At 42.6% G+C, this 144,179-nt stretch overlaps 2 protein-coding genes across 2 annotated transcripts; both read right to left on the reverse strand.

Moving 5' to 3' along the window:
• Positions 1-39,357: 39,357 nt before the first annotated feature.
• Copb1 (coat protein complex I subunit beta 1) lies at positions 39,358-80,812 on the reverse strand. The gene is made up of 22 exons (XM_075971951.1): positions 80,698-80,812; positions 79,999-80,148; positions 74,169-74,398; positions 72,367-72,536; positions 66,517-66,631; positions 65,178-65,270; positions 63,106-63,243; positions 60,302-60,421; positions 58,967-59,074; positions 58,740-58,886; positions 58,289-58,434; positions 56,743-56,839; positions 55,290-55,450; positions 53,788-53,908; positions 48,363-48,590; positions 48,035-48,214; positions 45,967-46,111; positions 45,046-45,165; positions 41,732-41,877; positions 41,012-41,101; positions 40,292-40,447; positions 39,358-39,738 (listed from the first exon to the last, which is right to left on the reverse strand). The coding sequence occupies exons 2-22, from the start codon at positions 80,087-80,089 to the stop codon at positions 39,679-39,681; spliced, it is 2,862 nt and encodes a 953-aa protein (XP_075828066.1). The 5' UTR covers positions 80,090-80,148; positions 80,698-80,812; the 3' UTR covers positions 39,358-39,678.
• Positions 80,813-87,131: 6,319 nt separating this feature from the next.
• Positions 87,132-99,724, reverse strand: Psma1 (proteasome 20S subunit alpha 1). Its single transcript, XM_075971952.1, has 10 exons — positions 99,586-99,724; positions 98,123-98,167; positions 97,498-97,599; positions 97,276-97,379; positions 94,832-94,920; positions 94,149-94,219; positions 93,414-93,543; positions 91,637-91,716; positions 88,924-89,034; positions 87,132-87,478 (listed from the first exon to the last, which is right to left on the reverse strand). Exons 1-10 carry the CDS (start codon positions 99,586-99,588, stop codon positions 87,422-87,424), a joined length of 792 nt encoding a protein of 263 aa, XP_075828067.1. The 5' UTR covers positions 99,589-99,724; the 3' UTR covers positions 87,132-87,421.
• Between the last annotated feature and the right edge of the window lie 44,455 nt (positions 99,725-144,179).

Consider the following 144,179-nt stretch of genomic DNA (forward strand, 5'->3'; position numbering starts at 1 on the left):
ACTCCAGCCCTTCATCACGGAGCATCATTCCAGTCCTTCATCATCACAGAGCATCACTCCAGCCCTTCATCACAGAGCATCATTCCAGTCCTTCATCACGGAGCATCATTCATGGAGCATCACTCCAGCCCTTCATCACGGAGCATCATTCATGGAGCATCACTCCAGCCCTTCATCACAGAGCATCACTCCAGCCCTTCATCACAGAGCATCACTCCAGTCCTTCATCACGGAGCATCACTCCAGCCCTTCATCACAGAGCATCACTCCAGTCCTTCATCATCACAGAGCATCACTCCAGCCCTTCATCACAGAGCATCATTCCAGTCCTTCATCACGGAGCATCATTCATGGAGCATCACTCCAGCCCTTCATCACGGAGCATCACTCCAGCCCTTCATCATCACGGAGCATCACTCCAGCCCTTCATCATCACGGAGCATCACTCCAGCCCTTCATCACAGAGCATCATTCCAGTCCTTCATCACGGAGTATCATTCACAGAGCATCATTCCAGCCCTTCATCACGGAGTATCACTCACAGAACATCACTCCAGTCCTTTCTCATTCCTAGAACGAGAAAACCTGATTTCAAGCTTTTTACTAAAAGCAGAGACGTTTTAGGCTGGGTAAGATATGAGAAGAAACAGAGTTGGTTGGGTTTTTTTTTCAGACTTCAAAAAAATTCAATGCCTACCAAAGAAGATTTACAGGTGGGTCCAAATCTAGGAAGCTGTAGAGTGGGGGGGGGGGCTTGGAAGCACCTACGGTGAACACTCCATGTGCCTCTCAGACACAGAGACACAAACACCAATAAAGTTCTCAAGAAAATGAGATGCTGCACCTTGACTCTTTCAGGATACAGGGAATATGCAGATTTTCTCGTTTTATTTGAATGCAAAGGCTTACTGTTTGGCAGGTAATTGTCTTAGAAAGGGAGAAGAGGTTTATAATTAACACCACATAGTACAGGAGCAATATTAACCTGCTCAGAAGATGGCTATCAGAGCGATGGGGAGACAGATGGGGGCACATAGACTGTGAGGACTCACGGAAAGAGTAAAGGGGGCATGAAGACAGGTGGTCCAGCAGAGCAGAGCGCACCTCGTGAGAAGACCCTCGGACCCTGGAGCAGGTCAGAACTATGTGTTTACTTAACAAACTGTTAATTGTGTCCTTACTGTGTGGGTCAGGATTCTTTTAGGTCCTTATATTAGTGACCTTTCTGTCGTGATGAAACATCATGATCAGAGGCAACTAAAAAAGTAAGAATTTATTTGGGCTTGGGGTTTCAGAGAGGAAGTCCACTGTGGCAGGGAAGGCTTGCAGTAAGCAGTTGGAGCAGGAAGCAGAGAGATTCACACACATATCTTCAGGGTAAACCTGAAGCAGAGAGTGAACTGGTAGTGGGGTGAGGCTATGCGTCTCAGCACTCCCCTCTAGTGATGTACTTCCCCCATCAAGGCGGTTTAATCACCTCCTCAAACAGCGCCAGCAATGGGGGTACAAAGTGTTCAAAGACTATGGGGCTATCTCTCGCTAGACTGCCACAGGCCCACACATGCGGCCCTGAGCAATCCCAAATCCCTGCCCTCGTGCCATTTCCATTGTCCAGGAGGAAGACGAGCCAACAGTAGGTGTCAGGTCAGGTGCTTTAGCTGAACCGAGTGCAGAGCAAGAACGCAAAGAGTACAGAGGAAAGGGTGGGCAGAGAGGTGAGAGCTCGGGTGTTAGTTCCTGGAACTGACCGCATGGCCAAGGAAGACCTCATTAGTTAGGAACTATTCAAGTCAAGGCCTTGAGAGGCTCTTGTGGCCTAGCACACACACAGAAGTATCATAGCTTCTGGTTGTCTCACCAAGGGCCAGTTAACCCTTTCTTCTCAAAAACGGAACCCTCCCACTGGCCAGGATGTAATCAATGCTTAGGTGAAAGTCGACCCCATCTCTGAGCCAAGTGGTTCTCAATAAGATCCAAGTCCACCTAAGCCAATCCTGGAAGCCCAACCTTACTTGCCAGAGACATGTTCAGGAAGCCAGGCTGATGGCAACCAAAATCTAGGAGTCATTTGGCCACTGTCTCTGGTCTAGGAATAGGCACACAACCTAAACTATCCTAAGGGGATTAAAAGCAGGGACTTAGACTTCTTTCTGGAAGGAGGAGCTTTTCTCTGAAGTGAACAAGGACGCACGTTGTCACGGTCGTTGCTTAGGACTCGATGGCACGGCCATCACCAGACAAAGCAGGAGGCCAGGCTGCAGACGGAGCCAATACAAAGAAGAGACCAGGGTGGGAAGAACTGCAGAGAAATGGAGTCAGAGCCCTGATTGTTCCATGCCCGGAGCTGCTATACTTCAAGACTCCCCATTATGTGCCACGAACAAGCTCTTCACTGTCTGTGCCGTTCCACGTAGGTCTTCTGTTCCGTGGTGTTGGGAAGGTCTGAACTAAGACAATAAAGTTCTAGCAGCTAGCAGTTCTCAAGCATGAGCTCATGCCAGACACACTTTTTACATCTGCAATTTCATTTATTGCTTTTGACGCTCTTAGGAGACAAATACAACCATTGTCCTTATTTGTAGGCAGCAAGTGGGCTTTAACTCAAGGTCTTATGGGTAGTAAACGGCAGAACCAAACCTGCTGGAGCACGCAGCCTGTGCTCTTTGCCAGAATGTTGTACTCGTTTTTACGTGTAGTGGAGGGAAAGCACAGGAGAGCATGCGAGGGAGCCAGAGGAAAAAGAGGAGATGGTAGCATTCTCGCTGTTTCTGTTTGCTTGTATTGGTTTGCAGTTTTCAGGATCCAGGGCCTTGGACATGTTAGGCAAATGAGCTTCTGTTGAGCTGCACCCATAGCTCCCTGCATTTTTTTAAATTTATTTATTTATTAAAGATTTCTGTCTCTTCCCCGCCACCACCTCCCATTTCACTCCCCCTTCCCTGCAATTTTTTTATTTGGAGATAGGGTCTCACTAAGTTGCCTGGGCGGGCCTTGAACTTGTGATCTTCCTGCCTTAGCCTCCTGAGTAGCTGGAGTTGCAGGCCTATACTACCTGGTCTAACTTGTTTTGTGGCAGCGTGTGTGAAGGTGGCTTTGAATTTGCTACTTAGACAAGGCAGCCTTGGGCTTCTGCTTCTCCTGCTTCCATCTCCCAACATAGCAAGTTCAAGACCAGCCTGAATTATGTAACAAGACTTTACTTCCAAAAAAGTTCCAGTAAGTCAGGTATAGTAGCATACTCACACAGTCCCAACAACACGCAGAAGTAAGAGGGAGGAGGATCGAGATTTCAAGGTTATTCTTGGCCACGTAGAAAGTCTGAGGCCAGCAAATCCTTATATATAGTCCAGGCTGGACTTAAAGTTAGGATCCTCCTGCTTCTGCCTCCTAAATGCTGGATCTACAGTTGAGAACCACTAAGTCAGATCTGCTTTTGTTATAATTCATATCTCCTTAAAGAATAAAAATGACAAAAAAAACAAAAAAAGAATAAAAATGATGACCAACCAAAAAAAAAAGTAAAAAAGAAAAGAAAAGAAACGAAAGAAAGAAAGAAAAAAGAAAAGTTTGAGGCCAGCCTAGGCTACGTGAAAGTCTGCCTTCTCACTACTACCAACCTCCAATCCTCTCACAAAAACAAAACAAAACAAACTGTCCCATGAGTATTCTCATTAGATGAAGCGAAGTTGAGATTTATTACGGTTAAGGACAGGAGTGCAGGAGTCTGCCATCACACCTTTCTCTCTATTAATCCTACTGCCCCTCCTGGGCGCAATGCCTATTCCTGGGGCACCTATTCCCTGCACTTGTTTCTCTGCCCAGTGGTCCTATCCTTTAAGAACTTGATTCACGGGCCACAAGCTCTGTGAAACCTTCCCACACCCCATCTCCCCAAACCTCCAACCCTGGGCACTTAAAAAATTTTGTTCAGATGCCCAAATAGCATCTTTGTTTTCATCCTTCTCTCACGAAGCTCAGGGGCCCCCAGAGGACAAAGACCACCCCTGGCCATCCCCATGATCCCAGTGCTCGGCTTAGCTAATTATCAGTGGGACACTAGAATGAGAACACGTGAGACTGAAGAAGATGCACGCATATCTGTCAATCATCACACCCCGGGGATTTCCTGCCTTGCTAACTAGTCTGAGACCCTATGGAAATGTAGGGGTAAAAGGACTAGACCCCCATCTCTCAACGGTCATGAACAAATTGAGGGTGTTCACATCTCCTAATTACACATTACAGAAACTCAGTATGAAGTGGTTTAAAGGAAACAGACATGGCTAGGATGCACCAGGCCCTGCCTGTATACTTCTCCCTGCAGAAGTAGCTGTACCCAAGATCTAAGGGCTCCCAAGTAAGGCGATTCCAAAGATTAGGTCTCTTCCTGTAACTTACCCATGGTAGCTTCATCCTCGGGAACCCTCTGTCGTTGTGAGAACTCCTGACAACAGCTCTGTGTTTACACCCAATCACAACCGAAACTTCCAGTTTCAGTCTTTCCAGCTGGGAGTAGTGGTGCACATCTGGAGTCCCAGCACCTGAGAGACTGAGGCAGGAAGACTGTAAACTCAAGGCTAGCCTGGGCTACATGGGAAGTCAGAGACCAGTCTAAACTATGTAGTAAGACCCTATTTTTTTATTTAAAAAAAAAGGATCTCAGGAATATTATCATTAAAAATATTTTTATTACGTCTATTTATTTTGTGTATGTGTATATGTGTGTATGTGTCATGGTATACACGTGAAGGTCAGAGAACAACTTGAAGCATTTGGTTTGTCTTCTACTATGTGGTCCCAGGGACTGAATATAGGTTTTCAGGCGTGGCATCAAGAGCCTTTATCCACTGAGCCATCGCACCAGCCCCACAATTCTAAAATTTTTTTTTCTTAAAAAATTCTTAATTTTCCGAGTAGGAGTATTTTGCTTTGCATGTAGGCATGTACACTATCCGTGTGCAGTACCCTTAGAGGACACGAGACAGCACAGGATCCCCTGGTACTGGAGTTACAGCCAGTTTTGAGCCCCTGTGTGTGCTGAGAATCGACCCCAGATGCTCTTGAAGAACAGTGACTGCTCTTAGGCACTGAGCCATCTCTATAACCCCCTCATTTTTTCCCAGTGAAGCAAAGTTGAGATTTATTAAGGAAAGTATAGTAGTATACACCCAAGGGTGGATACTGCCTTTTAAGACAATCTTCCTCTCAATGGTTTTGATTAAGTGACTTGATCCACTGAGCTAATCACAATGATTTCATCAAAAGACCTCAACTACAGGCCTACTTCTAGATACTCAAGTTAGAGTCAACCTCATCCAGACCTTACAGACGTAAAGGAAAGGAAAATCACTGGAGCAAACCCAAGATGTCTTTAGTGAAAGGAAGAGAGGGAAACCAATACATCATCTGTAGATGTTCTGTGTGTGAGTCATGTGCGGGGCTGGAGTGATGTTATCTCAGATGCTAACAGACAAAGCCAGGTGGGAGAAATGGACCACTTCAAGGTGAGCCATCCGGGAACATGGAAAGGCAGGGCCAAAGGCAGAGAGGTGGGGCCACTTTGGAAAAATTTCCATTTTTGGTAGAAGCTTTAGGGAAGAAAAGTCATGACTTTGGTTGGGGGTTAGGAGATAAAGACCAATAATGTCCTAGGTTGGGAGGAAGCGCATTGGGTTGACAGAGACCAAGAATAGGATTATTTTCCATGCTGATGACTGGGTAAGGCAGGCCCAGTGTGAGCACTTTCCCTGTGAGAGGTACTCTCTCTTTACTCCACTCCCAACAAGACAGAACAACATGAGCCCAGTGTTCTGCCCCGATGCCCAGGACTCGGCCTGCTTCTCCTCACCCACAACAAAGAGGAACTCTGGGCTTAGATGTCACTAGGATGACCCGTGTGGCTCAGCACAGGACCACTCTGTGGAAAGCTTTCGAGGAAGTTATGGAAACAACCATCCGAGTGGAGATGCACAGAGGCTACCGTGATGATTGATCCTGGAAACTCAGCTATGTGACTGTTCATGTCTGCAAGCCCAGCATTCACGAAGCTGAGGGAGGATTGCTATGAACATGAAGCCAGCTACAAAACCATATCAGCTATAGAACAAGACCCTATCTGAGCCTACTTTCCCCTACCATGGGCAAGGCATTCGGACACTGGTGTTAGATGGGCTGGTTTTGAGTCTCATGTTAAGGGCTTATGACATTACCCTGGATGCATTTTGTAACTGCCCTGAGCCTTTGTTTCCCCACAATAGTAATTACCAGATAGGTAACGAGGTCAGAATCAGATAGAACACGGTTTGGCACGTTGCAGGAGGTGGTGGCGCACGCCTTTAATCCCAGCACAGGGAGGCAGAGGCAGGCAGATCTCTGTGAGTTTGAGGCCACACTAGTCTACAGCTAGAGTTCCAGGACAGCCAGGGTGGTTACACAGAGAAACTCTGTCTTGAAAACCAAAACCAACCAACCAAAGAACTTAGCATGTATCTGTTTCATAGATTTGTCAATAAGCATGACTTTGCAGAGCCCAAATCCTGGCTCCAGCACAATTACTTATTAATTATTTCATTACACTTTCCTCACTGCCTGCCTCCATATTTCCAACATTCCCCCCAAATCAGGACTCGCTCATTACAGTGATGTAGTTTGCTTCCTGTGTCTCCTGTCAACCCACAAGACGACAGAATCAATGTGTCGTATTGGGCTAAGTATTTCATATTCTTGTAACTCAGTTTCTTCAGCTGTAAAATGGGGATGTTAATAGTATCTACCTTATAAAGTCATTGTGAAAATAAAAAATTAGATTTGTTTCGCAAGTTTCTGACATATCATAAAGGCTTTAAAACATTCCACTTTTATTTTTGTTGTTATGTCCGAGCAGGTAAGGGAATGGTAGGAGCACTGTAATATAAACACCCAGGGCAGCAGCAGCCTGAGGAACAGTGCGGAGGTAACGGTGGGGTCAGAAGGACAATGGCACGTGACTTGAGTGTGAGTCTTCACGCTAGCACTCAGGAGTTGAGGCGGGAAGAGCTTTAGCTCAGAACTAGACTGGACTACACAGAAAAACTTCAATCTGAAAAACAAAACCAAACAATGTGCTGGAGGGGGAGGCTGGAGGGATAGGTCAGTCATTAAGAGCACTTGTTCTTCCAGAGGACCCAAGTTCAGCTCCCAACATCCATGTCACGTGGCTCACAACCATTGTAACTCCAGCTCCAGGAGACCACTGACATTCACTCTCATGTGCACAAACTCACATACAGACACAGACAGCTACACACGATTTAAAAATAACAAAAATAAGTCCCAAGATTAAAGAAAGCAACCCTAAGAAAGAGTAGGATGAAGGAGCAGTAGTTTAGAAGCTGAGAAGTGACTGATAGGAAGCAAAAAGATACAAGGGACAGGCTTTTTAGATGAAGCCCAGCCACGGTAGGGTGTCAAGCTGCTGTCGAATGGGGATGGGTTGATGGGCTTAAAGAAATAACCAGACTGGGTCAGCTAGTATATGTCCTCACGGATTTGATATTCCCTAATTATAATAGCTACCCATATAGTCATTGTTATGTGCCCCTGTGCTAATTGATAGTTATTATAATATTTTTTTATCAAGCCTATGAGTCCGGTGATTTTATTAAGTCAGTTTTGTTAAAGAAATCAAAGTGATAAGCTGCTGTGCTCAGTCACATGGCTTTTAAGTGGCCGAGCTGGAATTTGAATCAGGGTTCTTTTTAAACCTGAGTTCTGGCACCATGGCCCACCCTCTGCCACCCTGCTTCTAGAATTCAGGTCACCAGCAGCTCCTCAGTATATCTAGATGCAACTTCTTCCCTCTCCTCCAGCCCCCTTCTCAGGTCTCTGCCCCCTGAGCCCACAAATGCCAAGCTCACAAGGCATCTGTTTTGCCAAAATTCTGTTCCGATTCGATAAACTCTAGCCAAGCCAGCTCACTCAGCATGATTCAGCCAGAGAGAATAGCAAGGCTGCATGCCCGGCATGCCGACCGGCTGAGCTCAGGCAGGATGGGCGGTGTTCAGGAACCTCAGCCTGACAGATGGCTCCACTCGGCTGTCTTCATGGGCCTGGTGCCAGGTGCAGCACTCGCTCTCTGCAGGAGGGAGTTATGGGAGCCTCGTCCTATGAGTATCGAATGCATGGGTATGTGGGTGTGTGTGCAGGCACATAGAGAGCACACAGGAGAGAAGGTACGTGTGCTCTACATGTTCACTCGCATGTTTGTGTGTGTTTATCCGTGTGCATGCCTGGTTGTGTGTATACATTCAGAGGTGTGTGTGTGTGTTCAGGTTCCAAATCTCCATTCATTCGGGTTGTATGTGCTCACAACACAAAAGAGGAGGACAGAGAAATGGGGGATGAGGGAAGGAGAGGTTGCTTTTGATTATCTCCCCCCCTGCAGGGGGAAGCTGCCGCATGCTCCTCCACTTAGCTCTGCCTTCATCAGGGAATTAACAGCCAGCAGCAGCAGCAACAGCAGCAGCAGCAGCAGCAGCTGGAAGAGTAGCAACAGCAGCAGCAGCAGCCGCCACCATCTCGTTCCCATTGTGAAATGTAGGCTGTGGCTGAATTTCAGGTTTCTAAACACAACTTCTTGATTGTGTTTTCCCATAAGGTAGAGCTATTAACTGTTATTGAACTTGAGAGCCCTCGACATACCTAGTGGACTAGAACAATAACCTCAAACCTTGTCATTTCACACGCATTATCAAGGAGCTCATAGAGTACCCCGCAAAACCCATCAATGGGCTTTAGGTTACGAAACTAAACATTTTCCAGGTGACGGTGGTACATGCCTTTAATCCCAGAACTCTGGAGGCAGAGGCAGGCAGAGCTCTGTGAATTCCAGGCCAACATGGTCTACAGAGCAAGTTCCAGGATAGCCAAAGCTACACAAAGAAACTCTGTCTCCGCCCTGCCACCCCACTAAATATAAAACTAAACATTTGTACAAACATGTAGGGAGTGCCAAGTAGAAGGAGGTTGGATTGTCTACAGGAGTTCGGGACATAGATAGATCTCAGTGAGTTTGGAAACAAATGGGTGGAGAAACTACCGGAGGGGCTCCAAGAACCGTCCCTTGAAGAAGCAAACATCCAAGCAGGTCACAGAAATGCGAGAGGCAGTTGAGAAATTGCCAAGATGAGGAAGGACATAAAAAGCAGAAGAGATGCTGTGCCTGGTCTGAAAGAGAGCCTTGGAGCAGACTGTGGATGGCCTGATGCATGCTAGGTTAAAGATTCTGGATTTGACCTAGTGGGCCACTGGAGTTCTATAAGTGAGAGAAGAGTCTGACCTAATGCGTGATTTGCAGAAATCAAAACACATCTAGCACTTGCCTAGAGAGCAAATGGGAATCTGTTGCAATGGTCCCTTTGAGAGAGGATGAGGAATGTGGGGAAACTAGGGGAAGGGTTTGGACAAAAGAGATGGAGCAGATAAACTGTCAAGAATCAGGCTGAGAAACGAAAGGGGAAAGTGTGCTAGCTTGTCAGAAAGGTAAATGCTAGTGCCGTCTGCTGAGCTGGACCCACAGGGCTGTAGTGACAGCCTTTGGGAAGAACAGGGATTGGGGGCACAAGGTGAACCGTCCAAGAAGAGACGTACACTAAGCAAGTTGCTGTGTAGATGTGGGACGCCGAAGAGAGAGATTAGGACACATAAACCTGTGAGCCATGAGAGCTGGAAGATAAGCCAAGTCGTGGTGGTGGGTGAGAGCAGTCGGGAGAGTGGAGATGTCACAGACCAGAGTGGGAAAGAAGTCAGGATTCAGGACTGAAGGAGACAGTGAGAGAGGATTCTTGGGATTAGGAAGGACTGGAATAAATCCAGAAGAGAAATGACTCCTGGAAGCTAACAATGTACAAAATTTTAAGAATGAGGAAGTGATCACTACTGTCAAAGGCTAAAGTAAGGTCAAGCAAGCAGAGGGAAGATGGAGAAGCCTAGAAGCGGAATGGGAGGGAGTAGCAGTTTTACTCTCTTGATTAGCACGGTGGTCACAGCGTCCCTGAACCACTCCAGGGAGGACGCACCAAATCTGAACAGTGAGAGAGCACACCACAGAAGATTGTAGGAGGTTATAGAAAAGAACTCCATATTGAGCCAAGATGGGGTAAGAAGCATCAAATTTAACCTTCTGCCTAAAACAATGATAAACAAGGCAAAAATCCAAAAAGTGACTATTTCAGAGCAGAGAACAGTTGCTCCAGATGCTAACTGCTGTAGTGGGGGCAGAAGTAAGATGGGTCCACATACTGTATCTGTTTGCTCCATGGAGGGTTTGCAAGCTGTGGGGCAGAGCGGGGCATCCAGGGAGGAACTGGCACCGTCTCTGAGTGGAGGAGTTAGGACTGGTTGTTCAGGGAAGCTAAGATGGCTGCTGCTCACAGGGCACAAAGGGATCTCCAGAGTTCCAAAAGTTAACTACCTCGGTGGTTCCCAACCTGAGGGTTGCCACCTCTGTGAGGTCAAGTATCCGATATTTACAGTCTGAGTCATAGCAGTAGCAAAATTACAGTTATGAAGTAGCAATAAAATAATTTTCTGGTTGGGGTCACCACAGCCTGAGGAACTGTATTAAAGGGTCACAGCATCAGGAAGGCTGAGCACCGCCACTCTACCTGAATATAATGACTACGTACACACGAGGAGATAGCTAAAGGCTAAGGAGAGAATGCTAGGGGCAAACAGGTGGAACAACTTTGGAGCTGGCACAAGCTTGGGATTAGTCCATGCTGCCAACAGCCAGAGTAGGGAAAGCTTGTATAAGCCTGGGGAGAACGCCCAGGAGGATGCTGCCTGATACCGAAGCCAACTTAGTCCTAGGATAGGCTTCACATCCCAGCTACAAAGTAACCTCAAGGGTTAACTACAAAACGGTGTCCAAGGAAGTTAACTACATCCTGGAACAAAGTTCCAAACAAGGAAATGAAAAAGTCCAGCGCCGACAAGTTAAAGTTCACAGGCTTATGAAAAGAGGTAGGGAATTATGACTCATGATAAAGAGAAATATCAATGAGGAGAAACAGACCAACACTGGCAGAATGAGAGGATTGGAGGGCAAATAATCAGATAATACAAACATACTTCATAAGGCCAAGAGAATGGAAAAAGCATGGGCACAGAGAGGGGTGAGTGGATGACTTACAAGATCCACATCAAGCTTAAGGAATAGAAAATGCAGTATTCAGATGAAAATATTAATGAACTGGAAGTCATAGAAACAGAAGCTTTCTGAAATGAAAAAAAATGTTGATGTATTAAAAGAGTTAGCTGGCATTGGATATAGTGGCTCTTACTGGTAATCCTTGCACTCAGAAGGTTGAGGCAGGAGGATCATTGCCAGTTTGAGGTCTCCTTGGGCTGCATAGTGCGTCTGAACACAGCCTAGGCTACACAGTGAGACCATCAAAGAAAAACAATAAAAAGGAAAAAAAAAGTATCTGCGAACTATTAGTTCCCAGATGTATGTCTTACTGGAAATCCCAGAGAAATAGAAAAGGGAATTACCCCAGATTTTCTCTTTCTCACAGAGATCTGTCTGCCTGTGACTCCAAGGTGCTAGGATTAAAGGCATGCACCATCACACCTGGCCCAAAATTTCCAAATTTAATAAAAACTATAAACTCATAGAGTCAAGACCTCTGGGAAGAGAGTGAGATCATCAACTTCCCTATCAGAAAAGTCTACTGCCAGCTTGGTTAAAAGCTCACACCAGAGTCCATACAGAAGACCCCAACCCCAGCTGTGGGTCCTACCCCACCACACAGGGCTTTTATATGGGGGAAAAAAAAACAAGTAAATCCACCTGCTTAAAAAATCAGAAACCATTCACCCAAGGAAGGTAAACAAACTGCTAATGAGAACTTGAGAAGATGCTTTTGTCAATAAGAAGATAAAAGCTAAGACAAATATCATCATACATGCAGAAATAAAACCACGCGTCATTAGCTGCTGAGTATACATGTGCCAACGTAAGGAGCTGTGTCTGCCCACTTCAGACTACAGTGTCTGCTCCTTCCAAGGTTAAGCCTACTGGGCACAACAACACTCATTTTGATTGCCATGTCTGTTAACCCGATCATGACACCTCAGGGTCGGGGGAGGGGGAGGCAACCCAAACGCTCTGATGTTGCATTACAAAATGAAGACAGAAACTTCCTCTTGGATTAGTTTGACCAGAGTGGGCCCAAATTTGAATTCTTTACTTGTTATCCCAGCTCTTTCCTCTGTCTGCCGTTTGTGGTTACTGGGCTGTCTGTTGTCTGCCTGTTGTGTTTTGTGCCTGTGCGCAAGTCTGACTCTACATCTGTGCCTTTGCTGTGCGTTTATTGAATGGCACAGAAAAGCTAGTATGGGATTCTCCATCAAGGGCTTTAACAGAGCTTCAGAAAGGAAGAGGTTATTTACTGGCCCAGACTGCCCAGGCTAGCACTCCAAACCTCACAAAGATTTAGCAACCTACCCCCACATGTCGCTTCCAATTTTGTGGTGGGTATCTATTTCAAGGCTGCTTTCCGTAAGTGACTACACAATCTCCACGCATTGTTCTGAGTGAGTGGCATAGAAGGCTACAAATGTAAGATTCAGTATTTGGCTTGGGATTTGAAAGCTGATTGCACAGGAAATTCAAGACAGAGTAAGGCTGGTTAGATTGTTTTTTTTTTTTTAAGGCGGGTTAAACCAGAACAGGCTTCTGTCTCTGTCTTTGTTACTTTTCTATTGCTGTGAAAGACGCCATGGCCAAGGCAATTTATTAAAAAAAAGGTGTTGAGCGTGGTGGTGCATGCCTTTAATCCCAGCACTTGGGACACAGAGACAGGCGAATATCTGAGTTCAAGGAGGCCAGCCTGGTCTACAAGAGCTAGTTCCAGCAAAGCTGGGGCTGTTACACAGAAAAACCCTGTCTCAAAAAAAAAGAAAAAAGAAAAAAAAAGAAGGAAAGAATGAATGAAAGAAAGAAAGAAAAAAAGAATGTTTACATTGAGGCTTACAGTTTCAGAGGGTTCGAGTCCATGACAGTAGAGCAAAGGCATGATGGCATGAACAGTTCAGAGCTTACATCTTGATGTGCGAGTTGGAGACAGAGATAAAGAGAAGGATGCTGAGATTGGTGTCTTCTTTAAACTTTCCAGCCCACCCAGCGATACACCTACTAAAAGGCTGCACCTCCTCAACTCTGCTGTGGTGGGTTGAAGGAAAATGGCCCCCAAAGGAAGTGGCACTATTAGGAGGTGTGGCCTCATTGGAGTAGGTGTGGTCTTGCTGGAGGAAGTGTGTCACTGTTAGGAGGGCTTTGAGGTCTCATCAATGCTCAGTGAGACAGACCACTTCCTGTTGCCTGTAAGATATAGAACTCTCAGCTACCTCTCCAGCACCATGTCTGCCTGTATGCCGCCACATCCCTCCATGATAATGGACTGAACCTCTGAAACTGTAAGCCACTCCATTAAATGTCTCTCTTTTATAAGAGTTGCCATGGTTATGGTGTCTCTTTACAATAGTAACCCTAAGACACCTCCCAAACAGTTCCGCTCACTGGGGACCAAGTATTCAAACATATAAGTCTAATCGCATTGTTTTCTTCAGTGCAGGTTAAACTTAAACAGGTTGAGCACACAGTAGGACAGCAGGGTAAGTGCATAGTCTTAAGTGATGATTAATGTATCTTCAAAGCTTGGGGAAAGTTCAGTTTCTGTGAAGGCAAAAACTATTTTCAAAAAAATGCTCCATGACAAACTCCAGCACTCAGGAAAAGGCATGGACCTCTAAAAGTCATTCTGTGTAGCAGGCTTTTTCTTTTAGGCTACCAATCAGTTCCCAAATCATGACACAGAGACTTATTACTAGTTTTGAATGCTCAGCCTAGCTTAGGCTTATTTCTGGGTAGCTCTTTTAACTAAAATTAACCGGTTTCTCTTTATCTACCTTTTGCCTCAGGGCTCATTACCTTCCTTCCTTCTGTAGATCTTACCTTCACTGCTTCTTTACGTCTGTCTGGCGACTGTCTGGCTTCTGACCCTGGGCATCTTCTTCTCATTCTCTCTTCCCTTCTTCCCTCATTCTTTTTCAGCCTAGATTTCTCCTTCTATTTATTCTCTCTCTCTCTCTCTCTCTCTCTCTCTCTCTCTCTCTCTCTCTCTCTCTCTCTCTCTCTGTCTCTCTCTCTCTTTCTCTTTCTCTCTCTCTCTCTCCCAGCCCTGCCTATCCTTTTCCTGCCTTACTATTGGCCATTCAGCTCTTTATTAGACCAATCAGGTGGCTTAGGCAGGCAAAGGAAAACAAATACAACACATCTTTACATAATTAAACAAATGTGGCATAAACAAAAGTAACATACCTTCACACAGTTAAATATCCCATAGCATAAACAAATGTAACACATCTTTGCCTAGTTAAAATAATATTCCACAATCCTGGTCTACACAGTGAATTCAAGGCAAGCAGGGGCTACAAAGTGAGGTCCTGTTTTAAACAAAGAAGTTCAACACAAACTAGGGGTGAATGTGCATCCAGTAGTCCCCACTCCTGGGAGACTGAGGCAGGAAGGCTTGAGGTTTCAGAGAATCCTACGTGATTTGACAAGATCCTACTGAAAAATAGAAAAGAGAACAACAAGGAAGAAAAGAGAGAACCTGGGGATGGATGGTGTCCCATGGTTGATCCCCCTATAGCAAGCAACTTTATCTCATTTATTTATTCATGTATTTATTTATTTTATTTTGGTTTTTTGAAACAGGTCTCTCTGTGTTGCCCTGGTTGTCCTGGAACTCGCCCTGTAGACCAGGCTGGTCTAGAACTCAGAGATCCGCCTGCCTCTGACTCCTGAGTGCTGGGATTAAAGGTGTGTGTCACCACCATACTGTTAGCAAACAATTTTAAAGTCAGGCACAACTTACCCTCTTTTTTCTTTTTTTTTTTTTGGCATTGTTGAAAATCAAACCCAAGGCTTTCTTAGTTCAGGGTAGGAAAAGCCATTACCAGTAAACTCTATCTCCAGGTCCCCTATAACTACAACTTGCAATACAACTTCCTATCTCAGTTCAGTTTTCATTGCTGTGTTTAAACACCATGACCCTAGGGCTTACATATCCAGACCATAGTACATCACGAGGGAAGCCAAGGCAGGAACTCTAAGGGCAGCAACCTGAAGACCGGAACTGAGGCCGAGGTCATGGAGTAATGCTGATTGCTTTGTTTATGCCAACCCAGGATCATTGGACCAGGAGCCACACCTATCACAGCAGGGCCCTTCCACATCAATCATTCATCAAGAAAATACACAGGCCAATCAGATGGAGACATTTTTACAATTAAGGTTCCTTCTTCTCAGATGACCCTAGCTTGTGTCAAATTGACATAAACCTGCCCAACACATGTCTTTACACTGCCCAGCCTTCCCACCCCCGTGTTACCCTTTTAACAATGTGTATGTGACACATAGTATTGGATGGTGTGAGATCACATCTTCAGCTACAGCAGGGGAGGGGACAGGTTGAGCGGATTTGCCCACAGTTTCCAGTTTTTAGCCATCCATTGTGAATGTCAAAGTTAATTTCTGGGCACTTGCTCTTGAGTGATCTAAGCACAGCCTTGATCAGTTACAGCTATGATATGACGATGCTCCAGCAAACTCCCTGAGGCCTCGGGAGCCGTGGGGATAGGATGGAGGCTGAGGGAGAGACTGTCACAGAGAAGAGCAGAGTGCACGGCGCATGGATGGACATGCAGGCTCGTAGCACGGTAGCTGACTCGGCAGCTGAACCAGAGCTTCCTGTCCCTTGCAGATGGCATAAAGATAGGAGCATGCTAAAAATGGAGAAGAGAAACCACAGTGCAGAATCTACAGAACGCTCAAGCTGCAGAGAGACAGACCGACAGGCCGAGATGAAGCTGGTGATGGGGGACTGTCCGTGGGTATTTCAACCACCTCGGCAGGAATTCCCAAGAAGACACAAAAGGTCAGAACCTTTGTTGTAGTATAATTATTGTTATAAGGCTAGCAACATCCAATTATTGAAAAATATCTTTAAAGGCTACAATGAAGCAAACCAAAGGCCCACCCTTGCCAATGAGTCCCTAGGAAACACCTCATGTGAACAACTGTCTGTGTGGGGGTCTGGATATTGAGTCGGGGTCCTTGGACATGCTAAACACAGTGTGGCTCCTCTCTCACTAGACAAACACTCCCAGCCTACACTTTCACTTGTATCTAATGTTTTAAAAATTAATACATACCTAAGATCCTTACTTTTCTTGAAATTAAAATACAGTTTTAATTTTCCTTTTCCTTTCCTCCCTCCAGTCCCTTAAACGTGCTCCCCCAATGTCTCTCAAATTCATAGTTTCTGGCCTATTTGTCTCCCATGGTTGTTACATGTGAATTTAAATATTCCTAAATATATAGACGACCTGTTCTATATATTACTTATGTATGTGATTTCAGGGCTCACCACTTAGTATTGGTTAATCAGTTGTTCCAGTTCCTTGAAAAAGACTATTTATCCCACTCTCCACGTTGTTTGCTTGCCTGCAGTTCTTTGGGGGAGAGAAAGGTAGAAAGATAGATAGATAGATAGATAGATAGATAGATAGATAGATAGATAGATAGATAGATAGATATAGATATAAATATAAATAGATAGATAGATATAAATAGACAGATAGATGATAGATGGATGATAAATAGATAGATAGATGATAGATAGATAGATAGATAGATAGATAGATAGATAGATAGATAGATAACAGACAGACAGATAGAAAGAACCTCAGAATCTCAATGTCCCCTCTTAAAGGCACAGCTCCCTGGATCTAACTTCTTCCAGCTAGGGCCCACCTCCTAAAGCAGTGGTTCTCAACCTTCCTAATACAGTTCCTCATGTTGTGCTGACCCCCAACCATAAAATTATTTTCATTGTTACTTCATAACTGTAATTTTGCCCCTGTTATGAATCATAGCGTAACTATTTTTGGAGATAGAGGTTTGCCAAAGGGGTTGTGACTCACAGGTTGAGAACCAATGTAAGAGTCCCCTATCTCCTGACAGTCACAAAGCTGGGACCATGTCTTTGGCATATGGGCCTTTGAGAAATAGTTATGATCTGAACCGTACAACCATATAAACTATGAAGCTTACAATAACCGCCCCCAATCCTGTCCTATCTCTCTTTCCTACTTCAAGTCCCCTTGCCCTCTTCCAGCCATATCTTTTGGCATCTACAGCTTTGTTTGTCTAATAATACACTGTTATTTTTGATTGGTTAATTTTAATTAATTAATTAACTTTAGACATGGTATACTGACCTTGTTCTATGATGTCCAGGATACACAGCTCCTTTATAGTTTACCTTATTATACCTATATTTGTACTATTTACAGCATATATCTATTATACTACTACAAGTACACCAGAATCATGTTTCTTTTCATAGTTTAGTGTTTTGTAAGGAATAAATGCCTTTGGGGTAGTAAGATGGGCTCAGTGGATAGAACCGCTTATTATGTGAGCCTGAGCTCAATCCATGGTGGAGAGAACAGACAGCCAAAGTTGTCCTCTGACCTTCACATGCATACCGCAGCGTGCACACACACACACACACACACACACACACACACACACACACACACATATTCTCTCTCACTTTCTCGCTCTTTTTCACACGCACACACACACTCTCTCACACACACACACACTCACATTCTCTCACACACATACACACACACTCTCTCGCATACACACACTCTCTCTCTCACACACATACACACACTCTCTCTCACACACACACACTCACATTCTCTCACACACATACACACACTCTCTCGCACACACACACACACTCACATTCTCTCACACACATACACACACACTCTCTCGCATACACACACTCTCTCTCACACACACACTCACATTCTCTCACACACATACACACACTCTCTCTCACACACACACACTCACATTCTCTCACACACATACACACACTCTCTCGCACACACACACTCTTACACACACATTCTCTCTCTCTCACATACACACAGTCGCTCTCTTACACACAGTAATAACAGATACATTGACTAAGAAGAAAAACGTTATCACTTCTTCAGTATTTTTCTAATTATTACCAAATAGCTAATCATTCTGGCACCTTCCAGCATCTTTCTCAGTTGTTTTCCTCGTGGACAGTTGCACCAGGTGACCTGTAAGTGCTGTCTCTCTAACCCGGCTCCCAGGTCCCCATTTCTGTACCAGGCTTTTTCTTTTGTACTGGCTTTCAAATCATGACACGGAGACTCAGTTATGAGTGCTTGGCCTTGCTTAGGCTCATTTCTGGCTAGCTCTTTTTAACTTAAATTAACCTGTTTTTCTTTATCTGTCTTTTGCCACAGGGCTTTTTAACCTTTATTTCTGGGTCCTATTCTATGTCTGCTAACTGGGGGCTGCCTGGCTGGCCCCCGGCATCTCCCTCTCTTTCTCTTTGTCTTCTTCTTTCTTCTCTTCTCTCTTGTTCTTTTTCAGCCTAGATTTCTCCTATTTATTCTCTCTGCCCACCAGCTCCACGTATCCTTCTTCTACCTATTTATTGGCAGTTCAGCTTTTTATTAGGCCCATCAGTTGCCTCAGGTAGGCAAGGGGAAACAAATGTAACACATCTTTTCATACTTCATAAACAAATGCAGCACGCCTTTACACAGTTTAATATTCCACAGCAGAAACAAATGGAACACATCTTTACATAGTTAAAATAATATTCCACAACACTTTCCCTTCTGTTTCCTTGTGTTTTCAAGTATGTCTTTTTACCTTTTTGTTTCCTTGTTTCTTTGTTTTCTGTGCTGAAGAATGAACCCAGAATCTCGTGTATGCAAAATATCTTAGTTAGGCTTTCTATTACTGGGAAGAAACACCATGACCCCGGCAACTCTTATAAAGGAAAACATTTAATTGGGGCTGTCTTACAGTTCAGAGGTTTAGTCCGTTTTCAACATGGTAAGAACCAAGGAGGCATGCAGACAGACAGACATGCTGCTACAGACATGCTCTCAGATGAGGAGCTGAGGGTTCTACATTTTGATCCACAGGTAGCAGAGGGAGACTGTGTCCCACACTGAGTGTAGTCTGAGCATATGAGACCTCAAAGCCATGCCTCCTAATAGTGCCACTCCCTATGGGTCAAGCATTGAAACATATGAGTCTATAGGACTATTCCTATTCAAACCACTACACAAGACAATTTCTAAACTTCTGAGCTCCAACCCCAGCCCCGTGTACAGATTATTTGTCCTTTGGATTGTGAGCCTTGGCCTTTAACGATTAAATCCTTTCTCTATCCCAGTACACACACTTTTTAAGAGACATTGCTCCATTTTTTTTTCTGACTAACTAATATTAAAAATACTGCAGTCTGGGATATGCATGGTGTCATACACCTTTAATTCCATCACTGGGAAGGCAAAGGCAGGTAGATCGGAATTTGAGGTCACCCTGGTCTTTAGAGCAAGTTCCAAGATGACCAGAGCTACACAGAGAAACCCTGTCTTGAAAAACAAACAAAAAAATATTTAAGTCATTCTCTTTTCTGACTGTGTGAGTGGTAGACTTTTCACTGCTTGGACAAATACCTGAGACAAACATTGTTTAAAAATAAAAAGGAGAGACTCATTTTGGACTCATAGTCTGAGGTTGTAGACCACATTTGGTTGGCTCCTTGTTTCTGGGCTATGGTGAAACAGTGTGGTGGTGTGGAGGAGCAAAGCTGCTTATGTCCTGGTCACTGGGAAGCAAAGAGAGAGAGAGGGAGGGAGGGAGGGAGAGAGAGAGAGAATATTAATATCTTAACAGAGATAAGCTATCTTAGTAGAGATAAGCTACAACTTGGAAGAACTTGTTCCAGCTTTATCTAGAAAGACCCCATCACCCACCCCCTCCCAACAATACCCGCTAATTGTGACTCTGCCAATGAATTAAGCCATTAGTTAGGGCAGAGCCCTCTTTTTTCATTTCTTAGTGATCAGATCTAAGAGCTATAGATCAAACCTTAAATTCATGAGCCTTTGGGACATAATTCACACTTAAACCAAACAATATTTTTTGGCACAGTTTCACTATGTAGTCCTGAACCTACTATGTAGCTCAGGCTGACCTCAGACCTGAGGCAATCCTCCTGCTTTGGCCCTAGAAGTGCTGGGTATACTATCAAGCCCCATAGAATCTTCTCTTTGTCCCTGATGCTTGGGAATTTCAGAGAGGATGCTCAGAATTTCATCATCTGCTGAGATAGGGGAGTTTTCATTTAACATGCTAGGTGTTCTCTGGGCCCTTTCAGTGTGAAAATGAAGCAAATCAAAGCCATCACCCCAGTGAAGGGAAAGTTTTCATTCATCCAATGATTTTTTTCCTTAAGTTTTCAAAATTTCCCACCATCTGAACATCAGCACCAAAGGCTATGCCTTTAATCTTCTGTTTTTCCTCTGTACCAGCTTCTGAATTTCCCCTTTGTTTTGGGGATATTTCCCTAGCTGAAGTCTCCAATCTTCTTGTCTTGTTGCGAATTTCCCAAAGTCCTCACTATGTGCTGTATGTGTTCCTGTATTTAGAAAGAGCAACTATGGGGTGGGGGAGATGCTTTAGAGGTCTTACAGCTCTTGCAGAGAACCCCGGTTTGCTTCTCAGCACTCACATGGCAGCTCACAACCATCAGTGACTCCAGTCCCAGATAATCTGATAACCTCCTCTGACCTCCTCAGGCACCAGGCATGCATATGGTGCACAGACATACATGTAAGCAAAACACTCATACACATTAGCTAACTACATATGTACATACATGCACACACACACACACACAAAGAATTTCAGCTGTCTTTTTACAGCAGACGTAATCTTTGCTTAGCTCTTTGAGCATATTAATTATACTAATGCAGACGTTTCTCTTCTCATGAATCATCTTTGTTCCCTCTGAATAACTTTAATCTGTTTATTTGGGTCTTTAACTCTTCTGAGATGGTTTCTTCTGGTGTTTGTAATCCTTTGATTTCCTGTTCTTTCTTAACAATGGACACTAAATAATACTAATAATTGAGCAGGGTATGTCTGGTAGCTCATACAGATTGTCAGAAACTTTGGGAGGATGAGGCAGGAGGATTGCTGCAAATCTGAGATTAGCCTGGGTATGGCAGTTTGAATTAGGATGTCCCCCATAGGCTCATATATTTGACTATTTGGTCCCTAGTTAGTAGAGCTGTTTTGGTAAGGATTAAGAGGTGTGGCCTTGTTGGAGGAAGTGTGTCACTGGGGGTGGGCTTTGAGGTTTAAAAAGCCCACACCAGGTCCAGTCTCCCTCTCTCTCCTTCCAACTTTCAGACAAGATGTAAGCTCCCAGCTATTGCTCTAATGCATGTCTGCCTGCCACCAAGCTACGAGCCATGGTGGATATGAACTCACCCTCTAAAGTTGTAAACAAACCCCTAATTAAATGTTTTCTTTTATAAGTTGCCTTGGTCATAGCAATAGAAAAGAAACTAAGACATGTGGCTATGTAGCCAGATGTGTGTCAGGTGTGTGTAGGAGGAGGTATGAGTATGACTTATTGATTCAGTAGCTCACGTGTTGATGTTTTGACTATGCCTTATATCAGGGCAGTTCACATGTCATGCTGGATGTTCTATTTGTTTCTATCTTCACTTAATAGGTTGTTCAGAAAATGCTTCAATAGTCTGTCTTGAAGATGTCCAGACGCCTGTACTTGGTCTCCTAGAGAGTGAGCAGCATGGGGTGACAGCCTTCTGTCTCAGCAGGCATGCCTACATTCCCATTCCATGACTATACTAGGGAGTCCTTAACCCTTCCCCGCTCCCTCCTTTCTTAAGCCTCTTGTTCCCCTTTCAAGGTTCCCTTTCTAGGTTCATGACCCACACCCCACTCCACACATATGAAGATTCAAGCCTAAGACCACATATGAGAGAAAATGTGGTATTTATCTTTCTAGGTTAGCTTAATATAATTTTCCATTTTGTCCATTTTCCTACAAATGCCATGCTTTCATCTTTCCTTATGGCTGAGTAAAGCACTACTGTTTATGTGCATATTTTCTTTATCTGTTCATCTTTTGATAGACATCTGGTTCCATTTCCTGGTTTTTATGACAAGTGAAGCAACAAACATGGTATGTAAGTACATAAACTGTGTAAGTGTCTCAATGATACAACTTAAGAGTCCTGGGACTGGAGAGATGGCTCAGAGGGGAAGAGCATTGACTGCTCTTCCAGAGGTCCTGAGTTCAATTCCCGGCAATCACATGGCGACTCACAGCCATCTGTAATGAGATATGGTGACCTCTTCTGGTGTGCAGGCAGAACACTGTATACATAATAAATAAATAAATCTTACAAAAGAATTTATAGTTGGGCGGTGGTGGCACATGCCTTTAATCCTAGCACCCAGGAGGCAGAGGCAGCCAGATCTCTGTGAGTTCGAGACCAGCCAGGTCTACAAGAGCTAATTCCAGGACAGGCTCCAAAGCTACAAAGAAACCCTGTCTCGAAAAACAAAAAACAAAAAAAAAAGAATTTATTAAGAGTTCTTTGGTGGGTGGATGCTGGAGAGATGGCTCAGTGGTTAAGAGCACTCATTGCTCTTACAGAGGACCCTGGTTTGATTCTCAGAACCTACATGGTGGTTTACAACCATCCATAACGCCAGATCCTAGGGGATCCAATGCCCTATTCTAACCATGGCACTAAGCATGTAAGTGGCGTGCATAAGAAAATCTGAGGGAGAGAGAATGTACCCGTGAATGGTACAGCTGAGTCTATTTTTAGTTTTTGAGGAACCCAGTACTGATTTCCACAGTGGCTGAACTAGTTCACACTTCTACCTGCAAAGAACGAGGATCCCCCACCCCAACCCCCAAGTTAGCCAGCATTAGTTGTGGTTTGCTTCTTTGAAAGCCATTCTAGTTGGGATGAGACAGAATCTCAGAGGTCCAGTCAGGGGCAACCATACACCCTGACATATCCATTTGCATTTTAATTGCTATGGGAGTTGAACACTTGGCCATTTGTGTCTCTTTGTTTAAGAATTATCTATTCAGCAAAATCCCAGCATAGTGAAGGGGAAGTAGGCACCAAGTTCCACCTCTAAGCAAAAAGCTGTTTGTGATGGATCCTGCTTGGAGACGGGAAATCAGCTTTCTTCAGTGGTGGAACACTGGGTATATCAACAGCACTGTAGGGCAAACCCGTGCTCAGGAAGAGTTGACCAAACAAGCAGACTCCATTTGTTGAATGTACTTTTTGTTTTGTTTTGATATTTTGTTTGTTTGTTTGACTGTTTCTTTTAATTTTTGTTCACGTGTATATGTGTGTGTGTGGTGTATTTTCTTATGAAGTTGTATAGGTAGAGAGGTGGGAGGGATCTGGGAGGTGTTGGGAGAGGGGTAAGAATATGATCAAAATATATTGTATTAAAAAAAGCCAATAATGAATCTCTGTGAGTTTGAGGCCAGCCTGATCTACAGAGCGAGTTTGAGGACAGGCAGAGCTACATAGAGAAACCCTATCTCAAAAATCAAACAAACAAAAAACAAAACAAATGAACAAACAAGAAAGCCAATAAGTAAGTAAGCAAGTAAATAAATAAAAAATAGTCTATTCAACATGTTAGCCCATTTATTGATTAGAATATTTGTTTTGGCATTTTATGTTTGTGGTTCCTTATATTGTTAATCCCACCAGTTGAGAATAAGACCATTACCATAGTTTAAAGCCAAATTCGAAGAAAGCTTTAATTATACACTGGCTAGGTGGATGGGTTCTGACCAGATCCATACCCAGGATTGCAGGAAATGGGTTGAACCCACAGTCCATATTTCCCAACAGGTCCAATCAGGGGCAGGCATACATCCTGATGTAGTTCCTATTTGCCCATGTATGATCAAGCTCATCCAGTGTAGTTGGGTCAATCAAACTTGTTTTGGGCAGTGAAAATCTGTGACTTGCTATCTTCCACAAACAATGCCACTAGAATTTTAGGAAGCATTTGTCCTTGGGTGTCGGGAGCCACACCACATTGGACTGCCAGATGTCATGAGCCACCTTTTTGTGGTGACTTCTGCCGCAGTCTTAGCCACGGTATACGTTCCAGGGTAGGAGCGTGAGGATTAGAAAAGTTAGGTAGGAGGAGCCGAGAAAAAAAGAATCACAGAGACACAAGACAGTATTGGGACGGCAACTTGGTCTCCTGCATACTGAGTTCTGAGTTCACCTATGTTTAATTTTCCACACACTTTTATACCCCAATACAAAAGTGGGGGGAAGAAGGCAAAAGACTACTTTAACATGACACCAAGGACAAGCAGAACAGTTACCTTCCCCAATACTTGAGACATCAATTCATTAATTCTTGAGAAAAGCATTCTGTTGTTTAGGCAGTGAACCCACCCTAGACCAAGTATCCTGAAGGCAGCCACTCCCTAGGTCAAACCTCCAATTTCAAAAGAAGGGACAGAAGTATGCCTGAATTCTCTGACCTTTGGTCAGGATGGAAAGGATACACTTCTCAAAGTCCGAAACACCAAGCAACCACACCCCAGGTCAGGGTGTGTGGCCACACTTGTTGAGCAAGCTCTAATCCTCTGACCTTCAGACAAGGTGGAATAGGCTCACATTTTTGGGGCATACTTGAGCAAGGGGCTTGCAGATCAGAGGCATTTTTGTTTCATGGGTCTCTTTGCCAGAGTAATTAAAACTTAAAATGTAACTTTGGCTCTCACAGTATATTCTAGATGTTAACTTGAAGTCTGAAGTAGAGTTGTCAAAGGCTCTCCTCCCTTCTCTCCTAGCTGTCCCTTCACTGTGCTCAGTTTGCCTCTGTGGTGAAGAAGCTTTTTCATTGCATGCACTGCTATTTGCTAGTTCTTGGGGTTTTCCGTGCGTTTGGAGGTCTTTCAGAAATGTCTTTCTTATGTCTAAATCTTGAAGTGTCTACCGTATCTTTTCTCCTAGAAGTTTCAGTAGTTAAGATTTTAAATTTAGGTTTTTAATTAATTTGAACTAATTTTTGTGCAGGGTGAGAGATGTGGCTCTAATTTCATTCTGTTGAACGTGAGTATTCGGGTTTCCCACCACAGTTTGCTGAAGAGCAGTAGAGGAGAAACACGCGAAGAGAAACTACTCCTCCAGCCTGTGCTGGGCACAGTGTAAGCCGTGTAAAGGTAGAAGCAAAAAATAAGGGTGGAAAGCTAGCCTGTGGCTACATGGTGAGAGCCAAGGAAGTCAATTTGATACACTTAAACTAGAAAGTCAAAGACGTTTTTAAAAATAAGTTTCAAGGGCTGGAAAATGGCTCAGTCACTAAGAACACAGGCTGCTCTTGCAGAGGACCTGAGTTCAATTCCCAGTATCCATGTTGGGAAGCTCACAACTGCTTGTCATGCCAGTTTCAAGAGTGACTGACACCTCTGGCCTCTCAGAGCACCTGGACTCATGTGTGGACATCAAACACACCACAACACACACACACGTGATTAAAACATAAAAATTAATCTTTAAATGAAACAAGGCTCAAACTGATACAAGCTGCGATTCCTCTCTGATGGAGAAACTAATCCTGTTTACCTACAAATTTCATATTCAGAAAAACAAAAAGAAAACCAAGACAGGGCAGTGTCCCATCAGCTAGAGGAGGAAGAAGCTTTCAGAGGCGGATAGTTCCCCGGGTCAACTGGTTGATGTAGAAACGGCAATTGTGGTGGCATTTTCATGAGAGATGTCAGCAGAGAGAAAAGTTTAAAAATCATGCCCGGGGTGATGTTTTCTTTAAAACGTTAAAGCGCTAGGTGACACGGGAATAAGAAGAAGCCTGAAGTTTCAGCAATGGCAGCACAAAACTTATATGTTTTTTCTTATCTCTGAGACAGGTTTCATGTATCCCAAGCTAGCCTCCAACGCACTCTGTAACCAGGGAATACCCTGAATACCTGCTCCTCCTTGCTGCCACCCGCCAAGGACTAAGATCGCAAGGCCTGAACCACCATGCTCAGAAAACAAAGCCTTACGTCTTACACCTACAAGGCAGTGGGTAGGATGGGACAAGCCTGCCGGCTCTACAGAGTCACTGATGTGCTCAGAGTGATGGGAATTCCTCTTTCTTTTATTTCACTGAGGATGAAGCCCAGAAGGCCTTGGGCATGTTAGGAGAGAGTGCCCTACCACACAGCCGTGCCCCAACCCTAGTTCCAACATCTTGAGAGTGGAATTCCCAATTTCCTCTCCAACTGATTCATAAACTCGGAAAGCAAAAGGGTCACGGGGGATGAGTTTAGTGCGGGGGAGGGGGTCCTCAGGCCAGCTAATCTGTGCTTTGGTCTCGAGTGCCATACAAGTTAGCCACGAAGTTGCTGGAAAATGCAGGAAGCAGATGGAACATTAGGTGAACACCACCATATCCATTACAGGGAAGGTAGACTATAAAGTCTGTTACAAAGGAAAGGAGAAAGATACGAGTAGCTAGGGTAAGGGATAGAAGAAAAGTTGCGTTTAATTGTTGTGACAGAAAAAAGTTGTGTTTTGAGGAGTGGCTAAGCAGATGGCATGGTATTTGGTCTTGGAAGTGGTGGAAGGGACGGTGACGGGCCTTAGAAAAGAGACGTGACCCTGTTTTATATGGGCAGGAAGGAAGCCAGGGGAATGTAGTTATCTAAATACGCATGTGTGGAGGCAGGAGATGCAGGAGACTGAGGGAGTTCGCACCTGAAGCTTGACATTTCCTATACAGTAGAAAGCCAAGAGTAGTCCTGGTGTAGGGGAGGGGACAGGAGATTTGCTATAGTAGACCTTAGTCTCTGAAGTGGAGCACAATTGCAGGACAAGAGAAGGTCCAGGTTTCCACCCTGGAAACCCATGGTTGATGTGGCTCTGTGGCTCTGGTGGTTACTGAGGCCAACAATTAAGAATAAAGAGATGGGGACTGGAGAGATGGCCCAGCAGTTAATAACACTGGCTGCTCTTCTAGAGGACCTGAGTGAGTTCTGTCCCCAGAACCCGCATGGCTCAGAACTGCCCTTAACTCCAGTCCTTGGGGCTCCAACACCCTTTTTTGGTTTGGGGGGGCATTGCCTGCCTGTGGTATGCATGTATACATACATACATACATACAGGCAAAACATTCACATACAAAAATAAAATAGTATGAGCCTCTAATACAAAGCCTATCATTCCTTCTGTTCTTGGACCAGCCATATAAACCAAAGGCCCCGGATGAGAGGGTCTGATGCACCCGGTAGGAGTGAAGCAAAAGGTAAGCTCCAATGGGGAATGAAGTTTTTTTCACTGCCTGCACCGGCACACAGGGAGAGGGCCCAGGGGAGGGATGACCTTGACAGGCAGCCAAGCAGGGAGCAGTCCTCCTCTGGAAACTAGGGTTGGTAGACATTTTTGTCAGTTTGTTTGTTTTTCAGTAGTCTCAAGGACCGAGCCAGCTGTAAGAGTGCAGGAGGGGAGAGGCCGAGGTCAAAGGTCAGGGCCCGCCACTTATTTGCTGAGCAATCTAGCCTCTGACTGCAGCTCTTTGAGCTCAGTTTTCCTACTGTGAAATAATGAACCCCGTCGGGATTATCACACGGACCACGTGGGCGCGTGGGAGGTGCGAACCGTAAGAACCCACACATACAGGTTGCTATTACTATTACTGCATCATGACTTCATGGCAGCGTTTGCAGCCAAGTGCTTGGTTCTGTGCTCTAAATTTAGAACGGGCTGGGGAAGAAGGCTGGGTAAACACTAAAACATTTACTGAGCGCTACTCTTTGTCAGTAACTGAGCTAGGCAGGGTGACGGTGAGATGAAGCAGCCAGGACTGATAACTTTGGAGTTCCGAGACCGAGAGACAGACATGGTAACACACGATTACGTCGTGCCATATGGTACAGCAGGGCGACACGGAGCCCTACGTGAGCCTGGAGAAGGGATGACTGAGTCTGAGTGAGTCGCATTTATAGGAGAAACGCCGGTTGAGCTGACCCTTCCTTCATCGTGCCAGAGCAGAGGAGACCCCACTAGACTCCAGGGCTACGGTACCCATAGTTGAGTCTGCTTTCGCATCAATCTTTGGCCAAAAGGAAGAAGCTTCTCGATCTCATGCGGGAGCATACTCCACGAGTGTGCTGAAGGCTTGGCTGCCATGGGAACACTGCATCCGTCTTCTTGCTTAAGCTCTTTGCAATTTACTGTCAACAACATGCTGCGGCCGCGTGAAAGCGCAGCCCCCGTTTCCCAGCTAGGAGGTGTCGTGCTTGCTGTGAGCTGAGGGCCACACTTCGTTTGGAAAAGGAAAGGCCAGTGGGTCAGCACATGAACAGCTCTCCCAGGAAAGCGGTGTTGTAGTTTTTAAAGGTCATTTGTCACATGCAGGCTGTGACTGCTCTGTGAGCCGTAATTCCTCCTCTCCACAGATGGAGACAGTGATCCCTAGAAGAGCTGGCTAACCAGACTAGCCACATCAGCCAGCTCTAGGGTCAGCTGAGAGAACCTGCTACCGTGAATGATGTGGAGAGCAAGCAGGCAAGACTCCTGATGGCAAGCTCAGTTTTCCATATGCATGTGGCCCATGTCTTCATAGGAACCCATACATATTTGCACCCTGTACACACACTGACATGTATGTGAACATGCATACATGCATGCTCACTACACTCACACTCACGCACACACATACACACACACACGTATGTATATATATATATATATATATATATATATATATATAAAAGAAAAAAATCTTAGCTATTCTGTAAACTAAAAGGAATAGAAATATTCTAAAGAGATATTTTTGGAATTAATTTCCTTTTCAGCATGTCTAAAAGGAATTGAAAATATTTCAGAGTTACTTAGGCCCCTCCCTTTGGCTATCAGATGATTGAAATAAAGGACCTCAAGAGCCTGAAATTTCTCCCAGGGTCTCATACTGGGAGAAGAAAACTCTGAAGCTTGGTGCCAGCTCGAGCAGGAACTCATCAGGAGATCCACACAGCATTAGCAGCTTCTCAGATGTCCTTGTGAGACAGACTGAACCCCAGACAACGCTGGTTAGTGATGGATGGGACCACACCTTGACCCTGCTTAAACTTTATCCTCATGTCGAGACCCTAGAAGATGGACTTTGGAGGTGTCACTGTGTCTCTTCGTCCCCCTTCTCAGAATGGCTACATTGACTAAACACCCCCTCTGTTCTCCACAGTGGCTCTTCCACATTGACTAAACACCCCCTCTGTTCTCCACAGTGGCTCTTCCAGTTGGCTTGTTGAGGCTGGGCAGTCAAGCCTAGCTTGTTAGGACTGCCAGAGCAAAGGGTCTGGCCACAACTCTGGGTGCCCCCCTCATTTCCACTTCACAGTGTTCCCAGTCCCTCCTGCCCTGCCCTGCCTCCTATCCATGAGCCCATTCATCTCTTGCCAGTACTCACTCATGCACTCTGGAAATACCTTAGTTGGTGGCTGTCTCAGAATACAAGCTCGTGAGGGCAAAAACTTTGTTTTTGTTCACCATTTACAAGCTGGGACAGGAAGGGGGCCTGCCCAAAACAGGGAGTGCCACAAAAGCAAACCCTGAATAGTGCAGTGAAAATGCCCTATCGCCCAACAAAGTGTTAATCAAGGAAGGGGCCCAGGGGCTACAGCCAGGGGTGGCTCAGGGGTGGAGTGCTTGCCTAGCATGCATGAAGTCCCAGGTTTGATCTGCATCGCTTAGAAGGAAACAGAGAAACTGAGGCAGAAACTCAGAGCTGAGTCCTGTGAACACAGAGCCTGGTAACTGGGACTCCACCCTTGGGGCTGGGTTGAGCCAGGAGTAGGTGCTAAAACCTTTCTTTCTTTTCCAAAAGCAGTTATCTGGTTTTAGTCCCCAACACTGGGGGAAGAACTTATCACATCTCCCCAACCCCCGCTCCCCCCAAAGCTGATGGCTCTTCCAAGGAAGGGCACACAGTGCATTCTGTCTGAATGAGCTGATTGGAAGTTCCGGCTGAGTAACTTCCCAAATAATGTGAAAATGATAAGGCTGTGGCATCTGGAAAAACTTGACACAGATTGCACACTAAACCAATTCCATGGAAAATTCTGATAGTGCAAATGGCCACGCAGCCTACGCGACGGTGGCTTGAAGTCGAGACACTGGACACTTGCTGTGCATACTAAGCACCGTCATAACCGGGCTTTTCTGGCCCCACAAGCAGACAGTTCTGGCCAAGTAGGAAAGAAGGAACTGAGGGGAGATTTGAACCAGGTGAGACAAAGTTGTTTTATCTTTGGGTTTTGGGGTTTTAGCCAACATTTCACTGTAACGCCGGAAGCCCTAGAACTCACTATGTAATTCAAAGTGGTCTTACACTAGCAGCAATCTTCCGGGCTCAGCCTCCCAGGGGCTGGGTTATAGGCATGAGCCACTTGGCTTGATGCTGAGACCAAGTCTAATTGGATAACTTTTATATGCAATGTACAAACAACCATGCATATTCTCATTCAATGACGTTTGTTTGTTTTGAACCAGGGTCATACTGTGTAGCTCAGGCTGGCTTTAAGTTCACCATGCCTTCGCTTCTGAGGGCTGTGATTTCAGGTACGCTCCCCCAAACCTGGCTACAGTCAGTATTTATTTCCATTTTCTAGGGTGTGTGTTGGGTGAGGGGCAGAGAAAGGCTGAAAAATATATTTGCTTGAGATCATAGTTAATAAATTACAGGGAAAACTCAGCTCCGGGTTTACTTGGCTGCAAAGCTCACAGGCTCTCTCCCTGACACACTTGCCTCCCCAGCATTCCTGGAAATCCTCACTGATGAAATGCATCGGTCATCTTTAAAAAAACTTTTAAAAGGTAATGATATGATCTAAACGAAAGGAAGCAGGAAGTCATAAAAACAAGCAACCATATGAAATTGCTTCTGACTCTTTAACCCATGATCAGGAACCCTCCAGGGAGTAGTACATAGGCTCCCATCTTGTAGAAGGAAGAACAGGTCTGGGATTCTTTCTTTAAAGTAGCATTGCCATAAAAACCTGCAATCTGAGCCCACTCCCCATCCCATTGCAGCCCCCTCCACACCATGTTCCGTCAAAGTCACTCAGTGTGAGTTTGTTCCTTATCTGCTTACAGTCCTTAGCTCTGCAGTCCTGGTGAGATGAAGTGAGGATGTCTCAGTCTATCTTGTCCCTTCTTCCCTTTCTCTCTCCCTCCCTTCCCTTCTCCCTTCCTCCCCTTCTCCCTTTTACCCTCCCTCCCCTTCTCCCTTCCACCCTCCCTTTCTCCCTTCCACCCTCCCTTTCTACCCTTCTCCCTTCCTCCCTCTTCCTTCCCTCCCTTCCTTCTCCTTTCCAGTCCCCCCTCCTTTCTTTTCTTATACTTTCCTCTTTTCCTTCTTTTCTCTTTCTCTCAGCGTCTTGCTATGTAGCACAGGCTTACCTCCAACTCAAGACCCTCTTGTCTCAGCCTGCGTGCTGCCATGCCTAGCTTTCAAGCCTGACACTATGGACCCGACCCTTGGCTCTCATGTTTAGCCTCATGTCTGCCACTGCCTCTTACAAAACCCTGAGTTGAGCAGAACCCACCTCTCTCTGCTACATATTTCTATGAATTTATACAAAGCGTTCTTGGCTAGAACAGCTTTGACTCCCTCTTTCCTGCTCCTTATCTGACATTCAGTGTGCTGGCTTGTTTCAAGACAACTTGACGCAAGCTCGAGTCATCCCAGAGGAGGGGACCTCAGTTGAGAAACCATTTTTCAAAAGATCTGGCTGTAGGCAAGTCTGTAAGGCATTTTCTTAATTAGTGATTGATGTGGGAGGGCTCAGCCCATGGTGGGTGGTGCTACCCCTGGGCTGGTGGTCCTGGGTTCTATATGAAAGCAGTCTGAGCAAGCTATGGGGAGCACCCCTCCATGGCCTCTACATCAGCTCCTGTTTGGGTTCCCATCCTGACTTTCTTCAGTGATAACAGCAATATGGAAGTATAAACCAAATAAACCCTTTCCTCCCCAACTTGCTTTTGGTCATGGTGTTTCCTGGCAGCAATAGTACTCCTGACTAAGACACTCAGAGAGCATATTTATGCTTTGTGGTTTAGTGCAAAAGCCATCTGCTTCTGAAACCATGCCTGGCTCCCTCTAACAGCCATCGTGTTCTCTAACACTGTGCACAGTTCCTAAGACTCGGGGAGTTAACAGTGCTATGGCTCACTGTTTTGTCCCCCGCAGTAAGCAAGTACTCACCAAACTGTACAAACTCTTCTACCGTCAAGACACAATGCTGCTCTAGATGGGCAGGTCATCAGCGAGAGCCTGGGGTCTTGATGTGCCTTGGCTATTCCTTCTACTGACAAGGGAGGAGGAGATCTTACAGGCTGCGGGTACCGCATAACCAGGGCACTCTCTTACAGGACTTTTCCAGAGTTGTTAAACTGAAGGCGGAACCCGAGACATATTTATATGTCATTCCCAGAGCTTATTTCATAATAGTACCTATGGCCATCGCTTTGTACACAGTGCTCGAGGGCTTAGACCTTGCGAGCTATATTTTATAGACACCTAGGCCAGGGGTGGGCACCCAGAAGTCAAGCTGCTATTTGTTGCCACCACAAAAATGTTGATGCATTTAATTGAATTTGATGAACAGGGAATGATTTAGTAGCAGAAACACAGTATACAATATCAAAGCAGCAGGAGTACACACAGCCACAAGGACAAACAACAAGACCACGAACCGTCTACCAGCTGACTACTCCCATGACTCTCCTGGAGTTCTTTAAAAGCTCAGCAGCAGGTATTAAAGTGCTAAAGATAATTTATGAGAGCTGGACGGTGGTGGCGCAAGTCTTTAATTCCAGCACATGGGAGGCAGAGACAGGCAAATCTCTGTGAGTTCGAGGTCAGCTTGGTCGCAGAGTGAGTTCCAGGACAGCCAGAGCTACACAGAGAAACCCTGTCTCAAAAACAAAAATTATGAGAAGAAACATAATTATATCAATTTGTGTTATCTTGGGGAAAAGACCATCGCTGTCTGCTTCCAGCTGTGAAACACATGGGTCTGCTTGTGGAATCCCAGTACCCTGGCACAGACACTCAGAAAACCATGCTCTCAGCAGAGGAAATAATCACACCTTTCCTTATGGTGAGGGGCCACTTGCGGGGGGGGGGGGGGCAGATACAGTGTGACCTCAAACAACTTTGTAGAAAGAAAACCTTTTGATGATTCACACAGTACACATACACACACACACTAGCATGCACGCATATATGTGCACACACAAACATGCATGCACACATATACACACACACACACACACAAGTTGTGTTTTAAGAAATATGTTTGCTCAGCTAGTGCGTCAGTAAATTTCCCAGACTCGCTCCTGAAGTCAGAGAGCATTTGCCTGACAGTCTGGCTGGTAAATTCCTGCAGTCAATCCCCACCCTCCTAGGAGAATGCGGGCCTTTCTCATGAGGGATGCCAGCTCTCTGGGTGGGCCCAAACAGGCTGAGGCTTCAGCTATTTTGAAGCCCAACAGATCAAGATCACAGATCTAAAAAAATCACAAGAGCTGGAATGGGGGCAGGAAGGGTTGGTGGGATAGCTAACATCTCTTTAAAAGCTGTACTAGGTATATGATCAATCTATTTCAATTTCTCCTCCCCTGGAGAGATGGGCAACGTAGCTAACATGACTATCTGAATGGCAAACACATATATTCTTACTCAATGGTATATCTTCTTACTTACTGTTATTTCACATCCATGGTGTAATCCACAGAATTAAAAATAAATTTGTATGCGTGTATATATGGGGAGGGGAGGAGTGCACATCCCATGGCACACATGTGAAGGTCAGGGACAACCTATGGAGTCACTCTCCTTCCACTTTATATGGATTCTACAAAGCTAAAACTTAGGTCACCATTCTTGAGATGTAAGTAAATGTCTATTTACCCCAGATAGGGAACAGAACAAAGCAAGGATACCACCAAAGTCCAATTTGTTGAACCAATGAGTTTATTGGGGCTACTCCCAGGAATATGGGTGAGGGGCTACTCCCAGGAGCAGAAATGACTCACAGACAACTGCATCACTGTAGCCCGCCCCAGCAGGGGTGGCAGCTCATCCAAGCTGGAAATCTGCAGAGCACTGCATAGCCTGCAGGCAACTCAACAGGTGGGAGAGTCTCTTCAGGCAGCTCAGCGGGTCTGTCTCTTTCAGGGGGCTCTTCTGAGAGTGACCCTTAGCAGGACTTATGACGTATATATGTATGTATGTATGTGGAGGGAAGGGCCTAGTAAATCTGGTTATTTTCAGGGACTTCCTGAGATTATTGAGTTGTTTAGTTCCTGAGCTTGGTCAGCTCCCCTGCAGAATTTCCAAGAAAAGAAACCGTCTTTTAAGTAAAAACAACCAAAAAGCATTCAGGAAGAATATAAAATGAGGAACTAAATTCTGGGGGAGGCACAATGAGAGTGAAGATCAGTCTCGCTCATTTTGTACGAAGGGTGAATGGGGAAGAAAAGGAATGAACACTTACAGTGACTGTTTCCTCTATGCCAAATAGCTATGGCATTATAGCACTTCATCAACTCTGGGAAGTAGACATAGCACCCTCTAGCTGAGGAATAGGGCACAGGGAGATCAGGTAGAAGCAGTGATGAGATTAACTGCCATGTGCTGTGGTTTCTATTTGGGGCCATCTCTCTTCAGGCTTGAGTAACTAAGTCTCCTAAGACTGCAGCCATAATCTCTAAATGGCGGTACGGATTTTTCCTTACAGGGTCATTATGAGGACTATAGATACCATGGGAAAAAGCACTCAGCGGTACATCTGACACAAATAAAACATTTAAAAATTTGAGTTTATTTACTTTGTGCTGGAGATCAAAGGTCCTGGCACACGAGGCAAGTGCTCTACCACTTAGCTATACTCCTAGCCACAAGCTTAGCACTTCAGATTGTTGAAGATCGCACAGCAAGTGAGTGGTAGACAAGGCTTTCTATTTAGCAAACTCTAAGGGACCACATTGTCACACCACGCTGTTACTTCTTTAGATACTGAGATGTGGAGGTGAAAGGCGGGGCTGAGTTTTGAGAGAAAAAACACTGGTGATGTACCCAGATTCTGCAGAGGGCAGTAAGGTGAGTAACACTGTTACATCACAACAAGAAGACTATTACTGCAATCCTTTTCTTGGTGGGTGGTGTTAAACCCAGGACCTTTGCACATGCTCGTCACTCTACCGCTGAGCTACACCCCTAGCCCTCAAATTCACTCTCATTAACCTTTTATTTTGTTCTTTGATGTCACCTACATATAAAGTGCTATTATTATAAGCTCCCCTCTAGATACCCTTTTATCCCTGTTACTCCTCAGTGGGTAATGACTTAAGATAATAACCGCCTCTTCTCTAGAATCTATCAGTAGCCAGTAGTTCAGCAGGGACGGGTAGGGTTCTACAAATGCCTTTTTGATTCATTACTGTTTGCTGATAGGTCCAGTCTTGGGGTGGGTTCACTGCAGGCAGCTGCAGCTGCTGTGAATATGACTTCACTGGCTTTGTCATGCCCAGGAGGCGGCATCTCACAGCCCTTCTGATTTTCAGGCTGTCTCTCTCTCCATTCTCTATGGCATTCACTTGGCCTTAGAGGTAGTGGTAGAGATCTTCTGTTTAGAGTTGGGTACTTAATCATCACTAAGAGTCTTGCACGGGTATGCATGTGTGTATGTGCGCATGCGCACATAGAAGCTAGAGGTCAATGCAAAGGTTCTAACTCTAGCCTTTTCTTTTCTTTTTTGATTCAGAATATTACTATGTAGCCCGTGATTGGCCTGAACTATATAAATAAACCAGGCTGGCCTTGAACTCAGAGATCCTCTTGCCTCTGCCTCCTAAGTGTTGGGACTAAAAGCATGTGCCACCAAGTCCCCAGATCCACCCATGTTCACTGCCCACTGTAGAGTTACAAAAGTGTGCTGCTGAGCATCTCCCTCTGACATGGGCTTTGGAGATCTGAACTCAGGTCTTGATGCCTGCACAATAAGCGCTTTACCCACTAAGCCATCTCTTTAGCCTTCAGTTGTGCTTTAAGAGAAAAGCTATATACAACTGATTAGAATCTTTACTAATGTGGAAGAAACAGGTCATCAGGAAAACTTTATCCAATACATTTCATATCTGAGTCTTTTCAAATGATGCCGTGTGTGTGTGTGTGTATGTGTGCATTCGTGCACGAATGCCACAGAACACATGTGGAGGTCAAAGGACAACCTTCCACTATGTGGGTCCCAGGGATCATCAGGCTTGGCAGTAGGCATCTTCACCTCTGAGCCATCTCACTGGCTCTTGTGAGTTTTTAAATACATTTTTATTTTCTGGCCTTTTCACATATTCTGAGTTTTTTTTCACTCATTTTAACTTCTAAATTATATTAGAAATGTCTGACAGGTAGCAAAACCCTACTGCTAACTTTGACATCCAAACTCCTTGGTTTGTCTTTTCCGACCGTCGTGTTACACAGTGATCTTAAATCCACAGTGCTCCTGCCTTCCAAGTACAGGTATGCATTGCAGTAGTTTAAAGAACAAGGTAATTTTCTATCAGTGAAGTGAGCAATTTGCTTATTGTATCTGACACCTATATTAACTTTTCTTTGTTCTTTTAGTGAATTAATAATAAAATCACCTTGTCTTTTTCCCTTAAAGGTAAGTTTAAACACAAATCTTATCTAACCCCCAAATGAAAATTGCAGAGAGCTCCCTCTAGTGTCAAGACATGAGGAAAACATAATTAACACTGCCCTGGTACTTAGAGGTCTAACACACTAGGGTCTTAAACCTGTACTTAGTGCTAGGTAGTACTTATGCTTGTTTTCTTATGAGACACTGAAATTGTAATTATACCGTATTATCTACTGGGAGCCTCTATGACCTTTAAGTGTACATTACATCCAAACTGAAAGGTGACACTGTAAATAAATCCTCCAAACAAGTGCCGCTATGCAATTTGGTTCCCAATCATTACTTGCACAGAGAGGTGCACAGAGCAGCTAATGAGGCTAACCACATTTCAGTTGTCATTAACTTCTGGCAACTCAACTGCATTCTTTCTTTTCTTCTTCTCCTTTATGAATTATAAACAATGAGCTGGAGCTGCTGGCACAGTCCTAGAACTCAGGATGCAAGGCAATCTGAGTCTAATTTCAGCAAAGTTGGCCTGGAAACTGTGAAAATGTAGGGTAAAGTAAGTTCTACTGGTGCCTTGCTCCTCTCCATTAGTAAGTGTCCCAGGATACACTATCCTTGTGACTTCACCAGCTGACTGTGACTCTGACTATGGCTGCACAGGCTATGTCAACAGGTGTCCGTCCTATGGTGAAGAGTCTCTGGTCAAATGAAGCTTAAGATATTTTGTTTTCTTAACTGAAGGATTGCTCAGAATCTATAGTAAGCTGATATGCACTATGATTCTGTAGTAAGGACTACATGCAGCATTGCCTAAATTATTAGCTGTGGATCCTGTTCCTTCAGAATATCTAATGCTGTGGAATAATCCTGTACCCTGTGGAAATTACACTGATTGGTTTAATAAAGAAGCTGACTGGCCAATAGCTGGACAGGATTAGGTTAGGTGGGAAAACCAGACTAAGGACACTGAGAAGAAGAAGGGCAGAGTCTGAGGAGTTGTTAGGAGATGCAGGGGGAGCGAGACATGCTGAAAGACAGGTAAAGCCATGAGCCATGTGCAATACATAAATAGAAATGGGTTAATTTAAGTTATAAGAGCTAGTTAGAAACAAGCCTGAGCTACATTAGTAAGTTTTCATGTGATTGAGAGTGACTGCTGGGACACAAAGAAACTCTGCCTACAATTTAATATCACTTAATGAAATCCATAATGTTCAAAAGGAGAGTGTAGGAAGAGATCTCATCATTCATTCCTCAGCTCCCATCAGGAATATCCACCCTTGGACTCCTCTCCTGATGTGGGAGTGATTTCTTATTAATAAAGAAACTGCCTAGACCCATTTGATAGGCCAACCCTTAGGTAGGCGGAGTAAACAGAACAGAATACTGGGAGAAAGAAGCTGAGTCAAGGAGTCGCCATGATTCTCCCACTCCAGGCAGACGCAGGTTAAGATCATTCCTGGTAAGCCAGCTCGTGGGCTACATAGATTAATAGAAATGGGTTAGATCGATATGTAAGAGCTAGCCAATAAAAAACTGAAACTAATGGGTCAGGCAGTGTTTAAAAGCATACAGTTTCCGTGTAATTATTTCGGGTATAAAGCTAGCCGTGCAGGCGGCCAGGTGCCGCCGCTCCTATTTCAACACTCTCCTGCAGGCCTGCTTCTCTCCAAGTTTAAAGATCTCAGCGCTCTGGGACTGCAATGTCCTGTAACTCTCTGGTTTACTGATTAAAACAGCAAGTGACTTCATCCTACAAAGTACTAATCTCTGTACATACCTAACAAATCATTCTGTTCTCACTGAAAACAGAAGATGTTATTTCCATTCTGTCAGACCTCATTTATAGATTCAAGGGCAACAAAGAATGAAGCCCAGGGGAAGGACAGAGAGTGATAGTTTAAATTAGATTTAGCAGGGCTGGAGAGATGGCTCAGAGGTTAAGAGCACTGACTGCTCTTCCAGAGGTCCTGAGTTCAATTCCCAGCAACCACATGGTGGATCACAACCATCTGTAATGAGATCTGGTGTATATGTAATAAATAAATAAATAAATAAATCTTTAAAAAAATTTAGATTTAGCAAAAAGATCAAACCATCTTAATCTTTCTTAGTATAGAACCCAAAAGACAGCCCAGCCCAGGAAACTGCATTCACAAACACAAGAGTCAAAAACAGAGGCAACTGGATGATGGAACAGCTTGTTGAACCCCCTAACATTAACCTTCCTAGTGTAGCCAGTAACTGGCTAGAGCCACTGTAATACTAACAAGTGCATATACTCAATGCTAAGTGTACATAGTTTTTAAAATCTATTTTAGATTATCTAATTTTCATTATAATTCAGGATCATCAAGAACAGTATTTTGATGTCAGCCAGAGTTTTTAATAACTCCTTTAAGCCAAAAGATGGACCTTTTCCCAAGTAATTTGTAAACTTTTAGGCTGAAGCAAAGTGTGAGAAAAGACTGGGAATTTTAGAGCTGCTGATCTCAGTAAGGCAGGACCTGTTCCATTTTGGATCACTGACTTTCTAAGTTTTCTTCATAAAGATGGATATTGTAACATCCAGAAAGTAATTTAATTTATAATGGAAATTTAGACTTAAGTTAAAAAAATCCCACTGATACAAATCTAAAATTAAGTAATTTATTTATAAAATAACAAAAATTTATGAATAGATCTGTTTATTGTATTGTGAAAATGGTCTCAGTACATATGAGAAACATATACTTTCAGGACAGCATTCAGAACTATTAAGACAAAAGACAAACTATAATTTTTAACTCATCCTTGATTTAGGGGAAAGGCTATAAATTACAAGCTGGAATGCATTCAGCATGAACTCAGAATCCTATATAACATAAAGTATGAAAAGAATACAAAAGATGCTGAAGTCCAATAAGCCCACACCTAAATTTTAACCATAAACCTCCAAGGACTTTTTTATTCATTCTTATAGACTAATCTTCTTTTGAGACAGGTTGATTTTATCTCCAAGGCTCAAAGCCATTCCCTGTAAAGAAGAAAGTAGATGTTTATATGCTTTATCTAATTTTCTGTGATGTTGGGGACTAACCCAGGGCCTATACACACTGCGAGAGCACTCCCCAAACTGAGCTATATTCCCAGACTCAACAAAGATGTAATTACTGAAACAATGCCCAAATAGTAGTTGACAACAGCTTAATAAGGCTCCATTCATTCAATGATATCACATACAACATGGAATCCAAACACTTTTAGTGGGTTGATTTTAGTGATGTTGATGCGTACTAGATTTATTTATGCTATACCTGTCAAAACTCTGAAGAATCTGTTCCACAAACATCACACAGGAATCAATGTTTTAGTACTTAGAGTGAGCCGTTTTAAATTAACATCAGCTAAGAAGATAACACACACACACACACACTATATATATATATATATATATATATATATGTATTTTTATCTCAAACAAAAAAACATGATTATGACAGAAGACATTAAACTATTGAAATAAGAAAGACACGAATTCTTCCTCCCTTTATTCAGCTCAGAGATGTTCTCAAAAAAGAGATTGTTACCTGACTCTTTGCACGAATTCTTATATGGCCAGTAACAGCGGCATCTGGTCCCTGGTGAACTGGCTTCTCAATGCTGACATTTGCAAGTGCATCCTCTCCAAATATAGAACGAGCGTACAGGTTGGCTGCCATAAAGCCACAATAGCCAGAAAGGGCCTGGGAGAAATGTGTGATAAATTCAATACGTTCCTAGAGAATTACACGCTGGCAAACACAAGGAAGCTATTGTTTAAAGTCTTCTGTGTTAGAGGGTATAGGATCGTATGAACTTACCAAGGCTAAAAACAAACATGTATGTAGAGAGAATTCCCTGTGCACATTACATTCAATACACCTGACTCTGAAGAGAACACTTATTCAAATCTGTACTTACGTATCCAGTGCTTATTTACTTATTTGCCTCTTGCACCAGGCTTTTAACTTCAATAAAGAAAGACTTCTTTTGCTACAATTGCTGCACTTAGTAACTGCTGAAGAAACTAATATATGAACTAAAACCTACTTGTTTGGCAGTAAACATGTTCGTTCTCTCTCTCTCTCTCTCTCTCTCTCTCTCTCTCTCTCTCTCTCTCTCTCTGTGTGTGTGTGTGTGTGTGTGTGTGTGTGTGTGTGTGTGTGTGTTAGTTATTAGATGTCAAGCAAACATTTTATCACTGAGCTACAGCTACCCAGCTGACAGCAGACTCTTTCAGACTTTAGAATTTTCTGGTAAAATTTTACCTTCTCTGGAGTCAGGCACTTCATGTTGGTTGACTTTAAGATATGCTGTAAATAGTCATTTAAATCAATCATATTGGTGCTAACTGTCACCTGCAGAGGAGAAAAACTCAATAAATCTTACAATGGAAGTTGTGGATAATTGTATTTCACCCTAGAACTGTCTTCCAACTATTTAGGGGGAGAGTAGGCAATAAACAAGTGACCCCCACAAAATGGCCTGCATCAGAGCAGTGCTTTCAGACACAGGTACTCACTAGACCACCAGGAAAGAGAGATCAAGGAAAATCAATGGTCTGGCCACAGACCTCACACAGCCTCACGACATTAGAGCCAATGGTAGATTATCAACCAGACACAGAAGAGGGGGAATCTTGTCTACACTGTCTCCTATTAGTTACAGTAACAACTAGCGAGGCCTGGCGATCACACCTGCAGTGTCTGTGTTTAGAAGACAGGGGCTGAGGGATAGGCACTGGAGACTTTCCTGGACTACAGAACATGATACAGTCCTAAGATTCCAAAAAGAACTGCCAATCTATTTAATTCACAACAGCGAATCACTAAAGTACTTGCATGATTTCTAGTTAAGTTAATTCACAGTACAGATAATAAACAACCGTTTGCTTTTCACTTCTGGTGCTTTTTAGTGGGAATTATTTCAAAGAACTCCTATCACTAGTCAAAAGAAAGACAGGTAAAGAAAGCCTCTCAAGGACTAACTTTATTTTCCCATTCAAATTCGGCCCACATCTGACGGAACTCAGCATCAGTGCAAGTTGCAGGCTGGATATAGTCCATGATGTCAATGTGGATGTCACTGAGGACCACACAGTTCCTGTCACTTGCTGCTCCAGACACATCATAAACTGTAATATACATACAAAAAGATCCCCAATCAAAGGGTAGATGTTGGTTAAAAATTACAAATAATTATGTACTAGCAAATATTTATATATACCAGATTCTAAGTGCTTTATAATTATTATCAACTGACCAGTCCATCAATCCTACCTTACTGTTTTCTATCTCCCAGATTAAGAAAGCAGAGTAGTCAAAAGTTGCCCAGGTTTCACAACTGATAAGCAATAAGACTTACAACTAAGGATTTAGGCTCAGGCACACTTTGCCTTTTGTTGTTAAACAGAGTTCAGTGGCGAGAGTGGGACAGGTACTGTACTAGACACACAGTAGTCCAGTATTCTTATAGTTGGGACCTAGCTAGAAAGCTATTTTTTTCTAATACTTGGATCTATGTTGCTGAAAGTTAGTAACATAAGATCATCTGTCTCGATGATGGTCTTCCATAAAAGACAGTCTGGGACCACTGTGACGGGACATGCCTATAACCCCAGCAGCTGAAGCTGGGGAAGTGGTGTCACTTTACTACCCAATGAGACCCTGTTCCAAAAAACAAAACAAAATAAACTTTAAAAAGTTATGATCTGATCTCCTGAGTAAATTGGGAGCATGGGTACCATGGGAGAGGATAGAAAGGGATGCAGGCCTTTAATCCCAGCACTTGGGAGGCAGAGGCAGGCGGATCTCTATGAGTTCGAAGCCAGACTGGTCTACAAGAGCTAGTTCCAGGACAGGCTCCAAAGCCACAGAGAAACCCTGTCTCGAAAAATCGAGAGGGGAGGGGAGAGGGGGGGGGGGAGTGTGGGGGGGGGGGGGGGGGGGGGGGGGGGGGGGGGGAGACGGGGGAGTATGTGAGGGGAGTAGAGAAAAATATATAGCTCAATAAAAAGAATTAAAAAAATGTCACCGGGCAGTGGTGGTGCACGCCTTTAATCCCAGCACTCAGGAGGGAGAAGCAGGTGGATCTCTGTGAGTTCAAGACCAGCCTGGTTTATAGAGCTTGTTGTAGGACAGCCAGGGCTACATAGAGAAACCCTGTCTCAACAACAACAACAAACAAACAAAAACCCTACAACCCCCCCCACAAAACAACCAAACCAGAAAATAACAACAACAACAACAATTTATTATCTATTAGGGTCTACTTTTCTTTGAACTTCTTTTTACTTTCTGGGAAAACTGAGGGTTACCAAGAATGTTTTCCTTTAGTTTACAGCCCATATCTAAATGCATACCCCTAAAGGCACCCTCACCATCTCCCCTTTATTTTCTTCAAGATCTACCTTCTTCTCAGCTATGATCCTTCCCTGTGTTCAGGATCCCACTCCACCATAATTATCTCTTTTAGTCTTACATCTGTACTTTTTTCCTTCTGTCAACTTTGTTACCTGCAGTCTATGAATAGACTGCAGGATTTCTTAATTTGTTTACACTTTTTGCTGGTGTGGTTGCACACGTGTGCCTGCACAGCACTCTTCATCTCCTGCTCAGTCTTCAACCACTGCTACCCAAGACAGACCACAGACATGGTCTATGACCAGTGCTAACAAACCCAGAGGCCTGACTGACTTTCAAGCTCTGTGTTTCTTCAGGTACTTTGTTGAAAACTTACTTTTCGGAGGCAGAGGCAGGCGGATCTCTGTGAGTTCGAGACCAGCCTGGTCTACAAGAGCTAGTTCCAGGACAGGCTCCAAAACCACAGAGAAACCCTGTCTCGAAACCCCCCCCCCAAAAAAAGAAAACTTACTTTTCTAGACAAACTTCTACCTTGATACCAACATCCCCACCCCTCCTATTAAATATTTATAATTCAGATCTTTTCAAATTCCAGACTCATGTATTACCTCCCGTAAGTATACTTAGATATTTGAATACTCAATTTGCTTAAGATCAACACTGTGCTCCTTTTTCCTTCATCAGCCATCTAATCGGCTATGTAAGGGCTACTTGAACCATTTCCTCTATAATCAATAACTGTCTCCTTAACATCTACTGGAGTCAGCCTCCTTTTCACTCTAGTCACTGCTCCTCAGTTTGGGCCTCTCCCCGCATTACGTTTCCTCAATAGCCCACACAGGCGATCTTTCTGCATCGTCACAGAAATAGTCACATATCTCATTGGTAATCCTCCAGCATCTTCCTGTTTCATGGATAAATGCTTAAATCTTTCACAGGGCAAGCAGGGTACAACTTTCTGTGACATTCCTAATTTATCTTTTCCTAACCACTTTCAAACCCGTTCTAACTGCCAGGTCTATCAATTTGTTCTGCCTGCACTCTGAATCATCTGTAGAATCCTTACTGAGCGTTTAAAATCCAACTCAACATGAGCTGTGAAGCCTTTCCTAACTTTTCCAATCTCTCTCTCTTTACATTTTTCAAGACAGGATTTCTCTGTGTAATAGCCCTAGCTATCCTGGAACTCGATTTGTAGACCAGGCTGGTCTCAGACTCACAGAGAACCGCCTGCCTCTGCCTCCCAAGTGCTGGGATTAAAGCTGTGCACCACCACTGCCCGGCCTCCCTCCAATCTCTTACACCAACCACTTTGCGGACTGACAAATCCCTTCATGGACTCACACACTGCTTCTCATACAGGCTTCTTCCATAGCGTTCAGTATTATGTTTGGACATAAGTGTTTATATATCTGTTTTCTCTTACTTGACCTTAAACTATCTTAAGACAGATCTGTTGTTCCTTACTATGGTAGATTATCCTTATAATAGAAATTTCTAGAAAATATATATATACTGACTGACTGTTTCTATCTATACAGGCTTATCTCAATCTCTGTAATACTCCCGTGTGCTAGGCCACAAAGGCCTACATAAACTTTTAGGATATAAGTGTCATCCCTTAATAATAAATCTTCCTTTTTACAGCTTCTCACATGATACTGAGCCCCCAAAGTATGCTGTGTGTATCAACCAACCCTAATCACATCTTGTCATTATTTCTGTCTCCTCATTTTGACTCATGGTTTCTTGAGTACCACGAGTCTATCTGGCTCATTCTGGTATATCTAGAATATAATTCAAAGGCTTGGTTACCATAGAAAGTACCTTATGAATAAACAGATTCAGGTTCTGCCCTCAAGCCATGTCAATGGCTGCATACTACCACATTCTTTACTAAAAAGTATTCAACTATTATACACTATAAAACAGAATCATACCTATATTGCCAAAAATTATTCCATTTTCTGTTGATGCTACCTTGACATTAGCTTTAATATTTGCAAAATCATGAGGAGCAAGAGTCAAAGGAGAAGGTTTTTCCACAAGTTTCAGATCCCCTAGGAGAAAAAAAAAGGTTTGGATATAGTTAAAAACACATATATTAATCATAAAACAGTATCAGAATCTTTGTAAGTTAATAGTTTCTAGAAAAATCGGAAGTGTGTGATTCAAATATTATGAGAAAAAAAATCAGGAAATACTCTAATATCCTAGGCAATCACATTAATCTTCATAACCTCTATTAAAGGGTAATAGACATAATTCTATATTTTACACAGAATAACTCTATATTCAAGAGTGGGAGGGGTACTTTGAATATATCATTTTGTTTTCATAAATGAATATGAGCTTCTCAGAAAGCTTAACTCATATACAAGATAGTCTAAGCTATATACATCATTACAAAGGAGGAACACACCCTGCTTAAGTTTAAGTTTTAACTAAGTGAACTACTTGGTAAATGTATTTTTATTTATTTGAGACAGGGGGCTGTGTAATCCAGGCTGGTTTGGAACTGGCTATGTAGCTGAGAATAACCTCTAATTCCTGAAATTCCTGCCTCCACCCAAGTGATGGGCATACAATCTCGCTGGATTAATGTGATGCTGGAGATGGAGCCTTAGGCATGCTAGGGAAGCAGTCTCCAAATTCACACAGCTACCAGATCAAACTCAGAACTGAACCAAGAACACAAGTCAGTCAGTATGACAAAGGTTCAGAAAACCGGTAATTTAAGGAGACAAAATTTTAAACCTTAAACTAAGCCTTGATTAAACAAATGCCATAAAGCACTGAAAGCTCTGACCCTTTCTCAGTAATTCATCATGAAGATCTGTCGTTAAGATACAGTTCCTCACCTAGAGTAGCTAATTCTAATGTGCAGTTCTGCAAAGTATCACTGGTTTGGTTTACAACAAGAACATCCAGGACAATATCATACTGATTGACATGAACATAAGCTTCTGCATACACAGGATCCGAGAAACCTGTCAACTGGGTGACCTGTCAAAGCAAAAATAGACATAATCAAATGAATGAAACAATTTAGCATGCTGAGTTCAATCCCCAGGATCCACACAGCAGGAGAGAACTAATCCTATTCAGCTGTACTCTAACCTCAGACGCCTGCCAGAATGGTGGCCCAGTGGATTAAGGGACTTGCTGCCAAGCTGGACAATCTGAACTCTACTCCTAGAGTATACTCCCAAACCCACAAAACAAATAAATAAATGTTAATAAACAAATTTTTAAAGAAAATTCTGTTTAAATACTGTAAACATCCTGAATAAAAAAGACATTTTATACTCAATGAAAAATTCCAGTCAAAAAGAACAAAAACACAGTGATTCCACTTGTCTGAGCAGTAGTAGTTAAAATCAGAAAGACAAAGTAGTCTGGTAGTTACCAGGAGCATCAGGAAATGGGAATGGGGAGTTACTGTTAAATGGGTATAAAATTCAGTTTCACAAGATAGAAAAGTTCTGGAGATGGTTGTATAATTTTTTTTGTTTTTTGTTTTGTTTTTCGAGACAGGGTTTCTCTGTAGCTTTGGTGCCTGTCCTGGAACTCCCTTTTGTAGACCAGGCTGGCCTTGAACTCACAGAGATCTGCCTGCCTCTGCCTCCCGAGTGCTGGGATTAAAGGCGTGCGCCACCACTGCCCGGTTGTATAATTATGTAGACATAAGGAACACTACTGAACCACATACTTAAAAGGTCTCAAACAAGGGTGCTCAGCCTTGTGTGCTGGGTTCAACCCTCACCAGTGGAAAGAAGCAAAACAAGACCAGGTTAAAACAGTAAATTTTATGTTCTGTAATTTTTATCAGATTAAAAGAGAAATCTAAACCAGGTGTGGTGGTGCACGCCTTTAATTCCAGCACTTGGAAGGCAGAGGCAGGCAGATCTCTGAGTTCGAAGCTAGCCTGGTCCAGAACAGTTAGTAGAGCTATCAAACAGAAAACCATGTCTCAAAAAGACAAAACAAAACAAAACAAAACAAAACAAAAAAGAGTGAGAGAAATCTAAAATATGTGTAAGTGTAACACTGTTGCTAATAAGTTCTAATTTTTTTTTTTTTTCAAACAAGGTCTTGCTCCAGGCTGGCCTCAAACTTGAGCTCTTGCATTCTCAGCTTCCCAAATGCCAATTCTCAGTTTTGAAAAAAAGCTTTAGCAGAGACAGACGGATCTCTGTGAGTTCGAGTTTCAGGACAATCAGAGCTGTAACACAGCTCTCAAAACCCCTGTCTTGAATTTCCCCCTCCCCCAGAAAGAGAGAGAGAGCTTTAGCAATTCCAATTATGCTACTGATTTTTATTTATGATAGTCAAATCAACTTTAGACCGTTAACTCATTTGACAGATAAGGTTAACTAGCTCATAGAGTGTCTTTTTGCTGGGTAGCTCAGACTGCCACTGACCTTGAAATCTTTCTCTAAATGCTGAGATTATAGATGTGTACCGCCAGTCCTGGTTCAAATAAAGTCACAGGGACTTGGTAAAAATGGATACTAGGACTGGAGCTCCAGTTCAGCGGACAGTGTTTGCCTGTCCTCATTAAGACCCTAGACACACAGCACACGCTTGCATGCGCGTGCATGCACATGTCCACATATATCCCGCGATTCTATATAGCTAGTTATTTAATTAAAACAACAACAACAACAAAATCACACATGCACAGAAGGACCAGCCACTTCCTGATTACTATATTCTTAAGTAGCCAATTTAAATAATTTTTCAACTGGGCATGGTAGGACAGGTCTTTAATCTCAGCACCTGGGAGAAAGCTCAGCAAGTGTCTATGAGTTTGAGGCAAGCTTGGTCTACATAGCTAGTTCAGATCGCCAAGGGTTACACAGTGAGACCCCCACCTAAAATGAACAACTAAACAACAAACAAGTCATATTACTGATACTACGTTACCTTATTAAGCTTGGATGCTAGGGGATCTGCTGCCTCTTTCCTTTGTGTATTACCCATTGCTGCCAACAAGCTCAGTTGAAACTGATCTTCCTTGCAGTTTATTTCATTCTTGGCAGTTAGTTGCATGAAGGAAATGGGGTCATCAGGTTGTACTGTTACATTCCTCTTCTCAGATTCTTTCTGTGTTGGAGAAGCAATACACACGTCTTTTTATATGGAAAGAAATTTTTCACAGGGACAGACTCATACACATACAGACTGAAAAAGCATAAAATTAAGGAAAAAAACCCAACTTATAAAGCATTTTATGGACTTATATATCCCTTACCTTTTGGGATAGCTTCTCTTCTTCAAGTTTGGCAGATAACATCTGGGAAAGAGACTGCCGGCATTCCTTATTAAAAATGTCATTCATTAAAGGTGAACATTCAGACAAGACCTTGAGGCACAGGGAAATTCGGTCTACATCATCATCAGTAATTGGCTTCTTAGGAAGAGAGGATTTTCCCAAATGAAGGATAGTTGCCATGAGCAACATAGCCTCCGCAACAAAAGACTACAAAAATAGAGAAATTGATTATTGCTATGATCCAACTGCAGTAAAGTCACTCAAACATAACTGTCAGACAATTCAAGAATTCACCGGAATTAAACCTGAAATTGCCTAGATTTTATTTCTCTTGTTATTCCCATATCCTTCTACCTGCTTTGTTCTGTCAGTTTTCTAAGGCTTCACTGACTCTTGGTTGAAAAATAGCAAGGACTTTGGAACGATTTCCTCTTTAAACACACCAAAACAGCTGAAAGAATAATGCACTCCAGCAACTGCTGACTTTTTAACCACACTTGCTTTGTGTTCATGTTCACGTGGGTGGGTGCACGCATGTGGAGGCAGAGGTCAACCTCACGTGCTGTATCTTAGGTGTCATCTTGCTTTTTGAGACAGAGGGCGTCACTCTGAGACTTGGGGCTCATTGATTAGGCTGGGCTTGCTGGCCAACAAGCCTCCACTCAGATTACAATCAGTCACTGCACCTGACTTTCTACATGGGCGCTGGGGGCAGGACTCAGGTCCTCAGGTCTGTGTGATAAGCACTTTACTAAGCTAGCTCCCTGATCCTCCATATTTGCTTTCTTATCAACTCATATACATACCTTTGGTTGGCCATATAAAAATAAGATTCTTTTTTTCATAAATATACTAGCAACTATTTACTAAGAATGATGAAAATTTCCTATAAAAACAAAGTATTGATTTTTTACTTGATACTGAACAAGGTCCAAATACTATACTCTGAATTCAAATAAATCTTCCTAAATCACTTTGAAATGTTTTTATCCTACTTTTAAGCCAGCATCAGCTTCACACATTTTATCAACTATTATGCAGTCTCTTACACTATTTGTTTCCTGTTTTATTAACTTTTAATCGAACCTTTGTGGACTGTCTACCATGCACACCAGTCGCACTCATCTGTCCATCTGCACACACCTTCTGCCCTTGCTGCCTCTCCCACAAATGAAAACAAAACAAAAATTAAAATTAAAAAATGCAAATTAAAGAAAACCAACATTTCACAATGGAAGCTGTGGTTTGTCACAGTATGTCACACAGTATACCCTTTTGCTCAAATAGCTTTACTTGCAAATGTTTGTTGCAATGAGTCTAGTTCCAGGCCTCTGGTTTCTGCTACATTATTAATACAGAATCTGTACCGGAATCTTCTTGGATATCCTGTTGTTCTGTGTCATGAAGATCTTGCAGCTTTGGGTCTGTAGGGCTGGCACCTCCATGAGCTCCAGAAATTCTTGGATAAGGTAGACTTTGGATCTGAACCTGGGTGGTAGCTGAGTCGGTCAGTCTGCCTGTTCTCCGATGCATGTACCACCAGGGTCAGCTCTCCTACTTTGTTCAGAGGAAGGGAGGAGCCAGCTCATCCAATCTCACACTTTCCTGACCAGGTCTCCCAGACTGTACAGATGAGGGGCAGGACCAGTTCTGCACTCACACTGCTGCACTCAGGGAGGGGGGGGCAGCTCACTGGCATCCATGCTATAAGGGCCAAAGAGGGGGACTTCCTCCCAGACCCTGGATTAGACACAAACCACACCCAAACACCTATTTCCAGAGAGAGATCCTTTATTAAGCAGGGAAGAGAAGATCTCTTCAGGCGCAGCACAGGGAAGCCAATGCAAGCCCCTGGGCACAGCTCCTGCTGGTCGATGATCTTTGTCATCGTCTTCCTCAACGTCGATGACGAAGCAAAGGCGCGCCCCGGGCACAGCTGTCGGTGGTCCTGGGTGTCGCGTACCCCAGGCGAGCCGTCGGTGGCACTGGGTGGCGAGGCTTCAAGCCGGGAAGCCAAGGCGCAATCCAGGCGAGCCGTCGAGGCGCCGTCGAGCCGGGAAGCCAAGGCACAACCCAGGCGAGCCGTCGGTGGCACTGGGTGGCGCGGCGCCGTCGAGGCGCCGTCGAGCCAGGAAGCCAAGGCACAACCCAGGCGAGCCGTCGAGGCGCCATCGAGCCGGGAAGCCAAGGCACACCCAGGCGAGCCGTCAGTGGCACTGGGTGGCGCGGCGCCATCGAGGCGCCGTTGAGCCAGGAAGCCAAGGCACAACCCAGGCGAGCCATCGGTGGCACTGGGTGGCGAGGCGCCGTCGAGCCGCCGTCGAGCCGCCGTCGAGCAGGGAAGCCAAGGCGCAACCCAGGCAAGCCGTCGGTGGCACTGGGTGGCGAGCCGCCGTCGAGCCGCCGTCGAGCCAGGAAGCCAAGGCGCAACCCAGGCGAGCCGTCGGTGGCACTGGGTGGCGAGGCGCCGTAGAACTGGGAAGCCAAGGGGCGCCCAAGGCGAGCCATCGGTGGCACGGGGTGGCGAGGCGCCGTAGAACTGGGAAGCCAAGGCGCGCCCAAGGCGCAGCCCTTGGTGGTCCTGGGTGTAGTCACCAAGGCAAGCCCCGGCGCAGCCCTAGGAGAGACCCCTGCACAGCCCTTGGTCGCCCTTCGCTGTAGCACAGGGAAGCCTAGGCAAGCCCCGGAGGCAGCCCCCAGTGTCGTTGCTTCCTATCTCATCTCTTTGGGCGCAGCACCTGAAACCACTACAGGGTGGCCCTTGGTGGTTGTCGGAGTCATCACTTCCTCACTACCAGCCGAGGGGTCCCTTGGGTTTCGTGTCTCACTGCTTCCTCAGTGTCTCATCTCTTTTGGCGCAGCACCAGGACCCCAAAGACACGGCACATATGCATGTGGTACATATAAAGACAAGCAGGCCATATATAAACATAAATTAAACAAACATCTGGCCTGGGGAAGCACCGGCAGAAAAGAAGGTAAAATAAGACTCCAAGTTTGTATCCTGCTTTCAGAAGAAGGAAAAGAGGTAGGAATGTTAAACCAATGTCTGAAAATACTATGACTAAAAATTTCCTAAATCTATGAGAACTGCAAACCCTAGACCCCAAAGCTTAATGAAGTATAGGGGGAACATAATGAAAACTACACTAAGCTATGAACAAATCAAATGTTAAAAATCCATGATAAGAATAATATAAAGCTGGGTGGTCATGGTGCACACCTTTAATCCCAGCACTTGGGAGGCAGAGGCAGGCAGAGATCTGAGTACGAGGCCAGCCTGGTCTACAAAGGGAGCTCAAGGCCAGCCAGGACTACTATACAGAGAAGCTCTGTTTCAAAGAACCAAATAAATAAATAAAAATAAAAAATAATTGACTTTTTGGTTTGAGACAGGGGTTCATTCACATAGCTAAGGCTGACCTCCTGCTCCCTCTCTAGGTGAAAACGATCTGGAATTCCAGATTCTCCTGTCTCCACTTCTCAGGTAACTGGGATTAAAGACAGGTGCCACCAAGCTCAGCTCAAATAACTGACTTATTTATGACAACGTATAAAGACAATGTTACAGACATACACAAACACACACACACACAATGTAGTTTAATTCAGCCTTAAGGAAGGAATCCTGATATAAAACATACGAACCATGAAGATATTAGGACAAGTGAAAGGACAGGTTTCCTGAATAATTTCTTCTAAATACTGTACCTAGAATAAGTAAATTTCTACAGATAGCTGAGTTGGTCCTGTAGGTAAAAGCACTTGCTATACAAGCTTGACAACCTGAGTATGGATCGTCAGAACTCACATGAAAAGCTGGATACAGTGGTAGAGGTCTAATCCCAGCACTCCTACCAGGAGGTACCAGGTTGAGGCAGGAGAATCCCTTTAAAGGCTGTGGACCAGCTAACCTGGGGCGTGAAATGCAATGGTAAACAACAAGAAAGGCCTACCTCACACTTAAGGTTGTTTTTTTGACCGCCACATCCATGCCACAGTACACACAGGCATATCCTAACACTATACCACAAACACACACGTAAATATTTAAAAAATATAATATAATATAATAAATGTGACTGGGGCCAGGAAGCAATGCAGAGTTACTGTTTACTGTATATAACATTTCCTTCTGGGATGATAAATAAAAGCACCAGGAGGGATGGTAGCCATGACTGCTTAACATGTGAATTTACTTAAGGCCACTTAACTACACAATTAAAAATTGTTAAAATGGTAAGGTTCAGGCCATGTATCTTTTAACCAGAATCTTTAAACTCGGGAAAAAGAACTTTGGAAGGTGCTTAAATTTTGTCTTGTTCCCAGCTCTCAATATCTGATCATTTCTCATCTTGATCCAGAAAAAAATATTGGAAAAGGGATATTTATATTTTTCCTTTTCTCCCTGAGACCAAGGAAGGCTGGCTTTAAACAGATTTCCCCACCAAAGCCCTCTCAGTGATTTACAAGTATGTGCCACCACACTGGCAAAACTTATGATACTTTTCTAAAAAAAAAAAAAAAAAAAAAAGAGGGTTATGAAGCAAAATAAGCCAAACTCAGAAAGATAAATATACTATGTTTTCTCTCAATATGGGACCAAAATTTAAAATGTATAGTGTGTGTGTGGGGGGGGGGTTAATAAAACTGGAAAGAGAATCATGATAGGGGAGGAAAGACCTTAAGGGAAGGAGAAAAAGAACAGTGAAAGTCATGTGACATGAAAGCAGAAGGGACACATTGCTTAGGAAAAGAACCAGCCAGAGGACAGACAGGGGGCATGAGGGAGGAGGGTTTGGTCGGCGGTATGTGAGGCAGTAAATTAGAATAAATATAATGACACCTATGAAATACAATAGTGAAGTCCACTACTTTGTATGCCAACTTAAGAAATTAATTTTTAAAAAGATTTGTTATTTACAACAAAATAATGATGCATCATAAAGTTTATAATGGATATGTGGGTATGAAATGTAGGACAATATTGAAAAGGGTTGGTAGTGTTTGTAAAATGGAAGCACACTATTGTAAATGAGAACATATCCAGAACTTTCAGAAGCTGTAATTAGGTACCAACTATAGATGGGGACTAGTTAAGAGATATTTTAAGACAAAATAGGCAACAACAAAGATACTACGGAGAAAAAGCCATTACTATCACCAGCCGATGAGCAACCCTCGCCTACAGAACTGACCTCATAACCCCTCATCAGACTAAACATATTATTTGGATTACTTTGTCAATTTTATAGTCATGTTATACTACTGTGTCTGTTTCACCTACTAAGCCACAGCCTCTTTTATGACATGACTTTTAGCATTAACTTTGAGTTTTTCACTGTTCAATGGAGTAGACACTCAATAGTCAATTACTGGATAAATAAAGAATAAATGAACATACGTTTTGCTTTTTCTTCTCCTGAACCAACGCTACATAGCGTAACGCAATCTTGGTCAGAGTTGTGGCAAGGGAAGCAGCAACAAAGAAATCTCCATCCAGGAGGAACCCTCTCAAGGGTGGTCTGCAAAGAATGAACAAACATGAAGCTCCAACTAATCCTAAAGCAGCTCATAGCTTTTGTATAAATGGTTCAGACACTTACTGTCTCTCTTTGGTGATAAGGACATCAGTTAAATCCCTTGTTAATTCTCAAAATGAAAAAGAAAAATAGCTAGCCAGGCAGTGGTGGCTCACACCTTTAATCCCAACACCCAGGCAGAGGCAGGTGGATCTCTATGAGTTCAAGGCCAGCCCAGTCTACAAGAACTAGATCCAGGACAGACTCCAAAGCTATAGAGAAACCCCATCTCACTAACACTTTTCTCAAATAAGTCAACATTCCAAAGAAGAGAAAGAAAAGGATGTCTAATCAGAGACAGATCTCTGGAGTTAATAAGCTACTACTTCCAAGGGCCAGCTTCTCTGCCCATTCACAGTGCTGCTTACAGGGCTCTCTAGATCTGAAGTTGTTCTTCTTGAAGATGGAGACAGCACACACTCTCTCAAAGGGTTGCTGTCAAGACTATGACACAAACTACTTAGTAGCACATAAGGAAAATTCAATAACATCGTACCCATCATTTTTCTCATCTTTTTATAAACACAGAGAGCAAAATAAAGACAAAAACCATCCAAATGCTACTTTATGGACTAGAAATGGACAATTTAGACATCTGCCACTGCTCCAGTAGCAGAGCACAGATCCAGCGTGAGCAGCCCTGGGCTCTATTTCAAGAGAGAAATGAACAATAAAGAAAAAGAAATGGAGCCGGGCGGTGGTGGCGCACGCCTTTAATCCCAGCACTCGGGAGGCAGAGGCAGGCAGATCTCTGTGAGTTCGAGGCCAGCCTGGTCTACAAGAGCTAGTTCCAGGACAGGAACCAAAAGCTACGGAGAAACCCTGTCTCAAAAAATCAAAAAAAAAAAAAAAAAAAAAAAAAAGAAAGAAAAAGAAATGGGAAAAACTTCAAAATATCTTTCTGATACTGATAAGCAAACTAAACTTAAATAGCAAAATAGCATTTCCTATGTAAGTAAAATGGTTTTTGTTTTGTTCTGTTTTGCTTTTTGAGATAGGGTTTCTCTGTGTAGTCAGGGAACTCAATCTGTAGACCAGGCTGGCCTTAAACTCAGAGATCTGCCTGCCTCTGCCTTCTAAGTGCAGGATTAGAGGTGTGCGCCACCACTGCACAGCTGTAAAGTAAGTTTTAATAGAATATTTACTTCACTGAAAACAACAGGACAAAGCACTAAAATCACAGAGACAATTCATAGGGGAAACCTTATAAACATACCTTCTTTGAAAGACCTTAAATGGCACTTAAGCATCAAGAACTATTAAGAGAAAGAAGCCTCAAGAATAACAGTACAGCAGTTAAGTGGCAGAGCATGGATGCTGTTACCTGTCTTCCTCTTTCTTGGTAGGTCTAGAGCTGCTGAGGGCACTCTGAGTTGCATAGGTGCCCATCTCTGTAACCAATTTCTGAACTGGCCCAACAGTAATTTCCTCTTCAGGCTTTAACTCACCAGCTTCTTTCTTTATTTCTGACTCTACAATTGGGATCTAAAAGCCAATTGAAAACTTGATTTAATAGTATCAGCAGTAAAGTTACATTGAAATAGTTGATCAACTTTCTATAGAAGACATTCTCCTGAGGGAATGTAGCACTCTGCTCTCCGTTTTCTTTCCTTTCCAGGATAGTGTAGCAGAACAAACTTTAGAGCTGAGGACTCTGATCTGAATTGCCACACAACCACTTCCTACTTATATGATGTTGAATAACATAATGAAATAATTTTGAGCGTCATTTCTTAATCTTAATGGGGAATCTGAATTCTTTCTGAATAACTCCTTAGTAGAGAAACGCATATGACAGTGTTTAGCAAAGTAGGTGTGCACTGGGCCTTATTCCTTATTTCTTTCCCTGAAATATGAATCTAAACAACACTTATCCTTTTAAAATGAAAAGTATAAATAACGTCACCAACCATCCTTTTAGCTGATCAAAGGGCTATGATACAGCTTTTTTTTTTAACACTTTACCTTAAATTTCTCATGTAGGTAAGAACTCTAAGAGTCTTTAAATTATAACTTATTTTACTTTAGAGATTGTAACAGGCTATTAAGAAACTTAAAGTGAAGGTCTCCGAGCTAGAGCTAATTACTAACAGTGATTAGTAAGAGAACCCACATTTCTTGACAAAGTAGTCCATTGTTCTTTGTATTCTATCATGAATTTGTTTTGGTGAAAAATGTTCCAATATCAGTACACAAACAGTTTAAAGTTAGCCTTGCTCTGAGACATTCTTTCCAAACACATCAGCAACAGTAGACTTTACCAGCTGCTGCCAGGCATGGTGATGCACATCTTTAATCCCCACACCCACAAAGCAGAGGCAGGTAGATCAGTGGATCTTTCAGCTCAAAACCAGTCTACTCTATACAGTGAGTTTCAGTCCAGCCAGGGTTACATGGTGAGACCTTGTCTCAACAACAACAAAAGGAGTAGTTGCACAGACCATTCTGTTCAAACAAGATCTCACCCAAAGGTAAATAAACAATCTGAACAGGTATTATGTTTATCATGGAGGCAGAGAGCACTTCTAGTTTTCCACGGCTCCTGAGGCTTATTTATCTGGATAATTAAAATAAAATTTTCCGTGTTCTTTAGCCCAAATACTATTCAACAAAAACACAAAAGTGAACAAACACATAAATGTCAATTGCTGGTGTTTGTTTATGCTAGGCCTCGAACCAGGAATGCACTCTACCACTAAGCTCCCCTGCCAGCCCAGCAAGGTTTTCTAAAGCACAAACCAACACACAAAGTAGAATTTACTTAAGTAAGCACGCACCTCCCCAAGGGACCTGCGGACCTCAGTCATCACACTCTGAATGTCTTCCTTTGTACTACAGTATTCTCCCAAGATCCACAATGCTCCTCGATAAATCCTAGAAAAATAATATAAGATCTGAAATATAGACCTGATGCAGAAATGGTTCTCAGTGAATTTAAGCTAATGCAAGAAAATGGGACTTTGTATTTTGATGGAGGAGAGTTTTATAAAGACTGTAACAAACAGGAAGCTTTGTTTTCCTCCAGAAATCACAAGAAAAAAAGCTATTCTCATCCACTGTATTAGACACATCCTAAAGTCAGTGAGTGAAGCAGTAAAAGTACCAAAAAATGTTTCCCACAGCCTTCATTCAGGAACAATTAAAACAAACTTAGCTTTATGAGAAATGTATTATTTGTTTTAAATTAATTACACTTTTTATCTGTAATCACTTCAAGAGAAAAGTGTCAAGCAGAATGAGAGGAACAACAAGCTAGGGTGGGTTAGCTCACTGGCATGGTGCTTACCTAAGACGTACAGGGGCTGGATTTGATCCCCAGCATAAAAAATAAAGGAAGCACTGACAACCAGTTGTGTTAGGTACACATCTGCAATAGAGGCACTCAGGAGGCTGAGGTGGAGGCCAACCTAGGCTATACAACAGTGACCTGTCACAAGAACAAAACAATTCCTCCATCCCAAAATGTTAACAAAGACAGCAATAATTTTCCATTTTAAAATGTTAAAATGAGCCGGGCGGTGGTGGCGCATCTTTAATCCCAGCACTCGGGAGGCAGAGGCAGGTGGATCTTTGTGAGTTCGAGGCCAGCCTGCTCTACAAGAGCTAGTGCCAGGACAGGCTCCAAAGCTACAGAGAAACTGTGTCTCAAAAAACCAAAAAAATAAAAAAGAAAGAAAATGTTAAACTGGATGAAATTTTGGCTATCCTTTTCTCTAAGATTTTAACTGATTTTATTCAGAAAAATAAAATCAATCTCAGAAACTAAAGCTCCAGAAGATTATAACTTTTTCTCATAAATGGGACATATCTTACTACTCTCATACATATAAACAGACATACATAATATGTGTATACGTGTGCATATGTATGTATGTATCTCAGTCACTTTCACATTATTGATCCAATATTGCACTGGTCTCATCCTATTTATCTAAGTAGACATAACACAGATCTCTTATAGTTTATCCATTAAATGCAGTAAGAAGCAAAGTTGTATTTAACAACCCTTTCTCATTAACAAAGGCTATCTGAATTTAACATACTGTCAAGATTCAGGATGTGGTTTATATCCTTTTTTTCAATAAATGTTAAGGGTGACATAAATAATAGGAATCCAAAAGAAGATTTTAAGTACACCACTTCAAAAATATGCTTCTTTGTCATTCTGGGGTTCACAATATTTTAGATGTAATCAGAATAAGAGAAACCTAGTAAAAACAGTCCTATACATTATGATGGGGATGATGATGTGCAGAAGTTATTTATTTTCTACTGAATGATTTGAGATGCTCAACTTTAGACTTAAATGTATTTTAAACTTACTTGACAGACTTAATGGCATGGAAGACTTCCAGCATCTTCTCAACAATCAGCATTCTCAGGTTGTCAAAGCGCTGAATAGCTTCACGAACAAACTCCAAGACATCAGCAGCTGCTGCTTCATTACTGTCACTGAGAAACTCCATGAGCTAACAGAAGAAACAGGACAAATAGTTACATAGGACCCAGAAAGTTAGGTAAAGTCAGAAATAACTAATGAACAAAGAATAAAAGATTCAACATCCCTGTGTACAGCAAAGATTCTGATGAAGATTAAACCAAAGAAATCTGAGCTCTCACCCTAGTTAATATGGGGATACACACAAAGATCAGAAATAGACAGTAAAATTTTTGTTATCTCAGACAGTTGCAATTTCAGAAGATGTAAAATAACTCAAAAAGAAAATAGAAACATGTAGAGAACCTCACAGGTAAGATGATAAGAACTACACACCACAGGAATAACATTTGCAGCCATGTCTGGAAAGCGGACAGAGCAGGAATGCAGAGTCCGCACGAGGAGCTGTCGGTATTTGTCAGTGTCTTCATGCTCAGAAACATTATTTGTTTTAATTACTTCCTTCTTCAAGACAATCACCAACTGGGGGGAAAGCAAAAGCAAATGAGAATTACGTATGTTTGAGCCACTTCCACGCAGTGTCACTAAGTGTTCTCTTTTACCTCTTCAACATTCCTAGAGGAGACCAGATCCAGTGCCAACTGCAGCGTTTTCTTACGCACTTCTAAGTCTGGTGTACTCAGTACTCTGAGGATGTCCATGACAAGATCCTGAAAAAGAACAAAAACTATAGAGTGACACCAGGCTTTTTCTTTATAAGAAAAATATCCTAACTGCACCATAGTGTTTTCTGCCCTTCATCAGTCCAACCCTCTGATTAAGAATGAAATTACTAGTGTTGACTGGAAGATAATGAGACATATTGTAATAACATTACATATGATGTAGTCAAGCTGACAATATATACTTTGACTCTACCAAGTTTTAGATCCAACTGGTTTCATGAAAAATACAAGAGTCAGAGGAACAAGTTAGAGAAACAACCAGTGATACCCAGGAGGAAGAACATTTTACAGGAAAAAATACAAGAGTCAGAGGAACAAGTTAGAGAAATAACCAGTGATACCCAGGAGGAAGAACATTTTACAGGAAAAAATACAAGAGTCAGAGGAACAAGTTAGAGAAATAACCAGTGATACCCAGGAGGAAGAACATTTTACAGGAAAAAATACAAGAGTCAGAGGAACAAGTTAGAGAAATAACCAGTGATACCCAGGAGGAAGAACATTTTACAGGAAAAAATACAAGAGTCAGAGGAACAAGTTAGAGAAATAACCAGTGATACCCAGGAGGAAGAACATTTTACAGGAAAAAATACAAGAGTCAGAGGAACAAGTTAGAGAAATAACCAGTGATACCCAGGAGGAAGAACATTTTACAGGAAAAAATACAAGAGTCAGAGGAACAAGTTAGAGAAATAACCAGTGATACCCAGGAGGAAGAACATTTTACAGGAAAAAATACAAGAGTCAGAGGAACAAGTTAGAGAAATAACCAGTGATACCCAGGAGGAAGAACATTTTACAGGAAAGCTGGTTTAGTTCATCTCCAACAAATCAATGTCATGTAAAAACCTAAAAGGAAATGGTGATTTAAGAGTTACATCTGGGCTGTAGAGATGGCTCAGAGGTTAAGAGCACTGGCTGCTCTCCCAAAGGTCTTAAGTTCAATTCCTAGCAACCACATGATGGCTCACAATCATCTATAATGAGATCTGGTGCCCTCTTCTGGCCTGCAGGCATAGATGCAACCAGAACATTATATGCATAATAACCAAATAAAAAAAATTAAAAGAAAAAAAAGAAAAGAAAAAAAAAGTTACACCTCAGCACCTCAGTTACCCAAAATTTACACTGCCAGGCTTCAAGTTCTAGGTTAGGTTACCTACAGTGGCAAGGCTTGAGGATAGTCTAAATATAAAGGATAACAATACTTACCTGGAGAACTCGTTCATGAGCAGGATGCTCTTTTAATTCTACCAATCGGTCCAGAACTATGAGCTTTACATTGTTATCACTCTCCTTAATAATTAAATCAATGTAACACTGAGCAGCAGCCTATAGAAAAAACAAATGCATTCTGAAAATTCAAATAGTATGAAAATAAGAGCTGCCTCTCCCCCCGCCTCCCAGGACACTAAGAATCTAAAATACAGTCAGTAATCTTTGCACTAGTATTTATGTATTTTATTTAGAGAAATATGCATGTCTTATTATTTATAATAAGCCTCAGTGTTACTCTAGACTACAAGGCATTGGAAAGATTACAAAGTGAAGGATGGAAAGGAGCTGCCATGGGTAGAAATGCTTATGGACTGTAACCAAGGAAACAGGAGAGGAGGACAGCAAATCTGAGCATGGCTATTAAATACCTTTCACATCAAGGATAAAATTTAATACATCTTTGTATCTTTACTATAGTGATAAAAAACAATAATGTAAAGATAACCTGAGTTAAGAAATACTTTAGCATATATTTAAAACTATTTAGGAAGTAGTGCTGGTGACTGAACCCAGGGCCTTGAACGTCCCAATCAAGAGCTTTAATAGCCGAGTTACATCCCTAGTGGCCTACTTTCACTTTTACATAAGATTTTTAGGGCTGGAGAGTTGGCTCAGAGGTTAAGAGCATTGCCTGCTCTTCCAAAGGTCCTGAGTTCAATTCCCAGCAACCACATAGTGGCTCACAACCATCTGTGATGAGGTCTGGTGTCCTCTTCTGGCCTTCAAGCATACACGCAGACAGAATATTGTATACATAATAAATCAATAAATATTTAAAAAAAAAGATTTTTAAAGGTACAATGGTTTGTAGAATGATCAAGTTTAAAAATCAAAAAAAAAATTAGTCAATCTAGAAAAGTTTCCAATAGTCAAAGCTGGAACAACTTGAACAAAAAAAATAACAGTGGATTATGATCTATGAAATAAATTATTCATACTGATATAAATGAAAAAAGGAAGGGAAAGTCAGCATTTCCTTACATGGGAATTCCATAGTAACTGTACAATGAGGTACTACAAAACAACCCTTATAGAGTATCTAGTAATAACTGTTGCTGAAAAAAATCTACTTATTGGTGTTAAAATTAGTGGACACCAATCTGAAGAGTGACAGGGCATCTACAGTGTCAGAGCACCTCAAATATATTTTGAATACAACGAGAAAAATCAGAACAGGGAATCAGCACTTGACCTAACTGATCATGAATAAGGTATATAGATCCTACGTACTAAGAACATGCTACACAGAAGATTAGTTTTGTGGCATTCTTCCCCAAATGCTTAATTGCAGTGATTATGAGAAAACATGAGATGAAGTCAAGGTCTGGTATCTCTTATAAACAAACTAGTATACTTTATGAAGGCATAAAAAATAAGGAAAGTCGAAGAACCCTTACAGATTAGAGGAGACTCAGACAGACAACAAAATAAACTGTGGAATCCTAGAGTGATCATGAAACAGAAAGGGGCATTAATGGAAAAACTAAAGAAAAATTTCAACAAAATCTATTTAGTTTATTTGACAATACTATTTCAATGTTAATTTAGTTTTAATAATTATATGATGATTACATAACATATGACCATTATAGGATGCTAGAAGAGGAATGTATGGGAATTCTGTCATATTTCTGTGATTTCCCTATAAGTTTAAAATTATTTCTAAATAAAAAGTATTTTAAGTATTAATGGGTAAAACAGTAAATTCAACAATTTATATTAGCTGGCTTTCTAGAGTAATAATTCTCTGAATATATTAAAGTTTTTTGATAGTCTTGATGGAATGAACAAAAGAAAAAAAAAGCCTTTTTTTTTTTTTTTTCCCCCAAGACAGGGTTTCTCTGTAGCTTTGGAGCCTGTCTTGAAACTAGCTCTTGTAGACCAGGCTGGTCTCGAACTCACAGAGATCCACCTGCCTCTGTCTCCTGAGTGTAAGCATACATGGAAGCAAGCATGCATGCAAGCATACATGGAAGGAATGTTGTATATATAATAAATAAATAAATCTTAAAAAAAAAAGTCATCATTATAGATCAGTGAAACTATTTTTTAGGTGTGTGGCTTAGCTGGAATAGGTGTGGCCTTGGAGGAAATGTATCACTGTGGGGTGAACTTTGAGGTCTCCTTTATTCAAGTTTTGCTAAGTGTGACACTCAGACCACTTCCTGTTGCCTGGAGGTCAAGATGTAGGACTCTCACCTTCTCCAGCTCCATGTCTGCCTGCATGTCATCATGTATCACGATAATGGACTAAACCTCTAAAATGTAAGGCACCTCAATTAAATGTTTTTCCTTTTTAAGAGTTGCTATGGTCATGGTGTCTCTTCACAGCAATAGAAGCCCTAACATACTGTTATTCTCCATCTCTTCCTCTCTTTTTACATATATGTGTGAAAACAGGAAGAAAAGGCTGAATTATGTAAGGAGGCAAATCACCTTACAAACTCTGAAGTCTGCTCTAACACATGTCCTCTCTGTGGCCTGAGAACAGGGCAGTTATGTTACCCAGCACAAAACTGTACTTATTTAAAGCAGAGTATGAGTGTGTTGGGGGTATTGATTCCCCCCCTCTAACTCAGATGTATGGGTCTCAAGCAGGAACTTTGTAGATGTTGTGTTAATGATGTCATAGGTCGGACATACGGGCACAAGTATATCAAGCAACTGCACAATGAACTGCAGTGTCATTAAATTATGATGGATGAGACAGGATATTGAGCATCTAATCCTCAAAGTACCTTTATTGCAGTTGGTGCACTTGACAGTGTCACCAATGTCCCAGCAGCTTCGTATTTTACAGCAGGGCTAGATGACTGCAGTAAGTTATAGATACAGCGAATGAAACGGGCCCTTTCTGATGGATTAGCATGACAGACCTGGGAAAATAAAGCATTTAGGCTTAAGTTGATTTCAAGAACATTATCCACATAAAATATAATATGAAAGCTATGATTAATCTTTCAAAGATATACAAAAATACCAGCCAACACCGTGTGAGATATAACAAACACTGATGTTTTCAGAAATAACTGTCGCAGGAGCTGACAAGATGGCTCAAAAGGTAAAGGTGTCTGTGGAGCAAGCTGGCGACGTGAGTTAGACCCCTGGAACTCATACAAAGAGAGCAGCTCCTATGCCACAAAGTTATCCTCTAACCTCCACAGGTATGCTATGACATGTGTCTACACAAAGAAATTAAAAAGTAAATTAAAGTAACTGTCATAGCTACTCATGCATCTTATCATAGCTACTCATCTCATCATAATTTACATTTCACTGCTTCACACAAAGTCTTCAGTTGGCTTATAAGAGATTTTTATATTTTAAACAAGTGAGAGAAAAGTTAGAGAAATTCACCATTCTACTAATGTAAATGACCTGAAAGACTCTTACATTTTATCTCAATTTTTGTTTTTGTTTTTTTTGTTTTTCAAGACAGGGCTTTTCTGTAGCTTTGGAGCCTGTCCTGTCCTAGAACTAGCTCTTGTAGACCAGGCTGGCCTCGAACCCACAGAGATCCGCCTGCCTCTGCCTCCAGAGTGCTGGTATTAAAGGCATGTGCCACCACCACCCGGCATTTTATCTCAATTTTTATTCTGGATGCCAAGCCAAAAAAGAAACATGCTGATAGTAGTGGTAGTGGACACCTGTAATCCCAGCCCTCAGAAAGCTAATGAAGAAGGACTGTGACTATGAGCACAACCCGGATGATATTTACCTATTACTATGACATCAACGCTTTCAAAGACACTGCACACTAGAGTGCAGTCAAGGCAGGAGTTCAAGGCTAGGCTGGGTTGCACAGTCAACCGTTACAAAACCCCAATAACAAAAAGGCTGCCTATGAAGTGCTGACCCTCTCCCTAGTTTTAACAGCACTGAGAGCAAATCCAGGGAGTGTGTGGGCCAGGCAGAGTTCTCCATGTTCTTTGGTTTAAGCCTCAGGGCTTCCTACCGTGGTCTCTGAGAACTACCTCAGGGTTTCATGAGAATCCCCCTGACCCCGCTTTTTGTCCAAGACAGGGTTTCTCTGAAGCTTTTTGGAAATCCTGGAACTTACCTTTTTATTTATTTAAATTATTTATTATGTACACAGTGTTCTGCCTGCATGTATGCCTGCAGGCCAGAAGAGGGCACCAGGGCTCATTATAGATGGTTGTGAGCCACCATGTGGCTGCTGGGAATTGAACTCAGAACCTCTGGAAGAGCAGCCAGTGTTCTTAACCTCTGAGCCATCTCTCTAGCCCCCACTTTTGTCTTTAAAGGGCAGTAGTCCCCCAAAAATTTTCACTAGGCTTCGCTTCCTATGTTCCAACACTTCTATACCGACACACAGAGACCTAATACTTTTGGGGACACACTCAAACCATATCCAAACCACAGCACCAAGTTTAATTATTTCTTGTGCTTGATTCATATTGAGAGAGGTACGTCCTTTATATTCTACTTAACCCAGAGCCACTTTGGGGTTATTAGCTGGTAATATTATAAAATATTGACAGCTGGGCAGTGGTGGCACACGCCTTTAATCCCAGCACTCAGGAGGCAGAGGCAGGCGGATCTCTGTGAGTTCGAGACCAGTCTGGTCTACAAGAGCTAGTGCCAGGACAGGCTCCAAAGCTACAGAGAAACCCTGTCTCGAAAAACTAAAAAAAAAAAGTTATCCTGAGGCACGCCACCAATCACAATAAATACATATATACAATATCAAATAAAAATGATAGCAATTGAAGAATATTCCAGAATAAGACTATTTACTTTTGTCTTAAGCTGTTAAATTTATTTACACATCATAAATTATCATTCTTACCTTATATATTAGTTCAACAATAACCAACTGTAGAATGTCTCCAAATGTCTGAACTTGATCAATACATGTACTTAAATAATCCAAAGCTCGATCCTAAAAAATAAGAATACATTTATCATAATCTTCATTTAGTGTAATGAATATAACTTTAGAAATATTACCCCAAATATAAAACTAGTGAAGAAATTGGGCAAAAACAATTACTGAAGGAAGGGGAAGTAAAAAAAGAACTAAGAAAAAAGCTGACACAAATGTACATCAGGAAATTAAAAAATTTGTCAGATGGTGGTGGCATGTGCCTTTAATCCTTCCACTTGGGAGGCAGAGGCAGGCGGATCTCAGTGAGTTCGAGGCCAGTAAGTTCCAGGACAGCCAGGGCTATACAGAGAAACCCTGTCATGAAAAACAAACAAACAAACAAAAAGCAAAAATAATTTCTGGAATAGGCCACATATGTATTCCCTGAATTTTTATTAATTTAAGTATGTATTTATATGTATGGATGTTTTGTCTGCACACCAGTAGAGGGCATTGGATCCTATGGGACTACAGTTATAGGTGGTTGTGAGCAGCCATATGGGTGCTGGGAATTGAACCCAGGACCTCTAGGCAAGCAGTTAGTGCTCTTAACCACTGAGCCATTTCTCCAGCTCCTGTACTATCTGAATTTCTTTAGCAGGTAGATCTAGGGGGAAATCCTAGTCCTACATGTCAGGATACTCACATAGTTGAAGTAAATTAGCCATTTAAGTGTGTAGTTATTTCTAAATCAGGTGTGGTGGCACATGCCTGTAATCCCAGCACCTGAGGCAGAGGCAGAAGAATTGCTGCAAATTTGGGGCCAGCCTGATCTACATAGCAAGTACTACGTAGGGAAATTCTGTCACAAAATCCCAAAATGAATATAGAGCAAAGCTATATTCCTATTACTGAGATCCAAAAGAAAAATCTCCCAACCAGACAACGTACACACAAAACTATGACCTTAAAATCTCTTCAGTAAAAATATTAATACTTCTTTTTTAAGAGATAGGGTTTCTCTGTATAGCCCTGGCTAACTTGGAATTTGCTCTGTAGACCTCAAACCACAGTACTCCAAACCAACCTACAAATTAAAAACAGGCTAAGCATAGTGGCACATGCCTTTTATCCTAGTACCTGGGAGGCAGAAGTAGGTAGATTTCTGTGAGTTTAAGGCTATCCTGGTTCTAGGACAGCCAGAGCTACATAGTAAGACCCTGCTTCAAAAAACCAATAAAGAAAAGAAAACATGCCAAGGACCTTGCAGCATTTTCAATTTTCATTTTACTATAGAAAGAAAGTATTTTAGGCACATTACCTGATCTGCATGAATTAACATCATAAATGCATTTCTTTTGCAGCTTGCATCCTTCTCATTTACCAGGAAATCATGGATCAGTTCAGGAGCATCAGGTATAAGATGTTCAAAATTTCTTTAAACAAAACAAATAACATCCAGAGTAAATAAAAACCCACTTACTATTTTAGTTACTTTACAGACATTACCAACATTAAAACTTAACTCCATAACACAATTCTTTTTAGAACTGTACATCAACTAGAAGTGGGAGAAGAAATCACAGACTAACACTTTATCTATTGAATTAACAAATTATTTCCCAGTTTAATCAGATAAAAACGGATTTAATTAATACATATTCTATTAACTGATGTCAAATGACTGTCTTTAGGACTATAGTATCAATCTTCACAGTATTGCAACTTTTCTTAAGAAATATATAGTGAATAAAACAGTCTGTTTTTAGCTGGGCAGTGGTGGTGCACACCTTTAATCCCAGCACTCAGGAGGCAGAGGCAGAGGCAGGCAGATCTCTGTGAGTTCGAGGCCAGCCTGGTCTACAAGAGCGAGTTCCAGGACAGGTTCTAAAACTACAACGAAACCCTGTCTTCAAAAAACAAAACGAAAAACAAAAACAACACAACAAACCAGTTTCAGTATTTACTAACACTTCTTTAGAAACGTAAAAGCATTTGTAGTATGCAGAGTAATAAATATTTAGGAGCAGGAGAGACAGGTCAAGTGTGGCTGCTCTCCCAGAGGACATACATAGATCCTATTCCCAGCACCTACACAGTAACTCACAACTGTCTATAACTCCATTTTCAGAGTATTTCAAACCCTCTTCTGCCATTCTTGAGCACTAGGTACATAAGTGGTACACATACATAAATGCAGGCAAAACACCTATATACATTAAACAAAACAGTAATCATTTTAAAAAGGAATATGTAATAAAGTATATATCATAACGGAATCTGTTATCATAGTTCCAAAAATTCCTAACTGCATCATACAGCCTGGTTGCTGATCAAATTTTCAATTGTCTTCTGTCTCCATTTTTATGAGCCCTGTAAATTTCTAAAATATACATAGTGCCTCTGGTAACATTTAAGAATTCAGTTACATTATCAACAAAATATCACTCTGTCAACAGAGATCATAACATTAAGATAAATGTAATTGTGTTTCAGCCAAGTAATATATTGAAGTACAAAGACGCTTATAAAAATATGCCATGGGAGAGACAGAGACCCACACTGGAGCACTGGACTGAGCTCCCAAGGTCCCAATGAGGAGCAGAAGGAGGGAGAACAAGAGCAAAGAAGTCGGGACCACGAGGGGTGCACCCACCCACTGAGACAGCGGAGCTGATGTATTGGGAGCTCACCAAGGCCAGCTGGACTGTGACTGAAAAAGCATGGGATAAAACTGAACTCTCTGAACATGGCGAACAATGAGAGCTGATGAGACGCCAAGGACAATGGCAAGGGGTTTTGATCCTACGTAATGTGCTGGCTTTGTGGGAGCCTACCCAGTTTGGATGTTCACCTTCCTAGATATGGACGGAGAGGGGAGGACCTAGGACTTACCACAGGGCAGGGAACCCTGACAGCTCTTTGGACTGGAGAGGGAGGGGGAAAGGAGTGGGAGGAGGGGGAGAAGGGTGGGAGGAGGGGGAGAAGGGTGGGAGGAGGGGGAGGGAAATGGGAGGCTGGGAGGAGGTGGAAACTTGTTTTTTTTCTCATTTTCTCAATAAAAAAAAAGATTTAAAAAAAAATATGCCATGGGTTTTAGAGATAGCTTAGATGGTAAAGTCCTTACAGACCTAAATTCCATCCCTAGAGCCTACATTTAAAAACAAACAAAGAAAAGACCAAGCTGGGCATGATGGGTGGTACATGCCTTTAATCCCAGTACTCTGTGAGGCAAAGGAAGGCAGAGCTCCGTGAGTTTGAGGCCAGCCAGGTCTACAAAGGGAGTTCCAGGATCACCAAAGCTCTTAAACAGAGAAATCCTGTCTCAAAAAATCAAAAAGAAAAGAAAAGAAAACAAAAAACTAGGCTTGATGCTGTGTACTTGAAATCCCAGAGCTGTAAAGGTGGCTGACAAGAAGATACCTGGGGACCTCTGGTCAGCCAGCATAGACTACTTGGTGAGTTCTTGGCCAATGAGAGACCTCATGTCAAAGTGAAAGGTTGATGGTGCCTGATACCTAATACCCGATACACACTACCTAATGTGGTTCTCTAGCCTGAGTATACACATATGCTTATACAAACATGCACATACACAAACATGCAAAGACACAATATATATTCTGTTAAACTGGCAGTGCTAGGAATCCAACTCAGGACCACCCTCACACATTCTAGGCAAGGGCTGTTTCTGGGCTCTATCCCCCCAGTCCCACAATCTAACTGGAATGACAACCATGACTATAACAATTTAGCACTCTAGCCTCCTCTGAATCTTACAATCTCTGTTTTAAAGTTCAAAATCTTCACCTTTATTATTTCACTCTAATGATTGCCCAAGGCCTTGTTCCTGCTAAATAAACATTCCCCCATTGAGGCATGTCCCCAGCCTTTTTCTTTTTCTATTTTCAGAGATTATTAAATTGCCTCAAGCCTGTCATCCTCCTGACTCAGGCCCCCTAGAAGCTAGACTTAAGAGGATGCACCACTCGTCCAGGGCAAATTTTCTGCTGTTCTAATAACAAGAATCGCAGCCTTTTTCACTAAAAGAATTCCTTCCTCAAAGCCTCTAGTACAAGAACCATACTGTTCAAAATGAGAATTTTAAAACAAGGTTAAGATGCAATGTAGCGAGCTGCGTGGTGTCACACCTGATGGAGATGTATAATCAACTCCTGAGATGGCTAAGGCCTGACCTATGCTATGATCACACAATGATTATCAGCTGCCTGCATATGCGTGGGCCTATGGGCAATGCCCACCTGGCAATCTGGGATTGGCAGCCCATGCCTACTCAAGGGCTGGGAGAGGTTTGCCAAGAGAGAAAGGGAGAGAGGAAAGAGAGAGGAAGGAGAGAGGGAGAGAGGAAAGAGAGAGAGAAGAGAGAAGAAGGAGAGAGGGGAAGGGAAAGAGAGAAAGTGAATAAAGTCCTGGAATAAACTGCAGTAAGAAGAGCTCCGGTGGTCACGTCATTCCTTGCAGGACGAGGCTGAACGTGACAAGTGGTGGCCTCCAAACCTCTCTCCGTGGAGCCCAGAACTTGCTGCAGTCAGGGGGTGCACCAGATAATCCTCAAGGTAAAGATTGGGGATCCGCGACAAAAAGCGGGTTTTCCCCGCTCTCGCCAGTAGAAGAAGGGAGAGTGGGGGTAAGCAGAGCCACGACCAAAGTGGATGGTTTAAAATGAAAATAAAAGGAAGAATAGGATTTTAGAATGGGCGCTTCAACATCACACCTGATTTTTCTGGCTCTTAACGAGCTGTTACGGAGCGCTTTGGAGAGGTTTTTGGCTAAATGTGACACAATTGCTCCTTGGTTTGCCGCCTCTGGCAATCTTAATGTGTCATCCTGGGATAAGCCTGGTAGAGATCTGAATTTTGCCGCTGAACAAGGTATGCTAAGGAAGGGAGGTATATTCATGTGGTTTGAATTACCTAGACCTCCAGAGTTTGTAGTGGAGTGTGAGCAGCTGTGGCTCCAAGGCCTAGGCGCTTGAGGTGGCTCCAAGGCCAAGCAGCACTGGGGTCTGTGAAGCTGCAAACAGTGGGACCTGCCTTGAGGACCAACAAGGTCAGAGCTAGGCCAGTCCCAGCGTGGGCCTCAGGGCAAAGAAGGGCAGCAGCACAGACAGGCTTGAACCTCTGTCCTAGCCCGGGGCAACCAGTGGGCCGGCCCACCCGGGGTTGGGGCCAGCTGCACCGTGCTGCCTGCCTCCACCTCTCCCCTGGGGCTATGACCTGAGTCCTGAGTCCTAGCACGGCTAGAAAATGGCAGTAAATTGCAGTAAAAACCCCTGAGAATGCAATGTCCCTGCTCAGCAGGAAGTAGCCAGAGAGATTGACAAAGCCCAAATTCCCTAAAACGTGGTGTAAGCGGGGCCCTTTCAGAGCAGAAGCAGGATCAGCTGGGCTGCTAGGGAAGCCAAAGAGGTGCGCGAGGGAGGAAGGTGTCTTCCACGCACTCAGCTGACAACAATGAATGTGCCACGGGGGTATGGCAGCTGGGGTATGTTATTTAGGGGACTGCTGAAGGAACAGTGGTAGATGACTGTTCCTGGGGTCATGGCAAAGCCACTCCTAATGACAGGAGCAGGCAGAGGAAAGCCAGGGAGGGGAAAGCAAGATTGCCTCCCCTTCCTCTCCTCTGTGCTGGCCCCTCTGCTACCAGTTCTGACTGCCCTTGCTGCTGCCGCAAGCACAGCCGCGGCTGTGGCAATTGGCTCAGCTTGGCTGTGAATGGAAGTATCTGGGGCTGTGTGTGATATGAAAAATCTAAAGAATTGTCTAGATATCTTTTAGGTAATTGATCTGGTGAATTCGAACAACTGGAAAAGTTGGGAGTGACGATGGTGACTGCAAATTCCACACGCATGGATACCAGCCTGGCAGAAGAACTATCTTCCTGGATCACTCCATGGATCATCTGAGGGAGTGGGCGGGAATAAGAGCCCTGGCAAGCTTAATGGTGCTTGCCTCCCTGGTATGCCTATGGTGCATTTGCCACATAAGGGTTTCACAGCATTGCAATGCAGTTATGATCATTCAGGCCTTCACAGCCATTGAAGCAGGACAGTCCCCTCAAGCTTGGTTATCTATATTTGAGCACAGGATGCGAGGCTTGTGCACTGCACTTGAGGTAAGCATATATCAGCCTCAAGAAGAACAAGTCTGATTGCATGTGGGTTGGTGTCTAACTCCCACCTCTGTAAAAAGGCACCGGACAGGTCTAGTGTTCTCTGAGTGGATGACACCTGGACAAACACTAGTACATGTTTCATTTTTAACAGAGATCAGACCTCTACTCTTACCTGTTGCTTTATAAAACAAAAGGGCGAGCTGTATGGTGTCACACCTGATGGAGATGTATAATCAACTCCTGAGATGGCTAAGGCCTGACCTATGCTATGATCACACAAGGATTATCAGCTGCCTGCATATGCGTGGGCCTATGGGCAATGCCCACCCGGCAATCCGGGATTGGCAGCCCATGCCTACTTAAGGGCTGGGAGAGATTTACCGAGAGAGAGAGGGAGAGAGGAAAGAGAGAGAGGAGAGAGAAGGAGAGAGGGGAAGGGAGAAAGTGAATAAAGTCCTGGAATAAACTCAGTAAGAAGAGCTCCGGTGGTCGCGTCATTCCTTGCAGGATGAGGCTGAACGTGACAATGCAATGCCTTTAGCAAGTAAATAAACGAACTAAATGAACTGCAACAATACAATTAAAAATGATGGCCATCGCCTATTTTTTTGTTTGTTTTGTTTTTTGAGACAAAAACTCTGTAGCTGTTTGGAACCTGTCCTGGAACTAGCTCTTGTAGACCAGGCCGGCCTTGAACTACAGAGATCCAGATGCCTCCGCCTCCCCAGTGCTGGGATTAAAAGTGTGCATCACCACCGCCCGGCTGGGCCCGGCTGATGGCCATGGCCTTAAACTAGAAATCATACAATACTGTTAAATGGCACAATTTTATCTGATTGTTGTTATACAGAAACTAGTGTCCATTACTGCCAACGTTTTTGATTTCTCCATGTTAACAATTTAATGATAGTAAGGGAAAAAAATACTATGTTGATTAGCAAAACATATTTACAAGTACATACATTCTGCAACCAACCACGCTGGAACCTTTAGTCTAAAACATTTAAAACAGAAATAAAGGTGTATTTTTCCTTACCTGTAGATGGTATAGATGGCCAAAACAGCGTTTCTCCTAACATAACTGTGACGATGTTCCAAACAAGCACGGATAGCGGGCATTAAAGGTTCAAGCAACTCTGCTTCCTTCAATTTGCAAAGGAAACGAAGAGTAGATCCGCGGATAAACTCATTAGGATGCTGAAGATCCTGATATAAAAATTATAGTAGGAAACACTGAGTTTCAACTTTAAAAACCTTACATTTAATTACGTGTGTGTGTGTGAGTGTGTGTGCGGTCAAAGGACAACTTGGAGGAATCGGTTTTCTCCTTTCACTATGTGGGTTCAAGGGATCAAATTCGGGCATCAGGCTTGGCAGGAAGCACTTTACCTGCTGAGCCATCTCATAGGCCTAAGTTTCAGCCGTTTATAAAAATCAAGTTTTCAATGTAAAACTTTATAATTTGAAAAAATTAATCTTAAGAAAAAGATCTAGATCATTTCCTTCTCATTCCCCTAGAGCAAAGCAATTTTCATGCATTTCACCAGTTTCCTTAGTAACACAAAAATACATAGGAAACATAGGAAAAGCCAACAATATAAATTTTTTACAGTAATTTTTACAGGTATAATATTACAATAAGACATTGTCATCTACAAAGTTCATGCTGAGACACACAGAATACTTACCGTGAAAAACAAAATTAAATAAAATTCCCCAGTCCAAAATCCACCAAAAAGTATCAGATAATGTTAGGTTTTTATGTCGGGCAGCATTCACAGATATCCCCAGTGTCATGTACCATAATAGTATATTTGTGTGTTTAATAAATAAAGGTTGCCTGAAGTCAGCAAAACAGCCATACTAGCCAGCCACACAGGCAAGAGAATAGTAGCACACATCTTTAATCCCAGGACTTGGGGAGACAGAGGCAGGTGGATCTCTGTGAATTCAAGGCCACCCTGGGCTACACAGATTGAATCTATCTAAAGGAGAAACAGAGCACTCGGAGAGGTGATGTCAGCATTGGGATCACATGACTTTAATCCCAGCACTAGGGAGGTGGAGACAGGAGCGATATGGCTGGGCAGAGAGAAGAATAGAAACGGAAGAGAAGGGAACTCAGTAGATGTGTGGAGTCTGAGGTTGGTGGGGAGCACTGCAGGATCGCCCCTTTTGTTCGTCTGAGCCTTGGGAGAGGTAAGAATTCACTAGTGGCTGGCTGCTTTGCTTTTCTGATCTTCAGGCTGAACCCCAATATCTTTCTCTGGGTTTTTATTAATGGTGCAACAGTGCACCCTAAGCCTATATATAGCCATAAATTGAACACATTTTTGAGCTTACAACTACCATAACAAATATTTACAATTTTCATCTCATCAAAGATTTAATTTTGAAAACTAAAAAAGTATCTATTAGAGCAATTTTATAATTACAAAAGAACAAAGCAAACAGTTATGGTTTGGCTTACTGTTGTAGGAGCTGCGGGCTGCGTTCTGGCTGCCCCGGCTTTGGCATGGCTACCTTGTGCCCCAAAATAATTACACGGAAACTGTATTCTTTTAAACACTGCCTGGCCCATTAGTTCCAGCCTCTTATTGGCTAGCTCTTACATATTGATCTAACCCATTTCTAATAATCTGTATAACACCACAAGGTGGCTTACCAGGAAAGATCTTAACCTGCGTCTGTCTGGAGTGGGAGAATCATGGCGACTCCCTGACTCGGCTTCTTTCTCCCAGCATTCTGTTCTATCTACTCCACCCACCTAAGGGCTGGCCTATCAAATGGGCCAAGGCAGTTTCTTTATTAACCAATGACCTTCCTCCATCAGCTTACCTTTCTATATGCGTCACACACAAGAATCATTTCATGTAAAAGTCTCCCATCTGGAGTTGTTTTAGGAACAATCTCCCAGAACACAAGAAGCAGCTTTTTGATGGTGTGGTCCTGAAGAGGCAGCACAAAACGGATGATAGTCATCAGGAGACCAGGGAGCTTCTCCCCATTCAGAATCATGATGATTACTTTCTTCAGAGCTTCAGTCTTGGACTTCACATCACCTTTCTCTGATTCCATAATTTAAAAACATAAACCAAAAAAGCACAATTACTTCAAAGTTCCTCACACAGTTCAAAAAGCTATGAAAACTTACTATCAGCTGTGGTAATAAGGTCACAAATCCAAATGATGTGCTTGTGGCTCTATTTTGCCTCTGAATCTCAGATTCCTTACACATGATCTGAGGTACTGGATTAGAATCCTGGCCCCTAACCAATTGAGTTAGTTTCTGGCCTATAGCTACACCACATGTCTTTGGTTTTCAAACAGATGTGGCAGCGCCATTCCCCCAATACCAAAAAACAAGCCAAGCAAATCCTGTTAAGTACTTCTAAACCCAAAGTAACTTAATTTTATGTGCATTTTCTCAGCTATAACTATTTTTTAAAAAGATAGCATGAACAGAGTGACTTTAAATATTTTAGATATTGTAATAATTTAGAAAATGGTCCTCAGGGCTGGAGAGATGGCTCAGTGGTTAAGAGCATTGCCTGCTCTTCCAAAGGTCCTGAGTTCAATTCCCGGCAACCACATGGTGGCTCACAACCATCTGTAAAGAGGTCTGGTGCCCTCCTCCGGCCTGCAGGCATACACACAGACAGAATATTGTATACATAATAAATAAATAAAATAAATATTAAAAAAAAAAGAAAAGAAAATGGTCCTCAATACTCATATAACATTAAAGACTTCCTTTTCTTGTTCATCTGAACAACTGGAAAAAAATTAAAACACTGAGCCAGTAGCCACTGATTAGAATTAAGGATATAGCAAAAAAAAAAAGCCAGCTGGTGATGACGCACGCCTTTAATCCCAACACTCGGGAGGCAGAGGCAGGTGGATCTCTGTGAGTTTGAGGCCAGCCTGGTCTATAAGAGTGAGTTCCAGGACAGGCTCTAAAGCTACAGAGAAACCCTGTCTTAAAAAAAACAAGGGAAAACAAAAAAGGATATGTTACTTTTAAGTTTAATGTTAGTAAAAGTAAAAACTACTCAATATCAAGTATTTTATGGAGGCTTTAATCCCAGCACTTGAGAGGCAGAGCAGGTAAATCTCTAAGTTTGAGGACAGCCTGATCTACAGAGAGTTTCAAAACAGTCAGGACCACACAGAGAAACCCTGTTTTAAGAAAACAAAACCAAAAAAAATTTTTTTAAGATTTCATGAAAAAAATTATCTATAATTTCAATTACTAAGAACATTGAAAAATTAATGGTATTAAAAGTCTTCTGGAGCTGAAGAGATGGTTCAGAGGCTAAGAACACTGGCTGCTCTTTTATATGTCCTGAGTTCAATTCCCAGAGACCATGTGATGACTCACAACCATCTACAATGAGATCTGGTGCCCTCTTCTGGCCTGCAGGCATACATGCAGACAGAACACTGTATACATAATACAAACAAACAAACAAACAAAAAAACTTCTGGGTCCAAAATTCAAAAGCAGACAGAAGTACAGAATAAGTACACTGCTACCATAATTGTGTCTATCCTAAAATAAGAGCTGGACAGATGTCTTAGCAGTTAGGAGCACTGGCACAGAGGAGCTGGATTTAAGACTAACACCCTATTCTGACCTCTGAAGACAAAACATTAAAAATACCCATAACATAAATGAATCAAATATTTGAAAAAAGAGAGGACAAAGAGAAGATTTAATCCTATGGCTATGCTACCATAAGGAAAATAATGACAACTGGGTCTAATAATAAGAATGGCTATTGGCAGAGTTCTTGGGACTGGAGAGATGCTGGATAGCTTAGAGCACTTGTTGCTCTTGCAGAGGACCTGTGCTTGAGGGATTCCTAGCAGCCTCCCTCCTCATGGCTCACAAGCATCTCTAACTCCAGTTCCGAGGACCTACACCTTTTTCTGACCAATCTGGGCACCAGACATACATACGGTGCCTATACATAAATGCTGGCAAAACTTTCATACATGTAAATAAATGAATCTTTAAAAATACTTTTAAAGGCAGTTCTTTCTGTCAAAGAGACAGACTGTACCTGACTACTTGTTAGGGTTACAAGAGCTCAAGCTTCAGAGGAATCATACTAAATAAATCAGTTGCTTGTCACTGATTCTGATGGCACTTTTCTGTAACCCAGCAAACTAGTGTGAGGCAGGATGATCAAGAGACCAAAGCCAATCTCATCTACATATTGCATAGAAGGCCAGTCTCAAAAACAAACAAAAAGCCCCAAAATACCATCCTAAAGGCTATATATTACTACCCCATAGCTATATCTTCCTATGTTGCAGAATAGAGAAAATCCTCATGTTTGAGTAATTCAAACAATGTTTTAAGTGGTACTCAGAGCCTAAAAGATCTTTTGTTTCTTTAAATTAAGCTCCCTCCCTCTTTAGGTTTTGTTTTGGTTCCGGGATTGAATCTAGAACCTTGTTCATGAGTGCGCGACCACTGGGCTTACCTCCCTTTAGGATGTTTCAGGTGTTTTGTTCCCTATTCTATTTGATAATATAAAAGACACAAAGTCTAAAAGTCATAAAATTAGGTTATTATAATCTTGATGGCTTCTTCTGTTTATAAATTATTACATTTCCAAAAGTTCAGCAGACTAGGTCTCTATTTATTTATTATGTTTGTTTAATTTTCGAGACAGGTTTCTTTGTAGCTTTTGGAGTCTGTCTTAGAACTTGCTCTGTAAACCAGGCTGGCCTCAAACTAAAAGAGATCCACCTGTCTCTGCCTCCCAAGTGCTGGGATTAAAGACAAGCACCACCACCGCCCAGCTAGATCTCAGTTTATAACTATACTTTCAAAAGCAAGTTTAACACCAAACAAAAAACTTATGTCATCTGTATTTTAAACGCCCCAACTTCAATTTCCTTTTATTCTAACAACTTAAACTGAGAAATTTATTTGTTGTTCCTTTTTCTCCCACTTCTACCTTCTTAGTGCTGGGATTACAGGTATGTGCCACCATGGGCAAGTAAAATATTAAGATTCTTTAAAAACTTCAAAGTACCTCCTAAAAGGTAATTTCCAATATTTGAAATATAATTTTCATTATATTTAAAACAATGTTGGGCCAGGTGTGATAGCACACACCTTTAATCCCTGTACTTGAGAGGCAGAAGCAGGTCAATCTCAGTTGAGTTCCAGGGCAGTCAGAGCAAATACTGACACCCTGTCTCAAAATACAAAAACCAAATAAAAAAAGTGTTATCAGTTCGATTTATACTTGCTAATAATTCTTTTTTTTTTTTTTTTTTGGTTTTTCGAGACAGGGTTTCTCTGTGGCTTTGGAGCCTGTCCTGGAACTAGCTCTTGTAGACCAGGCTGGCCTCGAACTCACAGAGATCCGTCTGCCTCTGCCTCCCAAGTGCTGGGATTAAAGGTGTGCGCCACCACCGCCCGGCACTTGCTAATAATTCAACTAAGAATTAAGTATATAAAAATCTTTTCTTTAGTGCTGTGTGGTGGTGGCGCACACCTTTAATCCCGGCACGTAGGAGGCAGAGACTAGAGGATCTTTGTGAGTTCAAGGCCAGCCTGGTCTACAAGAGCTAGTTCCAGGACAGCTAGGGCTGTTACACAGAGAAACCCTGTCTCAATAAAATAAATAAATAAACCAACCAAACAAAAGCCCTTCTTTGACAGACTCACTTTGCACACTGGGTATGAAAGCACACACATGAAAACTGGAGCAGGAGGATCTTGAGTTAGCCAGCTCTAGGCAGGCTACAGAGTAGGACCTTGTTCTCAACCCCACACTCTAAAATTACACAGCACATATTTTTTCTCTTCTTAGTAGTGGGTATTGAATTCAGGGCCTCCCGAGTGCTCGGTAAGTAAGTGCTATACTTAACAATATCCACAGTCCCTGTCACTTCACCAGGACAGGGTCCAGGGTTGCCCAGACTAGCTTTAAAAGTGGGACCTTCTGTTTCAGGCTTCTGAGCAGTTGGAACTACAAGTACACACCACTAGGAATGGCCAGCACATACTTTAAAAGGAGCCCAGCAAAGGCTTTCAAAACTCAAAACGTTTCTTTTTACAAAAAATATTTTCAAAATGAAACTATAAAGTTGTAAGAAATATTCACATTTAGTTCAGTAATGACTTCACTTATTTGTTTATACCAACTTATTATCTACTATGTGAGAAATTATATTTTTTTCTTTTTAAAAAAGAATTGCCGGGTGGTGGCAGCAGCACACGCTTTTAACCCTAGCACTCAGGAGGCAGAAGCAGGCGGGTCTTTGTGAGTTCGAGGCCAGCCAGGTCTACAGAATGAGTTCCAGGACAGGCTCCACTAGCCTTGTCTCGAAAAACCAACCAAACAAACAAAAACAAGATTTTATTTATTGAGAAATCCTGTCTCTAAAAAACAAAACAAAAAGCCAAAAGTTTTATTTATTATGTATACAGTGTTGTGCCTGCATGACAGAAGAGGACACTAGATCTCATTATAGATGGTTGTGAGCCACATGTGGTTGCTGGAAACTGAACTCAGGACCTCTGGAGAGCAGTCAGTGCTTTTAACCTCTGAGCCATCTTTACAGCCCCCAAGAAATTGTATTTTAAGAGACAAGTAATTAAATGATTTTATTTTCTTAGCTTTACTACATTAGACTGGGATATTATTGTATTTCTGTATGCCAATACTGCAAGCTTAAAGGTTAAAAAAATCCTTTTTCCTAAGACATTCTCAACAATTCTAGATGGGAGGCTGGAGAGATGGCTTAGTAGTTAAGGGCAGTATGTGCAATTAAAGAAATCGAATTCAGTTCCTAACACCCACATCAGATAGCTCACAAGCACCCGTAACTCTAGCTTCAGGGGATTAGATACACCCTCTGACCTGAGGGGACCTGGATTAATGTGCACACATGCACACACAAGCACACATAACTTACTGAAAGAAACTTCTAACAAAACTCTAGAAAAATCAAGCACTTCTAACTATAGGGGAACGTGAAATGTCGGTGGGACCTAAGGTTTACCTCTGGATTGCCATATAGTTACACAGAACATGCACATATCTGCATACACGGATACATAAGAAAGAAAATACTTCCTCAAGTGAAAAAGGGGTTGAGAGTGGAAAGTTTTAAGATGTACCAATCTACATTATCACAGAAGTTGAAAGTAAAAGCTGATTAATGGCCAGTCTTGGGAGGCAGAGGTAAGAGAAATGAACTTACATAGTTTGAGGCGGCCCTGGCCTATTATTGAGTTCTAGGCCAGCCTAGGAAAAGAGTATGACCTTAATTCAAGAAAGAAAAGAAAAAAAAAAATGGGGGTGGGGGGATGGTGGTTAACTGAGGCTGGGGAGAGTAAGAAGGAAGAATGGGTAAGGCTGACCAATGGATGAGTAACAGAACAGAAGTTCTGATATGACACCAGGAAGATTGCTAAATAGTTAACAACTATGTACTATATATTTTTTAAAATCTCGATGAAAGTTTTTGAAACGGTTTCAGCATAAAAAAATGATGAATGATAAGGAGGCAATTATATTTGACAGGATTTAAATATTATACAATATAGACATGTGTAAAAAACATTAATTTGTCCAGTCCTTAATGTTCTTAATCTATCAATTAAAACAATTTCCGATAGAATTGAGAAACTATTTACCCAGATCATTTTTTAAGCTGATTTCAGAAGGGGGTTCTGAATCCATGGGCACGTTAATTAACGTATAACACACGTTCTCAGCTGCCGTCATGGTTTCTGGTTATAACCAACCCGACACAAGACAAAAAGGACGAAGGGTGCCAGGAAAATCTACAAAAAATGAACACAGGTATCAATTAGGAAAACAAAACAAGGCAAATTTCGCAAATCAGTCCTGATCTTTATACTGCCTGAAAGTTCTTTCCGTATGGCTTCTGCGGATGTCAATCTACAGGGCTCACCCTCTCTTCCACGAACTCTAGTGAGAACCACACGGTCCTGATCTGCTCCCCGGCCCAGGGTGTGGAAAGCAGTGGAGTCGAGGTCCACACAACAGTGACAACCCGGAGCACCACGTCACAGGGTAGTGATTTCCAACACAACACAGCCTGATCACCGCCCAGGAGGGCAGCCCGCGAGCAAAGACGCTGCGGGTCCCCGGTGGGTGCGCCCCGGCAGCCCCTCCCCGACCTCCGTCCACACACGGCCAGGCCTCGGGCTGCTCAGACCCCGGTCCCACAGTCCCGGGGCCGCGGCCCAGCTCCCTGCCCCCACCGCCTGTCGCTGCGGCCTAGTCAAGAGCCCGGCGTCTCTCCGGCCGGTGGTTCGCCGACACCGCGTGACCCACGCAAAACCACGGCTCGGGGCTCAGGTCGCTACCTGGCTCCGAGGGGCGACGGCCGGGAAGGAACCGCTGGACCGTCGACTACGGCTCCAGCCAGCGGCTGCTGGGACGGCTCCACCAAGTCCTTGGCTGACGTGGAAGGAGGCGGGGAGACGAGGAAGGATGCAGCCACAGATCCTGTACGGCGGCCCAGAGAGGCCAAGCCTTCTCCGTTCTGCGGCTGCGCGCTGGAAGGACGTGCTGTCTTCTTCCTTTTTCAGGAGTCGTTTTTGTCTCAGAGAGAGCAAATATTGTAGTTTTTTTCCTTTGAGTCCCCTGTGATCACTTAACAGTTCCTAGAAACTAAAACTTGTACAAAAGAGAAACAGAAGTCCAGCGGACTCTCTTTTTGCTCTCACTTATAATAAACTGGGAAATTAACTGATTATTTGGCAGATGAGTTTAGATATTAAATTTAATAAAGCAACTAGGTTATAATATGAAGATATACTTGAGGGCTAACACTTCTGGTGATCTGAATCTGACTTTATTCCGCTGTCCTGGAGTTACGTGGATATCAGAAACTGCCTGGCCACTACTACTATCTACTCTTTTTTTTTTTTTTTTTTTTTTTTTTTTTTTTTTTGGTTTTTCGAGACAGGGTTTCTCTGTGGTTTTGGAGCCTGTCCTGGCACTAGCTCTTGTAGACCAGGCTGGTCTCGAACTCACAGAGATCCGCCTGCCTCTGCCTCCCAAGTGCTGGGATTAAAGGCGTGTGCCACCACCGCCCGGCCTACTATCTACTCTTTATTCAGGAACGACCTCTTTCTATCCTCTGAGAGCTCCCAATAGTTTAAAAGGTTTTATGCATCAAGGGAGCTAGCCTCAAAGGATTTTCCTTTGTCTCCAGAGAACGAATTGTTACAGCCACAATTAGATGTATAGATCTTGTTCATTTGTGGTCCCATAGCCCACGCCAATGTCCTAGTCATTATTAATAACAAAATTTTGAAAAAGCACCACAGGGTCTACCCAAATTACCAGAATGGTCTTCAGAAGGTGGCTTTCCGTTTCTAGGCAGTTCTAACTACAGGCGTGTGTGACATGGATACGTCCCGTGTGTACAGGTCTGATAGGACCTGTTCACCTCATTTGGGGATCCAGACTACAAACAGCATCATCTACACAGAATACAGCAATTCTGACATTTCTCTTTTCTGAAACCATTAAATTAAAAAAAAAACATCCCTCAGCACTCAAAATATCCTAGAGACACTGTATGTCTACAGCGCTGTAAGAGTGACCTCTCTGGTGGTATTTTTGATTTTAGATGGTCTCACTTTGAACGCCCAAAATGACCGTCATCTCTATCTACTGTCTCTTGCCTGGGATTACAGGCACTCGGAATCACACCTGGCCTGTGCATTAAAAAAAAAAATTCTCCCCCCACCCCATTTTTTTTCAAGACAGGGCTTCTCTGTGTAGATTTGGAGCCTGTCCTGGAAATCGATCTGTATGTAGACCAGGCTGGTCTCGAACTCACAGAGCTCCACCTACCTCTGTCTCTCAAATGCTGAGATTAAATGTGTGTGCCATCATTGCCTAGCTTAAAACATGTTTTTAACCTAGGTGATTGTGGGATAGAATTATTCCGACAAGCCTTCTGGTCGTCCCCAGTTCCTCTGTATCATGAAGTCGTCTTGCAGGAAACTGACCTGTCTCCTTACTGAGAGTCCACCGGTTTATATACTCTCATTTATGTAATTGCTTCTAGACAACAAATTCAGTTTTGTGTGATCACCAACAGTCAAGATAGAGATCAGTTTTACCAGCGATCCCTCCTGTGGTCCAGCTACTGTCACAGCCATGTACCCACTTTAACCTGACAACTATCTTTCCATTCCAGTGGGTCAATAGAATCATCCAATGGAATCTTTACGATCAGCCTTCTTCTACTCGGCATTATTCTCTGAGAATGACATGCAGTCAAGAATGGTCCTTTTGTGCACTTTTTTTCCAGTTGTTTCGAGACAGGGTTTCTCTATAGCTTTGGAGCCTGTCCTGGAACTAGATCTTGTAGACCAGGAAGGCCTTGAACTCACAGAGATCCACCTGCCTCTGCCTCCCATGCTGGGATTAAAGGCCTGTGCTACCACTGCTGGGCTCTGTGCACTCATTTTTTTTTTTTTTTGGTTTTTCGAGACAGGGTTTCTCTGTGGTTTTGGAGCCTGTCCTGGAACTAGCTCTTGTAGACCAGGTTGGTCTCGAACTCACAGAGATCCGTCTGCCTCTACCTCCCGCTTCACTAATTCTTATATAAATTATTTTGGGAACTTTTACCCCTAACACACAACCTATCATTTTGAATACTCTCCAAATCACAAATTATTTCAGTGTAAAAACTTTGTATGTCAAAATTACATAAGAACACAAGTCAAGGGCAGAAAGGACTAGAGATTTGCTCCAAACTGCCTAACGGTCAACAGTAAGAGCCATTTTTCAGCTTTTTATTTCTGACTGTGCCAGCTCTTCAGAACTGCACGTGAAGATGCTCAGATTCCAGATGACATCATCTGTGTCCGTAGGAAGACTTCCATGGCACTAGGGATCGTCCTGTTCACTTATTCAGCAGACTAAACTGAGTAACTGAGCTCAACAGACTAAACAGACAAGGACATCACAACAAACTCTGTAAGGTCCTTAGAGTGGAAAAACTTTTGTGTGAGGCACACGCATCCGAGTGGAAGGCCAGAGGATCATAAACACGCTGGTCTATCATCCTGATTTACGCTTCCAAGACAGGGTCTCCCTGAAACTGGACATAGACTGGCAGCCAGGAAGCAGCAGCAAGCCTTGTATCCTGTAGTGCTAGTTAGTGGTTGCACAGCATGTCCTTCTAACTTGGTTTTTATATTTCCAAAGTGGGAAGGATTTTTAAAATCCATCTTGAAACTAAAACCACATACATATTGGGAAAAAACAAAAACACAACTTTCAAAAAGCCAACTTATTTGCCAGAGTCCAGTTCCACTGAGTTCAGAACTCAAAGATGAAGGGTGGAGTCAGTGAGGGGAAGGAGATTGAGGCGATCTGAGGGTGAACTGGGATAGCTGCTACTTTATTCAGAGAGGCTACACCGTTTGTACTCTAATACTTGCACAGAGAGAAAGGGGCATGTGAGCTGGGCTGTGCCTTGTGGTGAGGAATTGGTCAAACTAGCTTGACTTTGACACAGGCACCAGTCATGTTAACAGAGGGCCCCAAGTTCTTGCCAGAGACAAGAATGACTCCCTTTTTAGCAAGCAGACAACTTTCTTCAAGCCCTACAGGGAATGGGAGCTTTTGTCTAAATGACTGACCTTGGGAAAAGGACTTTCTTGGGGAGACCAGACACTCCATTATAGACTATTGCAGTTTTTTTTTTTTAAATATGGCTTAGTTTATCAGAATAATTAAAGTTTAAAAAGTAAGCAAAGACGAAGCTCGACAAATATTAGTGTGAACCTGAGCAGACCTTAGGAACTTATAATTCTTTATTATCAAATATGCCTTAGTTATCAAACATGTTATTTATCTAAATTTGCAAGCATCTTGCTGTTAATTTGTGTGGAAACAGGAAGTTATCATGCTACATGGTTTCACAGTGGCAGGGATTTTTCTTTTCCAAAGAATTACTTTGTTTAAAGAGGCTACCATTGTATACATCCTTGTTATGGAATAATCTTTTTTTGTACACTGTGAAGATGTATCTTGGTCAAGATGCCTTTTGATTGCTTTAAAAAGCCAAAAGGCCAGTAGCTGGGCAGGGAGAGGTTAGGTGGGACTTGCAGACAAAGAGTGTAGAGGAAGAAGGTGGGGTCGAAAGCCAAATGCAGAGGAAGCAGATGAACATGCCCTGTTGAAAAGAGGTGCCACCACGAGGTGGAGAGTAAGATATATGGGCTAATTTAAGATGCAAGAGAAAGTAACAAACCTAAGCTATCAGCCAAGTATTTATAACTAGTAATAAAGTGTATGGTTTTTTTGGGAGTTGGCTGGTGGGTCAGAAAAACCCTGCCTACACATCCTTATCCTCCATTGAAGACCATAGAAAAGGCACAATAGTGAGAATCATTAAAAATGAGAGTAAAGGGTGCTGCAGAATTGTGATCCAAAGTCAAAATGCTGGAACCTTGTCAAGCAGCATGGTCACTGTGAGCTCCATACCACCTACTAAAGCTGTCCTTAAAATTAAGGTCAATGGGGGCTGGAGAGATGGCTCAGAGGTTAAGAGCATTGCCTACTCTTCCAAAGGTCCTGAGTTCAATTCCCAGCAACCACGTGGTGGCTCACAACCATCCATAATGGGGTTTGGTGCCCTCTTCTGGCCTGCAGGCATACACACAGACAGAATATTGTATACATAATAAATAAATGTTTAAAAAGAATTAAGGTCAATGTAAAACACTGTCACTTTTTAATCTTTAGTTGACTTTCAGCCAAGTAATAGTTTGTATTTAGGAAACAGATTTTAAAAAATAGCACGATTCTTATTTCTTAACAACAAAACCACTCAGCTAAGTGAGAAGGGGACAGGGGAAGAAATTCATGTTATTAATTTTAGCCTCTCTTAAACTCTACACCAAAAGTCCAAGAAGTTAGGAACTCTGTAGTAGTGTTTAGCATGTGCTTGGTGCAACTCTACAGTAGTTCAGTCACATGGTACTGGCGGTCTGTTCCCAAGCTTAAACAACAGGTGTCCGAGGTTGTGTCCAGTACAGAGACTGACATCATACACACGCACATAACCAGAGATGATGATAAAGCTGCTGGGTTGTGTGTGCGCATTTTGTTCCAAGAAGTTATAGAGGGATCTAAGCTACTGAGTTTTTTGTTGTTGTTGTTTATTGAGACCATTTCTCTGTGTAACAGTCCTAGCTGTCCTGGAACTCACTTTGTAGATCAGGCTGGCCTCGAACTCACAGAGATAAGCCTGCATTTACCTACCAAGTGCTAGGATTAAAGGCGTGAGCCACCAAGACCCACTACAAATTATCTTTTTTAATTTATTTATTTATTAAGGATTTCTGCCTCCTCCCCGCCACCGCCTCCCATTTCCCTCCACCGCCCACCTCTCACCTCTATCCAGGTCTAGTAAGGTGAGCATCCAAACTGCCTAGGCTCCCCCAAAGCCAGTACGTGCAGTAGGATCAAAAACCCACTGCGATTGTTCTTGAGTTCCCATTCTTCCTCATTGTCCGCTATGTTCAGCTAGTCCAAATTTATCCCATGCTTTTTCAGAACAAATTATCTTTAAGATTTATTATGTATGCAGTGTTCTGCCTGCATGTCTCTTCTGCAGGCCTGAAGAGGGCACCAGCTCTCATTACAGATGGTTGTGAGCCACCACGTGGTTGCTGGGAATTGCACTCAAGGACCTCTGGAAGAGCAAGCGTCAGTGCTCTTAAGCTGTTAGCCATCTCTCCAGCTCCCACAAATTCTCTTGACTACAATGGTTCTTCAAAGGGCTTCTCTATGACAGGACTAGGTGACTTACCTGAATCCTAAATCAGCTTCTTGGAGAACTAGGTCTATACTCTGGGTTACTATCCATACAGAAGGCTCTCTTCTCTAGAAAGGGGTGCGACATTTGGAAGTAACTCCTCCAGGCTAATTAAGTAAACATTTTTGTTCTAAAAAGGACTTCCTCTGATTTTACTCTTCATGGCTTAAGATAATGTAGCAGGGAGGTAGTGACTTACACCTTTAATCCCAGCACTTGGGGAGTCAGAGACAGGCAGATCTCTGTGAGTTCGAGCAAGTTCTAGGACAGCTAGAAACTCTGTCTCGATGAAAAAATAAAATAACAACAACAAAAAATAAAAACTGTCTTGCTAACTCCAAGCAGAAGGCTCATGAGGGAACAGAAGATAGTCTCCAGATCATACTAGATTTGAAGTAAAAAGTCTGAGATGAAAACATCTTTTCTGCTACTTCTGTCAAGTTCCTCAGAGCCCAGAGCTGTAACTATTGCAATCTGCTGGCTGGATGGAAACACAGGTTAAGTGTGGATCTATCTCCAGCTCAATACTCTGCTTCTAGTGGAAGTGGTGACGTCTTACTACGTAGACAAAGTCTCAAACACCGTTGGTAGCAGAGCATGGTCCTTAACTCCTGATCCTTCCGCCTTTACCTCAGAAGTGCTGGAATTAAAGCCTGCACCCCTATGCCTGGCTTGGCTTCTCAGTTTCAATCAGAATAATCCCTAGGAATGCATCCTGAAATCTGTATTTTGAGACCATCTGCATGGGTTTGCAATGTAGCTAGTCTACATACTAGCAAATTTGAATGTGTTGGTAAAAGGTATTTTTCTGTATCACACACAAAAAAAAAAAGAAAGAAAAAAAAAGCAAGCCAAAACAAAATAATCTGACAGATAGGACAAATGACCATTATAACAATGTCGATATGTCAATAGTTGAAACTACTTAAAAACAGAAACTTGATACATAGGAGGTGAAACAATTTTATTTCACAGTTGTCTTTAAAACTGCAAAGACACTATTTTCTTCATATAAAAACATTGGGATAGATACCTATACTTTCTAGAAAATGATTATGTAGACCCTTTCAAAGAAAATGCACCCATTATATGGTTTCTGTGAAGCTGCTCGGAGAAAACTCACATCTGGACTGATTCCTAAAACCTCCCACCCCATGCTCTGCAGATGTTGGTTGTGAGCGCAGACTACTGCACCAGCGTATGTCCCTCCGTCCTCATAGCCCTGTATGCTTTATCACTTAGTGCTCCATTGGTTCATCCGCCTTTTCTGCAGGTTCATCAGCAGCCTGTGACGGCTTTAAAGAAGAAATAAAAAGATGTAAGGTGAACATTTAATATACACTCTTAAATCACAAGCATTACAATGTAAAAAAATTAATGAGAAAAGGGGGCTAAAAGATATCAGATACTAGAATTTAGTACAGCATCCTGCTAAAATTTTTGAATAAAGCTTAAAAAAAAATCACAGTTCTTAAAACTTAAAGATCATTCACGATTAATTCTACATTTTATCATTTGTCTTAAGACTTTCTTTCTTTCAAGATTTTCTTATGTTACACTGCTATGCTTAAAACAAAGCCAGCAGCACCTTTTTAAACTTCCGTCTCTTCAACTAACAAACAGAAAAAACACCAACAAACTAGATACATGGAACTCTGGAGCATTCTTCCCAACAGTGCTAATTCTTACTAACAACTTAAATGCAGATTGTACCCTCCCAAACAGCACCAATAGTATATTTGTCAAGCTGAGGAAAACTCAGACTCAAGCTGGAAGAAACTCTACCACCACCCCCTTTTGGGAGGGAGGGTTTCAGTGTGCTGGGATATAGGCATGATCCTATAATCTGTAGGGAAAATTCCGCACCACTTTTTCTAACCCCAGCCGTGACATCTTCCTCCATTCGTACCACATGTGAGCTGTGTGTGCAGTGCAGGCCTGTATCCCTACAAGCTTGGAGGCTGTGGCAGGAAGATAAGTTTGAGGGGGAAAAACTCAAATGCATATTCTTAGGAAAAATTCATAACCCTAGATTCACCATTTTGATTTTCAGTTTTTAAGTCAGTATTTCTTAATGTTTTTTGGTTGCCACTTATGGAGAGCCAACCTAAATGCCCAAAGTTAGCTCCCAATAAGTATTCCCTTCCGGACCTTTCTCAGAAGATCTAGGCTGCCCCGTCTCTCACTTTAATTTAAAGAATTTGGTAAAGTGAGGTTGTATCTGTCAATCCTAAGGTCTAGCCTTAAGAATGACTGGTAACCTTCACTTTAGAGCTTTTGCAAGCTCTGATCCACCACTTTGTTGGAGGGGCCCTCAGAATACACCGAGCCTACTCATTCTAGTCGCCCACAGCCTTCTAGCTGATTCTCTGAGATACCAAGAAAGCAGGTAATAATAAAGTCATCTTAGATGCTCTGCCCCTTCTTTAATCAGACCGCAGCATGTGTGAGACCCCAACTGAAAGCAGCAGTAGAACCATTTAGTTATGCCTTGGTCCATAAGAGAACTCTGAGAAATGTGGTCTAACCCTGAAGATTTTGGGGTCACCTTAAATATGTTACAATAGAAAACCAAACTCTTCTCCCTTTTTGTGTTTATGAGATTACACTTCAATATTTTACTTGACTCCTCGGTTCTTTCTGGTTATTTCAATTATGGGCCTATCAACAAGAAAAGAGCAGGGAACGAACATGGTTGTGATAGGAAGAGCAAAGCCTCATGTTACAATTAGTAACATACCTGTGCTTTTCTCTGTGGTCTTTCTTCAAGACCATCCAGGAAAGGAGACACATCATCATCATCGTAGATTGTAAACTCCAAGTCTTTACCAACAATTCCAATGGAAACATTCTGAGGGTGGAAAGGGACAATTAGTGTATGATAAAAGCTGGGCAATAAAGTAGAAAAATTAAAACAGAATTTAGATTCAAAATTTGAAAAACTGTATGTAGGAGTGAAAAGAGGCAGGGAACCTTCCTTTGTTCAATTACAGACTCAATATTCACTTTCGGTTATCACGAGTAGCCTCCAAGCTCCATGGTCTCTAGAAACAAAGACTTCACCACAGCAGTGGCTCTCAACCTTCCTAAGATTGCGATACTTTAATAAAGTTCCTTAGGTTGTGGTGACCCCCCAACTACAAGATTATTTTGTTGCTACTTTGCAACTAATTTTGCTATTGTGATGAGTCAGAACGTAAATATTTGATATGCAACCAGTGTGAAAGGGTTGTTTGACTCTCCTCAAGGGGGCGGTCATAGCCTACAGGCCACGACCACAGAACTAGATATTAAATAGTAATTATCCAATAACCAACCAATAGCTGTACAATGCTACACATTTAACTGTAGTAAACCCAAGTATACCTCCCCTGCTCTTTTATGTGAATCACACAACTTAGGACCTACACCATCCCACCTCCCCTCTTCCTCCCCCAGTGCTGAGGACTGGCGTCAGGAGCACGTGCTTTATCGCTGAACCACACCTCTAACCCAAATCTCTCATTCTCAGACATTTCCTTAACACTCTATTCTCCTTCAGCTGGAAACCTGGCTTTCTATTTCACTGAGAACACAGAAGCAACTGGAAGACAGACAGGTATCTAGGTTTTTTTTCTTCTCATTACCATGAAAAACACTCCAGTTTTTTTTTGTGACAGCCATCTTTTCATTTCTGTGCTGATAAAAGACATGGATCTGGCCATTTTCCTCACATCTTTCCTATATAACTATTTTATTTTACACCGAATTATTATAACCATACAGTAAATGTGACATAATTTCTTCCATCCTAAAAATATTATCATTATTTAGTTTTTGGTTTTTTTGAGGCAGGGTTTCTCTGTGTAGCTTTGGAGCCTATGCCAAATCACTCTGTAGACCAGGCAGGCCTTGAACTCACAGAGATCCTGGGATAAGTGGCGTGCGTGTGCCACCACTGCCTGGCTGCCATCCTAAAAATCTTAAAACAATGAAAAATATTTACCTCCTCTTCTCCCAGTCAGTACTCCATATTTCTGGGATATTAGTGGAAAAACCCCTATCTCCTCCAAAGAGACATTTCAGTTCCTCTTCTCTAGATTCCATTCCTCTCAGGGCTTTTCTTTCCCAAACAACTAAAACTGCTGGTCAAAACCTTGGGGTACCACTCTGAACACAATGGGCAATTTTCAATTTGCATCTTTCTTGGTTCCTTAGCAGTTCTTCATTTGTCTTCAAGGATGCCTCATTTTCCAGGATTTTGTCTATCTCTGGTTGTCTGTATGAGTTTCTTGCTGATACCTATTAATCTCTCAGTCTCTTAAAAGTCAGCGTGTTTGGCCTAGTCCTCAAAGTCATTATCTAATTGATGTCTTTAGACTCCCAACATTTTAAACTCTAATCTGGACCACTCTACAGAAGTCGGGTGGGCACTGAAAATTGCTTCTTTATCAAATACTGGACAGACAGGCATTCAGAATTTAGATAAACTAACTTACCTCTCTCTGTGACTTCCACCCCTAAACCTGTTCCTTTCACTCTCATATCCACCTCTCCTCTGGTTTATCAGGTCAAACACCTCGAAAGCATCCTATTTCAAACCTAAATGCTAATTCCCCAACACCTTGACACTCTTCCATCACCGTTCCTGAACACACACAATGAGGCCTCCACTTCAGCTCTGACTTTCTGCCTTCTCATTTTCATCCTGTTCACTGACTCCACTCTATGAATACTGGGGAAATTTGGCCTGAAGACTTTTTTGCCACATGTGTTTGCTGGAATAATCTTACTCCAGACACCAGTATGACTCACTTACTTTCTTTAGTTCTTTTCTACAAATTTCACTTTGTTCATGAGGCCATCCTTGATCACTGTTTTAAATTACATTTATTACACTAATGACCAACATTCGATTGCTCATTCTTTCTAGTGTGTTATTATTCTGTCAGCATTTGTCATTATCTATGTATATAGTTTACCTTCCCATCAGACTCTAATGTCAATACCTAGAGAATGCCTGTGTATGGGAAGCGCTCAATATATTTGATAACAACATTAACAATACAGAAAGGGTATGGTGGTGCTGGCTTGTCATCCTAGCATCTCTACGGTGAAAGAGAGCAGGAGGATCAGGAGTTCAAGATCTTCCCTCAGCTACACAGCAGGCTTGAGGCTAGCCTAGGTTATAGGATACTTGGTTTAAAACAAACAAAAGTAACAACAAACTAATGACAAAGATATGACTATCTTCTGAAAATAAAACTGAACATTCATACTTACTGATTTTATTGCTGCATGAACTCTCACCCCAATTTAAAACATGACATTTCAAAACCAGATCCTTTTGTGAATAAAAAGGAAATACAAGCCAAGGCAGCCCAATTAAAATAACTTAGGTACATGCTATTTTATTAGTTGCCATTGAGAATTAAACTGCACTGTTAATACCTACAATAAGAACCATGAGTTACCTTTGTGGTCAGGTCCTGCTCTGCAGGGAGTGTTTCTCTTAAGGCACGCAGACCATGTTTAACCAGCTCATCCAAATTGCCTGTATGCAATACATTAAAAATAATCTAATTTCACTATCAAAAAATGCTTCTTTTAATTATCAAGTCTATAGTCTGAAATTGTGGCTTGAGCGACATACTGCACAGAATAAAATAGCCGCAAATGTAATGTTAGCCATATAACCTAATCTAATATCAACCAATATCGATGATTTGATATCTTTTATTAATAAATATGACACTCTTTCACTAGGTTAAATAAAAGTCCTGGCTCACAAATGCCATTCTAGTTTTGTAAAATGTGTTTTATAGAATGCTGTTTTTTTTTTTTTTGGACACAGGGTTGGAGAATATGAGATCAATATAAAATCATCAATTTCTTACAATGGGCAACCTGCAAATGATATTTCTTAAAACATCATGAAAAGAATAAAATGTGAATGAACTAAAGACATAAACTGAAAATTACAAGATACCACTGAAAGACTTAAGTAGATATAACAAAATCCCACGTCTAAGCATAAAAGACTTGTATAGATGTTGCCTAACTTACTATCCACAGTAAACACAAATGTTAAGTAAAATGTTCATTCAACACAAGAATCTTGCCTACCAAATGTTATAGCTTAGCAATATGTGATTGTGTGGCTGGCTGAGACCATGCTGCCTGCCTCCCTGCATCATGATAGAGGATCCTACCAAATGTGGATAACCCAAAACTCTAATTCAGGAGTTCATTTCCTACTGAGTGCATGTTGGTTTTGTACATCATAAATTCACAATACCCTGAGCTGAGGCATCATAAATCAGCGTCATCTGTACTACAGTAGCCGAGTAATACTCAAATGCTCTGCGGATTTGGATAGAAACACACACAGCTGCTGTGACATTCACAAGGGTGGGAGCACGAGGAAGCCTGTAGATACCCAGCTTGTCTTTTCCTTCTGTGACCATCCAAGTCTTAGTCAAGGTATGACTACATGCGAAGTGCTTAGCCCTTGAAATTTCCCAAGAAGCAGGTGATCTTGCGAATGTCCAGTTGAATTGTAATTCCTATATTCACTAAGCCTCAAGTATTTCCTTCAAAGAATACTATACTGCCACAGGAACTCTTATAAGACAACCAAGAGAAATCTTTAAAGTCTGGATATTAACTCTTCTTCTAATGCAAAGCAAACACCTGAAAACCAGCTCATCGTCTTACACCCCTCACCCTCTCTTCCACAGCTATATTGCCTTTACTTCTTTATGGGCCACTTAAAGCACAAATTCTATGTGGCCTAAAGTAGAAACAGAAGTACAGACCAGAGGCTGTAAACAGAACTTGCCAACAGCAACTAGTATAATGGTTTCCAGCTCTGACCAAATGCATCAAGAATTCTCAAGGTTGGACACACACACTGTTTCTTAGTGTTTTCAAGACAGGGTTTTTCGGTGTAGCCCTGGCTGTCCTGGAAGTCACTTTGTAAATCAGGCTGGCCTCACACTCAGAGATTCACCTGCCTCTGCTTCCTGAGTGCTATGAATAAAGGCGTGCACACCTGGCTTGACACATTTATGTTTTGGTAAAGTTCTCTTAGTAGCTCAGAAGTACAAGTTAGTATGTGTTACATCAACAACAGATACTTTATGAACTTAGGATTATTAAAAACTAAAGTCTAATAGTTTTTCTCATTTATGATCGATTTACTAACTATATAAAGGCAAAACAAAATAAAGTGAGCCAAACTACACTTACACTCCATAAATTCAGACATATGTCTCTCCAGGTAAGTACGAGCTGATTGAGAACGGGCTCCAATAGACATGGCTCTGCAGTCAAAATAGTTGGCGGATGGACAAGTTTGGAAAATGTGAGGGCCCATATCCTATGAACAAAAAAACATGCTATGTAATTCTTGCCTTCGGCTGACCTAATAAGTGCAAAGTTTCTAGGCTTTAAACGTTGTTAGGATTTAACTGTGGTAACTGATGGTTAATCACTGTTAATCTGACTAGATTTAAATCACCTAGGAGACGCACCTCTAAGTGTGTCTATGAGGGCATTTCTACAAAGTTTTTTGTTGTTTTCTCAAGACGAGGTTTTTCTATGTAGTCCTGGCTGTCCTGGAACTCACTCTGTAGATCAGATGAACCTCAAACTCAAGAGATTTGACAGCCTCTGCCTCCCAAGGGCCAAGATTAAGGGTGTGCACCACCACGCCCAGCACCAGACAGGTTTCAATGAAAAAGAAAACTCACTCTGACAGTGACTAGTACCATCTCATGGGCTTTGTCCTGGACCTAAGTACAGGAGAAATAAGCTGAACACCAGCACTCATTTCTTCCAGCATTCTAAGTGGAATGCAGCCCGATAGTCTACCTCAAGTTCCTACCATGATGAACTTTGTCTCTCCTTAGGTTATTTATGTCAGTTATTTTCTCACAGAAACAGGAAAGTAACTAATACAAGAACAACACTCTATGAACTTACATCATAACCAGCAATAAGCAGTCCGACACCATATGGTCTCCGGCCATATCGCTGTGTTGGGATCTGGGTCTCTGAAACTAGTTAAGGAGCCTGTTTCAACAAGGAACAAATTAAAGACTTCCAGTTTCTTTTTTTAGTTTTTCTTTTCTTCAAAACAGGGTCTCATTATATAACCCTGACTGTTCTGGAATTCTCTCTATAGATCAGGCTGGGCTCAAACTCACAGAGATCTCCTTGTCTCTGCCTCCCAAGTATGTGCGCCACCACTGCCCAGGCTCTTTCTAGCCTCTTAATTGTTCCATAATCTTCTAGAAGTAATAGAAAGGCATTCCTTTGGCCTAATACCATACAAAGTTTGAATTCCACCAAAGTCAAGCATGAATACTAACAGAATGATCTCTTCCTATATGGGGATTTGTTTTGGATATGAAGGTCCAGAACTCTGGGGGATAACTAGAACCATTCAGAAACTTTCCTCTCTAAGACTGACGATTGAACAGTTTCCTTAAATTGGGCTTTTGTGTCTGGGAAACATCAACTGTTTATCACGGCTAGTAAAAAAGTGATCCGAAACCTTTACAATCTGATTTACAGTTTATACTACCACATTCCAAATAATTAAGACAAACTTTGTACCCAAACCCTTTACAGTTTACATTTATAAATGCCAACATAAAGGATACTGCTTCCAATTAGAGACACAAGGCGAGACACAGGAAGTGGTCTGTCAAATACAAATCTGGAATCCAAACACTCCTGGCGCATAAAATTACTAAAAAGGAAAACAAAAATTAATTAGTTCATATTTCAAAAAATAAATACAATCTAAACATTAAAAGCAGTTTGATTCCATTTTGCTTGACTGCAAACATTTTCATGGAGTATATCCATAAAAATCAGAAGGATAAGATATGGCCAAAATGGTTCCTCTCCCTCTCTCTCTGTGTTTGTGTGTGCATGTTCAACTCTGGAGCCAAATGAAGATTTAAAAAAAAAAATAACCAAGTTAGGCAAGGCATTTGGAATCAAGCTTTTAGAAAACGAAGGCAAGAATTCTGAAACTAGTTTCATAATACAAAATGCTTAATACGTTAAGAACTAAATAAACGACTGCACTGTTCCTCCGTACAAAATCTTGGACTCCAGAGTTCCTACAACTACAGAGGCTGAGCTAAGAAAGCACCCTCTTTCTCCTTGTTCTTTCCACTGTCAACAACCCTATGCCTTAACTTTAGGCTTCAAATCAGAAAAAAGAGGAAAAACTTTGCAGACAGTTAAGTGCCACTCTAGAGACACAAGCCATCCCACGGCTGAATCTCACTGGTAATTCTGACAAGATCCAAGCTAGGTAAATATCAAGAAAAAAGCTCGTGACTATAAAAGAGGAGCTGTGCTCCTTTCTCTCCACACTGGTTTCCTAGTATATGCAGGTCACAGCTGATGACCAAATTTTCTCTGGGGTGTTTTTTGTATGTGGAAGTCAAACCCAGGCCTCAAAGGAGATAGGCAAGTCTCCTGATCTCCTGGTATTAGTATTCAGGCATCTGTACTGGCCTGCCCTTGGGGTCCTAATCAGATACTTCCTCAGCTGCAGCCATCACTAGCACCTCCTCTGCACATTCACTTGTGCTCCCTTTTAAAAGAGTCCCACCCACCTTCCATCTATCTTTCTTTCTCTTTCTGTCTCTGGCTCTCTTCTTTACTGCTGCCTCTGTCCCTGGAGGCTGGTCTTCCCCCCTCTTTTTCCATTCTCCTACCCCCAATAAAAAACCCCTTCACGTGAGCTCTCTCGCATGGGGTCTTTCTCATTCTGCTTTTTAAAAAATTGCAACACCTGGCCCTCATTAAACGCCGACCATATGTAAATATTAAGCTGTTTAGTATTTTAAAGTCAATTTCCTAAGGCTTGCTAAAATTAAACTACTTAACATGGCAAGGACTAATTACATGTGGGCCTAAGGACTTGGAAAGCAGCTAACTAAAATGTATTTTAAACAAAAGACAACACCAACCCACTCACATCTTAGTACTAAGGCTCTCACACTAACTGAATGATGGCCTGGTGGTACTTTAGATCTGAGTTAGCAGCACCTTGAGCACACGCCAGACTTCGTATTCTGAGAGCAGAAGCACGAGCAGCACCACTCTACTTCTGACCTAGAGACTGGCTAAATAACCTGAAAATTAACCCATGGCAATCTGGCCCTTCCTCTAACATTCTCTCTTAATCAAACCATGACGAACTGAAGAGATTGCTTTGGCCGCTTTCACTCCCAGTCCTCTCCCGCAGTGTTAAGTGTTTTACACGTTTGGGAAAGATTATGTAAGCAACTAGCCCAATGTCAGATACTAAGTTATGAGGTGAGAATTCAATTAGTATGACCTCAAAGTCCTACCACTTCATTTATGTGCTATTTCTAAACAAGAAATATCCATCTCCTCGGGTTAGTCAAAGAAATTTGCCTATTACTCTCTATTTTGCACCTTCTGTTATAAATAAAATAGGTTTATGTTCCCTGAAGACAAGATCTATAATTGAGTCACCTTTCTATACCCATATTATATACTACTGAGCTTTGTGAAAACAAATGTATAATAACTACTGACATAGCGAAGAAAACTAGAACGGTCAGGTCATCCTGGAACAGAGGAGTGCCCAGCTCTTAGGCATACAGGGCCTGAAACAGTACACATGCCAATAACTATCTCATTCAGGGACTTTTCAAAAGCATTAGGATGTTTAAGAACGCTATAAGAATAAGGAAACAGGAACACTTAGTAACGCACTCAAATATTATAAATTATAATATATTAGGGGCTGTAGAGATAGCTTAGTTTCTCTTTCAGAGGACGCAGATTCGATTCCAGTATCCACATGGCAGCTCACAACCTTCTGTAACTCTAATACCAGGGAAATCTAATGTACTCTTCTGGCTTCTGAGGGAACTGGGCACACACCAGTACATGCAAACATACACGCAGACAAAGCACCCATAAAGGTAAAATAAGTAATTAAAATTATAATATTTTGGGAAACAACTTCCTAAACTATGTTAGTAGGGTATTTTCTAGAAAAACGAACCATTATGAATCAAAGGGATACTTAATTTTTCATTGCCATACATACCATAACAGTCGAGCATCAGCAGTCAGACCAGCAATCGAGATACCAATATGGTTATCAACATGGAGAATTTTCTTCTGGTGAGCTGCAAGTTCTGACTGTGCCCTCTAAATAGAGACAGAGTACGACAGATATTTTAGTTTACAGCTTCATTATTTACCAGTGAGGCTTACATTAATGGTTCTGTCTCCCGAAGAAGAAAGACGGGATTATCATTTCACTCACCTTCAACGCAACCAACACTGCATGTGTTTTTGACTTTAGACCAACTGTGGCAGAACCCTGTTTAACAGCTTCCATTGCATATTCAATCTGATGAATCCTGCCCTAAAGACAAAAAGAAAAGCACATCTTAATGCCATCTTAGAAGATGCTTTTACAAATTCAAAGTTAAAAGTTTCCAGATCTCAGATGAGCATAATTAAATTTCATTTTTAAAACCAATTAATCATTTTTCTTTTCTTTTCTTTCTTTTTTTTTTTTTGAGACAGGGTTTCTCCGCGTAATGTCCCTGGTTGTCCTGGAACTTCCTCTATAGACCAGGCTGGCCTTGAGCTCAGATCTGCCTGTCTCCGCCTCCAGAGTGACACGATTAAAGGTGTGTGTCCCATCACCCGGCTAACTAATTTTAATTCTAACTTTACGTTCACAGCCTATAATTTCACAAGTTTTGTTTCTCTGTCTTTTAAAGGCAAGGTGCTCAAACTGGCCTTCATCTCCATGATCTTCAGCATCCTGACCAATAAGGATTAAGATAAGCAGCACCAAGCCCAGTTTACACTCTCACAAGCTTCTGAACCTATTCCAGCCGGGAAAGGCCACTTCATAGATGTGGCACAAAACATTTTACCTGAGGGCTCCAAACGGTGACATCATTGTCATACTGGTTGCGAAACTGAAAGTGGAAGAAAGATTACTATGAGAACATTATAACCCTCAAATTTTAACATTCAGATGTGTCCTTGCATGTGTTTCTGTTCAACTGTTAAAGCCTTTTTGCTAGGGCAACTTTCGTGAGACAGCACTCAGTTTGTAGGTCAATTCTACCTTAACCATGAGATGCTGGGATGAGAGGACCGGGGTCTTCCTAACTTTCTATTCTGCTCCTGTCCACAGCACTCCCCCTGGGCAGTCAAGTGCTAAAGTACATACACACTTATTTTCTTTCTCTTTGCTTAAACCATTCTCTTATACTGGGCTCTAATAATTTGCCAAAGACGTTTAATTGACTCAAACGTCTAAGTTTCATTTTTTTCCTCCAAACTCTCAGTATATCTACCTGTTTTTGAGACAAGTTCTCATGCACCCCAGTTTGGCTTTCATTTGCCGTGTACCTGGGAGGATGACCTTGGGGCCCTCCCTTAACCCAGCAAGCGCCCAACTCTGTACTTTTTTTATTTGTAGAGGGTCTCTACACTCTGGCTGTCCTAGAATTCATTACACAGGCCAGAGGCCAGCCTCAAACTCACAGATATCTGCCCGCGTCTGCCTCCTTGAGTGCTGAGATTAAATGCGTGCGCCAACACACCGGGCTTTCTATACATCTCTTTTATCTTTACAGTATGATTAAAGTTATGTCTGGTTTAACTTTGTGCTCTCTCTTTGCACCTTGTCACCGAATGAATTAAGATATACACAAAACCTCAGTAAAGAGGTGGGCACAAACAGTTACAGGGGCAGAACCCCGAGAGTTATAATGTCATTACTAAAGCCAGTGTCTGGGCACTTGGGAGAATACTGGTAAGAGTGAGAAAGAAACGAGTTCTTATGGCAGATTCGACTGAAGCAGTCCAGGCCTCTTACGTTGTAAGCCTTAATTCCATCACTTCCTCTCTCATCTATAACTAGGTGACCAAACTGTCTGAATGGAGTCGTTTCCCATAACACTCAAAGGAGTCGGATAAAGCCAAATGGACCCACGAGGAAGATGGGCATGTTCTAAGGACCTGATTCAGGTCCGCGCTAGTGTTACTTAGAGGCTAAGGGCACCCCCTATCCTCTCGTTCCAATGCAGTCATGAGGGACCACAGGAATCAGCCACTGAAGTAAACTGAGGGGCGAGGGTGTCTAGCTGGCCGAGGAAGAAGCGCCTGGACCCCGTGTGAAGTGGAGAAGCCGCGAGAAAGGTCGCCCCGGCTACCGAGCTCTCCTCGCCGGCCAGGCCGCAGATGCTGAATCACTGCCGGAGCCCGTCCGTGAGCCAAGCTCCCTCTCCCACCGCCCCGCGCCTCGCCGCATGGAACAGAGGCCGATCCCCGACCCTGTGGGCGGACCTCAGCCCCAAACCCTCTGAGGACCCGGGGCTCAACACACCATAGCTCCGGCGCAGCGACAATCACACTCAGCAGCCGACCCAGGAGCACGGACCCAACTCTGGTTCGGTGATCGTCAGAGACGCCTGCGAAGTTTTGACGGCAGCGGCGCAGGAAGTAGAGTCTATCCCAGAGCCACGGATCGGCGTTTAACGCTTCCCCGCCCTCTAGCTCTGGGTGGGCGGGGCCTTGGTGGGCGGGGTCTGGGAGGGCGGAGGAACTGGGATTGGCGGGAAACCCTGGGGCGGGACTGCCTGTGCGCGGAAGGAGCCGGGGCGTGGCCACACGGCGTGCACTGACTTTCCTTGCTCGTTTCCCGGTAGACTGCAGATTCCCGCCAACTCTCCAACTGCCAGGCTGTACACCACAACCCAGCTCGGGATGACGCAGCCGTTCTGCTTATCATCTGGGGAGCTGCCTGGCTGAAAGAGGCTGCAGAACCGTAGTGTGTGTGTGTGTGTGTGTGTGTGTGTGTGTGTGCACTGTATGTGTTTGTGTTCATATGTCTGGCCTTGAAAGAGGCTGCAGAACCGTAGGGTGTGTGTGTGTGTGTGTGTGTGTGTGTGTGTGTGTGCTGTTGTGTTAGTGTTCATATTTCTGGCCTCGAAAGAGGCTGCCGAACCTGTGTATGTGTGTGCGGTATGTGTTTGTGTTCATATTTCTGGCCTCGATGGCGAGCCCATCCTTCAGGGTTCCCTGGTCGTTTCGCTCATTTTATGATCATTACTCTCTAGTATCGGACTTTGAACGTCATCAGGGTTCTGTTCTGCTATTTGATGATTCGCTGTCCACAACTACATGCCATGCCTGGTAGATTGGCCACTAGGGGGAAGGTGCGAGTTTTCTTAGGAATTTTTAAAGAGCGTCTTTTGATTTGTCCTCAAATGAAATGGAGACAGCTCTGTGTTCGCTGCCTACCTGACATCTACAGACTGCTAATTCTGTTGAAGAAGGATAAGTACGGAGATTCGGTTGAGGGTCCTTAAAATATGAACTTTGAAAGCAGAGCAAGACATCACTTAAATGTTAACGTTCAGAGCAATTAGTATCACATTCTAAATATTTTCATGAATATATGTATAATATATATTTGCTTTTACGTTTATCTATTTATTTTATGTGTGTGTTTATGTCCCTGTGTACATTTATGTGAAAGTCAGAAGATAACTTGAAAGAGTTGGTTCTCTCCTTGCACCATGTGGATTCTGGGGAGCTGAACTAAGGGTTGGCAACTTGGCAGCAAGTGCCCTGAACCATTGTGCTGGTTCCTGTTTCCTGGGTTTTGTTTTGTTTGTTTTCCTTTTTTGTCTTTTCTTTCTCTCTTTCTCAGTTTTTACCCTCCACCCAATGCTCTCAACAGTTTATGAGATTTGTTTGTTCTCTAAATTGATCAACACTGGCTCTTGTTATTTTGTAATTATTTATTTTATGTGCATTGCCTGTATGTATGTCTGTGTGAGGGTGTTAGATCCCCTGCAACTGTTACAGATAACTGAGCTGCCATGTGGTGCTGGGAATTGAACCTGGGTCCTCTGCAAGAGCAGCCAGTACTCTTAACCACTGAGCTGTCTCTCCAGCCCAGGCTCTTGTTATTTTTAAGAAGTATTTCTAACTTTAAATTGATAGATAAAGTTGTTTTATTGCCCCGAAGTAGCACAGTGCCTAGCACATACTAAGTGCTTAATTTGTATTGCTGAATGAATAATAAATTTTGAATAAATGGGCAAGTTAAATACTCATTTAAGAATAACTGTGGAACTGGGAGAGATGGGTTCAGCATTTACCTTGTAGAGGGCTTGGATTCAGTTCCCAGCACGCATTTGGTTCAGCTTACAATCATCTGTAAGTCTAGTTTCAGGAAATCTGACTTCCTCCTCTGGCTTCTATGACACTTGCACCTGTATGGTGTTCTTACATATATGCAGGTAGAATACACATACACATAAAAATAATTTTTTAAAAAAGTATCCAGATTAGCTCATCTACCCTTAAGGGAGATTTTTAAAAATATTTTAAAAATCTTCACAATGGGGCTGGAGAGATGGCTCTGTGGTTAAGAGCATTGCCTGCTCTTCCAAAGGTCCTGAGTTCAATTCCCAGCAACCACATGGTGGCTCACAACCATCTGTAAAGAGGTCTGGCGCCCTCTTCTGGCCTTCAGGCATACAGACAGAATATTGTATACATAATAAATAAATATTTTTTAAAAACTGCCTCTGTTTAAAAAAAATCTTCACAATGCTTGTCTATAATTGTGTGCTTCACACAAATAAACAATTTTTAAATAAATAAGATCATATTAAACTGGCTCATACTAATACCCTTAAAAAGTTTTAGTCAACTTATTATGCCTGTAAGAAACGACTGTATTATTCTTAGTAGTTGGAGGTCTAGTATATGGGAATATAATAACTCCTTATTGGTGCTCTACTAGTTTTTTCTCATGTTTTGCTGTTATGAAAGTAGTACAGTGACTGTTCTTCTACATGAATACCTTTTGTGTACTTGATGAGTTTATAAAGCTCGTGAGGCCAAGGGAAGAAGACACATTTACAGCTATAATAAATGTATGTTAATTATAAGGTTTGTCATCAATTTCTGCTCTGTGATGCCCGACAGGCCACTTTGTATATACCTTTCCCAGCACTGGATATTGTTATTCCTTTTCTGTTGTCAAGTTGCTGAGCAGACAAAGCTAATGGCCTCTATGTTAATTCTAACTGTTCTTAATAAAAACCCAGGGTCAGATATTGGGTGAAAGCTAAGAGATCAGAGAAGCAGAGTGGCCAGCCACTAAAAGACATTTTACCTCTATTGAATCCTCAGACTGAAGGGGTGATTGATCCTGTCCTCAGACGGTGTCTCCAGACTGCCCCGAGCTCCTGTCTTCTCCTGCCTTATATTCCTCTCTTCATCCAGCCATATCACTCCTGTCTCCACCTCCCTAGTGCTGAGATTAAAGGCGGGGGATCCCAGGTGCTTGGGTTAAAAGTGTGAGCCACTTCCCCGTGGCTGTTTCTCTTTGAGACTAGATTAATCTAGTGTAGCCCAGGGTGGCCTCAAACTCACAGAGATCCACCCGCCTCTACTCCAGAGTGCTGGGATTAAAGGTGTGTGCTACCACTGCCTGACTTTTATGGCTAGCTAGTGATTTAGCTCTGCACTCTGATCTTCAGGTAAGCTTTATCTGTTAGATCACAAAATATCACTACACCACTAATATGAGTTTGTCTTTTATTTGCTAATGAAAATCTTTTCATATGTGTCTTTCTTTAATGATTTGCCTCTCATTTTGTTTGCATTGTTTTCTCATTAGCTTGTAGTCATGGTAATGTCATTGTGTTCCTACTAAAGAAAGATCTTTCTGGACACAACCAAAAGAAAAACCTTCTGACACTAGCTCACATAAAAGCTGGTGTGTGTTTGTGTGTGTGTGTGTGTGTGTGTCTGTTTGTTATAAATGTGTAATAGAAAACCATATAACCATTCAAAGATAGGGATTTATTTATTTTTATTTTATTTTATTTGTAGCCCTGGCTGTCCTGGAACTCCCTCTGTAGACCAGACCAGCCTTTACCCGCTGAGCGCTAGGATTAAAGGCAAGCACCACCACTGTCCAGCAAGAGTAACTTTTAAATAAGAGCAAAGTTGAATTTTCTTCCCTGCGGACTTGCTAATTTCCATAATCATATGTTAGCAGTTGTAACTCTCCGCTGGAGAACTGAGACGGAGCTGGTGCTACATACAAGTGAGTTTGTACCTTCGGGGAAAACAAACCCAGTGTGGACTTGACTCTTCCGTGCTTTCAAATAAAATATGTTATGAATCTCGTGACATTTTTGGTCTATCAGGTTTTTAAAAAAAGCCAACAAATCAGCTAAAGTCAACTAGTCAGTTACCTGCAATCAGTAATAACACATTCCGTATGATCAGACAAATATTAAGGGAGAAGTTTCTTGTTTTTCCTGGCTCGAGCCCGCAGTAGCAAATGGGGAATTGGTGACTGTGCCCTGCCTGCATTTCCCCTTCACACTCTGTCCTTGCCAACTAGGCTATCTTCTAAGGTGAAACAGGGAGGGAGAAGAAAGTCTTAAGTCAGCTGCTTAGTTCTGTGATTGAGAGCTGGTGGATGGTAACAGTTAACCTGGTCACTTCCTGAGTCCTGTGGAAACCCCTTTTGCTCCAGTGAGAACATATTGGTAATCTTTCACACTTGGCTAAATGTACTGTCTGGCTGGCTTTTGTTTGCTTGTTTGTTTTGGTTTTGGTTTTTAGAGACAGGGTTTCTCCATGTAGCCCTGGCTGTCCTGGAACTCACTCTGTAGACCAGGCTGGCCTTGAACTCAGAGATCTGCAGTGCCTCTGCCTCCTGAGTTTTGTGATTCAATGCATGCACCACCACCGCCCGGTGTCAGCTCATTGTTAATCACTAGCATCCTCAGGTACATGGCTAGCTTCTTTGTGTGGATTTTTTGATCCTCCGATGCGATCCTTTTCAGTAGCCTAGTATGATCCAAAGGAACACTCACAGAGGAGTTCTTTGCCTCAGACCTCAGTAACTGTGGACTTTGACCAAACCCCAAACTCGTTTTTCAGTGCATCAGCAAAATTCCCACTAGCTCGCTGGCTCCGTGAAGGCAGAGAGGCGTTGTTCATTCTGCTCACTGATTTATTTTAAACATGCTAGCATAGTGTCAGTGCATGATACAGTTATGTGAGCACTGACTGAATAAACCCCTCAGTGTGAGCCGGGCACTGGTCCACTGTGGCCTCTGACTCTATGGTTCTATTAGCGAAACTGCACTAAATCCTTGAAGTTTCTTTCCCTAGGAACAGCCGAGGAGAAAGCTGTTACTCACAATGCACCCCAAATTGCTCTAAAAATCTGTTAAATTCAATTTTTCCCCCTAAGTTAGTGAATAGATAGTCAGGAGTTGCAAAAGTCAGCCCCTCCCCCTCTTTTACTGCGGATTTCTACTTTTGGTGGTTTTCCATTTTATGGTGGAATAGTTGGCATTTTACTTACTTGGAGCCTCCGCCAAAATCGAGACAGAGTCCCATTTTACCACTCACATAATACTTAACTTCACTTACTTGTTTACATATTGTCTCTCTCTATTAAGCCTTGAGCCCCTGGGAGACAGGAACTCTGCCGTGTTGCCCACTGCACACTGAATGTGTCACACAAACTCAGCGCTCAGTGACCTGTAGTTAGGAGAGACAGCAGTAACCGGCAGGATGGTGCAGCGTGAATAATAAACACCCAGGGGCAGATACTGGGGTTCAAGCCGAAGATCTGAAAAGCAAAGCAGCCAAACCACGAAAGAGATCTTACTATTACCTCTACCAAGGTTCAGACAAACAAAGGGGCGATCCTGCCTATACGAATTCTCAGACTGAGACTGAAACCTGTCTCCCATTTTATATTCCTCGCTAGCATTGGGATTAAAGGCATGCATCACCACCGCCCAGTCTCTATGGCTAATTAGTGTGGCTGCTGGGATTAGAGGTGTGTGCCACCACAGCCTGGCCTGTATGGCTGACTTGTATGGCTGCTTTGGCAAGCTTTATTAAAACACAAATAATATACCACTATAAGGTGGTTTAGCAGGTGAAGGAGCAACTTGAGTTAGGTCCTTAGGACAACATGGTAGACAGAGAGGACTGGGTCCTGCAGTGTCCTAGGACAACATGGTAGACAGAGAGGACTGGGTCCTGCAGTGTCCTAGGACAACATGGTAGACAGAGAGGACTGGGTCCTGCAGTGTCCTAGGACAACATGGTAGATGATAGAGAGGACTGGGTCCTGCAGTGTCCTAGGACAACATGGTAGATGATAGAGAGACTGGGTCCTGCAGTGTCTTTAACTTCCACATGCATGTGTACATATGCATACACAACAGAAGATACAGAAAGACAGGCTTAGTGATTTCCCCAGACAGTACTATGGCCCACTTTTGCGTCCCACAGCCCTAACAATAAACAGGAGGATTTGGCTGATGATGTCTCTTGATCATTCGCCAGGAACTGCAAGTTGATCAACAAAAACATTGGAGGACAACCAACTCAGCAGAACACTGTTTCTTTAAAGCCAGCTAAGAGTAATTTCTAGGCCTGAAGAGATAGCTCAGAGGTTAAAGCACTTGCAGCTTTTGCAGAGGACCTGGGTTCAGCTCCTAGTACGCCAACAGCCTGCAACCCCAGTTTGAACAAATCTGGTGCCCTCTTCTGGCCTCCACAGGCACCTTAACCAATGACTATAATCCTCTAACATATACAATGTTATTTTCAATTCTCACCAGGGGGCAGGAGGTTTATGATTCTCTTATGTGAAATAAATTCTTTTAAAGTAGAGTTTATGTTATACTTCTAGAAATGTATTTCACATTTAAAGTTTGTGATGTCAGGAATCCGGGTGCAGGTATGAAATAAATGGTGGGCATATGCGTGGAGGTCTAGACTTTTCTTGTTGCTGAAACAGAATCCCTGACAAATGCTACTTAAGGTAGGAAGGGTTCATTTTGGCTCACAGTTTGAGACTGCGGTCCATTATGGCCAGGAAGGCATGATGGCGGATAGTCACAGGGCATCCATCACCAGGAAGCAAAAAGAAAAAGAAAAAGAAAAAGAAAGACGGATATTTGTGCTCACCTTGCCTTCAGTGCAGTCAGGACCTCAGCCCATGGGTTGGGGCTGTGCACTTTAAAAGTAGGTGTTTCACTGTAGTTAACCTGATCTAGGTAATCCCTCACAGGCTGGACCAGGGCTGTATCTCCTAAAGGATTTGTTTTTAAGAAAAGAGTTCTAAGGATTGTATGCTGAGCACTCAAAAATTATGGTAGATTATGGAAGGTATAAGGTTTTTTTTTGTTGTTTGTTTTGTTGTTGAAACTTGTTAAATGAAGATCATCTGTAGAGATTGAAGTTCAGTGGTAGAATGTGTGCCTCAGCGTGAGAAAGTCTGAAAGTTTGATCGCCAACTCCAGATAGGTCAAAGACGATGTAACTCCTTAGACTCCAAACCAGCTTGAGGAAGAGATGAGGAGAGCAAGGACTCAGTTCCTCAGCAAATAGTCTCAGCACTTGACAAAGGGGCTCACACAAAATTCAAACGCTTCTGCACAGGAAGGAAAGAGTAAACGAAGGGACAACCTACAGAATGGAAGAAAATCTTTGCCAGCTATGCATCTGACAGGATTAATATCTAAACATACAAAGAAGTCAAAAGTACTAAGAAATAAATAACTCAAGAAATAAGTGAACTAATAAATGGAACAGATACCTCAAAAGTTGAAACACAAATGATTAATAAACACAATAGATAAATAATTAAATTTTATCCTTATCAGAGAAATGCAAACTAAAATCAAATTGAGATTCCATCTCACCCCAACTGGGATATGGGATGGCAGTCATTAAGAATATATATATATATATAATGGCTGGGTGTGGTGGCGCACGCCTTTAATCCCAGCACTCTGGAGGCAGAGGCAGGTGGATCCCTTTGAGGCCAGCCTGGTCTACATAGCAAGTTTCAGGAGAACAGAGCTATATAATAGATAGAACTTGTCTCAAAAAAAAAAAAACAAAATAAAAAACAACCCAAAATAAATGAATAAAAATTAAAAAGAAAACAAAACCAAGTGCCGGCAAGGACATGAACAAAAGAATCCTTATATGGTGGGGATTTACTTCAGTCAATATGGAAATCAGAATGCTGGTTATTTTTTGAATTGTTTATTTATTTTTGAGGCAAGCTTTCACTAGGTAGCTCTGGCTGTCCTGGAACTCACTATGCAGAGCAGGCTGGCCTTGAACTCACAGGTATACCCGTATCCCCTGCCTCTACCTCCAGAGTTCTGGGATCAAAGGCCTTTGCCACTGGTAGAATGGTGGTTCTAAGGAAAAACAACAGCAACAACAAAACTAAAAATTGATTGATCATATGGCCCAGCTTGACCATTGTTAGGAATTTACCCAAAGTATTCAAGTTGGCATATAGAGACACTTGTGTATCAATGTGTATTGTAGCTCTATGCACAGTGCTTAAATTATGGAAACAACCTAGATATAGGAACGGCCAACAGGATAGGAATGGTAAAATGTGGCTTATACAGGCAATGAAACTTTCTCAGCCTTAGAAAAGAATTGAAGTTATTCATTTACAGAAAAACGGGAGCAAAGAGATCATCACACTGGGCAAATTAGGGAAGTGTTAGAAAGATAGATATTGCGTATTTTCTCTCATTTGTGGTTCCTTGATTTTATGCATACAAGTAGAAGTAAAATTATCTACGGGGAAATGGTACTAAAAAGAGGGAGCCGAGAAAGTAAGGTATGGGAATGGGGGACTATGCTCCAAACACATTATATACTTGTGTGAAAATATCTTTCTGCATGCTAGTTCATTTCCATTCCTCTGACAGAACACCATGACCAGAAGCAACTCACAGAAGTCTTTGTTTGGGCTTTCAGTCCAGAGACTCTACAATGGCCAGATGAAGTTCAGACTGGACTTGAACTCAGAGATCCACCTGCCTTTCGAGTGTTGGGATTAAAGGCATGTGATATCATCTCTAGTCCCTAAATATTTGGTTTTAGCTTATCTTTCTTGCCAGTTTTACTCAGTTGCCAAGGTGAAGCACAATCATAGAGTACACCCTTAAAGACTGATGTGCAGGGTGCCTGATGGATAAAAATAATCCATAGGAGTGGGCTTTGAAGTACAGAGTCCCTGGGCTTGGAGGTGGCTCAGTTAGAGACAGTGGTACACACTTAACCTTGCCCATGTTAGGTGAAGTGGGAGGCAGAGAGCGGAGACTACTCCAGGTGCAGCTAGCCTGGTGTTTGCAGCAGTGAACAAAAAAAAAAACTAGACTCAAACAAGGTGGCATGTGAGAGCCAGCACCTGAGCTTGACCTCTGACCTCCACGGGCAGGCCACAGGTACACATGCACCTGAAGTCACACATATACCATGCATGCACACAAGTGCAGAAATATAAACTGAGATTTTTTTTCTTTGTTTGTATTTTGAGACAAGGTTTTTCTGTGTAGCTCTGACTGTCCTGGAACTTGGTAGCCTGGAACTCACAGAGATGTGCCTAAACTAAGATTTATAAAGAAGTAAAGACGCCTTTCTTTAATATATTTGAGTAATAGTTTCATGTAGAAATTATTTTACCTCTTATAAGTGCTTTCTATTTTTTCTAAATAAGCTTCTACTTACTGTCCGAGCAGAATAAAATATATTCTGGTCTAGATTTTGAAAATAGGAATGTATTCTGAGGTTATTTGGGAAAGTACTCTCTGAACCATGAACAAGTATTTCTCTCCCTATGGGCCACAGCCAGTGTCCTTTGTTGTTGGGACTATCTCTCGGCTTCCTCGTCCTCTGGCCTGTTACTGAAGTAGCAAAGGTAACAGAAGAATGGACATTCCATGATGGAAATAATATTTTTTTAAGTTTATTATTTATTTATACAGTGTCATGCCTGCAGGCCAGCAGAGGGCACCAGATCTCATTACAGATGGTTGTGAGAGACCATGTGGTTGCTGGGAGTTGAACTCAAGACCTCTGGAAGAGCAATCAGTGTTCTTAACCTCTGAGCCATCTCTCCAGCCCCTGGAAATAATATTTCTATAAATAATTCAGACATATGCATCTGCTCTGTTCTATTTTCTTCCCTCAAGGAGAGAGAGAAGGTCAACCCTGCAGTAGGCTAATGATGCCTCGGGTATTGTTCACGATAAAAGCAGTGCACCCTTCTGAAATGTTATTAGAACCTCGGGCTGAAGCTAAGTGTGGGATTCCCCTCTCTGCTGCTAGGGGACAATTAATGCCTTGGAAAGGGGGGGACCCATTAAAAAATCAAAAATCCTCCCCTTTCTCCATCCACTGTGCTTTGGTAAGGTAGGGTTCTCTGAAGGAAATTCTCCATTTTGCATTCACGTTTTCCTTTCAGAGCTAAGAACTACACAAGCAAACCAAACGCGCACAGCCAGTGGGGAACAGGTGGTGTCTTGAAGGAGGTGGCTTCCAGAATGGGCTTCCAAAGTGTGCTGGAAAGTGATAGAGGAGGGAAATTGCTACAGTTCCCCTCCAGGATATTTTCTTTTATTGTGTGTTTTTCATTTTTACTAAGGAAAAAAAAATTCCTACAAAAGTAACTTCATTTGACCCACACTGACATTATGCCTATGTAGTTAATTGTGAGTGTAAGTACCTATTACTTTTCAGCTGGCCTATAAGAAAAATACATCTTTAGAAGAACACGATAGAAAATAAAAAGCAACTTTTCCTTCCGAATAATCTATTCAAATTTCTAGCAGAAATATTGAAACTCATTAAGAGTATCTATATACTTTTAAATTTAGAAAGATCTGCTCCCTTTCATATATATCAATGTATGTATGTATGTATGTATGTATGTATGTATGTATGTATGTATACACACACACAGTGGGGATCAAACTAGGGCTTTGTGTATGATGGTTAAGACACCCCATTTCTCTAAGTATGTTTACTCATGTATACATTGTTCCAGTGACCTTTTTGCCAAAGAATATGTGTTGTAGATATTTGTTTTACATAATTCAAAACATCAAATCCCTGTTGCAAGAAGACTCCAGTTTGCTTCTCATACCTAAGACTCTCCAGGCCAAACTCAATGAAGCCCAACACTGAAAAGTTGCTGCTGGCATTCTGGGTCCTCCCAGCATCCAGATGGCCTGTCTGTAGCCTCGCCAGAACCAAACCCTTCCTGCTGCCTGTTCAGCTGGCCCTGGATGGCAGCCCCAGACTACACCAGCTCCAGTACCCCTTAACTCTTGATTGTCTGAGACTTTTAAGAGGTAGGGCTTGTAATGTGAATTTGGTTGAAAAGGTAAGTCAAGTTTTAATTTAGAAGCTGAGTTTTTATAATATCGATCCCCGTGACTTCCCCGCTCCGTGATGGGCTTCCTCTCACAGCTGCCCAGCCAACTATTGGCATGAGAGGAGCAGCATTTTGGAAGGGAGTGTGTGTGGGCAGCTCGCAGGTGAGGGCAGGGCTGCCAAGGCAGACCATGCGGTTTGTCTTGCGCCTACACCCAGTACCTGACTCGGGCCTTTCCGGAGCTGTCTTATACACAGGGCTGTTCTGCTGTTTGGGGTGTGGTCAGTTTCAAAAAGCATTTTAAAAAGCCAAACACACAAAACAAAACAGAAAGAGAAAACAACCCATTGGCAAGACTTTCACGCAGCAAACAAGAGTGTGTAATGGCAGATATAAAATGACCATACGTGGATTTAAGTGGGGACTTCCCAAACAATAAAAATATTATAAAAATGTTTTTTAATATAATCAAGACAAAAAGGAAGTCTATAGAATAAAAATAGCTCCTCTCTCTGCTGATTTGCTGCATTCAACCTGTAGCAACGGGTGGCTACCCACCCAACCCAAACTGCTCAGCAGTCAACAGAAGGGCACTCGGGCACAGGCTTCTTCTGTGGCTCACAACTCACGCTCTTGCCTTGACCCTCTCACCCACTGAACTCTCCTCAGATCTTCACTCCCTACATGTTTCTCTGTGTACAACGTACTGAGTTGCCTCCTGTGCCCAGATCTTGTCTCCTTGCAATGATCTAAGAGTGTGAAAACTGGGCCCGTGCATCCAGCCAGGCTGTCTCAGGCTGGGTAACACTCTTCCCAGTTGGACTCAATCCTTAGGCTCTTTCCTCTGAAACACACAGTGCACTAGAGAGGCGCTTAGGAAAGAGCGTGTCCCCAGGGGAGGTGCACTATCACCACCTTGATGTCACAGTTCAGTGCACACTTCCAGAAAACAAGCCTTGACCACCTACAAGCACAGAGCAAACGGCACACCACTTCTGCCTGCGGATGTCTGGTTTTCAGTCCTACGCTTGCTTTTTCTTGCAAAACTGACACTATTTGGCTTGCAGCTGGGTTTTCACAGGACAATAACATACTACCACCATAGAGGAAATGCGAGAAAAATTATTACGAAAGCAGAAAGGGAACTAAATAGGGCTTAGACGTCAGCTTTTCCTCTTAGTACGTCTGAGGATAAGCCCAGCTAAAGAGGAAGATTGGTAAAAAAAGGAAGAAAAGAAAACATTAGGTTGTCTAATGTTGGTTTACTATTCTTGTTAAAATTCTTTCTTAAAGTACACTTTAGTTCTGTGAAAAGAACTTTGCTTCTCATTCATGGGAGAAGACCAAAATTTAGGAGACCATTCCCAGGGTCTAGTGTCAAAGAAAACAGTTGTTGGCATAAAAAATACAAGTTGATACATAACAAGAGTTATTTTTCTCCATTGCGACGAGGGCTCCTTTTTTTTTTTTTTTTAAAACAGCATCCTTGCATAAAACCCTTTGACCAAATTTCACAATGCTCGACTTATGCTAATAAGTCTTTATTTAGTTTCAGTCTTTCCAAACAAGCTCGTGTGTTTCTGACACAGCACACAGCACGTACTCATCTGGTCCTCACAGTCCCCTGTCCCTTGACCCGCTATGGAAACCTGCTTCAGTCTGTTCACTTACAAAGCTGAAACCAGACCCCGTGCCCAGTGAGCATGTTTGGTTTCGGTGCAGGGGTCCACACAACTGTGCGGAGCTCCCCTCTCTGACCCAGGATAAAGGTCGAGACTGGCCGCCATCTCCTCTCTGACCCAGGAAGGAGGTCGAGACTGGCTGCCATCCAGCCCAGCTGCCTCAAGAGCAGCTCAGTTTGCTTGTGGCTCTTACTGACAGACAGGCCCTTCCCAGCTGGCTGGTAACTCCTCGTCAGGGCTTATGACCGCTTCTTCACTGCCCATCCGCCGCTTCCCTACATAGTTGGAAAGGAACCATGCAGAAGTCCTAGGGACGAAAGGAGTCCTGGCTGTGGAACCCCTTAGGATTTTCTCCCTTCCTTGGGGGAGTCAGTGGGGCCGTTAAAAGGATGCCAGCACGTTGAGGGAGCAATTTGCCGAAAATTCAGCACTGTCTGTGAGTTAGGGTGGCTGGTTCCCACACATCAGGAGAACACGTTAGCCACCTTTTGCAGCTTGAGGAGATTTTGTCTGCTGTGTGTGTATGGATTGCTGGGAACTCAACCGCTGGGCTACCTTCCAGTGGCCAACAAAAGGATTTGAATTTATTTAATTTATTTTTATTTTTTTGGGTTTTTCGAGACAGGGTTTCTCTGTGGCTATGGAGCCTGTCCTGGAACTAGCTCTTGTAGACCAGGCTGGTCTCGAACTCACAGAGATCCGCCTGCCTCTGCCTCCCGAGTGCTGGGATTAAAGGCATGCGCCACCACACGCCTTTTTTTTTTTTAGATAAGACTTGGCTGCGCGGCCCAGCCTGGCCTTGAACTCTGATCATCATAATGATCTCACGCCACCTCACTTCGTTTTGAGTGATGGTGCTGGGGGTGGGGAGAGGACATAGTTTGTCTTCTGTTTGTAATTATCATCAATATTTCTACTGTGCGGAAATAGATTCCAGGAAGAGTTAAAATGTATTAAATCTTTTTAGGACTCGAAGCTAAAGTTTTTGAAAATGCAAGTTATCTCATATTTAATTGATTTAAAAAGATAATCAGTCAGTCTTTACTTAAAGTCCTCCACGACATACCCCTGTTCCCCCAAAGAGAGGGTCTTGCTATGTTTGCGGACCATGCTGACCTTGAACTCATAATTCTCTTTGGGTGAATGGGGCTACATAGTTGTGCCGCCTTGCCCCGTGGCATTCACTCTAAAAAGGAAAATGACACAGAGTAGTAAAATTGTGGAAGGGCCTTTACCAGGACAAGGGTAGAACCCTGGTTGTATTTGTCTCGTTTTTGTTCCTTTTGATGACTTCAGCCACAATGGCAATGGCTCAGTGCATGCTTTTTTCTATTGCTAGCATTATCCTAACAGTGTCCTGTCTTGTTTGAGGGTGTCTGTAACCCAGTCATCTAGCCCCCTTTATATACCTTCCCAAAGCCGGCATTCAGCCTCACCTAAACACAAAGCAAAGCACACTTTCCGTTTGTTGGCAACTTGCAGAAGGCAATTGACGGCTTTCAGGAGAGACTGTTTCCTTCCCCTATTATGTCACCTTTACCCCTAGCGTACTTCTCGGAGCTCTGGCCGAGTCTTCCTGTGAGCACCAGACAATGGCTTCCTTTGGAAAAAAAAAGTAGTGAGCTTTGCAGACGTGAGGAATTCACTGAAGCAGCCCAGCTCTCCAGTCAGCGTCTGCACAGTAAATACTGCCACAGAGACAGGAGGGGACGGGAGGGGACGGGAGGGGCGTTCTTTCCCTCTATTTTACAGCAGAGGAAAATAAGGCCCAGACAAATTGGGCGTCTTCAAATCTAGAGCAAGAGTTCTCCTGTTCTCTGTCATGAATCATCTCGTCCAGCCAGGAAAATCTATGGGTTCCTTCAGAATACTATTTTTAAAATTATTTTTTTAAAGATTTATTTAATATGTACACAGTGTCTGCATGCATGTTTACAGGCCAGAAGAAGGCACCAGATCTCATTACAGATGATTGTGAGCCACAATGTGGTTGCTGGGAATTGAACTCGGGACCCCTGAAAGAGCAGTCAGTGTTCTTAACCTCTGAGCCATCTCTCGAGCCCCCAGAATACTATTTTTTTAAAGATTTATTTATTTATTATGTGTACAGCATTTCTTCCACGTGTGCCTGCATACCAGAAGGGGGCGCCAGATCTCATTACAGATGGTTGTGAGCCACCATGTGGTTGCTGGGAACTGAACTCAGGACCTCTGGAAGAGCAGTCAGTGCTCTTAACCACTGAGCCATCTCTAGCCCCCCAGAATACTATTTTTAAGAGCATAATACGAAGCACACGAGGCTGGATATTTATAAAGCTGTGCAACAGCTTTAGGATCAATTAAAAAATAATATAGGTTGGCCGGGCAATGGTGGCGCACGCCTTTAATCCCAGCACTCGGGAGGCAGAGGTAGGCGGATCTCTGTGAGTTCGAGACCAGCCTGGTCTACAGAGCTAGTTCCAGGACAGGCTCCAAAGCCACAGAGAAACCCTGTCTCGAAAAACCAAATATATATATATATATATATATATATATATATATATATATATATATATGTAATTTATTGGCTTATTTACATTTTTTATTATGTCATTTTGGTTTTTTTTAAACAGTTTTATTGAAACTCATTCATGAACTATCCAAATCATCCATTCATAATATACTATTTGATAGACTTTGGTTGTTGTATAACCATTATGTAGATAATAATTTGTAACATATTATGTCAAAAGTTCTGTCAATAAAGGAAAAAAACTACCTCAAACTTTAAAACTGTTATTTATGTATTTATTTATTTGTTATTGTGTTTGAGCATGTGTGTGTGTATCGTGGAATGATCCTTCTGTACACTGTGAAAATGTGTTTCTCTCTTTCTTAATACAAAGCTGATTGGCTGATAGCTAAACAGGATTTTCAGGGCAGAGAGAATGCTGGGAGGAAGAAGGGCAGCGTCTGAAGACTTGAAGCAGATGTAGAGAGAAGCAAGATGAACATCCTGTGTGGAAAGAAGGTACCACCACGTGGCAGAGGGTAGATAAGAAATATGGGTTAATTAAAAATGTAAGAGCTAGCTAGTAAAAAGCCTGAGCTATCAGCCAATCATTTACAATTAGTAATAAGCCTTTGAGTGGTTATTTGGGAGCGACTGCCCAGACAGAGAAACTCCACCGACATGTGTGTGGGGCATGTGTATGACCACTCAGAGGCTAGCGAGGGCCAGAGGAGACAATGAGTGTCCTGCTCTATCAACTCCCTGCCTTATTCCCTTGAACGTGGAGCCAGGCTGGTGACCAGCAAGCCCCAGCATCCTCTACCCACCCCAGTGAAGGATACAGACTAATGTGTGATCACACCCAGCTTTTTGAACACGAACTGGTGATTTGAACTCAGGTACTCTTAAACAAGTGCTCTTACCCACTGAGCCATCTCCTCAGCCCACAAATTAAATGTTTTGCTTTCTTTTTTTCTTTTGTGATAGGATCTCACTATGTAGTTGCCTTTAGCCTAGAACTTACACCACCCGCCATGGGCTGGGTGCTTTCTCATCAATCACTAATTAAAAAAACTCCAGTAGGCTTGTCTACACACAGCACAAGTCGTACTCTTACTTGAGGTTCGTTTTTCTCAGATGACTACAGGCTGTGTCAAATTGACATAGAGCTAGCCAGAACAGTATGTAAACCATGCACGCAGAGGAATATGCCTTATCATGTCTTCCAAGGGCTGAGATTAAAGGTGCACCCACTATGCCTGGCCCCAAACTAGAATTTTTATGTTATAAATGCTACACCATCAAGGAAGTGAACAGGCAGTCCACAGAATGGGAGAAAAACATTTGCAAATCATGCGTCTGATAAGGGCTTTGTATCCAAAACATGTAAAGAACATTTGTAACTTAGCAATAAAAAGATAATACAATTAAAGAATGGACGAAAGATTGGAGTGGATAGAAATCTTTCTGCAAAGAAGATAGACACATGAGCTTTAAGAAGAAGGAAACATGTTAAACACCATTAACCATTAAGGAAATGCAAACAAGTCATACAAGGAGAGACTGGATTCACGCCTGCTAAGATGGCTATAATAAAAAAGACAGAATAGCTAAGGTTGGAGAGGACCTCGAGAAATTGGAACCTTTGCATACACTGCTAGTGACGGAAGTGCGTGCAGCCACTTAGGAGTGTAGTCCAGCAGTTTCTCAAAGGGTTAAACGTAGAGTTGCCATGCGACCATGAAATTCTAAGTATACTTCCCTAGACAAATTAACAAGTATATTTAACAACTTCTATACCAGTATTCTTTTTTTAAAAAACAAATTTTTTAAATTGAGTATTTGGGAATTTCACATCATGTGCCCCAATCCCACTCATTCCCCAGTCCCTCTGTATCCACCCTTCACCCTTGTCATGCCCCCCCAAAGAAAAGCTTAAAAAGAAATAATAAAAATAAAAACACAAATAAGAATAGTAATCAAAGAGGGGCAGTGGTGTCGCATGCTTTTAATCCCAGCACTTGGGAGGCAGAGGCAGGCGGATCTCTGTGAGTTCGAGGCCAACCTGGTCTACAAGAGCTAGTTCCAGGACAGGCTCCAAAGCCACAGAGAAATCCTGTCTCAAAAAACCAAAAAAAAAAATAGTAATCAAAAAGAAAAATAATAACAAACAAACAAAACCTGCTTTGCTCCTCCGACTTTCCTGCCTCTCCATTGCCTCTTCATCTTAGTGGCACTGGGAGCTCCAGGGTTATCATGAAGTATACACTTGCACAAACAGCTTTGCTTACAAATGTTCATTGTGTAAAGTGTTGTTGGTCAGGTACAAGGTCTGTGGTTTCTGGTACACCATCAATGCTGGGCCCTCACCAAGACTCTTCTCAGCTATCCTGCTGTTGCCCCTAGTCGTGAAGATCCTGTGGCTATGGTTCCGCGGGCCAACCTCTTCACACCCTCCAGTAGGACATAGACTGGGTCACATAGATGTCACAGTGTGCCAACTCAAAGCCCTGGATGTGTGTCTGGGTGGCAGTTGAGTTGGCCAGTCAGTCACCTCAGGTGAGGGGTGGGGCCCATTTTCCCAAGGGGGTGGGGCCAGCTCTCTGGTGAGGTGGGGCCACTCTCCCTGGGCCAGTGAGGGCTAGGGCCAGCTTGGCACTGCCCTTGTACTTCAACATGTGGTTCAGCACATGGCTTAACACATGGTTTGCATGACCAATGTTGGAACATGGTCAATGAACCTCTACACAAACCCAGCTGCATCAGGACCTCAGATCCAGAAAATGGCCATCAGCAGCAGCTTGGGCCTGGTTACCACTATGGCCCCGAAGTGGCAGCTCAGGCTTCTTGGGCCAGCAAGAGCACAGCAGCAGCATGGTTCCCAGACTCCAGCATGGCCCCAGGTGGCAGCCTAGATCATGGACAGTCGCAGGCCTTCGGTGAGAATAGGAGTCACAGGTTTCAACACCGCAGACCCTGGCTGCAATGCAGCCATGGACCCAGACATGGTTCCCGGCCACATCTTGTGCACTGGTATCACTATGGCCCCAGCTGACAGCACAGGCCACCAGGCCACCCCAGTCTGTATGCCTCTGGTGGCAGCCTGACCCTCTGGCACGAACATGACCTCAAGTGTTGGCCCAGACCTTGGGCATCTGTTACCAGTCTTCGTTGGTAACAGGAGATACGGACATTGATGTAGTTCCTGGCTGCGGTAGGACTATGGACCCAAACATGGCCCTGAGGAAGCTCAGGCCTCAGATAATACCATGGCACCAGGCATCAACACACTCCACCCAAATCAGGATGACTCCAGCAACGACAAGTCCTTTGGACCCCAACATGGCCACAGGCAGTGGCTCAGAACCCAGACATCCTTGTGACTTTTGGTGGCAACATGGGCCGTGGCTGTGGTAAGAAAATGACCCAGACATGGTCCTTGACTGTGACTCAGGCCCCGATGACAGACACCATGGCCCCAGGTGGCAGCATAAGGCACTCAGATCTATACAGCCCCGAAGGCAGCATGACCCTCAGATATCATGGCCCCAAGTATGGACTCAGCCTCCTGGCATCTACATGGCCTTTGTACACCAACATTCTTAACAGTGTTATTCTTCGGTCAGCAGAACAGAGGCATCTACTTCATCATGGGACCCTCAGGCAGAGTTAATTAGAACCTTGTTGTCACCTTTAGTTTTTATTATAAGCGTACTTTGTGTGGGTATGGTATGTACAAGTTTATGTGTGTATGTGTGCACATACACACATATGCATGGAGAGGCCGGAGGCGTCTTGTTCAGTCGGTCTCTACATCATCATCATCATCATCATCATCATCATCACCATCATCATCATCATCACCATCATCATCATCATCATCACCATCATCATCATCATCACCATCATCATCATCATCATCACCATCATCATCACCATCACCATCATCATCATCACCACCACCATCACCATCATCATCACCACCACCACCATCATCATCATCACCATCATCATCATCATCATCACCATCATCATCATCATCACCACCACCACCACCACCATCATCATCATCATCACCATCATCACCATCACCATCATCATCATCATCATCATCACCATCATCACCATCACCATCATCATCATCATCATCATTCTCTCACATATCACATCCCAACCACAGTTTTCCCTCCCTTCCCTCCCTCCAGTTTCTCCCCATCTCACCTCTCCCCCATATCCACGCCCCCTTTGTCTCCCGTCAGAAAAGAGCAGGCCTCCCAGAGACATCAAGCAAACATGGCATAATATGCTACAATAAGACCAAGGATTTACCATCACATCAAGGCTGGATAAGGCAACCCAGTGGGATGAAAAGCGTCCCATAAATAGGCAAAAGAGTCAGTGGCCATTCCCACTCTCACTGTTAGGAATCCCACAAGAAAACCAAACCACTCAGCCATAAAATATGCAGAGGGCATGGGTCAGACCCCCACAGGCTCCCTGATCTCTGTGAGCTCCCATGCATCCCAATCAATTGATTCTGTGGGCCATGTTCCATGTTCTCTTGGTGTCCCTGGCCCCTCTCTGTTCCTCTTATCCTTCCTTCCCCTCTTCCCCAGGACTCCCTGAACTCTGCCTGATGTTTGGCTGTGGAATTCTGCATGTGTTCCCATCAGTTGCTGGAGGAAGCCTCACTGGTCACTTTGATGAGGATTCAGTGAGACTCCAGTCCCAAAACACTCTGCAGGCAGGACAAACTGCGAGTCCAAGGTTTTGTGGCTGGGTTGGTGTTCTAATTCCTCCATTTAGGGCTTTGCCTGGCTACAGAAGATGGCCAGTTCAGGTTCTGTGTCCCTCATGACTAGGATGGGTTACTCTCATAGGTTGTATGGAGTTGCCATTTCATTAGGGTTTTCCCTAGCCTCCAAAGTGCCCCACCATTCCAGTCATTTCTCCCAGCATTTTCTCCCTTCCCCCAGTGGATGCCCCCTGTCCACCAGCAAAATCTATTCTATTTCCCCTTCCCAGGGAGATCGTTGCATCTTCCAATTAATCTCTCGTTGTTACTTAGCCTCTCTGGATCTGTGGACTGTAACATGACTATCTTCTACTTTGCAGCTAATATTTACTTATGAGTGAGTACATACCATATTTGTCTTTGTCTTTCTGGGTCTCGGTGACTCACTCAGGATGACTTTTTTTTTTTAACTTCTTTTCTCTTTCTTTCTTCTTTCTTCTTTTTTTTTTTTTTAGTTTTTCAAGACAGAGTTTCTTTATATCTCTATATCTTTGGAGCCTATCCTGAAACTAGCTCTTAGCTCTTGTAAACCAGACTGGCCTTGAACTCACAGAGTTCCACCTGCCTCTGCTTCCTGCGTGATGGGATTAAAGATGTGCACCGCTGTTTTTTTTTTAACAGTTGAGCAATACTCCGTCATGTAAATGTATCACATTTTCTTTATCCATTCTTTGGTTGATGGACATCTAGGCTATATCCAGTTTCTGACTATTATGAACAAAACTGCTATGAACACTTGGAGAGATCAGGGATATAAGGGATGTACCTAAAATATAATAAAAGAGATTTACAGCAAGTCTATAGCCAACATTAAGTTAAATGGAGAGAAACTCAAAGCAGTTCCCATAAAACCAGGGACAAGACAAGGCTGGCCACTCTCTCCATATCTATTCAATACAGTTCTTGAAGTCCTAGGTAGAGCAATAAGAGAACTAAAGGAGATCAAGGGGCTACAAATCGGAAAGGAAGAAGTCAAAGTATTGCTGTTTGCAGATGATATGATAGTATACATAAGTGACTCCGCCTTATTTTTTGAGACAGGGTCTTTCATTGGACCTGGAGCTTACCCATTCAGCTGGACTGGCTGGTAGTGAGTGCTAGGGATTTCCAGTGCTTAGAATTATAGGTGCAGGTCACTGCCCACTTTTACATGGATGCTGGGAATCTGAACTAAGGTTCCGATGTTAGCATGCCAAGCACTTTAGCGAGAGTAATCTCCCCAGCCCTGTAAGCACCCGTTTAACATTTTGTGTGGTTAAAACTGTCAAGAGGTGATATTTGATGGGCCCTTCCCTTAACTCTGACACCCTCCAGTATGAAACTGCCGACCAAGCGTCTCCCTCATTACAGCCCAGCTATTCTAGACACTTTACACTCATCCGGAGTGTGCTCAGGCAGCAGGAGGACCCTACAACTACAGCTGAACACACACTCTGGTCATAACCCCTCCTGTCAGCCCGCACCAGCCTTGGTGAGCTTCATGTGACCCCGTGGTGCGTCTCAGTCAAACAATAGCAGGATCATTTCCCTTGGTGGTGTTTGTGACTGGGGCCAACGCAGTCATTCATTTGCGCGAAAGACTGTGTTGTGCTTGGCGCGAAGACCCTAGCCACACACCCTTTCCTCACTATTTAAGCAGGGTCTTTGGCTCACCTTTGGGTTCTGTGCTGACCCGTGCTGTAGCAATCTTAGGTTTCACTGAAAGTTCACCTCCAGTAGCCTTTCTCTCCCGCGTTAGCCCTTTAGCATTAATAGGGTGGACTGAATGGATAATACGAAGAGGAGGCAGTGGAGACCTAGCAGCAGTTGTGGTAGCAGACGTGGCAAAAGGCCAGCTGAATGGTTCCACAAAGTGGCAGGGTCTGAGGGAAGATGGGGAGTAGGGGACAGAGTGACCAAGGCAGTGGAGATGTGGGAAAACCACTGGAAGAGTTACAGGGAGCTGGCGAGACTCACAGGCAGAGAGTCTGAGTGAGCACCCAGTACATCTGTTTGAATAGCTAAAAGGAAGAAAGAGTCGGCTGGGAGGTGGTGGCACACGCCTTTAATCCCAGCACTCGGGAGGCAGAGGTAGGCAGATCTCTGTGAGTTCGAGGCCAGCCTGGTCTACAAAGGGAGTTCCAGGACAGGCTCCAAAGCTACAGAGAAACCCTGTCTCGAAAAACCAAAAAGGAGAAGAAGAAGAAGAAATAGTCAAACTGTCTGATGACATAGATAAATAAAACTCAGTTTAAAGGGTCTAGCTGTGGTGCAGCCTTTGGGCAGTCTTTAATTCCAGCAATCAGGAGGCAGAGGCAGGTGGATCTCGTTGAGTTTGAGGCCAGCCTGGTCTATGGAGCAAGTGTCAGGACAGGCTCCAAACCCTGTCTCGAAAAACAAAAAACAAAAAACAAAAACAAAAACAAAACAAAGTTACTCAGAGAAATCCTGTCTCGAGGAAGCAACAGCAACAAAACAAAACCACAGTTTAGCCACACAGTGGATTATTAGTTGGCAATAAAGGGAACTAAAGCTCCAGAGAGCACAGAGAAAGTAACTTACAGGAGGTATAAGTTGATTTTGTAGTGATGAAAACGTCCCAAAATAAGATTATAGTGATAATCACATAATTCTGTGAAAATAATAAAGCCACTGAGTTGCACCATTTGTGGGACTGGGCAATGGGGGCAGAGTCTCATCACATATCCCTGGCTGGCCTGGAACTTGTCACATAGCTCAAGCTGGCTTCATTTTGTAGCAATCCTCCTGGTTCTGCATCTCAGATGCTGGTATTACATGTACCACTGGGCTCAGCTGATTTATGCATTTTAAATGGGTGGATTTTATATTAATTTTTTGAATAAAGAAGTTTTTTAAAAATCTAAAATACCCAAGGGTCCAAAGAAAAAAAATTCTATTGAAAGCTAATAACTATTAAAAAACATTGCATTATAGGAGTGATTTTTCCAACCTGTGTGTCATGAACCCTTTGGGGGCCAAAGAGTCCTTTTATAGGGGCCACTGAAGCCCATCAGAAAACACAGATGTTCACATTATGACTCATAACAATACCGAAATTACAGTCTTGAAGTAGCAGAGAAATTAATTTTATGGTTGGCCAGGCGGTAGTGGCATATGCTTTTAATTCCAGCAGAGACAGGCAGATCTCTGTGAGTGTGAGGCCAACGTGGTCTACAGAGTGAGTTCCAGGACAGCCTGGGTAGTTTTACAGAAAAACCCTGTCTGAAAAAGCAAAGAGAGAGAGAGAGAGAGAGAGAGAGAGAGAGAGAGAGAGAGAGAGACAGACAGAGAGAGAGAGACAGAGAGAGAGAGAGAGGGAGAGGGAGAATGAATTGAGGTTGGGGATCACCACAACATGAGAAACTGTATTAAAGGGTCACAACATTAGAAGGGTTAAGAATCACTGCATTATGGGAATAAGTGTTTGTTATTAGACTATGAGAATCACAGTGAGTCTATCAAAATATGACACAAAGTAGTGATTAGACAATATGATGGGTTTTTAAAATTTATTTATTTTTTGTTTTGTTTTTTTTTTTGTTTTTCGAGACAGGGTTTCTCTGTAGCTTTATTTTTATGTGCATTGCTAATTTGCCTGCATGTATCTCTGTGTGAAGATACCAGATCCCCTGGAAATGGAGCTATAGCCAGCTGGGAGTTAAACTCAGTTCCTTTGGAAGCACAGTCAGTGCTCTTAACCACTAAGCCATCTCTCTAGCCCTGACAATATGATGCTTTGAGATACCCACTATGAATATAAAAGTCACAGGAAGACAACTCTCATTTCTCCTAGTGAAATCTGTAAGGTCTGTGGACACCGCAACTGCATTCATTAATAACTGAAGGGCCATAGACCAGTGTAAACCTACAGACGAGGAGGTGATATGTGTAGATGGTATAGACGAGGAGGTGGGGCAGATCCTGAAGGAGTACTGGGTTCCAGGCAGAGCTAAGCAAAGACGAGATGTAATGTTGTTTTCTTTCCAAGTTCACTAACACCCTGAATTCTATTCATAGATTCCATGCGAATCCTCAATCCTGGGTTAGAGAGCTCTGTAGAGAGCAGGAGTGAGGTAGAGAGGTCTCTGGCTGTGGGAGATAGTGGCTCAGCTGATGGAGAGAGGAGGTTTTGCATTTGGTCCTTAGCACAACATAAACCCAGGCATGGTGGTGCACGCTTGTAATCCCAGTACTCCATCCTTGACTACATAGCAAGTTGAGGCCAGCCTGGGCTACATGAGACCCTGTCTCTAAAAACAAAAATCTTGTCTCTTGACTCAGTTTCCCCCCTTTGAATAGAGGGACTGCTGACATAAGAAGGAGTTTTATTTTAGCTGCTAGACTGGTCCAGCTTTCAAAATAGCGGGGAGTGGGAGTGGGGACAGCTGGAACTGTAGGTCTGTCGTCTAACACCCTGGGTCCTGGGTTCAGTAGCTCTCAGGACTCGGACAAATACACAGACAACCTTTGGACTGAAAGGTGGTGAGAGGATGTTTTTTTCTGGGGGTTTCTGAAGGGGCTTCTATGGCCCTCCCCTCCAGCCTGCCAATGGCCCTCCTCCTGCACCATGACCACCCAGTCATGTGAGCTTTTCCCCTTTAACAGGAGATATTGGCTTAGAGAACGGACTGCTTCAGAGCTCGAGGAGAAACAGAGATTCTGAAGTTTCCTTAGGAGAGAGACATAGTTTCTAATTTGAGCCCCTGGTGAGGCAGAAGAGCTGCCAGCAGAGGTGGAATGGGGGGGAGGGGGAGACACAGAGAAGTTTCACAGTGATGTTTCTGGAAGCTTCTTTGAGCTTCCCTACCACGTGAGAAGGAAGCAGTCCTTAGACAGAAGAATATGAACTATGGCTTAGAATTAGAAACAGAGTTATGGTCATTTCAGTCCTAGTATTTAACCTTTAAAAATGAGAGCTGTTCATATTCAATACAAAACCCACGTAAGGCACCTGATTAGCATGTGTGAGATCATGAGTTCAAGCCCCAACTAGGGGTGAGGGCTCGCAGAAGGTTGCATTTTCAGTATGGGATTTTGTATTTATAAAGAATTCATTGTAGGCAAGGTGGGCGGACACACCTAGAACCCTAGTACTTGAAACGATTGCTGTGAGTCTCATGGTAGCCTGGGCTACATGATGAGTTCTAGGCCAGCCTGGGCTAAAGAGTAATACCCTATCTCATACAAACACCCCTTTATTCCTCAGATTATCGAACAACAAAAAAGAGAGTACTTTTTTTTAAAAAAATAAAATAAAATTTCAGTGTAGAAAAAAAGATAATTCTGCTGGGTGTGAGGGCTCACACTTCTTATCCCAGCACAGAGGAGGCTGAGGCCGGAGGACTGCTGTAGGTTTGGGGTCAGCTGGATGACCCAGTGATAGGAACAACAACTGGGGCTTCTTTGTGGATACCGCAGAACAGGTCCCAGCCAAGCCTAAACCTGTAATGTAGTTATCGTGGGTTCCAACAAAATTTATATTTATTTTATTTTATTTTTTGAGACAGGGTTGCTCTGTGTAGCCCTGGATGTCCTGGAACTTGCTCTGCAGACGAGGCTGGCCTCAAACTCACAGGGATCCGCCTGCCTCTGTCTCCCGAGTGCTGGGATTAAAGGCGTGCGCCACCACTGCTCTGGCTTAATTTTTATTTAGTAAAAAGGATTCATTACATTGTCTACCTCTAGCCTTTAATGAAACGCGCCCATGGATTGTTGGGATTTTAATATGACACCCTTCCTGGGACCCCACAACTTATTTTTTGAGCAGAATAAAGTCCTCCAGATGTAAATTAACTTCCTTTGCTCAGCATTTACTGTTTCGTCTGCACTGAGATGGGAACAAGAAGCATTTTGATAAGTGGGTTGAACTGCTCCTACAGCTCACCCTAGACTCTCAGAGAGAGCCCTGCTGTGTTCAGTAATCTGATTCTGTTATTTCCTATAATGGAAACCACATCTAGTATGAAACTCTTGCCACCTCATAGCTCATGGCAACAACAGGCCGCACTCCTCACCCTTACGCCTACTGCATCCTCCTGGCCAAGCCAGTGTCGGAGTGTGCTCGAGACCAGAGTGCCGGCTGGGGTCATGAGAATAAGAACAGATGGGTCCTTGTGCTCCACCTGCAAGAGGGCGGAGTCAGTAGCTGGCAGTAAGTGGGGCTGGATCCTTATCTTAGCAAAGCAAAGCCCATGAACTCCTCTCAGCCTCCCGTCCCCTTAACACACTGTTTTGGGTACTGAATATCATGTACCCTGGGTGAAGTGGTCTGTACAGGCTGTGAGCACAAGCTAAGAGGCTAAGGTGATCATGTGACTGCCCCCTGGGGCTCCGACTGTACTTCTTCATTGAGGACAGAGCTAAATACAACCAGCTTATTATTATTATGTAAAGTTTACATAAACGAAAAGGGTCATTACAGATGTTAGAGGCAAGGAGAGCTCGAAGCAATGGCTAGATTGTGTGATGGAAGCTCCTCACATTCTGGTGGATCAGAAAGCAAAACCTTGAGCCAGAATTAGAGCTGGGTTAGTAATCTCAAAATCCGACATCCACTATCCTACCTCTGCCAGGCATATATCCTGTATCTGCAACCACCCTCAATAACACCACCAGCTGGGAACCAACAGTTCAGACATACAGAGGGGTATATCCCACATTCAGACCATAACAGTTTGTGTGTGTGTGTGTGGTGTGTGTGTGGTGTGTGTTGAATCTTGAGCCCTGGGTTTCATGCATACTGGGCAATAACTCTACCATGATCTGTAGTATATCTTCAGCCTGTAGGGTTTTTATATGTACCTGTGCTGTTTTGTGTGTGCATAAGCATGTTGTTCTGTGTAGTTCTGTCTAGCACATGTGATACTGATCTAGACCCAGCACCATTTCGTTACCATGAGATCCCTCATGCTACCCTGTTCCGTGCACACCTCTTTTCCCAGCCCAGCGCTCTAATTTGATCTCCACGTCTGTAGTTTCGTCATTTCTAGAACGTTGTGTAGATGGAATCACATAGCATCTAATGTTCGAATCCTGTTTGTTTGTTTGTTTTAAATCTGTTGCTATCAACCCAATGGCTAACTGCCCCTGGTCATTTTTTAATCAATGAGTCGTGGTCCCTGACAGTAGATACACTATGGCTTTTGTCAGTCGCCGACTACAGGGTCGCTTAGGCTGTTTCCAATGCCAGGCAATTACAAGTAAAGCCACAATAAGTGCTCTTATCCTCCCCTTGTGTCTGTTTTTGTACATGTGTTTATGCCCACATATATATTGAGGCTAGTGACAACTGCAGATGTCATTCCTCTGGGCTCCTTCTCCTTGTTTTTCTTTCTTTCTGTCCTTGTTTTTGACACTTGGTCTCTCAGTGGCCTGGAGCTCGCCAAGCAGACAAAGCTGGCCAGTCAGGGAGCTGTAGGGATCTGCCTGTCTCCATCTACCCAGTGATGACATTAGCCTGAGCCACCACACACCGGCTCTTTTGTGTGTGAGTTCTGGGAACCAAACTCAGGTTCCCATGCTTACGAGTAAGTGGTTTACCAACTGGGCTATCTCCTCAGTCCCCACAGTGAATGCTTGTGTATTGTTTTAAATACTTGAATATTACTCTGAGTAAACGACTAGGATTATGATTACTGGGTTACGTGGTAAGCTCTGGTTTAATTTTGAAATCAATTGTCAAGGCACACTGTAGAGTTGCTATACCTTTTCACGGGTGTTATCTGGGAACGTCAGCTTCCTGCATCACGTCTGCTGTCGTCACGGCTTGTGCGTGCTGACACGCCAATGCAACCTCATGGTGGTTTCCGGCTGGGATGCTCTTTCGCTTGCTTGTTTTTCTCCTTTGCAGAAAGATCTCCTTATGCTTTTTGTTCATTTTCTGGACTTTTCATTGCCATTTAAAATCTCTTTATGGTCTTTTGGCAGTCGTCTGCTTAACAATGTTTCTTGCCGGATGATGGTGGTGTACTCCTTTGATCCCAGAACTTGGCAGGCAGAGGCAGGCAGATCTCTTTGAGTTCAAGGCCAGCCTGGTGTACAAAGCAAGTTCCAAGATAGCCAGGGCTGTCACATAGAAAAACCCTATCTCAAAAAAAAAAAAACCAAAACCCAAAACAACAACAACAACAAAAAGAAAACATTGTTTCTTTTAAAGACTTATTTATTTGTTACATATACGATGTTAGAAGAGGTTATGGGATCTCATTATAGATGGTTGTGAGCCACCATGTGGTTGCTGGGAATTGAACTCAGGACCTTTGGAAGAGCAGTCAATGCTCTTAACCTCTGAGCTATTTCTCCAGCCCCAAAACAATGTTTCTTATTGCCTCCTCCTCAGGTCTTATCTTTTCATTTTTGGCAGGACCTTTTGTAGAGAAAAGGTTTTAAACTTGATCAAGCCCAATTTATCAATTTTTCTCATGCTTCATTTTGGGCACCAAATATAAGAACTCCATCGAGCCATAGACCTGGAAGATTTTCTCCCTCTCCCCCTTTTTCTTTCTTTTTTTTTTTCCGGAACTAGCTCTCTCCCCCTTTTGTCTAACCAGAGATTTTTCTTTGTTTGTTCTGCTTGTCTGTTTGTAGACAGTGTCTCACATAAATCAGGCTAGCCTTAAACTCTCTCTGTAGCTGAGGATGACCTTGAACTTCTGATCTTACTGCCTCCATCTCCTGGATGCTGGAATTATGGTGTTGGTGACTGCTAATGCAGTGTTGGGGATGGGATCTAGGGCTTCAAGCATACTAGACAAGCACTCTACCAGTTCCTAAAAAAATGCATAATTTGGCGTTTTCCTTCTAAATCTCTTAGGTATTTTGAGTTAATCTTTGTGTGATGTATGCGATTAGGCTGAAATTAATTTCTTTGCCTATGGGGAATCCTGACTGTTTGGCACAATTTGCCAAGAGAATATTTCCTCTATTGAATTATGAAGCTAGCATTTCTGTAGTGATTCCATCTTTATTATTCTTATATGATTGATCCGTGTCTATCCTCCACCAATATTATGCTATTCTATTATCCTAAATAGATCTGGTGTAATGGAAATCTTCTTAATTCTTGTTTTGTTTCCATCTGACTCTCACCATGCTGCGTCTGATGATCTCAAATTCATAGACTCAAGCGACATTTCTGCGTTCCACCCTCGTGCACTGGGAAACAGGCACAGCCCAGGACATCCAGCTTGAGCAAGGAGTATCTTGTTTTTAAAGTTCTATTAATCTTCACAAAATCCTAAGACATGATTACATTTAAATCCATTCTACAGACAAGAACACTGAATGTGGACAGAGAGGTTATGTCATTTGTTTGAGAGATCTGGAAGCTGGGCCTGCCCTCTAACCCCAGGCTATCCTGTGAGCACGGTTTCATCTCCTCTCGGAGCTGCTTTCAGCGGGCTTGGTGCTGGCGTCTTGCCAGTGACCTACGATGAGAAACAGGATACACAGTAGCTCTCTGGCACTGTTATATTGGCTGTAGGCAGGTTGAGGATGTGGTTGACTTTGTCACATGGTGTCCTCTTTAGGTGGACAGATGGGAAAACTGTCTCTCAGCCTCAGTATCACAAATAGATCTGTTTCTCCTGAGTAAGTGGTTTGTTTCTGTCTCCTGGACACTCTGAAACTGTGCGGATGGTTACATTTCCCACTTTGTGCTGGCTGCTATAAGCTCAGAACTGAACCTTAGCCTCCCAGTTGCAGTAATGTACCCTGGATCTAGATTTGCTTCTGGTCCAGTTTCGTATTTTCTACCCTTAGTATTTTTGTCTCTATTATTTCCCACAACCTGAGTTTTTAACTAACAAACAAACCAAACAAAAGGGCCTAATGAAAAATCCCGTGTGAACTTTGAACGATGACAAGACAGTGGTCCACTGGCCACAGCTTCCCACCTCCGACACTTGGCTGTCCCCCACGGCCACGTGTTGCCACACTGTAGCTGCTTTGTCTGAGGCTTGGAGTATTTGTCTCTTGACTTCACACCGTTAGATTATCTCTTGATTTCCTAAGCAGGTTAAGAGTTGGTTCTGTTGCCTCCGTTAACAACACACCCTCCCTCACCCATTCTTGCCTTTCATTATATCATATTTGTGCTTAAGTCTAGTTTCAGGGCATAGACTATTTAGATTATGAAATACTTTCCTATCTGTGCTTTTCATATCTGACATCATTTTCCTTTTCCTTTGCTTGTGTTTTTAAGCTTCGGTTTCCTTGCACGAGTTTCTCCCCAGTGCTCCTGATAGTGCTGTGCAGCCCAGGCTGTCCCAGACCTCTGGCTGTCAGTGTGGATGCCTTCCCTGGTCCAGCTCTGGTGAGGGGCCGTTTCCTGTCAGTCATCCAGCTATCTGAGAGCACGTTTTCTTCATTTGTGTTAAAAACCTCTTGTCAATTCCTTCTGTACAAGTCCTTTGCTGGACGGCCTCTTGCTCAAGATCTCCTCACTTTTATCTTCTAATTATTGTATCGAATTAAAAATTCCTGCCAACATACTTTAATTTTCTGATATTTTTTTCTTATTTTCCAAGTGTTCCTAATTCCCAACTTCTTTTCCTCCAGAACTCCTAATTGCTTTATAGATCATCTCCTTTACTTGCCTCTAGTCCTTCAACTCTTCCCAGAACTCCCTCACCCCAGTGATTTCTAAATTTTTTTTCTAACTTTTCTATTAAATTTAAATTTTCTGCCATAATATTTTTATTTTATTTAAAAAATATTTTGCTTTTTTTCTTTGAAGACAGAATCTCATTATGTAGCTCTGGTTGTCTTGGAACCATGTAGACCAGGGTGGCCTCAAACTCACAGAGATCCTCCTGCTTCTGCCTCCCAAGTGCTGGGACTAAATGCATGGGCCACCTCCCGGCTCTACTTTTATTTTGCAACAGCCTTCTTTGGCTCTCTGAACGTCCCCTGGTGTACATTTGTCCTTAGTGTTCTGTTCTTTTCCTTCTTCTTCAGTTCTGTTCTTCTTCTCTGTTCACAGCAGAGGCAATGGGAGTGGAGGAATGAATTGTGTGAAACTCAGATATACACAAAGAAAGTTAAGATAGCAGTCATAACCTGAAATCCATTGAAAACCCAAACCTGCCCCTTGGGGGTTTGTACAGAAGACCCAAACACTGAACCTCATGATTCACTAAACGACAATTCTTTTAGTGCTTTCTCATGGTTTGCAACAGGAACTTTGTAACAAGATGACTTCAACTACCTCTTAGCTGCCCCTTATTTAAGGAAAATTGGAATGTTTGAGGAGTCCCACTTCCTGGACAACTTTCTCTGAGGCCACTGCTTCTCAGGAAAGCGTGTGAGGGCAAAGAGGCTGTGAGGCACCCACAGCGAGGTTACATGTCTTGGTCATGGCCGTGGAGACAAGGCCTGCTGAGAGTACAGTCTGCTGTGACAGGGATGGAGCCATCAACTGCTATTGCTGGAAAGGCTCTTCCCCTCGACTGGTCAGTTTTTGCCATCAGAGAAATCTGTTGCTTACCGGTTTACAACCCAAGCGCCCACCCTTCTGCAGGCTGAAGCCTATGATAGAGAGGACCAGAAACCACGGGGAAGCCCCACTTGTTCTCACGGTCAGGAGTCCTATAAAAACACCAAGCTAAAAGCTATATTATAGACACAGGGGACCTGGTGCAGAACCATGGAGGCCCTGTGCTTGCTGCTTCAGTCTCTGTGAGCTCATAAGGGGCTTGCTTAGTTGGTTCAGAGGGCCTTGTTCTCCTGGTGTCCTTGATCCCCTCTGACTATTACAGTCTCTGTGGGATTCTCTGAACTCTGAGGTGAGGGATTTGATGGAGATCTCCCAGTCAGAATCTCTCTCTCTGAGTAATGTCTGAGTGTGGGTCTTTGCATTTGTTCCCAACTGATGATGAACAGTTAAGTACAGATGAATATCATTAAGGGTAATTTTATTGGTACTTTTTTTTTTTTTACAAAAAGGTCAGTAGTATTTAATTTTATCCTAGGTCTCTGGGCTATATAGTCTCTGGTTCTTGGTTATTCTAGCAGTTTCAGGCATGAGTTTCTTCTCATGGAGTGGGCCTTTGGTCAAATCAGACACAAGTTCTGTGCCACCATTGCCTTAACATATCTGCAAGCTGGGCAGATTGTAGATTACGGGTTTTGTGGCTGGACTGGTGTCACATTTCTCTTTCGGTAGCCTGCAGAGCACCTTCCTGCATCAGCGACACTAGACAGAAGGGGGAAGGCTCCATGTAGGCACCAGTTCTACTTGTCCACGTCCAGTGAGTTGTGTGTGTGTGTTGTTCTCAGCGATGGAGCTCCATTCTCAGTTTTCAGAGAGCAAAGCTTTGTCGTAGCGACACGATGGGTTGTTTGGGGATTTCCATGGGATCCCCTTAGCCAACAACTCAACTGAATGCAATCAGTCCCACCACTGGAAGCCTCACCTGGCAACAAGATGCCCAGTATCCTCCATTACTAGGAGTTCTTATTAGAATCACCTCCATAGATTCCAGGCAATTCCTCCTGAACCAGGCAGGTTTCGGCACCACCCAAAAACCCCCCAATTCCAGCCATATCTGCCCATACTCTCTCCCCATCTCATCTCTCCCCCTGCCTGATATCCTGTAACACCTGATTCTGCGTTACCCCCTTGGTACAATTTGCGCGCCACTGTACCATAGGCGAGTCGGACAAGGGCCTGGAGATTGAAAGAACACACAAAGAGACCTGGATCATTCAAAAGGAGATCAGCCGAATGCTGTTTATTTAACCTTGGGCAAATCCTTATATATCTGGCTGCTGTACAAGGATTTCTGCCCAGGCAGGTGGGAAATTACCACACCAAAGATGGAGTCAACAATGCCCTACAGCTAATCACCAGGTGGGGCAGAGGGAGCACAGGCCTCAAGATGGACCCCAGGAACAAGGATAGACCCAGGCCCTACGATATCCCATTCTTGTTCCTGCTCCCGCCTCTGCTCCTATTCCTCTCCCCCTTCCCTGCTTCCAGTCTGTCCTAATTTCTCCTCCCAGGAAGATCCGCATGCCCTCCACCCACATCCCTCCTCTTTATCTAACTTCTCTGGGTCTATAGTTTGTAACTTGGTTATTATTTATTTAACAGCTAATATCCACAAACGAGAGAATAAATGCTATATCTTTCTGGGTCTGAGTTACCTCACTCAGGATGATTTTTTCTGGTTCCATCGATTTACCTGCACGTATCATGATGCCATTATTTTAACAATCAAGTAATGCTTCATGTAAATGCACTACCTTTTCTTTATTCATTCTTACTTTGAGGGACATCTAGGCTGTTTCCAGGTTCTGGCTATTATGAGTAAAGTCTCAGTTAAAAAGGCTGAGCAATTGTCTCTGTAGTAGGATAAATGTCTTTTGATCCTATGCCTAAAAGTGGTCTAGATGGATCTTGAGGTAGATCGATCCCCAAATTTCTGAAGAACCACCTTATTGATATCTATAGTGGCTGTACAAGTTTGCTCTCCAACTAGCAATGGAGGAGTGTTCCCTTGCTCTGCATCCTTGCCAGCAAGAGCTGTCACTTGTGTTATTAATCTTAGTCATTCTTACAGGTGTAAGATAGAATCTCAGGGGCTGGAGAGATGGCTCAGTGGTTAAGAGCATTGACTGTTCTTCCAGAGGACCTGAGTTCAATTCCCAGCAACCACATGGTGGCTCACAACCATCTGTAATGAGATCTGCCGCCCTCTTCTGGCCTGCAGGCATACATGGAGGCAGAATGTTGTATACATAATAAATAAATAAAATCTTTGTGCAGTGCTTGTCAGCTTAGTGCTATTACCGCAATCCATGTGAATTCACCATTCAGGACCCCATGATTTTGGAGATCTCAAAGGTCACTGCCAGGAATGGTTACAGTTCACTGAAGAAAGCTTAAACATTTAAAATGTCATATGCAGTAAGCAGATCTCTGAAAGGTTAAAGACCCACAGTCTGTTAAATATATCCATGGTACACAGCTTTAATTCCGAGTTACCTACTTCAGAGTCAAGACCAAAATCATACACAGGAAGCTGGATGAAGTTTATAATTAGAGTTGGTTAGAACTCTATATGACCATTAATATCACAACAGAAAGTTGTATATGTATGTATGTAATAATCTCATAAATTTTGAGATAATATTTTTACCTTGAGAAAGTTTTAAGGAATCAAAATAAAACCAAAGAATTGTAAGATTAGTGGCAAAAGAGTAGTCCCTTAATTTTGATTTTCTTCTGTTTCTTACCAGGTGGTTCTGACATGAGGCAGAAATTTTGGATTTTCCTTTAACAAGCATCCTTGGGTTTAGAGAGGGAAGGAGCCGTGCTCCAACTCCAAAGCCAGCATTGATTTTTAATTGAATTGGTACTACAAAAAGACCATTTGCCTTATATGTCTATAGAGAATAGCATAAACAAGCATTTGGGAATATTTATGAAATTCTATCCTGTTGGAAGTGTGTTATACCTTTAGGCCAATTTACTCTTTTTCTTGGTACATTTCTTTTGATGATTTGTCCCTCCTCCAATGTCTCATTTGTCCAGTGGTCTCTAGATTCCTTAATTAAATGCTTTTAGTCTTCTGGAAAGACAAAAAATAAAACCCTGCCCCAACTCTAACTTTGGGGAGTTCCCTTTTTTTGGCAAGTTGTAGCGGATCAAATGAAAGGCATTTGTTAGTCTTTTTAATTAGTTTAGATCGAATGGCCATGCTGTTTGATGAACTATCACTTCTCCTAATCAAGAGTTCTCTCCTGAAACAGAGAACTCTTAATAGAGGAATCTAAAATGGCTGAAAGACACTTAAGGAAATGCTCAACATCCTTAGCCATCAGAGAAATACAAATCAAAACAACTATGAGATTCCATCTTATACCTGTAAGAGTGGCCAATATCAAAAACAATGATGACAGCTTAGGCTGGAGAAAATGTGGGGTAACGGAAACACTCCTCTATTACTGGTAGGAGTGCAAACTGGTTCAGCCCCTTTGAATATCAGTATGGCAATTTCTCAGAAAATTAGGACACAACCTACCTTAAGACCCAGCAATACCACTTTTGGGTATATACCCAAAGGATGCTCAATCATACCACAAGGACATGTGCTCAACTATGTTCATAGCAGCATTGTTTGTCATAGCCAGAACCTGCAAACAACCTAAATGCCCCTCAAATGAAGAATGGATAAGGAAAATGTGGTACATTTAGATAATGGAGTACTACACAGCTGAAAAAAATAACATCTTTAAATTTGCAGGCAAATGGATTTATCTAGAAAAAACATTGAGTGAGGTAGCCTAGACCCAGAAAGACAAATATAGTATGTATTCATTAGTAAGTGACTTTTAGACATAAAGCAAAGAAAACCAGCCTACAATTCACAATCCCAGAGAACCTAGACAGCAATGAGGACCCTTAGAGAGACATACATGGATCTAATCTACATGGGAAATAGAAAAAGACAAGATCTCCTGAGTAAATTGGGAGCATGGGGACCATGGGAGAGGGTTGAAGGGGAGGGGAGTAGAGAAAAATATATAGCTCAATCAAAACAATAAAAAAGAATTCTCTCCTGTTTAATCTAATCTTTATCAATCTTGCTGGTTTCCCTAACTTTTTCTCTTGTGGAAACAAAAACAAAATCTCTTTCCTAATGTAACACATATCAGCACATCTTTAAAGTATACGGTCTGATTTAATTCAGCAGTTTTTTCTACTTACTATCTAATGTCTCTTTGTACCTGTGATTCTTTCCCTTCCCTTCCCTTCCCTTCCCTTCCCTTCCCTTCCCTTCCCTTCCCTTCCCTTCCCTTCCCTTCCCTTCCCTTCCCTTCCCTTCCCTTCCCTTCCCTTCCCTTCCCTTCCCTTCCCTTCCCTTCCCTTCCCTTCCCTTCCCTTCCCTCCCTCCCTTCCCTCCCTCCCCTCCCCTCCCCTCCCCTCCCCTCCCCTCCCCCTCCCTCCCTCCCTCCCTCCCTCCCTCCCTTCCTTCCTTCCTTTTCTTTTCTCTTTCTCGAGACAGGGTTTCTTTGTGTATCCCTGGCTGTCCTAGAACTAGCTGGCCTTGAATTCACAGAGCTCTGCCTGCCTCTGCCACCCTAGTGCTAGGATTAAAGGTGTGTGCCACCATTACCTGGATGTCATTCCTTTCTTATTAGAATTTAAAAAATTTAATAAAGCATGTGTAATCGATCTCGGGGGTCTTTATTACACCTTTCTGATTATTAACCATACCTTTTAAAAATAACATTTATTTGTATTTTATGTACATTGTTGTTTTGCCTGCATGCACGTCTGTGTGAGGGTGTCAGATCCCCTGGAACAGGAGCTGTAAACAATTGTGAGTTGCCATGTGGGTACTGAAAATTGAACTGAGGTCCTCAGGAAGAGCAGCCAGTGCTGAGCCACCTTTCCAGCCCCTGAAGCACATCTTTTAAAGTATGATGAGATCTTTCTATAACTGCTTGTCCTGTAAGATTGTATGGTAATGTTATGTAATATGCTTTATGGTGTAATAGGCAAGAACCCGTTCATTATACTAGAGACACATGCTGGGGTGGTGTCAGTCTTAATTTGTACATGTTTGCCATAATGGCCACGTCTCCTAATAAATGTACAGCTACATAATAAGCCTTTTCAGAGCTCAAAGCTGTTGCACATTAAAATCCTAAATATGTATGTATGGTACAGTGCACATTCTTTAATTTTCCAAACTCTGCAAAATGAAACACATCCACTTGCCAAATTTCATTTCTTTAAATGTCCTTTGGGCTAGTTCCTGAAGGTAGTGGACTTTGGTTATATAGAAAAGGAGTAGGCATTTCCTTATAATTTTCTTGACTTGTTGCCAACTGATATAAAAATATTTCTTCAAACTTTTGCTATTAACATGGTCCTTCTTATGAAATTCTGCACAGTTCCTACCAATAGCTCATCAATTTCATCATTACCTTGTGCTAGAGGTCTTGGTAGATCCATATGGAATCTGGTATGGGTTATATACAATGTATGATTTCTATTTCTCATTACTTGGTATTGTTGAATAAGTAAAAAAAAGTTAGTTCTGAATCATCTGGAATAAATTTAGTGGTTTCAATATGTAAAACAATTTTTTTGCATATTGAGAGTCACTAACTATATTAAGAAGTTCTGGAAAGTGCTCGCTTCGGCAGCACATACACTAAAAATTGGAACGATACAGAGAAGATTAGAAAAAAAAAAAGAAGTTCTGGAAAATCTAATAACACCATGAGAATAGCATATAATTCTGATTTCTGAACAGAATCATATGGGATTTGAATGACTTTACTCATTTTTCCTGACTTATATCCTGTCTTCCCTGATTTATTTGCACCAGTATAGACTGTATGTGCTCCAGAATTTGATGTTCCCTGTATCTTGTGAGAGAGCATCCAAATAGTTCTTTTAGAAATTAAAGTCTCTTGTTTTGGGGATATTTGGTGCTAATTTCTCCCAAGAAATTATTGCAAGCTTTTTGCCAATATTCATTTCAGAATTAGTAAAAGGCACCACAGTTTCTGCTGGGTCTGTTCTTGCTACTTGACAAAGTCTCAGTTTTCTGTTGGAGAAGTCTGCTTATTGGTTTCCGGCTGCCTGGCTAGCTTAGACCCGAAATAATCACACAGAAACTGTATTAATTAAATCACTGCTTGGCCCATTAGCTCTAGTTTCTTATTGGCTAACTCTTATATTAATTTAACCCATTTCTATTAATCTGTATATTGCCACATGGCTGTGGGCTACCCGATAAAGTTCCCAGCGTCTGTCTCCAGCAGCTCCATGGCTTCTAACTCCATCTTCTGTAGTGGGAGCTGTGGGCTTCTTCCCACAGCCCGGCTCCTGACCGCCTGCTAGCTTTACCCGAAATAACAACACATAAACTGTGTTCTTTTAAACACTGCTTGGCCCGTTATATCTAGCCTCTTCTCAGCTAACTCTTGCACCTGGACTAGCCCATTTCTAATAATGTGTGTAGCACCCCAAGGTGTGCTTACCGGGAAGATTCTAGCCTACGTCCATCCTGGGTCAGAGCTTCATAGTGTGTGCCCAGGAGAGGGGAGCATGGCTTCTGCTCCAGAGAGCAGAGCTGTCGAGTCTGAGCTCACTTCCTCTTCCTCCCAGCATTCTGTTCTGTTTACTCCACCCACCTATGTTTTAACCTATCAGGGCCAAGCAGTTTCTTTATTACTTAACCAATGAAATTAACAGATTGATATATGACACTCCCACATCAATCTTCCTCCTCCCATGCTACAGGCCAAGCCAGTTTCTTTATTCATTAACCAATAAAAGCAACACATAGACAGAAGGACCTCCACACCAATTTTCCTCTCAGAATCAATTTAGAAAACTTTTCTACATAGGTCTTTAACTTTTTATTCTGCTTGTGTTGCAAAAGTATCTATTCTAAAATATTATCTTCTCTCTGCATAAGAATTCCTGTGGGAGAATGTGTAGAAGTTAAAATAACTGGAATGCAATCAGGCTCTAGATACAAGAGATCCATACGTGCATCCTGTAATTTCTTTTCTATCAGAGCCAATTCTCTTTCATCCTCAGCTGGCATTTTTCTTCCGCTATTTAAGTCTGTGTCATCCTGTAAGGTCTGAAATAAATTGCTCAGTTTTGAGTTGTTAATCCAATAGTGGGCCACAGCCAGTCAATATCTCCTGGCAGTTTCTGAAAATCACTAAGAGTTCATAATGGATCTCTCCTGAGTTGTATTTTCTGTGGTTGAATCTCCTGTATATCTATCTTATATCATAGGAAATTAATAGAATTTCCTCTTTGTAATTTTTTATGAGTAATTTGCAATCCCCAACAAAGCAAAATTCTCTTTACTTTATTAAACCTTTTTTCTAAGGTGTCTGCATCTGGATCATCTAGTAAGATACTGTCCATATAATCAATGGCAAATTATGGATTGAGAAAGCTCTTTATGAATTGATTCTAGTAGCTCTTTTATACAAAATATTGTCACAATATGGGTCTGTTTAACATTCCTTGTGGAAAGATTCTCCACTGGTATTTTCTAAAAGATAATTATCGTCAGTGGGCAGTCACCATGAAGGCAATTTTTTCTCTAAGCTATTCTTGTAAAGGTGTAGTAAAAATAGCAGTCTTTTAAATCAATCACTATAATGGATCATCTCTTAGGTAATAAAGACAGCAAGGGAATTCCAGGGTGTAGAGAGCCATTGGCTGAATCACCTTATTTATGGCTCTCAGACCTGTTACCATTATCTATTTTCCAGATTTCTTTTTAATGACAAATACAGGAGAATTCCAAGGACTGGTTGATTCTTTAATAAATTGAGCATTTTGTTGCTATTGTACCAGCTGTTCTGGTGCACGCAATTTTTCTGATGTCAAAGGCCATTTTCCACCCAGACAGGTTTGTCAGTTAGCCATTTAAAGGTAGGGCTGTTGGTACCTCTGAAAGATCTACAGCTCTTATACCCTGCTTATGTAAAACCTGAGCAGTTGGTGACTGTTTTTGATAACACCTTGGAACATTTCTCTTAGAGGCATTCTTTATTTTGTGGTTTGTTTCTGAGATTTGAGGAATGCTATTCTGTGTTTTCCATTGCTGTAACAAGTCATGTTCCCATAAATTCATTGCTATGTTAGCCACATATGGCTTTAATTTTCATATCTGTCCTTCTGACTTTATACATGCAACCCACCTTGTACTTTGTTTAAACATGAGATAAAGTTCCAATCCCTAGAAGTTAAATATTTAACCCTTAAATAGGTCAATCTGGATGGCAAGATTTGGGTGAAATTATTGTTATGTCTGCACCTTTGCCAACCAAACCTTCAATTACAGTGCCATTGTTTTAATTTTTTAGCTTTGGTCTTTGATTGTTTATAGATATTGGACAAAATACTTGTTTTATGGTTTCTCCTGAAAATTATGTTCTATTTACTAGAACTGTTCTATCATCCAGAACAATATGGTTTTTAACAAAAGGCATTCATTGCTGTGTTGATGAGTTTCTCCAGTGTTGACAGGTAATGACTGAACCAAGTTTGACACTGGGGCCAGAAATAGGCCCTCTAAGGCGTTTCCCAATGGCAAAGGGTGACCTTGCCTGACCCTTGTTGACATGCATTCGTTAGTCCAGTGCCAGCCTTTGCTATATCTTCTGCATACTCCACAAGGCAGGGTCTTCTATTTGGGTTATCTCTAGAAAAAACATTGTTTCTAGGAATGCCTTGCCTACACTCTCTCTTCGGGTGACCTTATTTAGCACAATTAAAACATCTGACATTTTGATTTTTCTTAAAATTTTTAGAAATCACTTCTCCTATCCAAGCACCATCATAAGCATAAGATCCAATATCAGCCCTATTTCTAATCCATTCATCTACTGGGGCTGGTCTTGCCTTTAAAGGCCTAATCACCCCTTTGTATTCTGAATTACACTCTCAAAAACCAAAGATTCAGTTAGTATTTGTCTAACTTCTGGATCTAATACTACTCGATTTACAGCTAAAGTCAGTCTTTGCAAACATCAGTGAAAGATTCTTTTGGGCCCTGTAGAATTTTAGTAAATAACTCAGATCCATTTCCTAATTCTTCAACCTTGTCCCAAGCTTTCAAAGCTTCTAGAAGACATAGGGCAAAGGTGTGATAATCAAATCCAAACTGTCTTTGCGAATCAGGATGCTGACCTTCACCAGAATCTGGTCTTGGGAAATATCAATAACTCTGCAAATCAGGATACTCACCTTCACAAAAAATCTGGTCTTGGGAAATATCAATAACTCTAGCTCTATTTTATTCTTCTCTGATTCTAGCCTCCTCTTTCCACTGAAGACCAGCTTCTAATATTGCTGTAGCTAAATCATTCCAGTCTTGGGGGATAATTCTATACTGAGTTGCCCATGAGTTTAGCATCTGCTTCAGATAGGGCAAATGCACCATATGAAACGATTGCTTCCTTAAATCTAAAGTCTAACATTTCTACAGGATTCCCCTTAACTCTACATAGTCTTGGGGCGCCTATCATCTTGCACGGCAGCTGGGTAAACTAAGGTTGGTTTTCTAATGGCCTTGGATCATTCCACTCTTCTTCCTTTTCATCATGCAATTGTGTGGTACATTCTGCTGTAAATTCCCCTGTCTGTGTGAATATTTTTCTTAGCTCCATTAGTAGGTCTTTCTGAGGCTTGTATCTTATCAATAGTAAGTCTTTCTCATGTTTGTATCTTATCAGTCAATTTTTCATATTTGGCACAGTTATCAAACCATGTTTTAAAGGATAAAATATGAATCACCAAACTGATAATAATTAGAATTGAAGTTATGCTAATCCCAGCTAATTTGGTTATACTTTCATTTAATTTTTCCATTTTTCAGCCAACCATTGTAAATGGTCCTAAATCCAGAGTCCTAAATCCCTGCGTTGTATTAATGTTCCTCACTTTTAATGTGAGAAGGATTCTTTTTTTAAAAAAATAAAACCTAATTGCCTCCTTAAGAATTCCCAGGCTAGACAGAACCTGGAAACAACCCAAATGTCCCTCGACCGAAATATTGATAAGGAAAATGTAGTACATTTATACAATGGAGTACTACATAGAAGAAAAAAATAAGGACATCTTGAATTTTGCAGGCAAATGGATGGAGCTAGAAAACATTATTTTGAGTGAGGTAACCCAGACTCAGAAAGACAATCATCACATGTATACACTCATAGGTGTAAACATAAAGCAAAGAAAACCAGCCTACAAACTACAATCCTAGAGAACCTACATAACAATGCGGACACTAAGACTTACATAGATCTAATCTATATGGGAAGTAGAAAGTAGAAAAAGACAAGATCTCCTGAGTAAATTAGGAGCATGGGGATCTTGATTCTCAAATAGAAAATCTTGGTAAGATCCTAAGCCCCTCCCTACTCTTTCCTGTGCCTCCAAAGTCTCTATGACTAATTTTGGTCAACTAGTCACTGACTCCACCGTGATTCAAGGTTAACTTTAGCAGTCTCAGAGTATCAGTGTGATCAATTATCCTGCAACAGTTTCTATTTCCCTAGGGGCTACAGGTCGATTTAAATTGTTTACCTGATCTTGATTTAAGTGGCACTTTGGAGAAAAACAACACTTTCTTTTAGATTTTCCTTGGTGGAGTACAGGTTTTTAAAGTATGCCCTTATGATTCTCCGGATTTTCTTGCTATCTGTTGTTATGTCCCCCTTTTTGTTTCTGATTGTGTTAATTTGGATATTCTCTCTCTCTGCCTTTTAGTTAGTTTGGATAAGGGTTGTCTATCTTGTTGATTCTCTGGCAATGGAAGCTGGAGAGAATAGGAACAGTCAGCCCCTCATCATACACACTGATGGTTTACTCTACTGTAGTTTTCTGCGTCCAGTAAAATATCTATGCAGAACTCTGGGGTGATGGTCAGATACTCCATATTTTGCTTAGATATGGTATGGGTTGGATCCCTGAGGGCAGAAAAGGTAAATCCATACTTAGGCTACTGTTTGCTCTAGTCAGAACATATTCCCGATCCCTCCAGTGCAACCAGTTCGCTATCAAGCAGATGGATGACTGGTTTTGTAGCTTTGGAGCCTGTCCTGGCACTAGCTCTGTAGACCAGGCTGGAGCCTCAGTGTTGGTGTCTGGACAAAGTGGTACTAGCTGGGTGTGATGGAGCACACTGGTAATCTCTGTTTGTGGGAGCCTGAGGAGGAAAGATCACTATGAGTTTGAGGCCAACCTTAGCTACAAAGTGAGTTTGAGGCAAGCTTGAATTCCACAGTGGGATCCTATCTCAGCAACATCTAAGACAAAGCAAAATAGCAACACAATGCAAAATCCATCTTCACAGACAAAACAAAGACACAAACAGCGATGGAGTCCGTGCAGTGACCCAGGAAAAGAGGCTTTCACGGGAACTCTTCTTCAGAGCTTCCTTCATGAGGCGGAAGAGCCTGGCTTTAGACTCTCTTTCTCCCATCATTGACCAGTCGTTGGAAGTTACTGAACTCCAGGAAAGGACTGGAACCGTGGGCAGGGCAGCTTTCTTCAGTGGAGGGAAACTCTCAGAAAGACACAGGGCAGAGAGTTGACTGCCAACTCCCTCATCAGGATAGAGAATAGGCGTTTCATTGAGAAGGGGGCAGTTTAACTTAGTATTTTTCAATTATCTATTCTAATATATGTTATGTCCATAATTGTTACTACCTACTCCTTCTATGGTTATAAAAAGAAACTCTTCAAATAAAAATGAGGAAAATAAAATATTAACTTAAACAAGAAAGCATTTATAAGAAAACTAATAATAATGAGGGGAAGGTTGGGAAATAAGTCACATTGAGGTAGGTTCAGATGATGGCATGGTGCCAAGTGCCTTCATGTCCTTCAGCAGACTTCTGTGTGATCCTTGGTATCCCCGACATGTCCTCTGCTGTCCCCATCTGTCTTGGTTCTATTCCTGGAAGAGATGCCATTTACTTCTGAGTAGACTTCAGCCATGATTTCCTTAACATTCCCTTCAACAGAATAATCAGAGCAGCTCCTTACACTCAACGAATTTTCCTTATTCTTCAATTTGTTCACTGTTCCACACTGTATATGTGCGCTGTGATCAGACTCCTTCTGCTAACTGCCCTCTCTCTTCCTCCCTAACTCTTGTCCACTACTTCCTTCTCACAGAGTCCCCTTCCTACTTCCATATCTTCCCTCCCTCCCTCCCTTCTTCCTTCCTACAGCCAACCCCCTTTTTGAGCAGGTCTTGTGCAAGCAGCCACAGCTGCTGTGTGTTCCTGACTACCATGGTCACGGCATACACAGAAGCACTTCACAGCTCCACCCCCAACCCTCCGGATCCCACGGTCTTCCCACAGCCTCTCCTGTGATACTCCCTGCACACTGGAGGGGGTGACAGATATCCCGTTAGAGCTGAGCATCCAACAGCCACTTCTTCACAGGATTTTTGTGAAGTTATGAGTTCCTGTTTTGACTGCCCTCCAAAGACAAAAAGCTTCTCTAACCAAGGCTAAGACTGCACTGGATCATGGGTATAAATGTAAATACTTGAGAAGAAGTCTAACTACCTACCTATCCATTTATCAAACATCAGTAGCAGAATCCTCCACAGGGCCTATGACCTCCTAGCCACAGGCTTTTGCCTGCTCTGCGGTGCCAAGCGTTAATTTACTCCCACAGAGCCGACCCCCAAGCAAACTTTCCATCCAGTCAGGAAGTGGACAGTCTCTGCAGAGCATTTATGCCACATTTATACCAGTGGGTCATATTTTGCCAGGCAACCAGTATGGCAGCCTACAGACTTTTGGTAATTTCTAATTGTGTTAGAACATCACAATTTTTAACATCCATGAAAACGTTCTGTAACACGTATTTCTTTCTTGGGTAACACTGACGATATGCTTCTATTGATGTAAAATTTGGGACTGTTTTGTTGCTCTGTCTTATAAAACTCTCAGTGTCCCATCAATTGGTGCCAAATTGGCCTTGGTTGCTTCTCTCAGTACTGTGACGAGTTACCTGGCATACATATGATAGAGGAAAAGCTAACCTTAGCTCACAGTTCCGTTGCTTCTAGCCACGGGTGCAATAGAACAGAGTAGTTCATATCATGACAGCAAGGACATAGACGGGACTAGAAAGGGGCCAGGGATAAGATACTGCCGAGGACCCAGTTCACTGGGACCCACTTTCTTCAGCTAGGTCCCGTTTATCGGAACTTTTGTAATCTCCCAGAAT

Source organism: Microtus pennsylvanicus, chromosome 5, assembly GCF_037038515.1.
Source record: "Microtus pennsylvanicus isolate mMicPen1 chromosome 5, mMicPen1.hap1, whole genome shotgun sequence".
Taxonomy (NCBI): domain Eukaryota; kingdom Metazoa; phylum Chordata; class Mammalia; order Rodentia; family Cricetidae; genus Microtus; species Microtus pennsylvanicus.

Bases quoted from the DNA above. Each gene is read 5' to 3' on its own strand.
- Copb1 (XM_075971951.1), bottom strand. From the start codon at position 80,089: ATGACGGCAGCTGAGAACGTGTGTTATACGTTAATTAACGTGCCCATG. The intron at 65,271-66,516 runs GTAATGTGCCTA...CTTATTTTTTAG, and splicing joins TGTTAATTCATGCAGATCAG to GATCGAGCTTTGGATTATTT. The intron at 48,591-53,787 runs GTATGTTCATTT...CTATTTTTGTAG, and splicing joins AGGAGAAGAAAAAGCAAAAC to TCTTTTGTTGCGGAGGCTAT.
- Psma1 (XM_075971952.1), bottom strand. The intron at 94,921-97,275 runs GTATGTATGGCA...TTTCCTTTTTAG, and splicing joins GCTGATGCTCGACTGTTATG to TAATTTTATGCGCCAGGAGT. The intron at 91,717-93,413 runs GTAAGTGTAGTT...TATTGCATACAG, and splicing joins TATGTCTGAATTTATGGAGT to GCAATTTGGATGAGCTGGTT.